The 121,896-nt window shown below is 38.3% G+C and overlaps 2 protein-coding genes across 3 annotated transcripts in view; one reads left to right on the top strand and one right to left on the bottom strand.

Annotated features, from left to right (window-relative positions):
• Positions 1 to 1,178: 1,178 nt before the first annotated feature.
• Positions 1,179 to 110,489, bottom strand: LOC134750210 (tetratricopeptide repeat protein 28). 2 transcript variants are annotated; one of them, XM_063685341.1, is made up of 39 exons: positions 110,351 to 110,489; positions 95,302 to 95,372; positions 60,854 to 61,023; positions 59,980 to 60,083; positions 57,256 to 57,458; positions 53,088 to 53,185; positions 39,992 to 40,217; positions 16,384 to 16,629; positions 15,810 to 15,973; positions 15,454 to 15,529; positions 15,115 to 15,228; positions 14,414 to 14,633; positions 13,616 to 13,835; positions 12,977 to 13,349; positions 12,446 to 12,685; positions 11,892 to 12,097; positions 11,319 to 11,498; positions 10,805 to 10,949; positions 10,417 to 10,519; positions 10,008 to 10,144; positions 9,728 to 9,905; positions 9,260 to 9,383; positions 8,794 to 8,948; positions 8,358 to 8,456; positions 7,897 to 8,027; positions 7,674 to 7,789; positions 7,274 to 7,401; positions 6,753 to 6,944; positions 6,353 to 6,513; positions 5,708 to 5,815; positions 5,323 to 5,404; positions 5,113 to 5,210; positions 4,624 to 4,844; positions 4,203 to 4,367; positions 3,663 to 3,818; positions 3,430 to 3,533; positions 3,039 to 3,341; positions 2,823 to 2,948; positions 1,179 to 2,738 (listed from the first exon to the last, which is right to left on the bottom strand). In XM_063685341.1, exons 2-39 carry the CDS (start codon positions 95,323 to 95,325, stop codon positions 1,549 to 1,551), a joined length of 7,086 nt encoding a protein of 2,361 aa, XP_063541411.1. In that variant the 5' UTR covers positions 95,326 to 95,372; positions 110,351 to 110,489; the 3' UTR covers positions 1,179 to 1,548. The 2 variants fall into 2 exon arrangements, with proteins under 2 accessions (XP_063541411.1, XP_063541412.1); XM_063685342.1 differs by lacking the exons at positions 39,992 to 40,217; positions 53,088 to 53,185; positions 57,256 to 57,458; ... (2 more) ...; positions 95,302 to 95,372; positions 110,351 to 110,489 and adding an exon at positions 39,780 to 39,909 and having other exon boundaries at positions 1,184 to 2,738.
• Positions 110,490 to 117,954: 7,465 nt separating this feature from the next.
• The window catches only part of LOC134749839 (trichohyalin-like), a 14,191-nt gene continuing 10,249 nt past the window's right edge, over positions 117,955 to 121,896 (top strand). The window contains exons 1-4 of the mRNA XM_063684838.1: positions 117,955 to 118,207; positions 119,661 to 119,875; positions 120,400 to 120,510; positions 121,576 to 121,758. Coding sequence (XP_063540908.1) covers positions 119,664 to 119,875; positions 120,400 to 120,510; positions 121,576 to 121,758 — 506 coding nt within the window. The 5' untranslated portion in view covers positions 117,955 to 118,207; positions 119,661 to 119,663. The remainder of the gene's footprint in view (positions 118,208 to 119,660; positions 119,876 to 120,399; positions 120,511 to 121,575; positions 121,759 to 121,896) is intronic.

The following is a 121,896-nucleotide window of genomic DNA, read 5'->3' as shown; positions in this document are numbered from 1 at the left end:
TTGAAAGGGAACGGAGAGCATTGTCAGTTCGTGCCAATATGATAGCCCGCAGGTTTGCCAGTTGCTCGCATAACGTAAAAGTCACACTGTTCCGTGCATATTGCACAACTTTCTACACGTGCAGCCTGTGGGTTAAGTATACACAAAGGGCATACAACGCTCTCCGTGTTCAATACAATGACGCCTTTAGGGCGCTGCTGCGGCTGCCGCGGTTTTGCAGCGCCTCGTGTATGTTCGCTGACGCGCGCGTGGAGTGCTTTTACGCTACTATGCGCAAGAGGGCTATGTCAGCAGCCCGCCGCGCGCGCGCCAGCGGAAGCGCCCTACTAGCGGTCGTCGCAGATCGAGTTGACTCCATTTGTGAGGCACTGGTTGTCAATGCACGCACCAGTGTCTCAAAAATGGTTTAAATAATAAGTCTTGTATAGGTATTAATTAATTTATGAGGGACATTGTTACTTATTTTTACGCGACCATGACATTCGATTTAAATTTAGTTTATTTGAAATTCTATATGAATCATGTTTTATTTATTAGTTAATTTTTATTCTTTTATTTTTGACATGTTTACGTAACTTAGTTAATATTTTAGTAATACATATTTTAATTATTTTAATTTTGTATTTTAATTTTAATACATTTTTATGTTTCAAAGCTTTTATTGCTTGTGTGCTTGGGCCATGTTGCTTGAATTAAATGAATACAATACAATAAAGAATATTTACTTCCTTACTTACTTTCTTACATAAATTTTACGCGTTAGCAAACATGTCCATTGTCAATTGTTATCGCACCGCACCAAAATCATGGCATGCTTCAATGCTTCAAAAATTTGGCTTGGCACCGGCACCCGACTTCAAACATATCAGTTGGTAACGCATATAAAGGATAATATTTTATTTTATCCTTTTTAGTCGGTTTTCGTGTCAAGTTACCGATCAATTAATTGCGAATCAATTAACATTATCAGATTACGATAATTATTGTTTTTGATAGTCACTTGATAGTAGTAGGTAATTACTAATTGTGTTGAATTTTATTACATCGACTTAGTAGGAACTAGATCTCTGCACACTTCGTCTGCGTGGAATGATGATGATAATTCCTCGGTGGTTTTGGGTAGGCACTATTTAAACAAAGATGTTAATATTCAATACGTTTATGATCAATTGTGACACATTACTTAAATGTTTACTGTATATACAATGGCAAGGTTTATTTCAGAGTACTAGTATAACTACCTATAACATCAATAACAGAAATAAGTAGAAGAGTTGAAATAAATACTAACGCTAGAGGATACCTACGATACTTGTGGTACTTAAGATGTAAAATCATTATTTTATATAGTATAGAACGATATAAAAATATAACTAATTAAACAAATAAAGTGCTTACTTACAAATTAACCATAAACATATAATAATTGCTTGAGCATTCAAAGTATTTTACAGCCTGTTAACTAAATTAAACTAATTGCAATAACTACATTCACTTTTTACACTAATAATGAGTACAAAGGAATCGAAACATTTCACTCACATTTAGTTATTTCGGTGGGAAATCAAGCGTCGTATACGCAGGTCTCGTTTTGGGCACTGGAGGCCTGCGCGGGCGCGGGTGCGTCTTGCCGCCCTCCGTCGGCGCGGGGGCGCCCCCCTCGCCCTCCTCCGGCAAGTACGGCGCGCGGGGACTCAGCACCAACGCCTTATACGAAGAATGGGAATCCGCTATACTCCTGCCGTCCCCTTCGTCTCTCCGAGACATCTCTGAGAAGGGAGACACGGATCTCTTTTCCATTGTGCTCGGCCCCGCTGCCTCCTCTTTCGGCTTTAACTCATATGCGTTCTCTTCCTTCCTCTTCGGTTCGACCTCTTTCTTGAATTTGTTCTGACGTTCAATTATTTCAGCAGTAGTCAGATCCGATCCCTGGACGTCTGTTTCTAAAGGCAGCGCCGATAGCCACGGCCTTGAAGAGTTATTGATGCACCATCGCTCCTCGTTTTCGCTCGTGTCACCCAGAAGGCCAAGCTTTTCTAAGTTTTGCAAAAGTAGATTCTCACTGGAGCTGGCCGCTCTCATCTCTGTTTTTGAATCCTCTGCTAGCAGAAGCTCGGCTAGTGGAGGCGCGAGGCCTAGGCCAATATTCCTTTCGTGATATACCTCAGATATAGTCGGAGTCATTTCGCCACTCATATGACGAACCTGAGCCATGGACTCTCGGCTACTCGTTCCCATTTTAGGTCGCGGCACTCGCTTAGAGGAAGAGGGTTGACTCATTTCCCTCACCTGTTCAGTCTTATCTTCTTCAGAAGTTCTCCTAGGTTGTGCTGCAGCTAAATCGTAGAAAGCATCAAGGTATCTCGCATGGGAGTGATCAGGCCGTCTCCTTAGGACGGTGTCGTGGCCGGAGCTTTCCCAGTCGGAGTCGTCAGTTGAAGGCGGTCTTCTAGTGTAGAGGGTTCTGATTTTGGTTTGATGTGCGAGCGCAAGAGAGACGTCTCGCTGGGGAGCTGACGGGGCAGGCTGGGGCGCAACCGGTGGTGATGGCGTGAACGCCGCATCACTCTCGCCCCTGTACCGAGGTGGTGGAGGTGCCGGCGGGGGGGCAGTTCTGCCGTCCGGCTCGCCGCGTCCAACATCAGTGGAAGATGATGTGCCGCGTACATACATTGTGAAGGCCCCACCACAGGATCCGAGGGGCAATGGGGGTGGTGGCACTGATGATGCGCTTTCCTCTGCAAGGTAAAATAAAATGGATGTTAAAATTTTCTCAGAAGATAACTTTAAATTTCTGATATTTTATTGCATAGAATACTTACGGCGATGTTGCCTTGGTGGAGGTTCTCCATCAGAGTGCGGTTCTAAGTCTCCATCGTCGATAGACGCTAATGATTCCACACTCGAGCTGGACTCCAGACTGAGACTTCTTGGCGCTTCTTGCGTATCTGTTGAAGTGAATGTTATTTGTTGGATTAGTTGTATCTGTGATATGACAGATTTATTTGTTTACTAAGTCCAATGGACTATGTACTTACCGAATAGAGCAAGTAGCGCTTGAAGCACGAACTGTATATGTCTTCTGTTCGCCGCCTTCCCAGTTCGCAGAGTCACCTCATCCTGCCCAACTTCTGCAAGATCGAAGCCCAAAGACGCCAGTAATTCGTGGCATCCGTTCACTCGCCACAGTCTGACGTTAACAGCCACTTCGATCGTATCACTCTCAGAGTTCTTGACCGAAAACTGGGAGATCACGGAACGTATAACGCCGATTATGTCATCGGCAACGTCTCCGTTTGAAATGAGTTTTGATAGTGCTTGTAATGTTGTTGGAGATAGCCCTGAAAATAATCAATAGTTAATACGAATAGTACTAATAAGTATAGTAATAACAAGTTTTTTGTATTTAAAATTGCTCTTTTAACAAACCTAATAATGCCTGAAGACTAGCGGAGCACTGTGTAAGTCTTTCTTCCGGATCACTTTGAGGGAAGAATACGCTAGAAGGTATTCCATTGGCTGCTGGCTCGAACCTAATGAAAATAAAAGACATTGAAATAAGTTTTGCTAAAGAACTCAGTGTCAAGTTTATGATGATGTGGAAAATATAATGTAGGTTCAAATGATACTAAAAAGGTTCGTCAAAGAGTAAGTAAATATACCTAAACCCGACGCTCATCAACAGCTCTCTCCACCCAGCGGCCGTCCCTGCTTTGTTCTCTATGCTCTTCTGTGTCGTGTACATCGCGTTCTTCTGACCTCTCACTATTCTCTGTAGAGACTTCTCTACCAAGTGCAGGCAGACTCGTAAAGCATCCCTGTCAAGAAAATCCATCATTGACTCATACACAACTTTATAGTCAGGAGAATAAAATTATAAACTAAAATGGATATAAAAACCGAACCGGTGGCGGGAGGTGGACTTGGTCACTTTTTCTTTAGTGAATGATACCTATTTCAGTTTATAATTTATGTATAGTATTGTGACTACTTGAAAAAAAATATATATTTCATAAAATAATTTGATTTGTTCCCTAGTTGAGGAGAATAAAAGCTTGATAGGTCATTTTGAACACCTTGCCCGTTTAGTTAATTCTACTGCTGAGTTGCTGACTATTCCACGTATAACTCCCTCATCTTATCATCAATGCCACCTTGCTGCTGAGGCGGACCTTGGCTCCGAGTAATACTGTTGAACTCACCGGCACTTGTCAGGCGAGGCTAGTAGCTCGCACAGCGCCTGCCCCATCAGCGCCACCTTGTTACTAAGGCGGACGTTGGCTCCGAGCAGCACCTGCCCGGCCCAATGCGCGGGGTGTGCGAATAGCTTTGTGTGGCGGACCGTTTGCATGGCGTCGCCGAGGGCTCTGGGAATAAGAAGCGGAAATTATTAAAGCATCATCTCCTACCGTCGTGTCTTGGTGATACAATAAACCTTAAATAGTTAGTAACCTTGGAAGAGTTGGAAGAATACTCTCGGTCGAGAGTTTTATAAATGTAACTGCATCGAACATTGTTGACAAAGCAGCCAATGGAAGCTAATTATGAAATTTTAGAGGAGAAGAACATACCTACTCCCCTTCTGAAAGAAACGCAACATTACCATAAGACGCAACAACTTACTTGGCAACCCTGCTTCCCTGCAGCAGCGCCGAATACAACGCGCGATACAGAATCTTAGTGGCGGTGTCTTGCGGAGCCGGCCACAGTGTGAGCAGGATAGCCTGCGCCCCGGCCGCTAGGAGTGAGCGGCATAACGCTGACACGCCTTCGCCTGCTAGTGCGACGTCTTCGTTCTCTATGCCGAGGAGAGCTGCGCTGGATGGAGCGCAGGATATCACCACCTAATAAAAAATGTATTGAATTTAAAAATAGAATATATACATTGTTTGCAATCTATACATAACCACATTAGCTTTAGAAACAACAATTATTAAAATAAAGGAAATATAGAAAAGAATACTGCTTGCATTTTAGCCGCATATCGTCCGAGGCGGATACAATACAGTTCTATTGAAATATCCAAATTCGACGGATCAAGTCCATACAAGCAGAATACGGATTTAAAACTAACATGTTGAAATTTAAATATATGCTTTTAAGTATTCTTACCAATCTGGCAGTGATCTTCATGCTCATTATCTCTGAAGCTGTCAGCATGAACTCGGAGGCAGGTGGTAATTCCTCGTTACTCGATGTCATTTCAGCATCTGTAAAATGAATCGTAATTATATCATAATGTGTTTTGTCGTACTCACTTTTCCAGTAATATTTCAAAACTATCTAATTGTTTGAAATATGTCATATATTCACTTTACTTACTTTCTTCTTCGTTTTCAGTCGACGTGTCAGCTGCTCCGCTGCCTCCACTAGTGTTCAACAGACGTTTGGATTGAGAGTCAACCTAAGGAAAGAATTTATCGTAAGTTAAGATCCGTATATATATATACTTATTACACACTCTAAGGGCGGGTTGCACCAACCACACTTGACAGACTGATCAACATCACTCAGCAGAGAAAATTTAGCAGACGCTGTACAGGTGACAGAAGGTTTGGTGCAATAGACCCTAATACTGTTAGTATCTGTTTGTGTTAACTTCTACCATTTTCATGACTTCACATACCAGATCTTTTTCATTCACTACCGAAATAAACAAAAAGACTGTGTAAAATTTAGATTTAGTGACATTTAAAATATTGCTTACTACTTCGCCAGGACTCAGAACAATAGCAGGTGTCTTCCAACAGATGTGAGTGGCGAAATGTACACATTCGGCTTGGGGCAGTTGTGCCAATACAGCTTCTTTTGATGCCTGTTGAAGAAATACATATCAATAGCAATGTGTTGCAGATTCTGACTGAAGCTTGCGTGAAGTGGATAGGGCATAACAGGACCCTTTTGTTAATTGGTACCAACGAAATATAATAACATTAATAACTATAGAAGTCTGACTGAAATTGGAACTGTGCCGTGAGCGACTTAACTAGGTATATAGAATGTTATTTTAGCCAATGAACACTATTATTGATCACTCACAAGTATTCTTTTTAATAGCGGGAAATGGTGTACTTTTCCGGTTTAAAGCTTCTGGCGTGTTATATTTATGGAAAAGGGATAACTTTCTGTGATATGTGACACAAAGTGCCAGTCATATGGACAGTTTTTAGAAGTCAAAAATGTGTTGAGTTGAGAGCTTCGTAGTATATTCGGTCGCTCGAAATGTTAGACCTTTTATTTCGCAAGAGAGCGTCCGGCAATCGAAGAGGGGCCCTCCTGGTTACAGGCGTGAAGTGTTATTGTCAATGACAAGTTATTCATTTCGATTTAAACCAAAAGGTAGGCGACATACCTGATAGTCAGTGAGAGCCGAGACCCTCAGCATATCGGCAACCAATTCGGCCTCCTTCAGTTGTGCGTGCACGCCGGCCCAGCGCCCTCCGCCCACGCGTGGGCCGCCGACTACTAAGCAACGCATGCCCGCTTCTGCGTTGGAGGTTGAGGCTGTTGCACCTGGATAAATAACAACGGTGAAGTTGAGAAACAATAACGCAGCAATAATAATCTCACGATCTTAAGGATCGTAAGGAGTTCGACGCGTGACAAAGTTAGAAAAAAATGGGCGCCAGATTGAACTTTTTTCATTTATAGTCTGATCGTGTTCGTCGACCATCTTTGCGTCTCGTACCTCCTACATGTATGAGCTGATCAACGATTATGCTGGTAAAGGTGGGTTAGCAGCCGGTCCTTACCTCGCTCGTGGGGCCTGGCCCTGGGCCGGTGGTGTCGCAGCGGGCGCAGCGCGGGCGCCGCGAGCAGCGCGTAGCGCTCGCACAGCGGCTCCTCGGCGCCGCGCAGCGCGCCCCAAGGACACGCGTACAGCGCGCCCTCCACCACCAGCACCAGCTCGCGTCTACCGCCGCAGCCGCGCCGACCGTGGGATGCTGAAAAAAAAACAGTGGATTATTTACAAGTACTTAGATAAAGCAGGACACTTTTAAGCAATTTTTAATCAATAAAAAGCGAGATGGTTGAGAAAATTGCCGCACTACGAATTGCTCACGTGAGTGCCGATTGCAGCTATCATGGTACAGGGTTAACGTTATGGTTTCCATTGTACCTCATCTTTACGTAATATTAAAATTCAAGTTTGACAAAGTAAAGCTGACATGTATTAATTGTGAAGGAATGGCCCCACGTAGGGGCGATAAAGTAATTATATGTTTTAGGAGTTAGTTAATGCAGACGAATAAATGGTGAAACTGAAATATACCGTGGTTGTTATTGCAAGACGCCGGCAAGAGATCTTCGAAGGGAGCCAGAAGCATCTGGTACAGGGTGCTCAGACAAGCCGGTCCTTGCCACGATGGCTGCTTTTTGCGGGACCCGTGGACGCTGGATCTGAACAAATAATTATATATCATAGGTGTAAATACTGCTAATCTATATAATGCAGTCAAATCTGTGACTACTTTGGGAAGCGTGCTGAGACACCATGAGGATCTTGCGTTTCTGAATGAAGTTAGGCTGGCTAGCTCTCTAGCTGGCTTTACAATCACAACAGACCGATATTTTTGGATTAAGTGCGAAAATCAGAGCTCATAAGCATATTGTAATAGAGTAGTGCTATATTACGCAGAAGAACCCGAAAGAATAGGTAGAACTTTACAAACCTCGTTGATCCTTGTAGACTAGCAACAGATCCAGCGACGGATCCGCCGACCGATCCCACACTAAAGAGCGAGCTCAGTGAGTAATTCGACGAGTTCAGAAGATGATTGCGAGCAACCTGAAAAATATTAATAGTATATATGGGCGGGTAGTAGTATTGTAAAAGGAGATATTTATTAGCAAGTTACTTAACAACTGTATCAACAATAACAATAATAAATTTACCATTCTGGCGAGTCCTCCAGCAGGCAACTCCTCGGGCTCCCATTGGTCGTCGTTGTCGTTTCTACGCTCAGCGGACGTCTTCAGCCAAACCGACCATTCCGTTATACATCGTTCAAGTTTGCTGAGGCCACCTACAACACAAAAATGTAAAAACTAATTCTTGGATCAGCAATGAAATGGCGTTGATCATTTCAGCCAAAAAATGGCTACTGCTGGCAAAATATCTGCCCAAGAATCTTCACAACGACGCGAAGTTGACATCGGATGCAATGTAGAAAAAACAAAAGTGGATACACTTATGTTAGGGCGACTGTACTCGAATGTATGCTGCCTGAATTAAATTGTTACTTGTGATTTTTACCAGAGTGCGGGTAGATCTTGTTAGTTGTTGTAGCTTATATTTAAATAACAATAAATAAACAATAATATACCTCTAAGATACTTTACTCGAAATAACTTACCAGTATTCATATGCAAATCGTCAGGACTGATGTCAGGCAAACTGTTGTCGCTTTCTTCGGTTTCTTCGATCAGCGAAATTTGATGGAATCTTAGAATACCTAAAACCAAGGAAATTGGACATTAAGAATAATTCATTTGCATGTACTTTTTTAACATTAGACTCCAAAAGAATGAAGTGGTATCCAAATCGTCTGTATTTGTTAATAGAGAAATTATTCTTCTTTTGAACTTGAAAATCCAAATTCAAACCCATTTTCACGAGAACAGATTAAGATAGAGATAGAGAACAAAATAAAATTTATAAAGGATAAGACCAAATTTTTCAAAAATGTTTGAAGGCCACGTAAAAATTTTCTGATATAAACTTTTACGGATTACAAGGTTTGCCTTTTTAAGTTTACCTACATACTGTATAGATATCGTATCGTATCATACCCTTATGCGGCTGAAGCAGCCACGCGTAAAGCCGGCCAGCGGCCAGACTGTAGTACAAGACGGGGGCTTTTTGCTTGTTTACCACCTCCAGGACTTGGTCGATGTTGGCCGGACACCACGGCTCCGGGGTTTTGATTGCCTCTTCTGCGAGGCTTCTACAGAATAAAAGGTTCATGATTAAAAGTATAAGAAGTAATTGAAACAAATTAAAAACAATTCAGGTAGACCAAGAATATTTACTCCAAGTTGAAATTTATATAATTAATTAAATATGATAGTTCAGTGTAGGCTTCGACGGATTACTCCGTTGTTTCTGTTCAATAAATTCACATATTACATTTAATCTGAAGATGGATCTAGAAATAATACCTTGAAGTCTTCGGCATCTTTGAGAAGAGGTGAGGTTTAGTATGCAAAAAGCTTGAGTGAGTTCTGATTGAGAATGTCATAAAATCACAAAAAGTACCTTTGCACGGCATGCAGATCCAAGTTGGTTATGTTCAATGAGCTCTGCTTCTCTCCGACAGTGTCCAACGCTCGGCAGCGGCCGCGTTCCGCAACCACTAGAGCCTCCGAGTGACGTCCCAATTCTAAAGACAAAATAAACATCACAATTTGAAACAGAAGTCATATAGTTAGTGTATAGTTACGAAGAAAAAACTGACCGAGGCGCCCAATTACAATACCCAGGGCTGGACCAAATATATAAATAAATCAAAAATTGTTTCCTAGTTTAAATACAAACCAAGATCACACGCCGGCGAAACAAGCTAACTGGGATAGACTAAGCTTAGAAATAATTTTACCGATAAATATCGTTAAATTGGCTGCGGAACCCTAAAAAAGGTCTACGCAGATGTCATACTACGTCGTTAGTTCCAGAGTCGTCAGTTTTTTCGTTAAAAACTAAAAAATAAAAGTACGAGTGACTTACCCACAAGCACCCGCTGCAAGGCGTGTTGCGTGGAAGTGTAGAGCGCCGTGATCTTCTTGCTCCTGTGCTTTTCGCTGCCCGACTCGAGCACCCTGAGTGCAGCGTGCAGCTGCTCTTTGGCTTCTTCTAGCTCGCCTGAAGCCCACAGTGCGAAGCCCAGTCTGTGGCGGACTCGAGCCTGAAAAACACGTTCATTTTATTCACGTTTTCTTAAAAGGTGAATCGTAATCCACTTATCTAAAGGCCAACTCTTACATGCTACTTTATATCGTTAGCGTACCTCTTCATCAACATCAGCTAAGCCTTCAGTAGCTGCTAGCGCTTGCCTCAAGTAAGAGACGGCACTGCCACACGCTCCCATGGCGAGGTGAGCTCGTCCCAAATCTGCCAACGCTTGAGCTCGGCCTCGCGTGTCTCCTGTAAACATAGAAACTGTTACGGTTTCTGACACAATTTTTTTGTAGATGAGCAAGAGCAGCAACAATTTAATTCTGACAAGGCACCAATTTAGTACGAAGGTCTCAACAGCTGCCATAAAATTAGGCTAAAGGAGGATGCCGACAGCAGGTAGGTTATCCTGGTAAATAAATATCTCCAGCATACATCGCTTTCTGACGCTTTTCAATATTTAGCACAACTTTTAAATAACAATTAGATCTTAAAAGTATGTTAATATTGCTGATAATAACCTGCAGCAGTGGCATGCCGTAGTCTGGACTCATGCCAACGAGCGGCCTCCGCGTGAGCACCCATCGAAGCATGCGCCGCACCCAGTCCGCCACACGCGCGAGCCTGAAGACAAACGGTACTTATTCCATTACAAATTAAATATAAATCAGCACTATCAGTTGGACTAGAAGCCCTACTTAACTACTACTTACTTTTTTTAAACTTTTTATTTACTTATGAATCTCGATGGTCTATTTGAAGTAGCTTTCCGACTGGCCACAAGGAAGCGAGTAGCAATCGACTTATTCTCGTCTCACGCAAGAAGCGACGTGCTTCTAACAACATCTGTCGGTAGCAATGGTTTCCAATTGTCGAGAGAGTTCCACTTCTATTAGAAAGGTCCTGTACCTGCAGATGCGTGAGCCCTAGTCTATGAGCCAGTTCCAGTTCAGCTCGGTGATGTCGAACGGATGCAGCGTGGTCGCCTAGTGCGTGCTGTGCCACGCCCAGAGAGTGGCACGCTTCGGCTTCCATTATTTGGTTGTTTAGCTCCCTGTAACGATAAAAATATCAATGTAAACCATTCGCCAGGTGCATATGCCAGGTCGTGGTCTCCCATTGACGTCGTATGTTGCTAACAGCGTTGTATGAGGAAATTCGTCAATAAGGCCTGAACAACATAAGGCATTATCAACCGCCAAATAGTGAATTAAGAGTGAACATTAGCGAGTGAGTATTCTAGTTTGGGAGTAAGACAACCGATAAAATTTTGCAACTTGGTTATTCTTCAGGTTGGAAAACGCACACAAATATTACTGCAGATTGTACCAATCCAACGCAACTTCGCAACTTACGCTTGAAATCTAATGACTTTTATAATTATAAAGCATTTGGGATCAAAGAATATGTAATTTAAGCTTACTTGGCAATGTTCTTCTGATGCTCCAAGCACGAAACGGCCTGCTCCAGATTGTTGAGAGCGATGTGCAGCGCGCCCAACTCGCCGTACGCCTGTGCCTTGGCCTCCGGCATGCCCAGCTCGTGGGACACCACAAGACGCTTTTCCAGACAGACTAGCGCTTGCTGGAGATTACCAACCGATCTGAAATGTTCATGAAAACGAGTATTAATAAATAGTCTGTTTTATAATTCTCAAAGACTATAGTTTTGATACTATCTTTTTATGAATGTTTTTATAATAAAATTGTAAATACGAGAAACTGAACCCCTTGTATGTAAGGCAGAACGTACGCTAAGGTACTCGTACGCTGTTATTGAACGAGTACCTTTATGCTTATGAGTAAGAATGACATTTGTTCGAATGAAGAAAAATAAATTGTTTGTTTGTTGTTGTTGTTTTCCGATACAACTGTCGGAAAACAACAACCCCAACGGGTTAAACGGTTTTTTATGCATTTGAAAGTAACATTACTGCTGGTGATATGGGAAGTCAAATAATAAGGATTATGCAAAATTGTTATCCATTATCACTTACTTGTGACTTAGCCCCAAGCCTCTATACGCCCTTTCCTGCTCCCGCGAGTTGTCCAGCTTTAAGGCAGCAGTCAAGTGCTGTTCATGATATTTGGCCGCCTCGTCCGGGTCGCCAAGAGCGTCGTAGCAGTCACCGAGAGAGCCTAGCGCTCGAGCCTTATCTAGTTGGCAGGTTGGGGAGTTCACTCGTTCTAGGATGGCTAGTTGCTGTAAGAAAAACGTAAGAGTGAACCGGGGAACCCAAAGCCGACTAAATGGTTTCCGGATAATAGAACTACAAATCGATTCATAAAAAACTGTCACGAGCTGTTCTGCAAGCGTGGCACTGAAGCCGGCTCTTGACTAATTATTAAACAAACGCGGAAAACAAAGATTCGTAATTTTCGAATCTTCAAACCATTGTTAAATAACTGAAAAGTGACAAATGACTGCTTATTTCGATCATGAGGACTGGAAAACCAAAAGTGACAAATCATTGCTTTCCACGACTGTGAGAATTGAAAAACTAAATGGCCTGCATTGAGAGTTGCTCCTAATCAACTTAAAGAATATTACCTGTTCTAAATATCCAATAGCATCCTCATAATGTCCCATGTTAAGCTTCGCAATGCCCAAGTTGCCGTAAGCCTGTGCTTCCAGAGCACAGTCCTGCAGCTCTTGTGCCCTCTCTAGTTGTTCCCTATAGCATCGTGCTGCGTGCGAGTAGTGACCTAAGGCCATGTGGACGGCTCCTAAGTGGGAGTGGGCCCTGGCTTCTCCTGCTGAGTCGCCGGCTTCTTGGCGAAGAGTTAGTTCCTGTAGTAAATCAAAACATGATTATTATTCTACCAAAGATCGATTAATTTAAAGCACAGAAGAGAAAAACTAACGAATGACTTTGTTGGTCACATACAACATGACAGCTTTCTAAAAAAAACAAAAGGAGAACAAGAAAGGCAGATTGAGGCGAAGAATAAAGTCATGATGTACCAAATAGACAAAAGAAAATGATTGAAATTGTAGCTGATAAAGAAACTGGGTTACACGCTACGTTAGAGAGTAGCACAATTTAAGATAAGGACAGTTCTAAAGTAACATTTGCTGTACCTGTGTATGATGTCCCAACGCCGCATCAAGCCTCCTTTGTAGCCTTCTAGCCAGCCCAAGAGCTCCGCAAGCCGCCGCCTCCAAAGACCGATCCCTTGCCTGTCTCGCGAACCCGAGCTGCCTCTGATACATCTTAACAGCTTCTTCAACATCTCCCATCTTAATCAACACATCCCCGATGTTCCCCAATGCTCTGAACTTGCCCTGTAAATGCTGGGTCATATGCGCGATGGCAAGGAAATACTTTTGGCATTCTAACGCGGTTTCTAAGTTGCCCAGGGCGAGATGGGCTAGGCCGAGGTTGCAGTATGCTCTGCCCATGTTCATTTTGTCTTGAAGATCTTTGGCTAGTGAGAGGTCTTGGTCGTAATATCTGCAAGAACAGAATAAGTAGGTATATAATTAGGGAGAGAGAGAGAGAAAATACGTGGAGGAAACGTAACAGGTCTAAATTTGCAATTAGAAGAATTTTAGTGTATGTAATGTACATTGTACCGTGATGTCGATTGTACCCATCAGAATGGAATAGAAAGGACATTTTTTGTGCCTGTAAATGTCATTAGTTACTATTGGTTTTTGTATGTATTGTGTGATATACATTAGACATTTGTTAATCAAAGGTTTCTGAATATAACTTACCTAACAGCCTCTCTATAATTTCCCAGACAATAATGCGCATAGCCGAGAAAATGGCAAGCCTTGGCCTCCGCAGTGACATCTCCGAGCTCCTGTGACAGCATCAGGTGCTGTTCGTAGTACGGGACGGCTTGGGCGAACTCCCCGCGGGAGGAGAGGCAGTTGCCGAGGTTGAGGAGCGCGCACGCTTCGCCTGCTGCGTCTTTTAGTTCGCGGGCTATGCCTGAAATTGATAAAAAGTAATGTTTACTAAAGTTCTGAAAAAGTAAGTACTTGAGATGAAAAGTGTCAATTTAGGACATGACCGCAGATCTGAACTATCACTACTTTCTACAAACAAATGATCCTTGCACGTCTGTAGCCCCTTGACCCGTCATAGACGAATGCCGTGAATTAGATCTGGAAATCTGTAGGCATAGGCAAGGCTAGTATTTGTGTGATCGATAACAGTTAGCTACAATATGATGAAAAATACCTACTTTGTTTTGTAATTACAACGTGATGTTGCACCGCCTACAAGTTATCTGCTTTGCCCGAAGGTTGACTGGTAGAGAATGCCTTGTAGCATTAAGTCCGCCTTTTGTACATTTGTATTTTCTTTTGTGCAATAAAGATTAAATAAATAAATGATTGTCTGAATAGAATAAACATCCGACAATCAACAATTACACCAGAAAATAACGTTTGTTCTTTTGAACCATTACAATCTGCGCTCGAATTCTGTGGAATTATCGTTTGTTCTCCCGTTCACCCCTCCGCTATATGCACGGCGCGCGTAACGAACGTTCAAAATGTACTCACCTAAATGTGCTCTGTAATGAAACAAGGCCATATCATGCGCCCCGAGTGCCTGGTACGCCACAGCCAAGTTCCCATGAGTCGACGCCTCGGAGCTCCTATCATGGACTTCCTTAGAGATTGTCAGCTCCTGCTTGTGGTACTTGATGGCTTGCTCGTAGAAGCCAGCTGCTGAGTAGGCGTTCCCGATGTTACCGTAGGCGCGGCCCATGCCTGCTTTATCCTGATTAATCACAAAATGGGGTCAATTTACGATTTAGGTACCTTTAGGCATAATTTTGTACAGACGGTGTATTTTCATATGCATAATGGGTATTTATTCCCTATAGCTTACTGTACAGGTACTGCAGACAAAAATGCAAAGGTATGAAACTAAACCATGCCATGTCTTTAACACGTTTTGTCATCATAATATCATGATCAGCGTTGTACATTTCTATGTAAGGCGATGTGGCTTATTGCATCACCATGCTGAGCCAGCGTCTTATCTCTGCCACGACACATGGCTTCATTATGTAGGTAATATTTTTAGTATGCATGCCTTTATCCTTTATTTTGTAATTTACTTTTTTGTTTGTATCTAATGTAAATCCCATGTAAGTTGTGGTTATGAATAGATAATTTATCTATCAGCACCAATATTTGTTATATTTAGAACAAGGCTAGCCCAATCAACGCATGTGGCAATTTCTAAATATTCTCACCTGCAACTGCCTGGCTATTGACAAATGTGCCTGGTGTAATTTTAGCGCCGCGTCATGTTCACCCAATAGCTGGTACACAATGCCCAAGTTAGAACATGCTCGGCCTTCCCCAACCTGTAAAAAGTATTGCACCATAAAAGTAAAATAACAATAACAATGAAATTACACAGAATAATAATAATATCGCTAAAAAGCGATATATTGCAGATAATATTTGGGAAGCCCGCAAAATAAAACCAAGCAGCAATGCCAGCAGTTATATATTATGGACAAAATTCTGGAGTCTAGATTTATAAAAGTAAATGCGTAAATTTTTAATAATTATATACGTAATAATACCTTATCTCTAGCAGCAAGCGCAACATCTAGCTGCCTTTCATGCCATTTCTTGGCTTGAGCGTAATCTCCTCCACATCTGTAATGTAATTAAGTACTTAAATTTATGGACCGACACTTACTAAAGCGACAATTGCACGGTTACATGGTTATTTCAGTATACAAAGCTCGTTTATAAGCATAATAATGTGGAATGACCTCCCTGTCGTGATTTTCTCGAGGGGCTGCAGTATGGGGTTCTTCAAAAAAGGAGTTTATAGGTTTTTAAACGACGGCAACGCACATGTAACCCCTGGAGTTGAAGACGTTCATTGATACCACCGACGTGGTATTAAAAAAAAAAGTAATAATGTAGATACCTCGCCGCATGTCCTAAACCAGCGTAGGCTCTGGCCTCAATAGCTCTGTCTCCTAGGTGCTGAGCGATCCGTAACACGTTCTCATGGTAGGCGATGGCTTGAGCGAAGTTCCGTCTGTAGTGGTATGAGGATCCTAGATTAGAGTATGCCCTTGCTTCTTCAACCTGTGTAAAAAAAAGTTTCGATTACACTACATATGCATGCCGAATGGTAAGTTAGAATAAAGAAATAACAAAACTATCATTATGTAACAACTTATTTATTTTTCAGTCTACATTACCTACACAAATCTCTTTAATACATGGGAATGGGAAAAAAAAATTGCTCTAAGGTCCGACTAATTCCACCAGCACTTGGCGTTTGCTACTAAAGTGTATTATCTCAACTTCAGGCAGGTGGACCAAGGCTGATATACGAAGTATTTGGTTTGCTTTTCTATCGAACTAGTTGTAGGCCACAGAGCAATGCCAGTGATTTTAGTTCCAAGATTACATAAAGTTCGCGCATAATTATGTGAATTTCACCTCACATACTTCAGTAAACACAGTAAGAGGTAGTCTATTTACTATCATACCTGATCGCCAAGTCTCCTAGCCAGCCTCAAATGCTGCGTATGGCAATCCACCGCAGAATCAAACTCTCCCATAGCCAGATACACAGCCCCAACATTCCCAATCTCCCTGGCCTCCTGCAGCCGGTCCCCCATCTGCTTCACCAGCTGGACGCATTGCTTGTGACTGGCTAGTGCGTTGGGGTAGTCGCCGATGGCCGTGTACACGTGGCCGAGAGACGTGAGGGCTGCAGCGGCGGCTTGGGTGTCCTGGAACAAAAAAATCATAGTTTTAATAATAGGAATTAGTAACGGAGCTCTACATATGTAAAGCCTCTATTATCACTACTAGTCTAATGGAATCTTTATTTACACAAAAACATAAAATTTAGGTGTTTGTTTGATTGTGTTGTTGATTTGTTCTGTTTTATTTTAAGTAAAAGAAACAACAGGTTCACGTGCGTTTTTTTAGATTTACAATATAAAATATATTAAAACGGGTCAATCACGTACATATTTTAAGTCGAAATTTGCTCGACATGTTTCGCTTTACACCGAGGAGAGCTCCATAACCGCGGTCGTGGAGTTGCAGCCTGCAATCTGCGTCGGTCCGCCAACGCGTGCTCCTGATGATGCTACTAGGTATGGAGTGAAACATGTCCAGCGATTTTCGACTTAGAATACGTGAGTGACATTTTAATATATTTAATGTATGTGTGTCCTACTCCTGTGTCTCACGGAAGTTTTACACAGGCACCGATAGATTTGTCTGCGTCCTTGGCCGTACAAAGTAAGACTATAAGTAGTATTAAGTAGCCAAACGCACATTAATTTCATCGATAACCTTTTAAACTTATGGCCTACGAACAATTAAGTTGCTCAATACAAGCGCGTTAAGCTTTGAAACTATTAGTCGCTTACAACAGGTAGCTTTCGTAATAGTTATTACATTCACGAATTGAATAGCCTATATTATGCGTGTGTAAGTACGCAGTAGATCAGAAAAGTACTAAAAGCAATTAAGTAATCAGTTTTAAGTACCGAAGCGCATGCAAATCATTGAAACAAAGCGCTATTATAAGTTAAAGTTTATAAATTTCCTTTGGCTGGTTCCTTATTTATTTTCCCTTTGTCAATAAAAAAATCCTAAGTTTAAAAATATCTGTAGGTACACAATAACACATAAAAATATTAAAAATTAAAACCAGCAGTTTTTATGCAAGACAGCATGCAAAAAGTTGTGCCACGTGCGTGTAAGAAAGAAGCTTACATTTTTTTTTGCCTAAATATGCTACTCGTATATAGGTAGTTGATTTTAAAAGCTTAGCGAATAAATATATGGAGCGGCAAACTAGACTTGCTGTAAATTAAGTAAGTCTATGTATTCTGTATCAAAACATTGTCACTTAGTAATTGCTGTTGATCGTTTCTTGGTAACGAAGGTTGTCAAAGTCCATAAACCATAGTGCTCAAGACTGACGGGACCAATAGATCCATCGGCGAACGAACGCTGTCTTCATCGACATCGGAATGTCTTGATAGGCCCTAATAAGTCCCAGCCTTTATAAAAGACCTGACAATAACTTTTTATAGACTTAACCCGCGAATGCTCGGTCGACGCTATCATAAATTCTTGAAGGACGTTTATACCTCAGTGCCTGTCTGAGATTCCCGATTTTATTGGCATAAGAGCATATAACATTTGCGATGGTATTAATTCAATAGAGACTAATTTTATATGGCCAGTTATTATAACGGGCGATTTTATGGTCTTCATTATGTTTATAATGTTGTAGTTATATGTTTTTGACGCAATGACCTTGATATTTTGACCTTTCTTGTGAATTATTATTATTACCAGAGGATTAAAGTGAAAATTTACAACTTCGAACTTAAATACCTGAAATTTTACCTTAATTATGCCTGAAATTAAGAGGTAGTACGAGAGTAGAGTACCTACACCTATTACGTAAGTCCAAGTTTAGGTACAGTTAGGTGACATGAGTTCGTCTTTCATAAATGTTCATAAAAATACAAGAAGAATGATATTGATAAATAAAAGTTAGGGGAATTCTTAAAACGTAACGTAATATAAGATTCATTGGATTTAGCCCAAAACTATAGTACTAACTATACATACATATGATACATACAAGTAGTAACTATACATAGTTCAATCGGTAGAGCGATTTTTTTTTAAATAGCCTGTAGTGTCCCACTGCTGGGCAAAGGTTCTCTCCCTTTGATTTCCATGACTCCCGTTGTTGAGCTGTTTCCGGCCAGTTATTAGTGAAGGTGTCTAAGTCGTCCCGCCATCTCCGCCTGGGCCTGCCACGTCCGCGCTTCTTTTGCGGCATCCACTTGGTGGCTATACTAGCCCACCTATCCGGATGCATGCGGCAGACGTGACCTGCCCAGTCCCACTTCAGCCTAGCGGTCTTCTCCCCTACGTCAGCTACGGCAGCTTCTGCCTGTTCTGGAGCGCAGTGTAGTTTCGATCTGCGAAAGCTTCTCTGGAGCTGTAATTCGTTGGTTAATAAATCCGCTGGGGCCATTTAAAGTATTTCTATAAAATACGATCTTTGTTATGATACAAGAGGTTGTACCATAACAAAAATCAAGCACATGCCAGCTAATAGAAATGTTACAATGCAATTAGCTGAACATTTGCTTCATAAAAAAATAACATTTTATATCCTGATCATGATGACCAAAGCAGAGAGGGTTAAAGAAACAGAAACCATGAAAATTTCTCACAATCATTTAAATAACTGTATACAAGGCTGATTCATAGCAATTATATAAGTATTAAAACCCGCCCTTCAAGTAAATATCCCGCCTAGCTAGCTTCTTTTTATTCCGTGTCGTCCGTCGTGGGAAACAGTATCAACAGATTACTAATTATAGGATTAGTAGGTATTTACCAGTCGTCAAAACGAATGAACAGCGATCTTCTGTGATAAGAATGCGGGGCATATACGACTCGTCAAAATTATATTTCATGTCTCATGCTCTGAAAGTGGGTCGTTGTTGTTCTAAAAAGTGCGCAGAAAGTGATACGTTTCTGCTCTAGTGCAGAAAAGTGTTGTACTCCTCTTCGTCCCCGTCCCACGAGCATCACGAGAAACAAAATTGAAAAATAGTGTCTTTATTTCCCCGCCTGGAACAATTGGAAATTGTTCTAATTTTACTAATCCCGCATTGAATCGTTTTTTATCAAAAATGATGTAAGTAAATTGTTGAAATAAATTATTCTTGATTTCTTTTGTTGAATTGTATTTACTCGATATCATAAGGCGGGAACCAAAAGGAATACACCAAAAATATTTTTTTAAACCATACACTTGCGTAAATGAGCAAAGGCAGTATCTTATACAGCCACAGTTAAACGTTTGTACGATATTAAATGGGTTTTTAAAGTCTTTTATCACTATATTCGTGAAAATAAAATTAAATATAAGATAAAATTTGCTTATTTTATTCATTAAATTGTTATTTAATATTGAAATTTCTTTATATACTTTTATTATGTTGGCTAAATGACTGGGATGCCATTAACTATTGGGAGTTTTACAACGAAAAAGTAAAAAATTAAAAAGTAAGAGGCAATCCCGCTGATTTTGATACTAAATTAACCAAATCATTTTAAAATTACTGCAGTTTGTTAAGATATGTGTGTTTCCGTAAATATTGCAATCTAAATATTTTTCGCTAGGGGTTATTTATCTTCACACGTGAAAAGTCTCCGATTGCAAGTAAGTCCTTAGGAAAAAAATAATGGCCGCAGGTCTATTAGGTACTTTAGTTACTGATTTTGCAAAATTGCCTTGTCTTGTTTTGTTTCCTCGCATTCGATATGAAAAGTAGAGTGTTTAACTCGAGTGAAAGGCACTATTTCCATCTCGGACTATTGGCGCTCTCACTGCGTTCGAGCGCCAAACAACCTCGACGGAAATGGGTGCCTTTCAACTCTTGGTTAACAATCTACTAAAACTGTGACTGTATATGACAATTTTTCTCATAAAAGACTAAACTCTAAAGTAGTTAGCTTAAGTGACACTTGGACCAATGGAATGGGGCAAAGTTAAATGAAAGGTAGGTAGTTCCTATATCGATAAACGCATTTATAGATGCTTTTCCTATTTATTAGTGAATATTTTATATTTATATCGATGATTTTGAGGAAATTTGTTACATAATTAATTAATTATAGGTACGTAGAAGTTTCAAAATGGTGCTTAACGAGTAGGTACAGCCGCCATCAGATATATCGGAGCGGCCGAGGTGCTCAAAAATATCTGAACACGCACTTGACAATAGAGGCGTGTTCAGATATTTGTGAGCACCTTGGCCGCTTCGATATAGGCATCTGATAGCGACTGTACTTACCTACTTGATTATTGATAAAACTTAAAACAAAAAATGTTCTCGTATCATTAAGCATAGGTAGAAAAAAAAATCTTGATGTGTATAGAATAATTGTTGCGACAGCCACTTTTTCTGTCAAACTGAATGCCGCGATGAAAGTAGCATTTCTTACAGTGTTTCTGAATGCATAAAATATATACATCCAGCCTACAAGTTAACCCTTTGTTAAAAAAATACCCGGTCTGTTGTGCCTTTATACACAGGTTATCGCGCCTATTGAGTATCGTGTCAAAAGCATTTCAACTCTAAACAAAGAGGAATACAGGAGGTAAGCTCGGCCGAATTTCACCTTCCCATACAAACGGAGTATCGTTTTCATTCTAAAACTACGTGTTGGGTTGTAATGAAACTTTGCACATACAATGACATGAGGTATATCTATGCTTGTAATTAGTTTATATAGCTCCAACTTATAAAACAAACGAAATAGAGCAAAAACAAGTTTTGTATGAAAAACTTAAATTGGCTGTATTTTTTAACTATGGTATCTGAAGCTGCATAAACTAATTACAGGTTACAGCCGTTACAGGCATTCTTATCTTATCATATTGTAAGTACAAAGTTTTAGAGCAATCTAGCTAGTCGTTTTAAAATGAGAGCGTTACTACGTTTGTATGGAGAACCGAGCTTGCCGGGGACTCCTAAGGTACTTAAGTATATCAGACCCGCAGACTGATTCTTGCATGAATTGCTTGCTTGCTTGCGTAATATTTTAATACCTCATGATTTAACTGCATCTCTCATTTTGCATATTTGCTATATATTCAAATATAAGACATTAAATAAATTATGCTGCGTCGCTGCGCTTGTTAATTCCGACATATGCAGGATTTTTGAAAACCTAAATGAAGCCCTGAAAAGACTACATAAGCTTTTTTCCCTGAAAAATAGACACCTCTAATATGGACAGTTGTCGTAATATGGACAGTACTTTCGACGCTACAATGGATACACGACATAAAAATACCTATGTGGGGTCATGTTCTCATGTATGAATGTAAGGTACTGTTAAAATCGCGACCCCACTTTTTTACTTCACCTTAGTTAGTTAAAATAAAAACATCTGTGACAGATTACCTAACTTAAGTTACCTTGACAACAACAGACGACAAATAAATAACCCCAGCCCGACGAAAACAAATAAAAGAGTCGAAAGTAAATAAAAGCATAGAATGCGGCGCATCCTTTCACTGAGGAAGTTAGAGGATAAGAGAAAAAAATATCCGACGACACACCGCCAATAGGGGCTTTGTCTCGACGAAATGCGCTAAGGATTGAACAGCTTGTTTATCGATATCGATAATTTTGATGGTCTGTTTCTGTGGATTTTCTATCGACTTCTAGGTCGTTAAATTGAGATGTATTTTTAGACAGAGCCTAGGTCTCCATTTTAAAATTAGTTTAATGTAGAGTAGAGAATGTGCAATCTACAAAACGGCTATCAGACCCGCTATGCTGTACGGCACTGAGTGTTGGGCGGCAAAGAAGACCCACCAGATAAAATTGCACGTGAACGAAATAAAGATCCTGCGATGGTCGGCGGATGTAACGAGGCTTGATAGGATTCGCAACGAATACATCAGGGGCTCCTTCAAAGTCGCACACATAGGTGATAAGATGGTAGAGAGGCGAATATGCTGGTTTGGGCAGGTGATGAGAAGGGATGAAGAGCAAAAAAGGCTTTAGCTATCCCGGAAAAGAGAAAAGGCGCCCCCTAGCTACGTGGTGGACAACTGTATCCAAAGACCTGGAACGGGCTCAGCTGTAAACACAAACAACCCAGGACAGGCAGTGCAGGCGATCCTGGCACCTAAGGTCGAGGAGAGCCGACCCCAAATGAAGAGATAAGGCTAGGAAGAAGAAGAAGTAGAGAATGTACATTAGAGTGATATATCGGCTATTTAATAACAATTAAAGATCGTTATTTCTATTGTTTCCATTTGGTAGCAATTTACTAACGTAACATTATATATGCCAGGAAAGTGAAAAGTTGTTATTGTTAAGTTCATTGGGTACCGATTAGTAAACGAAGTAACTTGTGATTAACAAGAGAATAAAGATAGTATCAGTAATTCTAGTCTAAAGTCTATTAAAGTTATTATTTAAATGAAAGAATTTATAGTTATAGGATAGAGAATTTAGTATACAGTAATAACAAATTATGCTTTGCACGCTCGTTAAGTTTATCTTTATGCTGAGAATCGGGTGATTTAAACTGTTTCCAGACCTTCATGTGCTGTAATAGTGTGTGGTGAAAACTAATAAATTACTTTAGGGCTAAATAAGGCAATCAAGTTCATCAGTGAGCTTCGTCAAGACAGCGTGAACAGCGTCCCACTCCCACCCCCATCCTGCAGTACGTAAAATATGACATTGCTGAAACAAATATTATACTTGTATCTTATCTTTACAATGGTATATTACCTATTTAAAAAGTAGACAAATGTAAAACTTTGTTATAGACTCCATATTACCCTTTAAAACGAACAAAAATAAGTAAACGTCTCGGATAAATAACAAAATTTAGTACCTTGTTTTAAATCTACAATTACATTTATATTAAAACCGTGCAATCTAATCTTAACGTATTAACATGCTTTAACCACGCGATATCACTGCAATAACTGGTTCTAACCTAATATATCGACATCGATAGTTGTAAAGTACGGCACTAGCAATCGGACTGGCAACAATCTAACTAATTAAGTATGTGCAACATGATACGATAACGTGGTGATTTACATACCGACTCGCTTTCCAGCTAGGAGCCAGGGTTGCGGGTTGCCCATCGCTTACTCGCACAGAGCAATCGCTTCAGACGTACCAGTATAATAAACGATATTTTATACTTAAAGTCGAACCAAGCTAACTCTGCAATGAGGCATTTACAAAGTGTGGCCATGTCATCAGTGATATCAACTTTCTATGAAAATATGCAGTTTATAATGACATTCTCCCACTTTGTTCTGTTCAAGTTGGGGCAAAGTTACTTACTAGTAGTAGTTAGGCGGACTTGTTTCTTCATATCCTGTTTTTATTAAAACCTTGTTTGAGTTTGATTGAGAGGTAAGACCTCCGCCACTTACAGTACAAAGGGTTCATCTACATATTACGTCACAGCAACAGGGGAGGGGAGGTAAATACCTCTTTCCTACGAAAAAGTGTGAAAAGGGAGGAGGGTCTGAAAAATCGAAATTTTGTGATGTAATTAATGGATGACTTTTTAAATGGTGGTCGCCTTTAACTATAGTGGTGCGTCCGCAGCACTCGGTTAGTAATGAGAATATTGCTGTATATGATGGTTATCACCAAGAACTGCCATACCAGCAGCACAGCGTCTGACACGGTGTCCCATTGTGTGCTACTTGTTCTGCGCCCTTTGTACTAGCACCAACACTAGCTGACCATTTCTATACCTTATCTCGTCGCAGTAAGGTTCACTAATAGCTAGTCTGTGTCAGCAATGATAAATAATACGAGAATGAGACGTACGTTTATCAACCTTTATTATGTTTGCTTTTGTTTTCTTGTTGGTTTTGCATGGGCGCGTATATTCGTGTACGTGTATGAGCTATCATGAAAACTAAACGGATGCATTAGCTAGTAATAGTAGGTAAGGTCCGGGGAATTTACTGCCGCATTCCTAATCAACAAAGTGGTTTTATTTACCGTCAAAGGGATACCTTGGTATTTGATCTTAGATAACTGTTTCGTACTAAATACAGTAAATACTACTAAATTTAAACCTATGTAAAATCAAATCTCTTCAACACAAATTACCAATAAAAGAAAAATCTATCTCACTAAGAGGCGGGGCGTACTAACTATCTTTAAGCATTCTGTGCGGCAGTTAATTTGACATTAACTGTCTGTTTAAGATAAAGTTGACGGATATGTAATTTACGACTGAATGCTAAGCAATTGATCAGAACTGACTATTGTACTATCTGCCTAGTGCGAACAAGTCAAGTCTATGTTTTAAACAATGAGGTAAGTGTATGTAATTTTTTCATTAAAAAAAACAAATGGGTATGAGATGGGTATGGGGTACAACTAAGAAATATATCTTATTATATGAATACATGTGACCAAATCGTCATAATTACACATGCATACCAAATCCTTATTCAATAAGTACTATTCCAGGGCTGGACTTCAATAAAGCAATAAAGATTATAATTTATTCCAAGAAATATTACAGTAACCATATAACTCTGAGCTTTGCCTTATTATTTTTCTAGTAGCGAGCTTTGCTCCCACCGCTTTTACCATTTTTAACCGACTTCAAGATTTCAAAAGGAGGAGGTTATCAATTCGGTTGTTTTTTTTTTAAATGTTTGTCACTCCATAACTCCGTCATTTCTTGACCAATTTTGAAAATTCTTTTTTTGATTGTAAGTATATACATACAGATTGGTCCCGTTTTGGTCAAAACGCAGTTCTGATGATGGGATCCACGAGGAATCGAGGGAACTCCTCAAATGCTAAAGGCATACATATAGTGATTTTAGTATTTTCATCAACAAATCAAGCATTTACATTTTAAAAAGTGACATTTGATGAAGTGGAACTGCTGATGATGATCAGAACGGAACTCTTCAATGACGCATAGTTCACGTTTGGCGATTTGTCCTCTTCGTTATGTTTGTTAAGCAAGTTAGGTTTTCAAGACACATTTTCGTCAAGCTCGAGTTCTGATGATGGGATCCATGAGGAACTGAGGGAACTCCTCAAATGTGAAAGGCATACATATAGTGTTCCACTTCCAAAAGACTTATTAAACTCTTCGGATTTGCATCGTATAAAATAAATTATATTTCGAAACGGTTAGGTATTTAATGCATTTCTCCTTCTTTATGGATATCTTATCAAGGTTATTATAAATTATCCATTCTTAATCCTCTGGATGACTATCAACAAAGTTGAAAACTGCACGTCTCTTAATACACGCACGGCGGTTAAAGGGTATCTAGATAGCCCGATAAAGGCTGAATAAAAGCGACCACCGGTAACCCTGCGTGCAATCGGATAGGTGCGTTAATATGCCCTTTTAATCTTTGACGAGCGGCTCGAATGGCGAAGGCGCAAGTCATTCCGCAAGCTTGCCAATGCGCAAGAGTTGATCGTTCAAAGGGGGTATTATAGAGCGCTCCCTGGTTTTGGGAAAGATATAGAGTGATTATACTTATGTTACCAATATCAATGATTAAATATGCCCCTATGACATCCGTAAACTGTGAATGAACGTTTTCGACTCATAAATGGGTTCTAAATTATGGTTATGTTTTCGAAATGACGGGAGTTTTCCGAGCCTTTTAATATTATACATGTGAAAAGTAAACGTCAACTTGTCGCAACGAGAGTTATCGCAAAATATACCGAGCTGTACTACTGTCAAATTCAGAACATTGATTATTTCATAGACTTTACAACTCGTCTACAATTAATAAGTCTTTATTTAGTTGCTGTCGCCCCTATCACCAGTATGCTAAGGTTCAAAATTCTGCGTAAGAAAAAAAATAAAAAATATGTTGTTATAGGATGGTTATTTTTAAATGATTTGTTCATTATAACACGAAAATAAGCGGGATTGCCTCTTACTTTTTAATGTTTTACTTTTTCGTTCTAAAACTCCCAAATAGTCAAAGGCATCCAGTCATTTAGCCAACATAATAAAAGTATTTAAAGCAATTTATCTTATATTTTATTTTACTATTATGAATATAATAACTAAATAACTTTAAAACCCATTTAATATCGTACAAACGTTTAACTGTGGCTGTATAAGATTCTGTCTTTGCTCATTTACGCAAATGTAAGGTTTAAGAAAAAATATTTTTGGTGTATTCCTTTTGGTTCCCTCCTTATGAAATCGTGTTAATACAATTCAACAAAAGAAATCAAGAATAATTTATTTTAACGATTTACTTACATAATTTTTGATAAAAAACGATTCAAAGCGAGATAGTAAAATTAGAACAATTACCAATTGTTCCAGGTGGGGAAATAAAGACACTATTTTTCAATTTTGTTTACACCTAGTTGCTCATGGGACGGGGACGCAGAGCAGTACACCACTTTTCTGCACTAGAGCATAAACGTATCACTTTCTGCGCACTTTTTTAGAACAACAACGACCCACTTTCAGAGCATGAGATATGAAAAAAGTTAAGTAATATGCTATAACTAAGTGAAAGATCATAGATATTCATTTGTCGCATATGCTCTCGCGCAGCAACGAGAACGCATGCGCAGAGCACCTGCGCTTGACGCGTTATGCTAGGCATGCGCTAATGAACCTAGCTAAGCTCACATGTTACTGTCAAATTATACCCGCTACACGGGAATTCTAGGGAGAAACACTTTTATACGGCGGGATAAAATATGCAGACTTGGGCGTTTAATGGATATTTCGATTTGAGATGGGAAATAAAATAATTACCTAGTGCCTACGTCAATTCTTAGGATTAGTTATCAAGCGGACCCCAGGCTCCCATGAGCTGTGGCAAAATAACGCGAGGAAGATGAAATAAAATAGTTACCTGGATTAAATTGACATATATTATTATTTTGGAGCAGTTGAAGCTACATTCAAATTGGCACTAAACGGCTTCAACCTTAAGGCTGATTTTCCTACGCTTAGTTTCTTAATTACTTTGTTCAAAGCCATATAGATACCTAACATTGTTGCTATAAAATAAATATCGGAGTCAATAACTCGTTGTTTATCCTTCTGTCATTAAAATAATTCGCCGGCCATAAAGGTTTTTAATGTGAGTTTTTATGGTAAAAAATTAAAAATCTTTTTCGCTTCCAACGGGACAATAACGGGGATTTAACTGTTTTAAGTGTATTGTTATTACATCGCAATTAAAAATTATTTTATTTTTCGGACGAATAATTTATATCGCTACAGTTTTATATTCTTCGATTCCGTTAACAAATCAAAGTTATTGATGTGTAGGTAGGTTTCCATTTAAATAAATACCTATATTAAGAACAACGGGTCACTCATGCATTCACGTAAAATACGTGAGTAACCCGTTCTTAATATAACTGTGTCTCACGGAGGTTTCCATTTATCCATAATAAATATCCTGTTTTTAAAATAACAATTACACACAGTGTCGCTTTCAGTACGGATGAAACATTTAGGCTGCCTTTCCACTGATGAGGAGATGACCCGAGATATGACAGGAGACGTGCGGGAATCAGCCAATGGCATTGGTTCTAATTTAGTGGAGCGGAGAAGACAACTAAAGCTATTGGTTGATTCTCGCACATCTCTTATCTCCGCCTCAGTGGAAAGGTAGCCTAAGTGTTACCGATTTGACCGCCATGTATGTTCAGCGAAAATTTATGGATTCAGAAAAATCATATCGATGATCTAGACAAGTAATATTACCTAAATACATGCTAAAACCATGCATTTACTTAGCTGAGCAGTATTTAAATTAATTTTAATTCCTCAAACACAAAAAATATAATCTCAACATATAACAAGCTAATGATAAATTGTCCATTAAACTTTTCATCTAAAACCTTTGCCCCAAGGAAACCTCAGGCATATAGACACAAAGATTTATTAACTGTCAAGCGTTGGCCGCCGATCAGTTAAAGGTCCCGGCCAGGAGCTGTTAATTCGAACTTTAATGATTTTAACTTGATTTGAAATTATTGGTAGTGCATCTCGAACGTACCAATAGGGACTCTATATTTTGGAGTTTTCTTCTGGACTGTAGGCTTAGCACAGGAGCGTAGCGACAGTACCTCGCCCGCCCGTCTTTTTTGAAGTATTTTAACTAGAGGGGAAGGGTGCGGACGAGATACTATCGCGACGTTCCCTGTGCTAAGCCGGCTGAATCTAGAACTTAATACACTTTAGGCCATAAGCACGTGCTGCCCTTTAAAATTCATGCACTCTTCCTTGTGTGTTTGAAGGCCTGCCCTCTATTGGTCTAAATCACAAACATAAGCTTGACATCCACATTTTGCGATGATAAATAGGGGAGTTCTTTGCCCCATTACTACTGCATCTTTGCACATGCTCCCTATATAATATATACCTCAATAAAAATGCACTAAGAGTAATGTTAACCCCTTTGTACATTTTCCACAATCTATCCTGAACTTTTAATGGTCGAGTAACTTAAGGGTTCTAAATTAAAAAACAAAACAACTGCCTCTGGGTGTTATTGTCAGGAGGAATAATGTCAAATCAAGTTACAATTTGCAAAGTACGAATGCGGCCCCAGTGGCAACGAGTAATTATTGTTATTCTCGGATTACGGTGGATTCCTGAATGTTGGCAACATTTCGCGGTTATTTGCGGCCGACGCGGTTTTTTGTCCAGCGCCATCCGCTCGGAACGTGTTAAATAAATATTTCTTACGATTGTTTGTTACGGGGCAGTCATTCCGATCGATTACCGACCCAGCCCAACCAGTTCAAATATTTACCTATACTAAGCCTGTACTGAGTATAATGACAGTTGCTAACCAAAAGTTGTACTAGTATGACATTTGAACCAACCTATCAAGATTTTTGTAATACTTAGCGACCGCAGGCAAGAACCTAAAGTAAAGAAAGAACTTTATTTTTCAAAGTACAATTTTTACAATTGCTAAGCATAAGTCCGCTGAATCTAAATGTACAATAGATGGCGCTTGACGCTGTAATCGCGTATGAGATCCTATTCTGAATCGCGCTATCAAGATTAATTTTGGTAGTAATTAATTACTTACTTCAATAAGCCAAGACTAATACATTCGTACCCTAAGAACAAATTATATTATTTTCTATGAAAATATTTTAATTTGTGTTTTTTCAAGTAGACACACTACTATTTAAAGTATAATCTGAAATAAATATCATATACGAAGGAAAAAATGACCAAAGCCTCCAGTGTCCAGAGCTGGCACGTGTTACATTCGTTTTACGTTTAAATGCAAAATTCTCAAGTTGAAGAGACTTCCTAAAAATACAAATGGTTTTTTCAAAACTTGCCTCTTTTTTAACATTTCCCCTAATCGAACATTATAAATATTATGATATATTTTTACTGGTACGGTTGACTTCGGCAAGCGGTTACAATAAGCCCTACAATTTTCCCAGAGGCCTTGATTGTTTGCCGTACAAAATAAAATAAGGAATGTTATGCCTTGCCCGTAATTGATACGTGACTACTTTCCTACATACTACCCCTTGTCAACCTTTTATGTATAATAAATTTTACATACAAACACTAAGTGCTTATTTTGAAAAAGCTTTGCCTATCACTACACCTTATAAAACAAAGTCCCCCCGCGTCTGTCTGTGTGTTTGTATGTGGCGCGATAAACTCAAAAACTACTGAACGGATTTTCACGCGGTTTTCACCTATCAAAACTATCAATAGTGATTCTTGAGAAAGGTTTAGGTGTATATTTTGTTTAGGTTTTGTGTAACCCGTGCGAAGCCGGGGCGGGTCGCTAGTTAATGATAAAGTGGTACGATAAAATAAATTGCGTAGGTACGTTGTATGACTGTATGTATACGTGCTTATGAAATAAAGAAGCGGTTTATATCGCGTATTATACTGAATCCCTACTAATATTATAATATAAGGTCTATTTAGTTATTATTGTAACTGTCTGTCTTGCTTTAATATTTTTTGTCATTAGTGGATTTACCAACCGATATCAATCAGTTTATTTTATTCTTCAAAATAATGCAAGATATTTATAATTAATAATGTCATCTTATCTAGTCTTATTTACTGTCATTCTTTATGTCAGGGACCGGCCCGCTATCCCTTATCGGGGTTTTATAAGGGTATTGCATAAGGCTTAACTCACCATACCCTTTTCCAGACGAAACCCTTTGTTTTGCTTTTAAAAACCCTTATATAAAACTACCACATTTGAGTAATCGGTAGCCCAATACCCTAACAAAACCCTTATCATCCGTCACCAACACCTTGCATATTGCTTATAAGGGTTAGCCTTATAAAGGGCTTCCATTTTAGTATATAAGCGTGCTAATTTAAGTCGTCTACCTTGTTCATAAAGCACACATTACTTCGAATCCGAGCGATCGTCGGCGGCGACGGCGGCGTTCTTTGACTAGGCACGTATTTTCTTTCCTTTTCATACACTACCGTAGATATATACTAATCCTGTCTCTTTCACGCAAAGGGAAACCTTTATAAAAAGCGCTTAAAGATAAGGGTAACCCTTATTAAGGGCTAGCCTTATTTTTGATTAGCTTTTCGGTAAGGGTTAGTCAAAGGTAAGGGTATGAATGGGCTTGCAGTTCAAAAGGGAAAGTCTTTCAGTGTGTTAGCCGTGTTTAAGTGTCGCCCATTGAAAGGGTTTTATCGCGGAAAGGGTTGTCCGGTCCCTGCTTTATGTCTGCTCGAAATTCTTTATGAAGTGATAAAGAAATTTCAATTGCAAAGCAAGGTACATCACTTAAGAAATGTTTTTTACACGAGTGGACTGGACTCATAAATGCTACAAAATTGCTCGTCTATGGAGAGTATTCAGAGGAAGTAGGTAGGTAATAAACTAATAAGTATAGTTTTATGAACCCTTTACTTCCTTTCTTTATGGGTGGTAGGACGGGACTTATAAATAAACAGGCCGATATATTTGTCGTAATTAAGCAAATTGTTGTTAATCGGGTCTATAAAATCTATACTTTTAACAACTGTGGTATATTTATGTATGACATAAAAACGAGAAAGACAGCATAATGCTGAGGCACAAGTGCGAGCGAGAAAGGATAGATGGTAATGGCGAACGTATAGTTATGCATGTTGTGTTTATATCCTGATGATCAGTAAAGTTGCATGGGGATTCATGAAGAAGACATTTATCAGATCATTCTTCATGCTGCTTATATATCTTATATTCCTACAGAGTGTGTGGTGGAGATCCATTGAAAGTTTTTGTTGGCATTAGAAAAACCTCAGAAGAAGTATGCATGAGTATATTTATGGAGATTAGGTAACACGTTCACTGTCCCAATCTGAATTGTGAACCTTACGGCTTTGGGAGGATTGCCGTGTCCTGACCTTACATGATATGGGATCTCGTGGTTACTTCCATGAACTCCTTTCGAATATTCTAATGGTAAAAATAAATAACGTGTAAAAGTAATGATTGCTTGATGCGCTCATTGTGGTAAACATGTGGCCCAATTTTTTAACGCCTGTTAGGTGTCAAATAACTAATTTGAAATACATTACAATCAAGGTTGAATCCGGTTCGTTACAGCCAAATATCATAATGCCCTTTTACATATTTAACTAAATCTCAAATTGTCTTAGTTGCAAAATGCCTAAATTCCCAAATTGACTTATTTTCAGTACAATAAAATGTCATAATAATATTTACACATAACATCCAACATCCAAATTGTAGGTAAAATGAACAATAACTTCAAATACCGAATTATTATTAAGACTGAAAGAGAAAATGTATTAGTTTCATAATTACCAAAAATCAAAAATGCCTTTTGTTGACAGGCCCAAAGATTAAAATGACACTGTCTCATAATACCTAAAATTTTAACCACGCAGTATAAAAATAGTAACAAGACGAAAATTGGGATGCCTTGATAATTAATTTAATTACTCATTGCTTAAAAACTGTAAACTTCAACATAATTTTAAATATTTTCCATAGATAGTGAGTTTTAGATATTTTTTGACAATGTGACGTTTTTGTATCTATTTTATTTGATTTTTAGACATTTTGGGAAATGGTATAATTGAAAATTCATCAAAGCGCGATAGAGTCTAAATGTATTATAGTCATATTAAGAATACGGTAATTTAAGAAGTAGGCGTAAGTCATTTTGAGCTTTAGACATTATGAGAATAATCTGTTTTGACATTCTGATATTCTAGGAACACGTTATTACGATATTTGGCTGTAACGAACCGGATTCTCAAGGTTGTACCCGTGTTTTATAAGCATCGTGTAAATTTTGCACTGCAAATAATGCATGAGACTCATGTAGCCAGCTACGCTCCATTGAATTTTCACAAGCGTTTCTATTAAGCGATATTACTTTATTCGGTCGTCTGTCGCTGAATCCATCTAATTAGCAACATAGTTGCAGTTGTTACACACCGGTTCAGAGGATCCCGCGTGTTTTGAATTTACAAATAAACGACGCAGTAAATAAACTATTAGCAACAATTACGGGGTTATAATGAGGTAGGCTATTCCTTTGATACATTGTATGAAAGATAAGAAAAAAGAAGTCGATCGAATTCAACTTTCGGCTGGTATTTTGTAAGTAAGTAAGTAAGTAAGTAAGTATTTATTTGCAAAGAATAAGTAGGTACAATAGTGTCTTAGGTGGTAAGTGACAATTGGTTGCTTATTCTGCTATTTGTACTATACAGGTTGTACTAGCATGCAAAAATCTTAAAACTAGAAACTACTACAAATCTGGCTGTAACCGTTTTATTCATAATTTTTTCTATTCTTTTTCCATTCAATACAATGAACGATCTGCATTAAAAATGTATTATTTTTTATATTTTGGAACGAACGCAGTCGGCCTTTATTAATAACATATAATACCTAAATAAATTAACTTCGAATGTCAAATCAATAAAATATTTTGTACACCTATTTAATGTAATGTTAAATGTACAAACCGGAAAACTTGACACATGCAAATACCATAAATTAAACAACAGCTGCCGGGTCTTTTTTAAATTGTTCAAGGAAATTACATTGGAAACTATAGGTTTATAGTATAAATAAACACATACTGTATCATATGTAAAGTATGTATGTACAATCAGCAGCAGAAGTTGCTAAGCGGGCGAGGTGTTCAAAATTATATTGACACGACACGACTTTATTGTTAAGAGAATAAGAGCGTGTCAAGGTAATTTTGAACACCTCGCCCGCTTAGCAACTTCTGCTGCTGACGGTACAATGACTGTATATATGTACAATATGTACAGTCGAGTTCACAAACGTCTTTACAAAGCCAACGTTCCAAAGATATATTTACACGCCCCTAAGACACTGACAATAAGGTCGTTTACATATATTTTTGGAACGTTTGTGAACTCGACCGTACATTCAAGTTACAATGTATCCGCTGGTCTGACAGCATTCTAGCTCAAAACGAGAATGTCCTAAGTGTGTATACATTTTAAATAATTGTATTACTTTTACTTTCATTCTTGGAGTAATGTCTGAATCACAAATCACAAATATGCTGGGCGTACCTTTGTAATAAGTAATTAACTTTCAAAGTATTTTATCGAGACTATAGCATGCCATCAAGAGTATATAGTTACTTAGATAAAGTTAAGTAATAAAAGATAATCGTATCTGCAGGGCAGATATCTTTTTTATGTTTAGGCTGAATATTGGTACCATGTATTGTTATGTGTGTGCTGTTGAGCTATTACAAATGCACCGTGTTTTTATTGAATTCCGTTTACTTCGGGGTATGGTTAAGTACGTTTAAGAAAACTAAATGGCATAGTTGTTTTTTTTTTATTTTATAAAAATGTTGCATATAGCGTTGTTGTAACATGGGCATTACATTTCACTTAACCAAACAATTGAATACTGTGACATATCAATGTCATTTCGAACATCGATCGTCCGAGATAGTACTTAAGTTTAGTAGTAAATGTATGAACTCATACCAAAGATAGATATAACTCCGTAATAGATGGATACAGTCTAAGGAAAAAACGTGCCTCGAAAATCACGAAAATTTGATTCTCGATCAGATGGCGCCACTAGTTTTGGCCTACACTCGTATAGAGGGCGTTGACTGTTTCGTTTGTTATTTATAATTTTAACGCATACCAGTGAAAGAACATGGGTCAAAATCATATAAAAATACTTAATGCAAATAAAAAAATCATTTATCCATATTTAAATACATTTTATCGTATTTTTATAAATATTTATTTTTAGTTTTAAAGTGTGTCGACAGATGGCAGTGAATTTACTGGGGTTACAAAATTTACTATGACAGTACCGCTCTAGTATAAGTTACTCTATGCTCATACTAAACACTTATCTATATGTAATCAAGCCCTAAGGCAAGTGTACACGCTCGTAGGTGCCTAATCAGAAAATTATTGATTATCTCCGAAATGGAGTTAATTAGAATACCGGTGTCTTTAAGAAAGTTACTTGATTTAAGCTCAGGTATGCACCCTTGAAATTAACGAAAAAAAAACACGGTGTATAAGCAGACATTACAGCAGAATGTTAAATCGAGTTGCTCAATACACCCGAGAAAAAGATTAATTGATAGATATATTAGGTATATACATTTGCTTTGTTACGAAACTGTAATCGTATAGTTATAAATATCAACAAAATTACGTTCTAGACACATTCATTATAAATATGTTATTATAAAATAAGTAGTGCGAGTCTCCGAAGTACTTTACATAAAAAAAGCTCCATTCTGTATCTCTATCTATCTAGTCTAAATTTAGGTATTCTGTATTTCATCTCTCCTATTGAATCTCCTTCATATTGAAGACCCAATATAAGTCGCTCTCCAATTACGAATAGCTGTTTCACATACTGAGGTCACGATAGACTGGGCCACCCTACAACTCGGGTCTACCAATCAAAATGCTCGCCAAAATTATCACTCGCCATGTGCGGCAGCGGGTTCAAAGGAAGACCCAATATAAGTCGCTCTCCAATTAAGAGTAGCTGTTTTACATACTGGGATCACTAGACGCTGGGCCATCCTGCAACTCTGCTCGACCAACCAGAATGTTCGCCTATATTATCATACGCTGTGTGCGGCAGCGGCTTCAAAGGCTAATAACATGCAAAGCTCATATGCTCATCGGCTGTAAATATGTGCCGTGCATTATTTAACTTGATTTGCGGGTCAAAGAACAACATTAACAATGAATTAGCATTCAGAGATGCAAACGACGTGTTTATACTTTACCGCGACGATTTGCAAGATGTTAAAGAAGTGAAACGGGAGTTTTGCCACAATCTCGGTTTGTCTAATTTTCATAGACGCGACATTTACATAATGCGTACAAGTTGTTTGACCTTCGAGTTTTAATTAGTTTGATCAGCAAAGTGGTCCAGACAAATTAAGGGTTTGATTATACGCTATAATTGCCTGTGTCCATGAGAATATAGTTAGGCAAACCCAAGGGAAGAATATATATATACTCAGCGACAGTCAAGCTGCACTCAAAGCGCTTAAGGCGCCCAGAGTGGACTCTAGACTGGTATACAATGGCATCCAAGCTCTGAACAAGCTTGGAAAGCAAAACAAAGTGCAACTGGTATGGATCCCAGGGCACGAGGGATTCATAGGCAATGAAAATGCAGATGAACTTTCCAGAGCCGGATCTGCAAACAACCTTATAGGTCCGGAACCATTCGTGGGGCTCTCTCAGGGAACCATCACAACGGCTATCAAATACCTTACTAAGACCAAACACCAGGAAGAATGGGACAGTCTGACGGGTCTAAAGCACTCAAAGCTCTTTATACAAGGTAGACTGGTTGGAGCAAAACGATTTGGAAACTTAGCAAACGGCAACTCCAAATAATAACGGGGGTGTTTACTGGCCATTACGGGGTCAAGGGAATCCTGGCCAAGATGGGGCACGCTGACAACACCGATTGTCGTATGTGTGGCGAAGAGGAAGAGACAATAGAGCACCCTATGTGTGAATGTCACGCCCTCGCCAGACAAAGAATGAAGGACTTTGGAACAGGCTACCTGGAACCAAAGGAATTCAAAACGCTACCCATAAGGTCCATCATCCGGCATATGGAGATGGTGGGGAAAGCTCTTGAGTAGCGGACGGATCTTTCCTAGGGGGTAACTGCACAAAAGATCCCTATGAGTCGAAGTGTATCCGCAAGGGCCCCCGAAATTATAAGATAAGATAAGATAAGATAAGGGTTTGACCTCGGAATAAGAAATATATAATAAGCTGAAAACTCGTGTAGGTGTATAGTTGTAACCATCTTCATTATAGCGCTGTAAAAGTTCTTTTAAAAGTTTCAGAAAATATCGTGTGCGCGTCGGAAGTTATTCGGTTTAATTTTCCTGGCCCAAAAGTTGTGCATGCCAATTCCCAAATGCTTAGGCTTTGATCTCCCGTTGGAGCCACCCCTAGTACTGTTATATATTCTGTGGTCATACACAGTGGCAATGGAAAACCGTGGCATTAGCATTTTAAGTCCATCTAGTCTAGTTGTTTGAAATACGCGGAACTTACTAAATCGATAAAAATAAAATTACTTAGTAAGTGTAAAAGGGAGCATGGATTATTTTATGGATTTCCGCGTATGAATAAATTTCCCAAGTTGCGTTTCTAAACATAGCATAACACTAAAACATGTTACAAGAGCTTTAATTTTATTATGACCCATCTGTAAAACCATTTTCCCCTTACATTCCATATTCCAATGTTTATATTATATTGTCCCTCGCATTGATAATCTAGGTTTTTAGTACTTACTACCAACGTTTTATCGTTCTCAGAACTTATAGTTTAGACCTATTTGTCTCAACAAAGTTATCGTCTAGATCAATATCAAGTTTTACTTTATTCGCCCGCAATCCGCCGGTTTTCAACATAGTATATATAAACTTGCAACTTGCAAGAAAGGAACCGTGATATCACCCAGTCAAATTACCATAAGAACCTGGACATGTTATAAGCATATTGGAACTTGTTGAGAACATAGACTAATCCTTATAGACTACGCAGTAGAAATGGCTTGTAACGGTTCCTCTTCACGATGGGCCATCATACTGGCCGCTGGTCCACTAAGATAGGCCAGCTTGTAGATAGGGTAGCTGGTCCAGCGCTGAACCATCGTGTAGAGGAGCCATAAAGGCTCGCGGTCATTACGCACAAGTGAGGCGATGCACTGCTTTTCTATCAGAGCTAAGCTGGTGCTTCATTTCCATACAAGTGACCCATAACAGATCTTAGTTTGCCAGCCAGTAGCACAGCTTGCCCGATTTATATTTAAAACGTACAGTCAACCAATTTGATTCCTAGGCCACTATAGAACCATGTTATAATGAACCATTTTAAACCTCCAAGAAAAGAGCGTATTCCTATCTCAATTGCCGGCAACCTATCTGGTGTTGCTTACCATCAGGCGATTCGTCTGCTCGTTTGCCTCCTATATCATAATTTTTTATTTATTTACATGCATAGGTACATATTGTAAATGTTCCAAATGGAAATGAAATTTGAAATTACTTTGAGAGCTGCAATGTATAATCGCGTATGGATCTCTAGTCGTCATACATGTTCCATTAAATTGTTAAACGCTCTGTGGCTGAGAATTGAGAATCAATTGGCGATAATTACAACCTCTTAAGCTATTAGACTTTCTACAGTGTTGTAGAATGGAGCCCATGGAAGCAAATAAGTTTAATGGTTTTGCATATAGGCACAGTCGACGTGAAAGGCATGTTTACATTTTTGGACCTTTGCAATAAGTAGCGAAAAATGTGAACATATCTTTGAAGTAGACTGTACATAGGTACTTATGTACATATATAAGATTCTATTTGCATTAAGAAAGTAAAACAAACACGCTTTTATGCCTCTAATAACGTGTAATTTCAATTTATAATGAGCTTTATATTATAATTTCCTCATAGAGTTATCCCGCCGTCGATTTATCCTGCGTGGTTAAACCATTAAGATCTCCCGTGTTTTGACATAGGACGTAAATCGAAGCGCGCCTTCTTTACCTCATACCTTTCTCTAGTGGATTTTTCTGGTGTAAACCGTATTAACAAGAGTACAGGGTGGATTTTCGAGTGGCGGAGCTTGGGAGGTAAGAGATTTAGAAAGTTAGTGCTTGAGTTAACAGTTGCTTAACCTTCCTACGTACTAGAAAGACAAGTAAACAATAAAGACTATACACAGGTAAAAGTGAGATCCCAGTCAAAGCTGTTGTGTTTATTATCGTTGCATATAGATGGCGTGGCGGCCTGGCGGCAAATTTAGTGAGGTCTTCATTCGACATATTTTGTCTCTCTACTCAACACGGTGATCAAATTTAGCCATGAGGTAGAGAGCGAATTGGGGCTAATGTGCGATCCCATATGTTGTTGTTAATTTAGTTATATTCTTTAAGCTACTCGTAATTCCGCCTAACACCATCTATTTGAGGACCAAATGAAGAGATTCGGGTGGTATACATACGAATTTATAATAACAAAATATGTGTCTCGAAACCTAGAAAAAATAAGATAACAATACTCTCATATTTTTCCTTGACATTTCCGGATTTAAATGTCTTTAAACATTGCAAATCTGCGCGTGGCTTCATGCACAAAAAAGTCTATTAGTCGAAGTTAATAAATGTATGGATATTGATAGTCTTTACAACTAAACGGTCGGTGGTACTAGGATGCAAAGTAGCGATTATAGTCGTCATTATATCATTAATAGCTAGCAGGCTAAACAGATGGCCGGAGTTAGTGAAAACGGATAATTGTGTGCGGTAACGTGATAAGTATTGAAATTCTAGTCGTTTTCATGGGAATTTACTACTATGTCGGTACTAAAGGGATGCTAATTACTTAGTGGTCTAGGTATTACAATTACGAGTAAATAGCGCGGTATATTCATGTTCATAGCACTTGAACGGAGGCAAAAATTCATTTAGATTAATAAAGGCACGAAAGGCACCTGTTGACAAAACTTAGATTTTTGAACTAAAAAAACCCGGAGGCGTATTCTGATTGTTAATAACGGGTCATGAATTTGATCTAGATTTGTTATGGATATGATTTAATTTCGTCAGTCAAAATTGATGTGGTTTAAGAAATGTCACTTTTGACACGTTAGCGCATATTTAAAAACCATTGCTGAATGTTTGCAGCGCCAAGATTAAATTGTACTCTGCCGTGTCTTCGTGTAACTTTTGCAATTCTGCTGCATAATTTTGATAGCACCCAATACAGTACCTATCTTTAAAACTAACCTTGCATTTCATAGCCAGCACCAGCTAATGCCGATGCGCTGCATGTCAACGCATCCTTATAAGGGCCTTGGCTAAAGTACGCCGCGACAAGATTCCCATGCGCTCTGCACTCGCCAGCAGTATCACCCAGTGACTTCGCGACGGCTAAGTCTTGCTGCATATAATTGACGAAGGCGTCAAGTTGACTAAGCATATAAAGAATCTTCACTAACCTTGCATTTCATAGCCAGCACCAGCTGATACCGATGCGCTGTCAACGCATCCTTATAAGAGCCTTGGCTAAAGTACGCCGCGCCAAGATTCCCATGCGCTCTGCACTCGCCAGCAGTGTCACCCAATGATTTGGCCACTGCTAAGTCCTGCTGCATATAGTTGATTGCGGCGTCAAGTTGGCTCAGGGCCCAGTGGGCGGAGGACAGGGCGCTGAACACGGAACCCCTGCGGAGAGATGTATGTAATTATTAATATTCAGTAACAGGAAGAATAATGAGGACATTGGGACCCTCCAGAAAGTGTGCTGGAAGAATTGTTTTGTTTTAGAACAAATGGCCTTATCATTAGGTATATTGTATGACACATTACACTTGTAATTTTTTTTCTGAGGTTTTTTTTTCATTTAATGAACATCTTCCTCAAAACTGCATTATTTAAATATCAGTTACACCTAAATGAAGATGTTGGTTTATAATTGGGTGGTTTTATGGATCTGAGCCTTTCTCTTGTATATTTGGTGCAGCCAATCTGAGTGGTAACATTGACAACCATCATCATCTTCCGCGCGATAAATGAGAAAATTAAAAATAAAGTTTTTTAAACTATATCACATGAAAGTTATAAAGTGTTACATATCAAATGAAAGACCATATTTTAAGAATCTCGAAAAAAATTGTTTTGTAAGTTTAAAATAAATAGTTTAGAAGTTATTAAAAAAAATAGACAAAAAATGACCATTCCACCCTCCCTTTATCTCCGAAACTACTGGGTCTAAACTTTTGGAAAAATACACAAAATAGTTCTTTAGTCTTTACCAATAGATGACAGAAAAACCTATTAGAAATGTGCAGACAGACAAGCGTGAGTCGGACTTAATTACTTAGTTTTTGATCAGACCCCTACGGGTTTTTTAAAGACATTTCACACACGTAAGTCACGTTTCACATAAAAAATACATTGTTAAAAATTGTGAAATGTAGGGAACCCTTGGAACGCGAGTCCGACTCGCACTTGGCCGGTATTTTGTTGAGTTTAATGACTATAATTATATTTTTTAAGGCAGTTCTTTCGATAAACGTCAGTAAAGTTTTAATAGGGCAATAAAAATATGCACTCTCTATTTGGAGAGATGAAAGCCAAATAATTGCCAGTAAAATGGAATAATTTAAATACAATAGTAAAAAAGCTACAATTGTTTTAGTGCCTGAAATTATCGTGTGTGTGCTATGCCTATCGCTATCACAAGATAATATCATCGGTATTTATAATCTACACACAGACAAGGAAATATGCACAGTAGTACAGTCGCCATCAGATATATCGGAGCGGCCGAGGTGCTCAAAAATATCTGAACACGCACTTAACGCCTTGACAATAGAGGCGTGTTCAGATATTTGTGAGCACCTTGGCCGCTCCGATATATCTGATGGCGACTGTACATAATTTATGTATTTTTGTTTTTACATAATTAACGAAACAAATAAAATAGATATGGAGACGGATGTTTGTCTCATTCTTTTAAACGACACAAAAATACACGAATGTTTCATTTTAGATATCATCTGTAACTACTACTTGCCATTTGGAAATTTTAGACTAATGCGAAAATGTTTACCATGATCTGCGGTGGCAGCATGGTTGCATTTTTATCGCCTGTCACTATGCCTGTCACTTTCGCACTTACATACTTGTTAGTTGACGAAGTGATTAACGTTAAGTTAATTTTATTATTTTTAAACGCTAAACATGGGAGTTTTATGAGCAAAACTTACCAAATTACATACGATTTCCGCTGCGGTTAGTATTCTGCGTTTAAAGTTTAAACACCAGAGGGCACACCGGTTGCGTGTGTTTAGACGTGCACGTGCGTGTGCGCTAAAATGCTGGAACCGTGCACGCACACGTCACGCAAGTGGTGTGCCGTCTCTTATAAGGATCTTTATATTACAATGCGCACGTCTACGCACACACATTCGGTGTCCACAGGCCTTTATTCCACCATCATAATCAACGAGTATGAGAGTCCATTAAATATTAACGTGTAATCTCAGATTAAATAAGTTTCCAGTTTAGGCTCGCTGAACTAATTAAGCATTCAGTACCCGCTTAACCAGTCCAATGACATTCTTTATTAAGAATAGTCTAATCAAGATACTATTCCGTGTTATAAAAAGCGTACAGTATAATATTGATAATAACTGGCTATAAAGCTGTACAAACATGGGTGTGCATCATCCGGTCCGGGGAATAACTCGTGTGAAAGCGATTAAAACAATCCGAGATAAATATTTTAATTTGTGCCCCGGCTGTACTCCGGTCAACGAAGTATTCGACCTTTTTTTGCTAAGTTCGTGTTATAATTGATGGTTTCCAATCCAATATTTGTCAACAAATATCTAGGTAGTAAGTCAATCTCAATTTATCTACCCTAAGCTGGAGTGGAAGAGAAGTAGAAAAAATAGGCTACTGTCCAAAAACATAAAAAAACGAGGAAACTTTTTTCAAACATGATCGGCCTATCAAATCGTTTTACTTTAGGTACTTTTTTTTTTTTTTAATCTTTATTAGAAAAAGGGTTTATTCACAAAACTTTAGGTACTTGTATTGTATTGTAGTTCGGGCGATTTTCCGCAACTCGACGACTGGCGCGTCTTAAGGTACTTATTATTAATTATTTAGTATATACCTACCTGAATTATATTAGTCACGTTTGAATGTTTCATTTAACGCGCATAAGGGCAGTTTTCTTTTTCATGTAACAATCACGCGTGAAAAGATGATGATAATTGATAAAAACTAGGTACCCTATGTCCATATTAAATTGCATCTAAATCAATTTTTTTTTTAATTTTTTTTACTACTAAGTGTAACTTTTTCCATTTTTTCCTTTAATATGAAATCCATCTAAATCAGTTCAGAGTACTTCAGAGGAGAGGCTTAAAGTGGTAACATACAGAGTTACTTTTGCATTTATAATATTAGTAGGCGAGTCTCGTTAGAGACAATGAGTTTTCCACTTTTCCTTTATTTCTAAGCATTGTTATATTAGTAGGGATGTTGATATTTTAAAGCTAGATTAGCATTATCGTTGACTGGACTAAGGTAAATATTTTAATTTGTGGGCACACTAATGAATCACTGGGCCCGTGTAATTTGACATCACACTTTACACCTCTCAGATCGATCACGTCGATTTCGGGATCCTTATCTTAACTCTAACTTACGTTTAAATATCGGGATAGTGGAATTTTACGGGGGATTTTGTGGTTCTTTTTATTAATTACTGCCACACATGAAGCTTGCCGACTTGAAATTTAGGGGAATTCAGAGAAAGTGGTACTCTTTAATTAAAAAAGTGCCTAATGAGAGTATGAGAGGTTAAAAACCTGATTATTCTGGAACCAATTGGAGCCAAAAGTGATCTGTCTATGGTCACGTTATATTTTTAAATGATTGTAGCGCCATCTGTATACATCTGTGTTTTTTTCCTGGGAGAGTGAGAGAACAAATATCTGATGGCCCGTGAAAGAAAAAAATACATATATATAATTGTTACATATATAATTGTAATGTTATGTAATTGTTATTATGTGGTATTGTATTGCATATATATTGTACTTAGAAGCTGTCGACAACTCCCGTACAACTGTGAGTGTGAATAGGTCTACAGAGGCGCTTTCACTATAGGTACAGTATTTCTTCCGGACTACCTACCTACCTACAGTAAACCTTGTCCTAACCGTTTCGTTATCCTCTAATATGTGTTGATGGTCATGCACAGCAATTAAGGGGCCCACTGACTATCAGTCCGCCGGACGATATCGGCCTGGAATTTTCGGAAATGTCAAATTTTTGTTCTAACTGACAGGCCGATATCGTCCGGCGGACTGCTAGTCAGTGGGCCCCTTTAGGTTAGTAAATTAATATATATGACGAATAAAGTACGTGTATCTACATACCTACTTGTAAAATATCTCTAGTCCAACGAGGCAACGAAAAGGTTATTTCGAAAATATCTCATTCTAAACACCCCACAAACAGGCGGACGTACAGCTATGTCCATAAAAATGTAAATAAGTAGGTACAATGAACATATTTCTGACATGCAAAGGTACAATAAGTATGGAGTAGGGCTCCCGGTATCCGTGTTACACGCCGATACGAATACCCGTGTTCTTAAGACCGGCGGTACTAAGAACCCGGTTTACACGGAACCGCCGGGATTCGAAAACGTTTCGAAGGAACGTTCCCAAGAAACGTATCTCAGACACGTATCTCCGTTTACACGGGTACTTAAGACCGTTCCGAACGGGTCCAAATACTCCGAACCAGTTTGAGCCAATGTACAATGGTAACAAGGTCCACTATTATTATGTTGACTTCAGATGAATTCGTTTGTCGTACGATTTTTAAAGTGAAGCTTTTATTCTATCGCCCCAATTTATTAAGTTAAGATTAAAACCGCGATTTTAATACCGTAAATCGAATTAATTTCCGATTTTTTTTAGTAAATGCCTACAATCCGAAAAAAGTTTCACTTGCATCGTGGTTTCATAAAACCGCACAATTACTTTTTTTTATTGTTTTTAACCGTATTGATAAAACATAGGTACTGAGCCATCTTCCTAATCTTCCTATGTTTAATAGTAGGTATACATAATTTTTATTTTAAACTATTTATATCATTTAATAAAACCGATTGCTTCTAAGCTAATTACAAAAATTTGATATCGATCACAGTTTTTTTTATAATTACATAATGGTATAGTATTTTCGTTAATAATAGGTGTGCAGACAGAATACAATATTTATTAAAAATAACAGTTTAATTATTTCGTGGTTATTTTTATCTCGGAACTATTACTGCTTTGCGAAAACAACAAACCTGCCAACGGCGCAAAAAAGTTATTAGTAGGTACACAAAAGCGGGATTATCGAGTAATTTTACCCAAGAACCATAAAAAACCCATACTACCTTGGATAACTTGCGATAATATTGCTAATTACATTAAGATAGATCTTTAAATTGGTAATCATTCATAATTCACTTTGGGCACTTTCGCACTAGCGTTCAGGTAATAAACTTAAATGCGCACGTTGCCGACCGGTGGTCCATCCATCCATTGTTTTCCAATATCCTTTTGTTTGTCATCGTCGAAAACATGTAGGTTCCCAAACTATTATCACAAGTGTCACCGCCAATAACAAGCTTTATGTCGTTGTAATAAGGTCAAAACATCTGCACAAGAAAATGTTTTCAATTGTTTTGTAGCTGCACCGCACTAAAAAGCGTTTTACTGTGGTAAGAGGTACCTAAAGTAAAAACAATTAGAATTTATTGAGAAGGTGCAATTTTATCAAGTTGATGTTGTTGATGAGTGTTTATTAATAACTATAGCGACCCGCCCCGGCTTCGCATGGAGAGTCAAGCATAATAAAATACATTCTGTAACAAGTATTCACTTCGGAAGCCTAATAATACTAAAAGTTCAATATCCATTTATCTGTCACCACTCACTAGGCTGTATCTCATGAACCGTGATAGCTAGACAGTTGACATTTTTACAGATGTATTTGTACGGAGCCTTCGGTGGGCGAGTCCGACTCGCACTTGTCTGGTTTTTTTTAGAAGTTAATAATGGGTTAATTATTCTTAAAATATAGACAGACAGCCATGACGCACTTTTTTGTAGACCAATGAAAAAGAACAAGTCCACCATACATTGATATCAAATAGATTGGGCAGCGTTTTCGATTAAGCCAGCGTGATTTTTTCTAACTTCATTAGCAAACATCGTCATATTTCTACCAATTTAAACAAAACCTTAACAAAATATACACATAAACATTCCCAAAGAAAAACTTCATTCATAGGTGAGGTCTGGTTATCGCGAACATACAGACAGACATACGGATCCGGCGGGGGACTTTGTTTTATAAGGTTTACCTACATTATATGACAAGAAATACAATTTCATATCATGTTCTTAAATTAAACTTAAAATAAAGAAGCAAGTTAAAATTGTATTTTTTTATAAATACTTACTTAATGCCAATTTCGAACATTAGTTTGACTTCCTGTCTACATACTGAACTCGATGGTTCTAATATTTTTTTTAAATAGGTACTAGCAGGTTTTTATATTATATTGCTAACCCGCAACGTAAAAAAAAGTTGCTATTTAAAGTGCTATATAAAATACTATACTTTGATAAGAAGCGTAAATACTCTTAATACCTATTGCAAGCAAAAACTACATGCTCAAGAAAGGAGTTTCTAAACCGTTTATTGAATTTCGACTCTATGACCCACGGAACAAGGTTAAATATGACAGAAACTCGTCATGAATCTTTTGTCTATTCATTTGTAGCTGGCGTTCGTTCCTTCGCTACTATCGTCAAGGACGTGTCCGGAGCCACGGATAAATAAGATACGTATCTTCGAATACCCGTTTATCCGTGTACACGGGTCTTAACTACACGTTTCTTAATTAAACGTGTGGAACGGGCCAGAAAACCGTTTACGTATTATTCGGAAACGGGTATTCGAAACGTGTAAACGAAACACGGATTCGACCGCGAGCCCTAGTATGGAGCGCGCCATAAAAGAGTCGCTTTACTATAGCAGGACTTACACAACCAGTGATGAGATTATATACACAGAATAATCCCCGGGAACATTTTCTTTTTCCCGGCAATGTTACCCAAACAATGGAACTTTGGATAGAATAGCAACGATTTAGTTCGTGTTATTGTTTTTTATTTTAAAATAAGTTTTTACTGGATTTAACGATCACCTTAAGCTGTTAATAACTCAAAAAATAATAACATAAAATTGAATCTGGCATGCCGTGCCGCTGTCACAGGCACAATCGTATATGCTTATTACAGACGCCTTAAATATAGGTATAGGTACATTCCAAAGTAATCAATTAAGGGCCACTTTGTTATGAAATTTATGGGTACACAGTAATAAAATTTCAAAACAAACTCATATAACATTAACCTTAACAAAATACAGAATAATTATAATATTACCGTCGAAGAAATTTTCCCGAAACTTCACATCACTATACGTAAATATACTCGCCTTTACCACTAAAGTAATTTATTACTCCTAAAATCTATTTCCAGCCCAATCCACAGGTCCATCAACGTTCTAGGAGATAGGCATCAAAAATAAATGTCCCATTTATCGTGAGTGGGCCTCATAATATAAGCAACTTAATTGATATTTCGTGGACTTTATGTAGCTGCAATAAGGTCTAGGTTAAATGTGTCGTCGACGGTACTGAATACTTGAATAGGGATGTCCCGAGTGGCTCCGATCCATCAACAAGAGATAGGATCTCGGAGTGAGGTGAGGTGTGGGTTTCGACGCCGAAGACCGGGCTAGCACTATATTGTCCATCTTTATTATTACTGTTTGTTACTTTTGACGATCATTAAACCACTTCAAAACAGGTAGGTTCTCAATTCACCTGGATATTGTTTATGTATTTTTCCCGATTTCTCGAAGGCGGTTAAACATCTGCAAAACTATTATTTTGTTTGAAAGTTGGTCCACTAATTGTTATCAAGTCAGTGTCTGGCACAGCCATAGTGTTTTGAGTATTTTTTTTTGTCAATTCGTGCATTTTCTCTCGTAAAGCAAGTAAAGCAACATTTGTTGAGGTTGGACTGCTGATAAAGACCGTACAATGACATGCACTTGAATTTATGAAGTCAGTTATTTTTTGTCATGTAATATTTAGCATAAAGTATCAGGATATGAAAGTTACATTTATATAGTCGCCCGTTGAAATGTGCTAAAGCTAAAGGGCTTGATCATAAAGACCGCCTTAAGGTATACTATACATATACAAAGATAGATATAACTCCGTAATAGATGGATACAGTCTAAGGAAAAAACGTGCCTCGGAAATCACGAAAATTTGATTCTCGATCAGATGGCGCCACTAGCTTTGGCCTACTCTCATATAGAGGGCGTTGACGGTTTCGTTTGTTATTTATAATTTTAACGCATATCCGTTAAAGAACATGGGTCAAAATCTTAAAAAAATAATTAATGCAAATAAAAAAAAATCATTTGTCCATATTTAAATACATTTTAACGTAATTTTATAAATCTTCATTTTTAGTTTTAAAGTGTGTCGATAGATGGCAGTGAATTTACAGTGGTTACAAAATTTACTATGACAGTACCGTTCTATCTTATTATATCCTCTTTGCTATATATAAGGCCAGTTTATAACGGCCCTTGAGTGCTAAAACCAAATCAAATGTATTCTATTGTCGTCGTGACTCTAAAACGGAATTGGCACCTCCAAATGACCAGTATTATATTTATTGCTAGTTAGTCGAAGTTCTTGGTATTACTATTATTATATGACTTCTAGTTTCATGAAAACGATGTGTGATTAGAGAGCACTTTATACTGGCTTTGCTGTACTTTTTGTGTTGTGGTTTAGTATGGGAATTGAACCTACAGGGTCGTGCAGCAAAGTGGTCATTGTCAAGTATCATTCCTGCACTGAACCTAACTGTGTAAATGAACAGGACAGGAGTAAGGGTTATGGGGTTTTGGGTCTTGTTACTCTTGTTATTTCTATTTAAGTAATCGTACGTTAGGTCATTTTGTTTAAATTTAGGTACTTATAGTTCAGGTGCAATAACTGTTTCTGGTCAGCTTCCTAACCAAGTTTATTTGCATATTAAATTATAGTTTCGTTCTAAGCAAACTCCTACCTCAGAATCACCGCGAGACTACTTTAACTACTTTACAGTTTTACATTAAAAAAAACTATTACAGTTCAGTGATAGGGCTATAGTCATTTATTAATACGAATTAAGTTCACCTAATTTAATTTACGACTACGTATCTCAACAATCAATGGTATCATGTTAGGCCTGTTTCAGAACTAACATGCCAGCGACTGTAGATCAAAGGGCAGATTCAGTCAGATCAGGGCTTATTCATTAATTAGATTGAAGCTGAAGAAATTGTAGACATTCACAGATACAAAGATTTGACTGCCGGTGTGGACTTGGGGCTAGTGGTACATATAGTCAATATCAAAAGAAGCGGATTAGACTATGCGCCAAAAGTATATGTACCATTCTCTGAAAGCTAAACGTAAGTCTCTATATGTTGCAATGCCCTTGCCCTTCACGCAAGCAAGCGGTGTGCCGTCTCACATAAGGATCTGTATATTACAACGCGCACGCACCCGTCACGCAAGCAAGCGGTGTGCCGTCTCACATAAGGATCTGTATATTACAACGCACACGCACCCGTCACGCAAGCAAGCGGTGTGCCGTCTCACATAAGGATCTGTATATTACAACGCGCACGCACCCGTCACGCAAGCAAGCGGTGTGCCGTCTCACATAAGGATCTGTATATTACAACGCACACGCACCCGTCACGCAAGCAAGCGGTGTGCCGTCTCACATAAGGATCTGTATATTACAACATTTACAACGCGCACGTGCACTTCTACGCAAACGCACCTAGTGTGCACAGGCCTTTAGAGGGTAGCAGATACTTTTGGTGCGTTGTTCCATCCGCAACTAAAAATCATGAGTGTACGAAACCGCCTGTCATCGGCATACATAGGTAATATTAAGTTTGTAAAAAATGCCTATATGAAAAGTTTGACAGTTCTGTATGGGATGATAGCTGTCGTCGCCATAATATTTAATGTTGATCATAACCCTTGCTAAAGTTCAATACTATCCTTTTCAAACACCTATGAAAAGGTCTCCCATTCCATTCGATTGATGTCAATTTTAATTTTGACCAATGAAAAAAATTGACGATCCAAGAAACAAACCCTAATAACGTCCCAGATTAGGTTTTATGTCAAAGAGACCTCCGACAAAGTTTACTGCATTGAAGCGCATTCCAATTAACATAAACGTCGAAGTGACAAGATTTGTATGAATTAAACCGATTTAAAGGATCCATTTAAATCGAGGAATTCCTTTAAACTCGATTCACACGAATAATTGCAAAAGGTCTCAGTAAGGTGCGGTCTCGTACGGTATTGCTAATGATGTGCTTTCGCGAGAATATTGCTGTGTTTTTACTTTTATTAAACTTTTAAACGGGTCGCTTTATAGGGAAATTCTGATCAAAATAAATCATTTCCATTGCTATCGAATGCATTTCTACCATACCTACGTTGGCGTTGTTTACGATTGTAATCTTGGCCATAAAATTGTCATAGCGTCCGACTATCAAGCGAGCACTTGTCATCAGTTTTATATGACATATCTATCCCAGACAGACTTTAAAAAAAAGATATTTATGGCCGATATCACATCACTAGACTTAATCCCTATCAAAGGCAGTTTATGATTCCATTAAACAACCGTTAGCGGAATAAGTGTCCCACGGCATGAGTTAGCGCATTCACACGAGACCGTAACGACTCCGACCCGACGTGGATTATGGTGATAAGTATAAGAGCTGTGCTGCGTAGCATCATGAACCTAGTTCACAGAATATACAGGACGTTTTGAGCCGTAGACTTGTTTTACGAGGTGAATATCGGCAGGTGACAACAAAAACTCACTAATTAAAAAAAAAAAACACAAAAATCAACCTTGGTTTTGTACAACATTGGCTCACTATGGATTTGAACTTGTAGTAGTTATTAGTGACTTTCTGGTGGTCACCTGACGATATACATAATAGGTCATACTGAGCAAGGTTTAACTACTATGGGACCAACACCAAAAATACGAAAAAAAAAACTCGCTTTTTCATACATTTGGCTGAGAAGAGGCTGATTGCTTATGTTTTCTATGGGGGATACAAATTATTTGTGATTTTTTGGTTGGTCCCATAATAAATTATAGGTATATTATCACGTCAATAACTCAACTTCCCATCTGTACTGGAAACGGAAGAGACACTCATCAAATCCCATATAGACACAATTTACACCTTATTTTGGATACAATCAGTAAATAACCAGAAGAACATTGGATTCTAAAATACCTACATAACAACGCTATTTCAAGATTTAAGACAAAACTATTCTCAATAATATACATGCGAAAAGCAATGAATCATTCTTCATCATAAGACCCCGAGTTGACCCTCCTTCATCGGAGCTGTACAATTCACAATACCTTTTGTTTCGACTTAAAACCCATACCAGTATAACTTGGCTCGAGATTTGTAACAGTTACGTGTAATTAGAAGTCAGATTTACAATGGTCTTGAGTGGAAAACTAATCGTAAGTATTACTAGTGACAACAGGGTGTTGCTTTAACGCCAGGTGAGGCCGAATACATGGCCTGTACGCAACACCTAGCCGACATTATATCCATATAAATAATATATAATATTTCCTTTATGCTGTATTAGTAAATTCTCTATAAAACTACCAATAAAACGAGTTTCTAGTCCCATGTGAATTGTGCTAACTGAAAGACTCCATACCTACTTAATTTTAATGAAAGTTCAGAGGTCGATTAAGCATTAAAATAAGCACACGTACTATAAATCTAAAGTCGCATAATCTCTGACAATTAATATAATGTAAGTATTAGAAGGAAATTACTGCAACGACAGTTAAAGCTAGAGCTAGTAAAAGGACATGTAGTATTGGAGCCACGGGTAATTTGAATTATCAAATTTCTAGCCGTTTGGTTTAGTTATATCATAATACATACTCTAGCATAACTTTGTCAGATGTAGGTACGAGACGAATAGGTTAATAGAGAGAAATGAGGGGCTTTATGAAAATAATATCGAAATAAATTTAGGAGTAATAGACTTTTGTCGTTTCCGCTTTGGTTTTTAGTTATTCTAGGAACTGCATTGGTAAGAATGTTACCGCAAAAGTAACTAACTACCTCTAGACTATAGTTTGGTATCTTAAAACAGGTTGTAAACCTACGAAACCTGGATGTCCGGAAGAAGATAACTGACTACGCTACACCACTATATTGATTGCTACAAATTGAAATGGATAGCCAATACCGTAAAGTATGAGAGCGAAATCATTTATTATTTGATATTCTTTAGCAAAGTACCGAGTATCTAATTACCGGACAGGAACAGTAGATTACAGCCCGCCGATATCCAATAAATAACACTTTCGTCGATAAATCAAACCTTCAAAATTCCGCCAAAGATATCCGTTCCATTTAAGAACGTACATATTATAAATTATCCCACTGTCATTCGATACATACGCCGCGGTTCAAGAGAATATCACCTTTAGTAACACTGGTGCTTATGACTAGTAACGTAGTATTCTTATGAGAATAATTTGCGTTTTCCTTTGTAAAAATGTATTTAAGTTTAGTTGGCGTTTATATCATTGTTAATGATGCCCTAATACGTATGGCTGCGCTTAGCGACATAAGCGACATTCACTCTTAAACCCATTTTTTATAAGCGATATGTCTTGTAAAGCCATAAGCGCCCTCTCGGATGATGGTAGTTTTATTTCGTATTGCCAAGTATGGATAGCGATTAAAAATGTTACATTTAATGAATGCGGTTTCGCGGGTAGCGTTAAATCATCCAATTTGGCTGTGGGTTTGAGAGGAAGTGTGAAAGGCGATTAATAATGATGTTTAGTAATGGTTGCTTATCTCTGAAATGCTGACTGCATGCGGCATTGGTTTAGATTTGCTTCGTGACTTGATATGTCGCCACTTATGAGGTAATGGTAAGTGTTTTTTTAAGTAACGCTCAGCTGAATTAGTAGAGGTACAATGGGACTATAAAACTGCCAATTTTTATGTTCATGTCGGACATTATGTAATTGTGACCACTGATAACACTGAAGGTGGGCACTGTTTTCGAGATTATTACTATTACTTAAGGTAAATATGGGGATGACCGGCATATAAAATGTATTGCAGGAAAGGTATTCTTTATGTGGAGTATAGGTATGTACAAACGCAAGAGTTAAAAGCGACAAAGAGAGTGTAGCCGCCGGTCTTACCTTATAGACGGTCTTCTCACAATGACCTCACATTGATCTCTGATTTGTATCATGTCTTTTATTGCGGTGTGCAACGGCAATAAAGATGAGTGTATTATACTTAAAGTATAGGTACTCTTACCGTAGTTTGAGAGAGCAGGAGCCGATCCTCAGGGCAGCTTCGAGCACGGTGACGGCGGCCTGGTACTGCCCTGCTGCCAGCAGTTCTTGCCCCACTACCTGGAAACAACTATGTTGTCAGATTTGGACAAAATTTGTACACGCGACTTTTTTTGACGGTTTATCACACTTAACAATGTTTGTTTTTATACTACGACGGGGTCGACGAGGACTGCGGACTTTAATTGTTACTCTAGCTAGGGATGTTAAACTTTCGTTGCCTACCTTGAATACCAAGACCATGCATTTTTAGGTTGTAAAATATATTTATTTTAAAACTTTGACACACAATTTTTTTAAATCGTTTTTTCACAATTTGTGCCATTTTCAATTAAAAGGGTACTTATTGTCGCTTGTCAGTAAGGCGCTATTTCCATATATAGGTAGCTTTAATTAGAAATCAACCTTATCGACAACCGACAATCTGGTACCTTTTGGTTGAAAACGTCACATTTATTCATTTTTATATAGGGTAAGTTAGAATTATATAGTATCTGGGAGGAATTCAAAAAGCCTTAAAACATACGGAATTGAAACTTTAATATGATACCTTAGCTGCATTACTTGCATTTAAGTGTTAATACTAATCACTAATTAATACCTATAAAGCTTGACGATTGTTTAAAAACAGAGTATGTAAAAAATGCAAATGTAAGTAGACCAAAGAGAATGAAAATATAAACCACAAAAAACAGTTCAGTCTGTTTTTGTGCATCGTCTCAGCTTCAAGGATGTCGTCATGTAATAAAAAAACAGTCCTACAATTATGTATAATACCGGACTAGCAAATTAATTCGACCTCACCGATGTTGGAGGTACAAATATCCACAAAGTAATGAAATAACTAAGATTGCCTTTGGATTCAATGTGAGCTTCGCATGATAATTCGTCCTTAATCGGCGCTTTCGGTAGTCTCAGTTCTCGTTTTTATATCATTACTGGCAACATTACAATAAACTAATACTTCCAAATGCGAAATTGAGTATCACGGCTCCTTGCAAAAAGCGGGACGAATTTTTAAGGACCCATTATGGCTTCCATTACGATCACCGCTCTAAAACATTTTACTAACGATTTGAGGTTATTTTCGTATAAAGTAATAAACACTCGGATATTTGGGAACACCCACATAGCCTGTACTTTATAGCCTACAAATTTATAAGAAAATGTGACAAAAATATAAAATTGATCACTCGCTGATAAACGTTTGCGGAATTTGTATCGGCGAAGAAACTGCTCCGATAAGCTCCGAGGCCATAAATGTGGAAATAAAACCCCAACATTAACACACTCGTAATGTGGATAGAGGGGCACTTTAACATTATAGATGTTAAGACATGAATGGTAAAAAACCGGCCAAGTGCGAGTCGGACTCGCGCACGAAGGGTTCCGTACCATTAAGCAAAAAACTGCAAAAAAAAATCACGTTTGTTGTATGGTAGCCTACCATACCATTTATATTTTTGTCACATTTTCTTATAAATTCGTAGGCTATAAAGTACAGGCTATGTGGGTGTTCCCAAATGTCCGAGTGTTTGGTAGCCCCACTTAAATATTTATTTTATTCTGTTTTTAGTATTGGTTGCTATAGCGGCAACAGAAATACATCATATGTGAAAATTTCAACTGTCTAGCTATCACGGTTCATGAGATACAGCCTGGTGACAGACGGACAGAGAGACAGCGGAGTCTTAGTAAATAGCATAGAGTAACTTATACTAGAGCGGTACTGTCATAGTAAATTTTGTAACCCCAGTAAATTCACTGCCATCTGTCGACACACTTTAAAACTAAAAATGAAGATTTATAAAAATACGATAGAATGTATTTAAACATAGATAAACGTTTTTTTTTATTTGCATTAATTATTTTTATGATTTTGACCCATGTTCTTTCACTGATATGCGTTAAAATTGTTAAATAACAAACGAAACCGTCAACGCCATCTATACGACTGTAGGCCAAAACTAGTAGCGCCCTCTGAACGAGAATCAAATTTTCTTGATTTTCGAGGCACGTTTTTTCCTTAGACTGTATCCATCTATTACGGAGTTATATCTATCTTTGGTAAATAGGAACCCTAAAAATAAAAGTGCTTGTTGTTTACGTTTTGGAAGTAATAACCGATAATGAGGCTTTCGCGAGTACTGCTCAACAATCGGTATTGGGAATAGACACATCACTATAGCGCGGCAAGGACTTGCCAGATAGCCATTGCCGTAATGGCGTCGCCTGGTAGAGTTTCCCAAGTTATGTCTGTTTTATTGTATTAAATCCTTTATTTGATGATGATTGGTCTATTACTTTAACAGAAGCGACACATTTAAGTACCTATAGGTACTTAATAGTATCCTAACCGAACCGATCTTAAGCGAAGCATGTCGCATTTTTAGGGTTTTGTAGCTATGGCAAAAACGGAACCCTTGCCGTGTCGTCAAGCCCGCTGCCTATCTGTCCGTCCGTCTGAATCTGAAGCCTTCCGAACATTGTTGATAAGGCGCTTATTATAGTAATGAGGTTTCCGGATGCGGCGGCGCTGGCGGCGCTGCTTAATAATTGGTAAGTACCTATGTAAAGAATGATACTATACGATAATTGGCTGGTAGAAAATTTTCTGTTCGGTCGGTGTAAGTCCGCAAATATTCTCAATCTTGTAAATATAGTTTGTCAAAGGACTGTCTCATTTCAAACATAGATAGAGAGAATTATACTATCTTTGTCTTACACTAGTACTAGCACCCAAAAGAAAGGGATGAGTATAGTTTTTTTTGTTCTTATTTACTGACAAGATTTGCTTGACCAGCTATAAATAATGTTCCCAAAACAAACAACACTACCGCCGCTACTAATAAGTAGCGGCCATTTTGTGGCAGTAGGCCGCCATTTCGAGCATCCACGTCCCGCTGCCGATCAACTCAACTGTCGTGCAGATTGTATGTAAATTCACCCGGGCCGCGTATTTATGGCGCTCTGATCACTCAGCCCCATTGTCTGAGTTAAATGCGCCGAAAAATACTCAGATGTCGCCGGATTCACCAGCGGAATGTATGCAAATGTGCTCTCTGTATGGGGTGGTTAAAGCCAAACTTATCGGGGATCGGCTTTATTTGCTTCTTTTTGCTTTAATTAATGTTGTTAAATGTAACTAGCTGCTTAATCTTCAAGCATCGCACCAAGTATAAACACGTTCTTGGATATAAAATGATTGAATTGTCAGTGACGCCGACATTATTAGGTTAGGTATACGAGTACCTATGCGCTGATAGGTACAAAAGCATTATACCTAATAGCAAAGCTAACAAGCAATGCAACATTCGAAAGAGAGACCTGTCCGTTCTCATGTTAGAATGTTCATTGATTGACACTAACAAAGGGCATCGTTGTATTAAACTACATGGGACTCAAATCATGCGAACAAGACTCGCTGGCCGCATAAGAAAATGCCTTTGGAAAGGTTTTAAATAAAGTGAGTGACAACGATATTTCCGGAGATATCCACGTTAATGGCGGACATTATTTCGGGATCGGTCGCGTATCAGATGCCATTTAAACAGGACTCGGTGGACAGCTTAAATAAGTTAAATTCGCATCGACAGGAGCCTCACGATTCTCACAGTATTGTATTAAACTTTAGTGCCTACTTACGAGACCTTTTTTGGTAAAAAAGTGGCGAGTTGTTGACAAAAATTACACGTGTTGAGAGAGGTAAATTGTAGTTGCATATGTACATGTCGTGTGCGTTTCTTTATATAGGTAAAATAATTGTTTATAGTATAGGTATTAGGTACGATTTGACTCAAAGTCCTTCTTACCAAATTAGCAGCGGTTTCTTCATTTTACTTTTAAGGGGGCATAAGTTCATGGTAAAACAAAAGTAGCCCTCCTCTTCTCGGAGCATTCCACAAAATTGTCTACTATTGTTCGGTACAAATGCGATTTTTCTGAAGATTTGCAGATATAGGAGTTTTTTCTGTCACAACACAATGGACGTTAAAGAAATATAGGTAATTTACGAAATAAAATTCTACCCAAACTGTTATTTCAGTATTACAAACCCATACAGATTGGGTAGAAGAGTGTGAACAAAAGTTAGTATTTGGGATATTAAAAAACAGGGATTAGGTACTTACCGATATCAATACGAACGGGCTCTGATCTAGCTTCATCGCTTCCAGCTGCCTGAAGGTGGGTTCCAGTGTAGTGCGCAGGGGAGACTTGAGAGAAGCCTCGACCAGGGCAGCGAGGAGCTGCCGGGACGCCGGCTCCACGCCCAGGCCTGAGCTGAAGGCCGCCAGGGCTTCGCCGTGGCGCCCGAGACATTGGAGAGCCACGCCTGTAAGCAATGAAAAAAAATTACCCTTTTCTTATCTAGATGTCGGCGGCCGCTCGTAAAATCGACGGATCCTATTTCTGGACAGTTTGCTATTCGGGCATCTTATTTGAATCAACCTAACGAACCTATCCTACATATTTATTGGTTTAATGTGACTACTGTCAAAACATCACAGGAACTTCGATCAAAATCAAATCAAAATCGTTTATTTGTTCGTTCAAAATCGTTTATTTGGCGGCGATCGGCCGCCGTCATAATATAGAGTATCTAGAACTAGGAAAAGTAAACTGCCGTTTGTGTGCGTTTGTAGATTATTTTCTAGAGTCGGAATAAGATAGAATGTCAAGAAAGTAAGTACGTAGTTATAGTTTCTTGTAGTGTAGCATCAGCTACTGTGTGATATGGTGGATTAGGTACAACGAAAATATTCGCAAGCAGGAAAAACAACACCCGTTACCAATTATATTCTGAACGAAAAATACCGTCATTTATCAAATTCAAAACAAATTACAATGATAAAAATTCAAATTACGATAATCGTTTTTTTATTGCGGCCAGTACTTAGCTGAGGAGGTAAATCAAACTCTCCAAAAATATAATATAACCGATCGTAATGAGCATTTACAACATTTTGCATCATAAATACGGTTATATAGAAAGCTGAGTGAGTTGGTGAAATTCGGGTCATTTAGTAAAATTATATCACATAAAACAAAGACAAATAAGAAATATAGATCGTCGTGTCCATCGTATTAGCAACTTGCGCTCCTCATTAGTTAAATTGTATATCGGATGGTATCATATAATATAAGTGATGTTAGTTATGCAATATGCTTTGACCTCTGTTTGATATCATAACTCTTATCTATTTTATTTTTTCTCAGTTGACTAGACAGCGCTACGGTGTTGAGCAGACATCAAAGCCGCATTCTGAATACACAGGTATAAATCCTCGCTGAGAGGTTCGTTGCCACGCCAATTAAGCACAGCAGTAAAAAAAAACGCGATATTTTTGAGAAATTCACAATCTTTATTATCCATTCGTCCGCGCTACTGGTATGATATCATTTTGCCTTACCATATTACGCGAAGTGAAAGCGTCGGCAAAACAATAGAAAAGAAACGGAATAAATCATACAGCCGCACGCAATGTCAACTTACGATGTATATGTAATCACACGCATCGTTAATTTGTGATTTAACATGATGGCATTAGTCGGTAAACATACGAACATGGAGCGCTGAACGCTTGAGGTGGTATGGTAATTGAAAAATTGGTGGCGCGATGAAATATTATCCCGGGGTGCAGAGTTCGGGAGTAGAGTTTATTTACAGGCCTTTTGTGTGTACGTGACTGTTTGGTGAAAATAAAAATGGTTAAATGGCTAGTACAAAATAACACGCCTTTTATTTTATTTTAATATATCGAGCTGGCAACTGTTTTTTGTGGTGGCTTCTGCTGCACTCATATTAACACTTGTAACAAATAATATAATTAAATCTTGCAAGTCAAGTTGATTAACCTATTTACTTCTCATAGCCGTATCGTTTTGACACTGCAACGGATGACAATACAATAATCAGGTGTAAAGTCAGCAACAATTAAGTATGCTTTTTTACAGAAACTTATACAATTGATTTCTACTTTATTATGGTGATTACTATGTCTTTATTACTGACACTGTATGTTTTAAATATGGACTTTATTGTATTTTTAAGAATTTTACACGAACCTATAAGTAAAAACCATCTTTATATTCGGCGAAGTATGTGGAGAACTAAACGCGATTACATATAATTATATTACGATAGCGACACTATAACACTATAATCAGTATACGGTTTAACTCGCGTATTTTAAGGGGTTCCGTACCTCAAAAGGAAAAAACGGAACCCTTATAGGATCACTCGATTCACTCGTGCGTCTGTCTGTGTGTCAGTCCGTCTGTCACAACCTATTTTCTCCTAAACCACTGAACCAATTAAGTTGAAATTTGGTATACATACGTAAGTTTGTGACCCAAAGACGGACATGTAACGTAAACAAATGAATTTTAAACACGGGAGCCACTTTTGGGGGGTAAATGAGAAAATTAAAAAATAAAGTTTTTCAAACTATATCGTGTTACATATCAAATCAAAGAGCTCATTGTGAGAATCTCAAATATATATTTTTAATATATCTTTACCTATAGATTACAGAAAAACCTACTAGAAATGTGCAGTCAAGCGTGAATGGGACTTAAATACTTAGTGTTTAATCTGACCCCTACGGGTTTTTTAAAGACATTTCACATAAAAAATACATTGTTTAAATTGTGTAATGTAACGCGAGTCCGACTCGCAATTGGCCGGTTTTAGTTTTAATAGTTACAATGTTCGACGAATTTCTGAAAGCCTATTAGGTGTTCATTTTGTCAAGAGGACTTTATTTGCGTATTACAAAACAAATTAAGTGTAAACTCGAACTGAACCAAAATATTGCTATTTCAAATTGTAAGTACTTGATCTATGTTCTTACCCTGTCGGTAGTAAGCTTTGGGCCAGTTGGGGCACAACTCTCTGGCCTTCGTCGCATCTTGAAGTGCTGCTGCGAACTGTCCCTGTTTGAGTCGTGCTGCCGACCTGGGTACATAATTAACATATTAGTAAGAATACCTTAATCCTAACACCTGTAAAAGTAGCAGAATACGCTTGTAAGAGTATTTCTCAAATGTTTATGATTTGCAACCTGCATAAAAGTGCATACCTACACACCACACGGCAGTTAACATTTGTGGAGCAACACTATGCAACTCGCTAACATTATTAGTGGCTACAGATAGTTACCTAGCTAATGTAGCATTGCAGTAACACCTGGAAACGTTGTTCTACAAAAATCACCTGCGGTCGAACAGTTTACTTAATATGGGTTATTATGTAGGTAAACTTTATTAGATATTGACATCCTCGACATACATAAGTTGAATATGATCATGCATCCTCTGGGATAACATGTGCAAATTTGATGTGTTGCACTGGTAACGTTTCGATTTTTATGATTATTTGTTACTACCTACAACTCTATAAATAGTATAAATTGCATAATCACTTGGCGATTACTTTGATTTAAAACGTCACGGGCTTGCTTGGAGTCCTTTAATACCAAGAACAAGCTTTCTGATATACCTATTTAATAATTAAATAAAAGTATAATGAAAATGTAATTTAGGTATATTCAGGTATTTCCCTATCTAGCAGAGAGCTAGCTGACTACTGTCAAAGTCGGGCCGGGCCGGGTCCCAGGTGGTCATCAGTGCGTAACGCTACACACCGGTCGCGAAGTCCCCGGGCTGGCTGATCTTTCGCTCCCCCAAAATCCGTGACTGACTACTAATACCGAGCTGGATAGTTACCTATTGCTGTAAAGTATATGGTTGGCCGGGTCCAAGGTGAGAGCGTCGGTGTACAACGCGACGGCGGTCGCGAAGTCCCCGGATTGGCAGGCGGCGTTCGACGCGCGCACTTTTTCTACGAAGAGCGCCCGCGATGCGGCTCCTAGGGAGGCTGAGCCCGTTGGCTCTATCTGTGAAGGAAAATATAATCTAGTTTATAATAAAGTTGTGTCTTGTACTAACAGCAACACACGTAATTCCAGCGGAGGACATTATGTTATCACAATAAGGGTGAATAAGGGTAACGAATTGTCAGTTAACATTGTGGACGGTGGTAATCGCTGAAGAGAAATTAGGTTTGTAACTTCCCTTGGGTTACGTATTGCACACGTCTGGAGTCCGTCTAACTAAGCTAACCTTGCAAAGACGAATATAACCAAGTGAGGGAGTGTCATTATAACCTTCATATTTTCACAGGTTTCAAGTTTGAAATTTGATGATGACATTGCCACACTTTGTCATTGCAAATGCCATGAAGAGTTAGGCTCTTGGTCCGACTCTTGCCTTTTGGCTAGAGGGGCATAATGGGCATATAGTTTGTCAAAGAACTGTCTTATTTCAAATCTTCCGTCTAGGAAGATACTATCTTTGTCTTACACTAGTACTAGCACCTAAAAGAAAAGGATGAGTATAGTTTGTTTTGCTCTTATTTACTGACAATTTGGTTTGACCAACTATATGGCGAGTGAAAATAGATTATACAAAAAAACACTATTGGCACCGTGCGAAGTTCATGGTGGTTCAGGTTCGGTTCATTAAGTATAGCGATCGCAGCGCATAAGGTGGTAAAAATAGGAAACTAACGGAAGTTAGAGTCTTAAACATTTCATACAAGTTATACGGGTCGAAATGGAACTTGAATTTACGATTACTCTTAAGATAATTAAAAAAATAGAAAAAAATATAAAAAATTGTGGTGAACGTTCTCTCTGTGTCTTTTTTGTGTCAGGAACTCTTTGTTACCATGTGTCGAGACTAGGATTTTTTAATCCCATTTGTAACAAAATGATATGCTAGTGTGTGAACATAGCATATCATTTTGTGAAATTCCATAGTATTGGTTTTTAGGATAAAAACGCCAGAACTATTGCTAAAAAGTATCAGGAACTCTATAACTATGGTGCATGCTAATAGAAATCCAATAAAAACGTGATCTGCTAGACTTTGATATGCCAACTTCATAAATCACAGACATGCCGTGCACGGTCCCAATAGGTAAATATGGCATCGATTCGTAAAAACAATATGTACTTAATTAGATACAAAACGTAGACGTAGATCACGTATTCGGGATTCCTGTTAAGGATTAAGGAGTAAGCCTGTCCAAAAAGGCGCGGGATGCAGGCCTATATTATTAAACGTCATTCTGAATTCCGATACTGGCATCGGTGGCTTATTCAGACACGTCAATTATGATACATACCAAATTTAATATGAATATCTACATTATGACTGCATTGAGGTCCCGTAAATGTACCTAACTGTACTTTAGAGCGAGCGCGAAGCATGTAAATTTATCGTATCAGTCTGTATCAGTTTCTGAATACTGCCCTTTACGAGGTCATCCCAGCCTCTTCCGCCCTTATAAGGCAAGTAACCAAAAATACAAAAGAACAATTTGCAGTAATACACTTGTAAAGAATGGCGCATTAATCGCGTAATCGCTGCGCTTGCGCAGGCGCGGGCGCGGGTAGCCAGGCCGAGTTCAAATTCGATTTCGCATCATTCAAATTAATCGACTCATACGAATCGTGACCACACTTTTAAATTAGGTACTCGTATATATGTTTCTGGCATTAAATGTCGATTTTTTTGCTTATTCGATAAGTAATAAAGTCAGGCTTTTAATTAATTAGAATGGTGTTTAATCGCTTGTTTTTTTAGAAAGTTATACCTATTCGTATCAGTAGCGAAAGTAAAGCTTTAATTAAGTTTAGAATGTGAAGTGTGAGATATATCGTTCAAACCTCACGAAAAGAAACGGAGCAATAAAGAAGCGGAATAAATAAGCGATATTCAAAAATTTATAAATAGTACAAAAAGACAAATGACAACCTGCTACTGGATTTCTAAACCCCATCGTTTTTTAGGGGCAATCTTTGGAGGGCTCACCACCTGCGATATCTAGCCGAGCGCATCTGAGTATTTTTTTCTCACGGACTGCATTCCCCGCCTTCACCATTGAAAATTCAAATGATCCAACTTTCATCCTTGCACGATTTACATTGTTGCGTCATGAGACATCACGCACGGGTGAACTTGAACTTGGCACGTAATGTACTGCACATCACGAGTAGTGTGTGTTCAGGTTTTGTTTTGGTGGCGGGTGAGCTGAATAAAGGTGGGTTGACCTGTTGAAAGCGCTTACCTCTGACCCTCGCGTTTTAAAGGTAAGACGTGCTCAAAAAATTGATTTCACGCTGGCAGGTGACTTGTTACTATATTGAATTTTTTTATTATCATTATTAGGTACTTAGTTGCAACATTGTTTTAAAGTAGGGTAGGACGGGGACAATTGAAACACGCTATGATTGAAACAAGTAAAATTTCTTGGAAATTACAATAATTATGCATGTGGCGCAATACTCAGGCTATGCGGTCAGTCATTCTTAAATCCTGGACCCAATAGTGCTCGACCGCGCGAGCAACGCAGTAGTCTTGAGTACTCTTGAGGAGCCGTTCAAAAATTTCGCGGTATAAAGTGAAGGACCTGTGCTCGCATACTTGTTCGTTTTTAGGGTTCCATACCCAAAGGGTAAAAACGGGACCCTATTACTAAGACTCCGCTGTCTGTCTGTCCGTCTGTCTGCCTGTCTGTCACCAGGCTGTATCTCATGAACCGTGATAGCTAGATAGTTGAACTTTTCACAGATGATGTATTTCTGTTGCCGCTATAACAACAAATACTAAAAACAGAATAATATTAATATTTAAGTGGGGCTCCCATACAATAAACGTGATTTTTTGCTGTTTTTTTTCGTAATGGTACGGAACCCTTCGTGCGCGAGTCCCGACTCGCACTTGGCCGGTTTTTTTTTACTAATGTATTTTGACTACTTGAATTCTTTTGACGTTTTGAATGGGAATTATGGAATATTTTAACTGCCATTAAACAGCGATGGAGTGTTGTTTGTAAAGAATATTGGTCCTTGAAGTAAAACATGTGACGTGGGGACGGTTAAAACAACGTACTTGGGGAGGATTGAAACATTTAAACTTCCCCGCGTTTTCCACAAGTCTTACAAATAGTTGATTATTGATATTTAGGCTTCTTTTTTTTTCAAAATACTACGTGCTTTGTGAAAAAGGGAGTGACAGTGATTTTATTATGGTCATGATTGAAACATTGTTCTAATTGAAACTTTTGATTTTTGTATGAAACACAATTCCATATTTCTACAAAAAATCCTTATCGCCATATCTTGTTGTTGCACTAAAACACGTTTGAATAAGCTATATGTATAAGGTAATCACGACAAAGAAGTCTAGATAACTTACAATTTTTTTTGCATCCCTTTCTTTGATCAAGATCATCAGACGCAGATAAATTGTGTAATGTTTGTAATTTTTTTTGCGAACTTTACTTGATCTCATTGAATACCGTGATAGTTATTTAAAAACAGATTAGAAATAACAAATTATTTTTCATTTTTCCTATATTAAGGTGTTTCAAGCGTCCCCACATGGTGTTTCAATTAACCCAGCTATGGGGTCAATTAAACCACTCTTCCACATTCTCTTTAATTCCTTATCATAACGTAACCGATAGACTTTTCAAACACATTTTATTTAAAAATTAAATAAATAACCTTTAATAATACAGGCACATACCCTTCTAACTGTAAAAATAAAACCTTACAGGCGGTTAAACATAACGTGTTTCAAACGTCCCCTTCCTACCCTTACATATCATGTTTTTTTCTCCGAGAACTGCGCGCGGGCTCAGGGATTGATCCAGGCGGCCATTTAAAAAAATGATGGACGTAATCGTTCTTTATTCGCTTTATTTAAAAATTCGTTTAAAACAGGCGCCTGATAACCGGCACGGCCGACATATTGGGTAATTATTTTTTCTTGAAACAACCTTTCATTTATCTTGAGGCCTTACTTTTTAAAATGAGGACCGCCCAGCGTCGATTTTTAAACTTCAAATGGGCAGTTTTTAAGTTCAAACAACAGAAGCTCATCAACACAGTAATAAACGTTTTTTTTAAATTAGTACCATTATTAGGTATGGGTAAGGGCCACCCCACACTAGAGTCTCCCGAGGGTCGGCGTCTATAATAGTCAACTCTATGGAAAATGGCGTCGCTGTGCAGTTGCGCTAACGTTGCGTCGAGCAGCAGCCATAGAGTTGACGCAGACGCTCGGAGACGCTAGTGTGGGATAAAGTAGATAAGTAATATTTTATCATGCATAAAAGTTTCTATAAAATATTTTTTTTTTGTATAATACCGGTAAGAACCATTTTTATGCCATGGTATGAAATGTCATTGTCATAATTATAAACAACCTTATTAACGACATATAAATAAAGCCTGTACGACAATATTAGGTGTTTTTTTATTTAAGATTTTTTATTTATTTATTTATTTTTATTTATTGGGAAACAAACAGCTTACAATCTTACACAATATGAATTAATATTAATAAAACACAAGCCAAAACAGCAGAAAAGCTCAAAGGGAACTTAATGAAATACAAAATGTAGAAAAGTAATTATTCAAAGCAATCAGGCAAATCAAAAGCTATTAACTTGAATTTTAGCTGAAACTTATGCTTGAGAGAAAAAAAATAAAATAAAAGGTACAATACAAAACTTACATAAGTATGCTAGGTAACTAGTTATTAAGTGCTAATTTTGGGGTTTTCTTTTTTTTGTTATTCACTCCTTTTTTATCAATTTGACAGCTGATTGAACTTTGCTTGAATTGAAATAAAATTGTTAATAAAAATATTTTTATAACTAAATATTTTTTTGGTAATAAAAAATATACTTTCTTACGTTAACATAGAGACAAATAAAATCTCCAACATATCAAAAATCACATCCCACACATACAAATGGCTTCCATTATTTTCAGCCCTAAATCATAAATTCAATGGATCTTCCGAGAAAATGTTTAAAATTCTGTCTGCACTATTCACATGTGTAGCACTTTATGACCTCTGTCGGGATGCCCACTCCCAGAGACAAGCTACTAAAAAAGTCTTTCTCTACATAGATTTCTGTTTGTTGTTTTACGTTTTTTACTTACACAATATTAATCCTTCTCCAGGATTTATCGACCACATACACAATATCAATAAAATTACATCAATTTAAACATTAACCCCTGACGTACCTACGAATGTGGTACGTCGACAAAGTTGCGGTCTGGAAAAGGGCGAACTAAAACCGACGTTATCTGCGTATTATTTATTTTTATTAAAAAAAATTAATCAGGCAACAAGGCCCATATTACAAATACCTTACACTTTACAGACTAACAAAAATATACATTTTATAAACTACACTGTTTAGGCGACAAAACGGCGTGGCTACGTTGAATCGTCTGGGGGGCGATTTTTGAATTTCGATCGCTCACAAGACCAGGCGTCTTGTGTCAGATTCGGCAGTTTAGCCCGGAACCTCCGAAACACGACATTATAAGAATAGGTCTCTGCTGGGTAACATAATTATATTTTCGTCAGGTGCTTTGAGCTTTGTTCAACACAATTAGGTTTGCCATTAATTATTTTTTAAAGGTAGCTAACAAGATGATGGTTTGAGATGAAGATAATTTAGGAGCTTGCAAAAGAAGCATCGTTGCGCCGTCGTACAATGACAAAGAAAGCGTCAACGTCAACAATAGAGATTAACAGTCTTTATTGTTAACTTTTCTTTCCCACAGCCAAGGAATTAAATAGGTGTGGGCACAGTACTTGAATATTTATGCATGTTATCTTCACCCTCGCGTTATTGTTAACAACTATGGGGGCGAGCATTAAGAATTATTTTTATTTTGGTTTGAGGCACTATTTAAAGTGTGTTAATGAGTTGGTTTTAAAGGTTCCGTACCCAAAGGGTAAAAAGTTAAAAACGGGACCCTATTACTAAGACTCCGCTGTTCATCTGTCCGTCTGTCTGTCACCAGGCTGTATCTCATGAACCGTGATAGCTATAAGACAGTTGAAATTTTCACAGATGATGTATTTTTGTTGCCGCTATAACAACAAATAATAAAAAGTACTGAACCCTCGGTGCGCGAGTCCGACTCGCACTTGGCCGGTTTTTTAGGGTTCCGTACCCAAAGGGTAAAAACGGGACCCTATTACTAAGACTCCGCTGTCCGTCTGTCCGTCCGTCTGTCCGTCTGTCTGTCTGTCACCAGGCTGTATCTCATGAACCGTGATAGCTAGACAGTTGAAATTTCTACAGATGATGTATTTCTGTTGCCGCTATAACAACAAATACTAAAAACAGAATAATAAATGGGGCTCCCATACAACAAACGTGATTTTTTTGCTGTTTTTTCCGTAATGGTACGGAACCCTTCGTGCGCGAGTTCGACTCGCACTTGGCCGGTTTTCTAATGTTATGCAGTTAGTATTTGTTCGCGTTGGTGTGGTTTCAAAATTTTGTGTGTGTAAACACTCGCTACGCACGTGGTCCATTTTGGAATTTTTCGCTTGCTCGGGTATCAATCAATATTATCACGACAACTTTGGTCCTTGTAAAAATCTTTTTGACGGTTAATACTAACAGCAACACAATCGAATTCGGTCGAATTGTCAGGTTACAGTGTGGATGATGATATGTGCCATTCTCAACCAAAAGGGTACTTATTGTCGGTTTTCAATAAGGCGCTATTTCCATATAGCTTCAATTTGAACAATTTGATTTTGACAATGTGGTACCTTTTGGTTGAAAACGTCACAATTATTTATATAAAATTCTGGTCTTTAACTTTTGGAAGGCGTTGGTAGCCTAGTGGTAAGAGCGTGCGACTTAATTTCAATCCGGAGGATGTTTGTTCAAACCCCGGCTCGGCTCGTACCAATGAGTTTTGCGGAACTTATGTACGATATATCATTTGATATTTGCCTACCAGTCGCTTTTCAGTGAAGTAAAACATCGTCAGGAAACCGGAATAATCCCAATAAGGTTCCCCTTTGGGTCGGAAGCAATTCAAGTCAGATGCCAGGCAATTCTTGGGATTAGTTGCCAAGCGGACAATAAAGGATGACTCACGTTAGACCGGGCCGTGACCGGGCCGGAGCTTCCGGCGCTTCGTTTTCTATGGAAAGCATCACGTGGTCACCTGTCATGTCATAGAAAAGTAAGCACCGGAAGCTCCGGCCCGGTCATGGCCCGGTCTAACAAGAGTCATCCTTAAGCCGGGATAATGTAAGGAAGACGATGAGTGATCTTTAACTTTTTATTGTGATTAATTTTTCATATTAAAAGTTCGTTGGCCGCTGAACTAGGAAGTAGGAAACAATATACCATTTAATCAGAAGAAAAGTAACTAACTATCTTTAAAAAGGAAATTTGTACGTTATTAACAATTAACCAGAATGGCAAAGTTATTACGGCATTACGGAGATTAAGTTTCTTTCATGCTGTATTAAAGTGCTTAGTGAAGGATTACTGTCATTAGGTACAAATGGAAAATCGTCCACTTGAAATGACCATTCTTAAGTTGGATCAAAAGTAATAGTACCAAAAGTGAATTTAGTTAAAATCCAATTGTGCTAAAAACCATTTTTAACCAAACTTATAATCGTCGTAAATTAATTAAGCCAGAATAGAATTTTATAAACAAAAATGAACAAATATTTTTCGACCTGTATCATTTGATATTTTTACTATTGGACATAATTCTTTTTCGACATTATGCTGGATAGACAATTTTCCTAGTTGATGTACTTTAAATTGTCATTTTTCTACTTTGACGTATAATTTCAAGTGGGCAATTTTCCATTATCCAATGATAGTAAACCTTAGTAAATAATTTTTCGACTTTCTTCCGCAAATGATAATAAATGTAAATAAATGTGAAGGTCACATCGCAACATTTTAATTTAACCCGTCTTTTGCCAGTCTGTGTAAAATCCACTTAGCCAGAGAGAGACGAAAAATATCCATTTCGGACTTCCAAATTGGAGGGCCGATTCGAAAAAAATGGCGTCGTCGGGGCCTTTGTCTATTTTTTGTAATCTTAGCACAATTACGTGCTTCTTACCTGTGGGTGGAGGTATAAAATAAAACAATTAGTTTGTGTGGGTGCCGAGACAAATCATGTTATAATTTGATTCGGGACCGGATTTGGGTAATTTTTGAGGTTTTAGACAAAAGTCGGCGTTAGACGACATTCGTTTTATGGGAATCAATTTCCGTGCGTTCCGTTTCATTCGATTTGACACGGTTAAAGGGCGTAATTAAAAAAAAATTGGACGCACGAAAATCTCTCTTCGTTTGTTTTATTTAGTGTTTGTTAAATGACCACAAAAACTGAGCCGAAGTGTGTTTATTTGGGCACTTTGTATGAGACTCGAATTTATCAAGATTAAACGTACCTACATAACGTACGTGACAGCACCTGTGTCACAATTTGCAATACGAATTACATGAAGCATGAAGTCAATGAAGGTTCATGTAAATATTTAGATTTAAAAAAATGCAATAGCTATGTTATTCAGATTAATTTTTTCAATGCAAATTGATAGTTTTTTACAAACCAGTTTTTGATATCTCCTTTCGGCAAGATCATCAAAAAGCTCTCTAATAACCAATTGTCAACGATCTGATCTTCAGCTGATGTTCCATAGCAATAAGAGACTTTCATTATATCCTCTAGTGGATACCAGAGAATACAAAAATGCACTTGAACCGCAATGCACATCAGCAATGAACTGAGGGCCTACCGCGAACCACGTTCGACGTGTTGCCTTCCTGTCACACTTACGTACGAATTTAGAAGTGCGACAGAGAGGCAACACGTCGAACGTGGTTCGCGGTTGGCCCTCTGGTTCCCTGGCTCTCACGGGTGTTCCGCCCGTCAAGCCAAGCTAATTATTTTAATGTTTGTCCTCGCTAAATACTACTTCAAAACGAATTGTTTTTAGATTGCCACTCATTATGCATAAAAAAACTTCGTGCACTCAACTTCCGTGCATCTGTTCGCATCGCCCTGGAGCCGTGGGTCCCATCACGACTCTCATACTTATTATGTAGCACGGACGAATTGAAAAGACAGCTTTAAGCCCCCAGGAAGGGTGTTCATCGGTATATATGGTTTGTTTAGGTTATAGTTGCAAAATGGCACACGAAAGCGGTGGATTCCAGACATTCCCGGACAATTACGAATTCGTGAGTGACCTCTCACCCCGCCGGGTGTCCCTGGACGGGGATTTGACCTCAGGTCTGGGGTAAACGGCCAACTTATACTTAGTAATATTGGATAGGTATTAGTTATAACAAGGGAGAGATGATAACCTTGAGTTTATGAAGCTCTAAAGTATTGCCTGCCTATCGGCAGGAATTTACACAAAATAGCGTGATGCCAAATGTGACAATGTTTTACTCAGTTTTATTTCTTATACTGTGGCTACCGGTGGCTCCACCATTATCCAGAGAAAGATAAGTAGATATCTACCGGTATATATCCACTATCAACAGAAGCAAAGTTATTTGTTACTAAACAAGCTTCTTTGATGCACCTGTCACGCCATCACGAAAGAATGCCAGGAGCGTGGCCTAATCTATCCTCAATAGAATCATTACCTCCCGATGGAATTTGATTCATCATAGTTGTTCGCCGCACATTGCTGAGAAGTCATTCCCATTGCGTACTGACGGTACTGACTAAGCGTATCATTTCACAAACCAGTATAACTTATACTAGTATACTCGTAAGGCGGACTCCATTCCATGATGAGTAATAAAATAAATTAATATTGCTTTTAGGTGGGTACTCGCGGCGACTTCGGGAATAAATTTTCATATTTAGGAATTCTATTTTCTGTGTCACCGCATTCACTCATGACGCTTCATTTCATAACGTTTGTCATCTTAGCGATCTTTCCGCTTTTAGAACTGCGACACTCAAATCTTCTTCTTATCGTGTGAAGGGATCAAAACTAAATAATATTTTGCCAATATCTTGCCACCTCTAACCCCTTTAACTCAAACAATCGTCAGATATTCGGGTAATTTAAAACCACATAGTAGGGAGCTTTTGGACTACAGTCGGTAAACTTCTGAGAAGAGCCAACTTCAGTAGAATTCACTAATTATAGGAACCGAAAAGCGGCCGAGGTGCTCAAAAATATCTGAACACGCACTCTAACGCGTTAGACAATACAGGCGGGTTCAGATATTTGTGAGCGCCTTGGACGCTCCGATATATCTGATGACGACTGTATTCGACCTTTTTATGCAATATTTTCTATCGGACAATGACCAAACTCAAAGGGGATCCAAGATATTATGTTCCGTTCGGTTTGAACGACTCTTTATTGTCCACCGATATCAGATCTTCATCCCCGCTCACACACTGCTCAAGTTGTCATGCAGTTAACATCGTATCGAAAATCAGAAGGAAGATTGCATCAACCGATTGTGGTTAATAACAGCTGTGCCATACCATAAATAAAAAACTCTCGGATTCACCAATACAGATTTTTTTAGAACATATACTGGTCTTCCACTATATCCCTAAGGAGATTGTAACTACTTGAAATAACAACTACGGAATCGTGCAAGTTTCTGAAACGACTTAAGCCTAAGTATAATTTTTCATAACACATACGTCTTTCTACACCGGCCGGAGAGGAATGCACACGGGCACGCGTTCGTGACGATCAATTTCGCGAGCAATCAGCCGCCATGATGTTTTTGCTGTCAAAGTGACAGCTCGCAAAGTATGATGTTAGTCATAGTTGGATCCGCTACGCAAGCGACGGGTAGTTTTGTAACGTGCATGCTTTTGAAAAGGAATGCAAAGGTACATTCAGCAAATAAAGTGGTTGATTGGTCGGATAGTTTTTAGCTGTGTTCTTTAATAAGAAAACGTTATGTTTTTAGAGATTTCCCGTTCAACTTATTATTAAAATGTGATATTGTCTTCGGTTACCGCGATAGTTACTCATGAAATAAAACTATGAAAACGGATTATATCGCGTATATTGAATTTATAATACATCCCGACGTTTCGAACTCTTTACAGCGTTCGTGGTCAACGGGTGACGGGTGGGGCGGGGGGTTCAATATACGTGATATAATCCGTTTTCATAGTTTTATTTCATTAAAATGTGAGTTGAAATTCTGTCGCTCGTAAGGATCTGTAAACTATTTGCCAAAATCTATGCTGTTTTCTAAATAAAATCAACGTCATTGTCTATGCAAAGACTAAAGTATATTTCCGTTTACTTAATTATTTTTAGGATCTTTTCTCGAAACAGTCGGAACCGGCCGCGAACATTAGTGCGGATTAAAAAGTTTTTTCTTTGTACACCCGACTGTAGGGGCGGGGTCGACAAGTTAAACTTTACAACAGAGTAACAGGCCAGACCGTTAAGTTTTTAGCATACTAAAAGCGTTGCATTGCGCTGTTCTTTTTATTGTTTGAAAAATTGCAACATGACTGGTTAAACCGACTTCAATATTTCTAAGAAAAATGTTCTCAGTTTCGTCGTCAACTTTTTTTCCCCGACTCCAGTAAGACACATTGGTTCATAGTTGATCCGATTGCCATAAAGTCAGGATCTGATAAAGGGATCCTGGTGAAATGTTATGAGTATTAGAATATTACTTACAAATCAAAATATAATCTCTTGGGTTTTGAGGAGTCTTTATTAAACTTCTCAATCTAATCCACCTGCTTATTTAAATTCTCATGTCTTACGATCACTAAAAACAAACAAATGCAAAAGGTCGAAAATTACATTATTACTTGGCGTATCCGAGCGGTGTAATCGGTCGGGCGTAAAGTTTATAATAATAGAATCGCGATGCAAAGATTATCCCGTCCGTACACGCCAGAGCCGAATTTAAGACGTTGTTTTCTGTTTTTATGGAGTCGGTATCAAGTAATGTTACCGCAAAAAAAGATTACAAATCCAGTTTTTTAAACTATACATTGGGACACAAAAGTACTATATAACCACTTGACAAGTTGTTTCCCTACATAAGCTACATGCATGCCTAGTTTCATGCTTTCCTCCGCCGCTGTATTTCGGGTGTTCGGATGACGCACGATAATGTTAAAATGATAATTGGTTTGTATCTTAAATTGAGAGAGACGCAGGTTTTACAAGAAAATACAACATTGTAGACATACGGTTTAGACTCACTTGTTTTAGTCACTCGCGCGACATGTTTCGGAGAGCCTAGGTCTCCTTTCTCAAGCACTAATAGTGCGAGCAGCGTTCACGACGACCGTGTGTTGCGTACTGCCGCTGCCGCGCGCCGAGAAAACCGGTTGGGGGAGGTCTTGCGATATCGTTGTAGGCGGGCACAGTGGTGTGTTTGGGTTTGGGTCACCTAACACTTGTAGCGCCACACAGCACGAACTCACTATGTCCACTACACTGTCACAACACTCACCGGCATTCTGCTGAGGAATCACAGGCTTCCATGCTGGCGGCACAGCCCAGCCGCTATCCCGATTGAAATTAGGGCGCCGCCCAATCTCGATCGCTTCACGTATTTTACGTGGTACGTAGCATTTTTCTCGTACCAGTAATCTCGCCTTGTCAAACCGAAGATAGTGCGACGCGCCTGTATCTAGGGCGTGCTCTGCCACTGCGGAGTTGCTGCATTCCATCTTCTTAACACTCCGTATGTGTTCTAACAGTCTAGTGGACACGTTGCGTCCGGTTTCTCCTATGTACGCAACACACGGTCGTCGTGAACGCTGCTCGCACTATTAGTGCTTGAGAAAGGAGACCTAGGCTCTCCGAAACATGTCGCGCGAGTGACTAAAACAAGTGAGTCTAAACCGTAAAATGATTTAATATTAGTATGTCTCACAACAGTTTAAATTCGATTATTGTAGACATACCTTAAGAATGTTTATAAATGCAAGAACACAAATTTTTAATGGTAATACGCTGAGTGTGGTCGGATTTCGTATTCAATAATTCTAAGATTGTATTAATTCCAGTTATTTAATTTAATATTTAATATAAAAAGTTTACAGCGACTTTTATATTATCGTAAAATTAATGTGTTTTGTTTTGCTACATTGAAATTTCTCGCTTAAGGGTCCCAGGCAAGCTCGATTCTCCATATATACAAACGTACTTACGCTTTCATTTCAAAACAAGAAGCTAGTTTGCTCTCAAACTTTGTACTTACAATAGGATAAGGTACATGTACAGTCAAGGGCATAAATATAAATACAAAGTTTCAAAAATATGTGTACGTTCTTACACCTTAGACAGTTAAGTCGTGTTCACAAATTTTTGAGCCATTTGTCTGGATCGATATTTTTGCCTTCGACTGTATGTCTGTAATTAGTTTATACATATAGCTTCAGATACCATAGTAAAAAAATACAGCATATTTAAGTTTTTCATACAAAACTTGTTTTTGCTCTATTTCGGTTGTTTTATAAACTAGAGCTATATAAACTAATTTCAGACCTAGATATACCTCATGTCATTGTATGTGCAAAGTTTCACTACAATCCAACACGTAGTTTTAATATGAGAACAAAACTCCGTTTGTTGGTTTATTGGTAAAATAATATTGCTTTTACCAATAAACGTTCTGATTCTGATTCTGTATGGGAAGGTGAAATTCGGCCTAGCTTTCCGGGGACTCTTAAATCGTCGATTCCGATATCATACTGTTACTTTACGATGTCTCCAGCTATTTTTAATATAATTAATATTCTGCAGCAAATAGCTAACTTAGCTATAAAATATTTTAAGTGGTCATTAAATGTAAACGGCATTTATGTTCTGTATGAGTGGCATTCTAATGTGTCAGATCGCGGTATCGAGGTACAATTTCAAAATCACAGTTAATTTTGATATTAATACGTACCTCTAGCTACTAACACGACATACACAATTACACACATCAAGAATAACGAAATAAACCTGCCAGTTGAAATAATGATCGTTTAATTTTTTATTATTGACTTATGTTATTAGTAATGTAAATTGTTAGTTACTTATTATAAATTAGCAAATACATAATAGTCACTGTGAGCAGTGTCTTTCTGCCTTGACGGAATCAGGGAGGGAAGAGGGGAGGGTGGGAATTACTTATGTAATAATCTAGTTATAGTAACAGTCAGCGGTAATAAAAGCTTCGCTAAACTATTAGAAAGGTTTAATTACGTTTAATGCCATTACTTATTAGACTGTCGTAAGTGTCGTAACAGTCAGTGATAGAAAGTAAGTACCTATTTAGTGTAGCTAAACAACCCAAGCTACCTCGTTTCACGCAAAATAGGCACATTGGATGTCGATTTGCGGAAAATGCCCAGCATAACTACCTATAACTAACTAACTAACAACCCAAGCAGAGTGCATCTCTGCCCCTGGCGAGGTTGGACTTAGTGGTTTAATTACGGACGACTTAAGTAATACTAAGTACAGTCACAGTCAATAAGTGTTCAATGTAACTCGCTAGCAGAGTTCTCCTTTTTCCGACAAGGTTTATAGGACCACCACACCACCCTGGTTTAATCACGTATTAGAAATTAGAAGGAATATATCGACACGGACAGAAGAGGCAGTGCTAGTAAGTGATCAGTGATACAACTTGAGTGGCGTTGCGTCGGTGGGGTGGACAGGATAGCTTACTTACTTTTCTATGCTACAGTCAGAAGTAATAAGTTTCGGTGTAACTCCACAACCATCAGAGTACCTCTCTGCCCTGGCAGGGTTTACAGGGTGGTTTAATTACTTATTAGACGCACAAGAATGCGCAGACGCGGGCGCAGGCGCGGCCGATGTTATCCTGAAATTAGCCGCCGACAAAATTAGTTGCGGCCGCAGTACATATGCAATCAGTAAGAAGCCAGCCTAACGAAACTGCTAGTGTAAAGTGTAAAGTATAAAATACGCATTTGTGACCTGTTCACATATTTTTAAATTTAGATTTGTGGCTGAGAAAGTGACCAGATTTTTTTTTATTGGAATCAAGCAACAAGGCAAGGCAGGGACGGTATATTACGAATACCATAGATTAACATACATTTTACAAACTTTCAAACTAAACGCTATTTTAGACGACAATACGGCGTGGCTCCTTGAATCGTCTGCTTTTGTGTCGGATTCGGCAGTTTGCCCCGGAAACTCCGAAACACGAAACCTTTCGGCCAGAAATCGGCGCATTCAAGGATACTCGATGATGATCATGGGCTACGTAAAAATGAAAAGACATGTATTTTACACTGCTATCTGATCTCTCCATGTTTGCTATACTTAAAAGATACTCTCGTAAATTTTACGAGTAGCATAGCTTTCATTTCATTTCATTTATTTATTATCTCATATAATACAGTAATATACCAAATCGCTTACACGGTAAACATTATGCATAATTAATTAACAATTAAATACAAGATTCTGACACAAATAACACTATAGAATTACAAACTACATTCATATCACTAAGCTATAATTATGTACCACGGAGTTTCATTACTATCCCACCTGAGACAACGTTGTCATTCTGTCCCTATAACATTTACTGTGATCGAACATACATTATGAATTTAATGGTTGCTTTCAACCAGTTTTCAACTTTATTCTCAAGCTAATAGAAGTGTATTACGTTTATGTTTTAATTCAGAGGAAAAAGGGATTAAGTTCTTACGGGATTAATACGATTGTACCGCTATTATACTTTAGCAAAATGGATGATGGACTGATACAAGATAGGGGCGGTGTAAATACGTTTTTATACGTAAAGTACGGAGAGTTAAAAAGGTGTGTTCTGAAGTGAATTGCTTGGAAACTTAATTTTTCACAGAAATTAACTCAGCTGATATTGCACGCAATTTGCTAAGGACCAACTAAGTCACATCACATGTAATTCTAATTACGTATTGCACAACGAGGCCTACAAAAATATTGGATACTTTCTTATTGCCTTTTATGGCTCTACAAAATAAGTTAAAATAGTCAGATATATTTTTTCGCTCTTTAGCTCGATTTTTAGCCGTATGCCATTTCTGGCTGCCTAGCCAATGATAATCGTCTGCGCCATAGCGAACAAAACGGTAATCTCTCTCTATCACTCTTCCATATTAGTGCGACAGAGACATTGGCGTTTCGTTGGCTACGGAGCGTAAGCGATTAGCATCTTGGCTAGGAATCCTGATCAGATTATTGAGGGCAATACCACTGGAGAATTTTCTGGAGCCTCAGGTGTAAATAAACTAGGTTGTTTAATGGACAATCTAGACGTGATATTTTAACCGGCTTACGTACCACATTATTAAAAGGCATTGGACCGGCAATTCACGCATGTGGGTTCGAGTCCCACGTTGGCCAGAGTTGATCATCATTGATTTTTTCATTGTGGTTGACATCTGTATTTACAATTTATAGATTTAACCGGCGGTACAAAAGCCGACTCTCCCCTACCTATACGACTTTTGAAAAGCGACTGAAAACCACACAACCATCGGATCATCGCAGATCGCAGGATGCTCAAACCGCAGTGAGTCTTGATTCGTTTTATTTCCACCTATTGTTTTATACAGGATGGTAAAAGTATAGCCACTAAACCGTGGTAAAATTTAATATTTTACTGTGTCACTTCAACGATCAGGAGTGATTAAGCTTTTAAGGTGCTTGTAGCATTTGCCGCAGTTGTTATTCACTGTAGTTGTAATTATTCGCCAGGGTTTTCTACATGCAGTCCAGCAAATAAAATAATAAAATAAAATAAACTATCACCTCTCGCAGAAAGCTGCGTCCCGGTCTTGTAGATCTGTGAGTGGGACCGTGCTGCCTTTTCTTTGATATTGGCAATAATATATGGCTCAGTCAGTCGTAGAACCCCTATGGTTTCGCCATTTTTTAATATATTTCCCAAAAACTGAATCACAAAAAATCCACCTAATACTTAATTATCAAATCTGCTCGAATCGTGAGAATCGGTAGAAAAATGCGACCTGGGACCCGTTTCTCAAAAGCTTGTAACAGTGTAACAGACACAAGCGGATGTCACTTTTTGACAGCTTTTGTGAGAAAGGGACTTCCACTTGTACCTATTAAAAGCTACAAGTTTTTGAGAAACAGGCCCCTGTAGAGGAGAATAGCCGGAGCGGACATACGGACATTATTTTCTAAGCTAAAACGGAGACGCTTCACGCTCGCTCTGTCACTGTCAGTAAGGGTAGGAAGAATTTGCCACACCCGACTAAATACACTTTGAATAGCTTAGTAATCCTTAGTTCCACACCGTGTACTCCATGTACATGTATTAAAATATAATTGCACCATCCGGCAAGGAACGTTTGTCGGCATTCGGCATCGACCACAACCGCAATACGGATCACTGAGTTTCTGTTATTATCTCTTTATGGGTTTCTTATGAAATGTGGCAATGCTTAACTGCCCATGTTTTGTTCTTGCCCACAAAACTGTGCTCATGCGCACTTCATCTTTGTAATGTTGGGTTTACATGTGCCCATACTTAAAATTAAATACTTAAGTCACACGAACGTAGCCGCTGCCATACAATCGAAGTTACGCTCTCATTTTAAAACGTCTTGCTGAAATTACATGAAACTTGGCACGAAAATTCAAGTTCATGTCTGATACAAGTTTCCGTTGCTAATATGATTGGAATACAAATAAAATAGAGCTACTAACGTCTAACATAAAAAATCTACACGCTCTATTTTATTTGTATTACTTTTTTGACGCAAGCGTGGTAATAATATTAACCTTTTGCGAGATTTTTCTTACTAAGTACTAATTTGACTAAGAGAACTGGCGGCGCCACATTAATGTAGATAGCCAGTTGCCAGCAGCAAGCTAAATGCTTATATGAAAGTAGACCTACCGGTAGCGGATAAACTGTCTCATAAATCTCGAATATTTACGATGGAATACTGTACAAATATGACAACACGTTTCCATTAACGTATCGCATTTATTATCAGAATCAAAGCGATTGAATTTGTCTTCAAATATTCCGATATTGAATACCGACACCCTGTATTCCAAAAGGTACGCGAGCGCGGGCGATTTGAGGCATACTTATACGCCAGTGTATTTTGACCTCGGAGTTTGTAACAACTATACGTAGTCAAAGTGCGCACTTAATACTGGTTCTGTGAGCCGTCGACTAGCCCATGTTTGACGTGCGATTGGAATACCATTATACCACCAAAGAAAGTTACCGCTATCCAAACAAATTGCTCTATTAAATTTTATCTCCCACAAAATAGTTTAAAATCCCAAACAGGCTACAAAGCAGTTTTCTTTTAATAAAGAAAGTATATTGCTACTAATAATTTATATTTGCCAACCGGGCAATTAATTCCCTTTGATTTATTATAATTATCATAATTAACGGATTACGGATGGAAAGCACTAATCATGATTAAAAACGTGTTTCGCGTCGATTTGAAGCAAAGATCAGTTAATTGTAAAGACTACTAAACTTCTAATGTCAATAAACAGAAGTGTTCGGTAGTCATAATGAGTTCACTGATATCATCTATGGAATGTAATTTGTTTGTAATAGAAGGGAGTGTAACTGGGCCTATTATTCCAATATCCTACAATTTTAAAGATAACGTCTTGTAAAATAAGCCTTGACTTGCCTAGGAATACGTATTTTCCTGTCGCGTCAAACATAAATGCTGATTTTTCAACGTCTGGACGTACTTAGTTATTCTTCGGTAAATAAAGGTAAATCTGTAAATCATACTAATGTAAGTAATGTACTTACAATTTTTACTATGAGATATACCTCCTCTCACTCTCCAAAGCGCGGAAAAATAGTAAATTTTTCACATTTTAGACAAACTCCAAAATTTTATTTTTAAATTAATTTACTTCGCTTTTTATCTCGTTAGTAAGTCGTTCAGAATGGCCTTAATATAATTAATACACCACGTAATCAACTGTAAGTACGAACATTATATCACTTCTATCAGTCTTTCTTATTGCCTCGTCTCTGTTAAAGACGTTTGTTTGAGTTTGAGTGAAGATTCTGGAATGCGGACGTGAACAATTTGTCTGCAATCGTTTTGATAAGGCAACGCGGTGGCATTTCTAATTTATCTTATTAAGTGCTAAGCCAGTTGCGATAAGTGTAATACAGAAGTCCGTTACAAGCGTCATACAGGGTCTACTGGGAGGACTACATTCACAGTGCGTTTAAAAGTACAGTCGCGTTTAATAAATAAATATATATATTATGGAACAATCTTACACAAATCGGCCTAGCTCCAAAGTAAACTCAATAACGCTTGTTGTGGGTACTGGGTACTTGACGACGATGGGTTACATATAAAACATCCATTAATCAGGAACAAAATTATCTGTGATGAACCCACAAATAAATGCCCTTACCAGGCTTTGAACCCGGGACCTTGTTTCGTAGGCAGGGTCACTATACTAACTAGCAGTGTTGGCCGAAACGTTAATGCAATTAACCATTAACCAGTACAAATTGAACCGTAAACTGTAACCGTCCGTTATGGTTTACGGTTCAATTTGTAGTGGTTAATGGTTAATTGCAATTAACGTTCGGCCAACACTGCTAACTAGGCTAGAAGGCAGTTACTATGTAATACATTAATAGTATCATGCATGATGAAACGCACAATCGTAAGCACGTTTTTATGGCTCCATACATACGAGTAAGTTTATGTCAAATAAATTCACAGTTATTATAGTCTTAAAATAATATTAAGGGGCTACCCGAGGTTTACATCGATTGTTGACAAGTTTTGTATCGTATTTCCTACTTTTGCACTACAGATAGAATTATGAGACAAACGGATATCGGTTCTTAAATCTTTTAAGTCCATTTTTATCTACCGGATTTTGAAGGAGATGAATACTTATTTATTAACATTGTCTTAAAAACACTTTTTTCGTATCTCGATTGCTGTGAAAGGTACATATTTGCGTTCGTCTTTGATGTCTCAAAAAATTTGTCTAAGGTTTTAATTTTAAACCAATTACTTAAAAAAAAGTTATGGGCAGAAAACCAGTTTTTTGGCCTAAAATTGCTTAAAGCCGTTGCTGTTAATATGATAAGCTACAAAAACATTACAAAAGTAAGGGATTCAGATCGAAGGTCATTGAGGCATGGGATCCTCTTAATTTTTAACACTGACTGATCATATATATATCAACCCAGATCAATTCATAACATGTTATTACAATCAGAATACGCCTCCTGTTCAGTCCAAACTTCAATTGAAGCGGCACTTACTTGGTGACATCCTACATCGATCGAAGACATAATTAACGGTTGACGATAATTACATTAATTACTCAATTCATTGGAAATTGTTTCATTACGTTTTTGTGCTGTGCATGTGTGAGGTTGTAAAACTTGTGCAAACTAGAAGGCGCATTCAGGTTTCAATATAATATATACAGTGTGGAAAAGAATATGGGCCCTGAAGGGAAAGTGCCTTAAAACCTTAAGTTAGCTCATTTTACTTAAATGGGATGTCCCCTTTTATTTTTAAAAAGAAACAAAACTGCAATCAAAGATTTTTTTATTCGCTTGTCTCGCCCGGGAATCGAACCGACTAAAAATTCCAAAAAATAAACACCTATTTATTCTAATAGTCGATACAGTTAATGTTAATGATAAAATTTCTCAGCGAAACATTAGGTCTTACGCTCATTACGCTGCGTCTTACGTAAGCGAACAACTCGCGAACGCGAAGCAGAGCGGCGCGGCGGGCCCACGGCGTTCGCGTTCGCAATTAAATATACAAGAATTGCTAAGATAACCTACAAATACAATTATGTTAGATATAACATATTTTGAGCCGTTTGGAGTGGAGACGCTTGGGCCGTGGGGTCAAGGCGCTCACGCAATATTTAAAGAAGTGGCCAAGCGCCGCATATATGCGACGGGTGGACGGAAGGCTGGGTGGGGCATACCTCGCCCAGCGCATTGGCGTTGCCGTTCAGCGCGGCAACGCTGCCACTGCCAGCCTGGGCACCCTAGCACCCTACCGGACGGCACAGACCTGCCCGCGCAGCATGGTTTCCCCTATCACTAAGTCCGTCACTTTCGCACTCGCATACTTGTTAGAACGTGACAGGCATGGTGATAAGCGTACCGTGCTACGACTCCTGGAGCTAATCTTTTATTTCTAGGCTTTTACTTTTTAGGTACCTTTAGTTTTGTTTTGTTTAGTTTATAGTCATATTTATTTCTGTTAGTTTTAATTTATTGATAATAGAATTAAGTTACGTGTTAGATGTTGTTATATACTTCGCTGTGATATGATTGCACCGTACTGTACAAGCGTTGAGAATGCGAGGTCACAAAATTATACACGGTCACTCTACCCGTGTTTCAGGAGTAGCGCACGTTACACTTGAAATACGACATATTGTGCACAACTAACAACCAAGAAACACTTAACTTTAACAGCCTGCAACCTATACACGGAGAGCTAGGCCCGGATAATGGTATATGATAATCATAGAGAAATCCGTTGGTAACATATTAAAATCGGGTCGCGAATTTGTATTCAAAACGCGAAAGTTTTAAATGTTATATAAATTGGTAAGCTTAAAGTGCCCTCAATTTCCTTACTTAATAAATATTAAGTTGTATGGGAGGTTTCGCACCAAAACCCGAGTCGTCGATGTTGGGGTGAAGACCGCCAGGCTAAAGTGGGACTGGGCTGGACATGTCTGGCGGATGTATGATGTCAGATGGGCCAAAATGAAAGCGGCCAGACCGAGAAAGAGTTGGCGGGACGATTTGGATGAAATCCAGCGGGATTGGCGGGATCTTGCTCAGCACAGGGAGGATTGGAAAGGGCGAGCGGAGGCCTTTGCCCAGCAGTGGGACACACACATAGGCTTATTATTATTATTCTAATAAAAAAAATGGGAGGTATGATAAAAATTAAATGTACTAGTAATAAGTTTTAAACTCAGTTAAAACTGAATTTCAAATAATATTAGCAAAGTTTTAATTTATGTATGGAGTCAGCATTCTAAGCTATACAGTGTGTAAATCTCATTAATATTTTTTTTTTAATTTACCGAGCAGCAATGTACTGCAAACATTAAGAAACATAAGATGACATGACATTACGAGATACGAGCTTTTTATAACTACTGCCAACAAGCGTTGACAGTTACTTTAAAAAGCTCGTATCCCGTAACTTGTGTGGTGTATTACATTGCGGGCCGAATTATTTTGTATGGTTAAAATATTCATTGTATTTCTAAGCAAAATCTATCTGAATATATTTCTTAGGTCCTATGCTAACCACCGTTTAAATGTTCGCCCGTATTAAATTTACACACTGTATATATCTCTATGATGATAATGAGTGAACAAAACTGCCGGCCTAGCCAAGGAGACAATCGCTTGCGCTACAACAACGAAACGCTTTGTGTCTCTCTATCACTCTTCTATATTAGTGCAACAGTGACAGTTGCGCTTCGTTCGCTACGGAGCGTAAGATTTATTCTGTGGCGTAAGCGATTGGCATGTTGGCTAAGCGGCCTAGACAGTTAGTTTGCTATGTTTGATCTAGGCGATTGACAGCTGCATAGTTGTTCATCGGTGGATCAAATTATGCAGGTCAAGCAAGTTGTAGTCCTGGGGGTGTAGTATTAAGGGTAATTCTAATTATGTATTTAATTCTAATATAACATTGCTAGGCATTTCTGCTGGGGAAAAACAGGTGACATCTAACCTTATTTATATTCTTTGTTTGCGGTTTAGCAATAATGCGCATATTTGTTCAATTTAATGATAAAATGACATTTTCGGCCTTTTTCAGCATTCCTTTTTCCAACTGAAAAGTTGCTTGCCTGCCACTGAGACGTATAAAATGTAAATTTTATGAATAAATAATTGAAATTGAAAATGTTAACATGACTTACGCCACTAACTCGCTTTGGTGGTAAGTAACTAGCGGGATTTTTTTTCTCAGCAGTTACCACTTACATCTTGTTAGTGTTCAATACTAATAGAAATAACCAGATTAAATTACTTGAGTTGGTGCCGTTTGTGGTAATGGTAACTATTGAGAAAAAAACCGGCCAAGTGCGAGTCGGACGCGCGCACGAAGGGTTCCGTACCATTACGGAAAAAACAGCAAAAAAATCACGTTTGTTGTATGGGAGCCCCATTTAAATATTTATATTATTCTGTTTTTAGTATTTGTTGTTATAGCGGCACAGAAATACATCATCTGTGAAAATTTCAACTGTCTAGCTATCACGGTTCATGAGATACAGCCTGGTGACAGACAGGCAGACGGACAGACGGACGGACAGATGGACAGCGGAGTCTTAGTAATAGGGTCCCGTTTTTACCCTTTGGGTACGGAACCCTTAAAAAAAGATCCCGCTAGTTACTACCAAAGCGAGTTGGTGGCGTAATATCTTAATTGTTGTAAGTGGTAACTAGGGGGAATAGAATAACCCGGTATTTTGGCAATGGCAACTTATAAGGCAATGTAACAGGTCGGCTTTAAAATTTCTATGCTTTTGTACAGGTTTACGATTTATTTGTTAGCAACGTGGACGATGGTATCATGGTACTCAAAAGAGATCATCAAGTTTCAAACAGCGGATAGCACGTAACTTGTTATTGCGCATCACGTCGACGTATGCGTAGTTGCTATTCCCAAACCCGAGGACACGGAACGCCAGTGTTCGGCAAAAAGTAATTGAATTACTAATTAACAATTGCAATTACAATTAGTAACTGAAATTGTTAATTTTAATTACATGTAAAAAGTAATTGCGCCTTCAATTTATAATTGAAATTGCAAAATGTAATTGTTAATTAAATTTTGAAATTGAATTACTTTACTCAATTACAAATTACTTTTATTGAATACAAGTTTTCGATCATATTTATTTCCAAAATCATAGAGTAATTCAATTGCCAATTGATGTAATTGTAATTACAACTTACATAGAAAATTGAATTGCATGTAATTAAATTTTCATGTAATTAAATTACAAACAATTTAATTACTAATTAAATTACACAAGTAATTAATTGCGTCCAACACTACCAACGCACGGGTTTTCCTAGGTGGTACCTATTTAAAAACACTAGACCAGGAACGTGTTAACTATTCCTCAGCGCTCGCGTTCAGAAAATCCCGTGTAACTCCGGCTTAAGTACCGCACGGTACAATCATAGACCCCCGACTAACTATAGGTAATTACCCTTACCCAACAGCGCCACGAACAAAAACAAACGCATAACTAAATTAAAACACGCAGTTATATACTTTATCGTATGAGGTTAAAGTAGAGAATCGAATGAGTTTTCAAACGTAGTTACGACCATTTTATACTAAGCAGAGAGAGGCAGTCTGATACCGCAACCGCATTCATTTCACCAGTTTCACCACTGTCATTTGTCTTTAATAAACTTCAAAAATAACCCCATGAGAGATTCATTTCAATTATGCGGTTTTATACCTCGGGAGTTGTTAATTGCGGGCTAGAAAAATCAGTTAGAATGATATTATATAATATAATATCGTCATTCCTTCGTTCCATTCTGATTTTCATGTTATTTGGAGGTGGCCGAATGGCTCAGGAACCTGCCGCGATAGCAGAGGACGCTGGTTCAATTCCAGCCTTGGGCACTAGAGGCCTTGGTCATTTTTTTGTAGTATAGGACATTTATTTCAGTTTGATAAAGAGCGTTAAAAAGTAAAGGAGGGCCGCGGGGGACAAGAAGAGCGCTTTAAGAAGGGCAGTGAAAAGGCTAAACCTTGAAACACTGGCCGTTATACCCACGAATGTTATACCACTCTCAACACGAATACACTAGACCAGTGGTTCCCAAAGTTGACTGAGCTCCGGCTCCGACCGACCTAACAAAAACGCTAAATTCGGGACCCGAACAGGTAATTCGCAACTCGTGTCGATTAAGAACACTCGCTTCGGTCGTTTTAATTTATCGCCACTCGTTCCGAATTTCCTACTTTTCGCACTTGGATAGCAATATTAGCAATTATTGTAATGAAATAGTAGATAAAATTCAAACACTAAGCAACCTAGTTTATAATTTACTGGCCAAAATACTGTAAGTTTATTAGCTTAAAGAGCCATACATTTTTTATGGCAATTATGCTTAAGGCCTTAAGCAAAGGCTATCTATAAAACAGCTAGCACTCATAAATTAACGTAACAATCACTCTACTCATAGTAAATTAACGTAACAATCAAGTAAATTCACTGTACTCATAAACATGAAAGGCATTACATTACCCATCTTTGTGTATGATTTTAATAGGTCTATAAAAACAGTTCTCACGTAATCTTCATCCTTTATGATTTTTTTACTGCTAAAGCTGACTAACTATATAACTAGTTTCCAGGCCTGCCTGACATCATTGTTAATCGTGTTTAGAATCCCTAATGAGTGGAACTGTGGCTATGGGGGTGTGGCTAACTCTATTTCTTTCCATAGACAATTTAAAATACTTTAGGCAATATTTGTGTATGTATTTAGTTCCAGCTGTTGTGTTGAAGTTCTGTCAAAAATTAACATAATATATACTACGAAGGGCTGTTTATAGTTGACCACATCACTCTTGGCTTTATTAATATACTTATTAGAAGTATTATGTAATTGCCGGTGGAATATTAACTCTTCTAAGGACCTCTATGCATGTCTATATACTAATTAGTACGAGCCAGGATTTGAACCCTAGGGCAGCAAAAAGGGCCTACGTTGGACGCCACATAGGTCGACGCCCAGCAGGTCGTCCTAAGTACCGCTGGAGAGACCAAGGTCGAGAAAGATCTACGCGCCCTGCAAGCAGAAAACTGGGGGGAGATCGCACAAAACAGGGCGTGTTGGCGCCAACTCGTATCGGAGGCCAAGACTCATCTCGGGTCGCTGAGCCAGCGGAGTTAGTTAGTTTAGTTTTAGGATTTGAACTCGCGACATCCGGATTGAAAGACGGACGTCATATCCACTCGGCCACCACCGCTTCACCCCATGTCTACTTATAAAAAAAAACATACGATGACATAAAAAGCAAGATAACGCTTGGCCAACGAAATAGATCGCCGTTATAGAGAAACTTAATTGTATTTTATACATCATTATTTTTAACAATATTGCCATTATTTTGGTTTTTGTTACGTGAAGATAATTGGGTAGTCAAGTCAATTGTCTTGCGTACCTGATTCACTAGTATTTTTTTATTACAGATCCAAATGCAGGTTACTCATTCTAAGTACGACATGATGTTAAAAAAACTATCAAAACCGCTCGTTTGTTGTAATTATTTTAATGATAGTATAATTCCATGCCGCCAACTTTGTCTGCAGGAAATTCCGCACTTATGGATGAAAATGACAATAAACAACAGAAATAGAATAGAGTGATCTTCAACCAGAAATATCACTATTGGCAGCTGAAAAATCATATCCATAACAGTTTGACTAAAAGCAAGTAACTATACTGTAGAGTAGCCACATGCGTGCAACCGTGAGGGACAGAACATAACGTTGGTTGTTAAAAAAAGTCATTTATTGTCACAAAAAACACAAAAAAAGAAAAGAAGCAGCAATGGACAAAGAAAAGAAAAGGAAAAGAAAAAAGATAAAAAGGAAAGAAAAGAAAAAAAAAAGAAAAAAAAGAAAAGAGAAAAAGAAAAGAAAACAGAAAATTGAAGAACTTGAGTCGTTTTGACGCGACTCTGCGCTTAAAAAAATTCCGAGTATTTTAAGTCCCGAGTCGAGTCCTTTATTGAGTCTAATATTCTATATAAAGACATCGTTTAATTTTTTTGTAGGTTTTATCTAAGGAAAATAGGCGTTATTGAATGATCTGACCTAACCCATGAATTTCGTATGGAGACATAACAATGCGTTTTAGAAATCTTTTGTACATAATTTAAGAGTTCTCTTTAAAGGACAAGTCTTTATAAAAGAGGTCTCAATAGGAACTCAAGTTTCTACTAATTACACAATTTAGGAGGTTGATGGCTCTTGTCGGCGATATCCTTCGCGAACCACATTTTCTTCTAATAAGCTATAAAAGAAAAACACTTGAAAGACTTTGTCTAGAAAGTAGAAACTATGAAAGTACCATACTAAATATCCAACCGAACTGACATTAGAAACATTTTACAAGTAAGATACGTTGACTTGTATCCTTTATTCTATTCACGTCCGCCTTAATAGGAAACAATACGCTTTAAAACATAGATTACTTTACATAGACTGCGCGTTTACGAATACTCGCAGTCTCAGACAAAAGCCTTTATACCAAATTGTAAAATACTACGCCCTTAGGGTTTAGTTGTAACTTACACTACCTATTTTAAGTATAATAAGATGCCTTGGGGTCAGGTGGATGTTTTTTGATGAAATTGTTCATTAGCTGTAAGAGAGCATTCATATACCTAACGCGTCGAATCATGGTTCCTATTACAGTTCCTTTTTACATGGAGTAGCTCTCATTTAAAATGTTTCAAGACATTTTTTTGAAGTTTAGCACATCATTATATTAAAAAACGTTACAAAATACTTATTTCTACAATCATTTTTTAAATTAAGCCCATCAAATGAGAATTGTATGAACTGTCATAGGGACCAACATCCGACGCGACAGGTATATTCCATCGATAATACGTTAGTAATAAATAGGGTACCAATAACAATGTTCTAAAAATACTTTTTCAACAAACAAAGACTGAGGGAGGTTGGAATGGTGGTAAAAACCCCATTCTCATAGAAAATTGGCACGCCAGCGAAGATTGTGACGTAAAGTCCTGTCACATGCTCCATCTGAGAGGTCGTGATCAACGCTCCGAAACCACCCCTGACAATTCATGCTAACGCTCTCAGCGCCATTAGGGCCCCTGATACCATCTACCATTATTCTATTTCCCTCGAATCATACTTGAGTGCTATTACCATTAAATGTTCTGTATTTGGTGTTAAGATTTAGGTGCTCTACACACTATAGTGTTACAATGTTATAACGTTATTGGCAATAGTTATTGCTAACTATGTATATTATAATAACGTTATGAAATTTTTATTATATACAATACATAGTTCATGATCAGCAACGCAGGCTTCGTCAAGTGCTTACAACAATAAATCAGCTACAGGCTTCGTCACCTACTAACAAATGATATAACCCGCAACAGGCTTTGTCAATCTTAAACACTAAATTAAACTAGGCCAAGTCCCCACTTCGGACCGTAGCCGGTCCAAAAGTCCCCATGACACTGGCAGCGTTGCCCCGTTGAATTGCCAAGGAGATCTGTTGGACCAGATACGATCCGGAGCGAGGATCGCAACCCCTTTCCCTCAGTCGCCGACCCAATTGCCACACAAACTCCTTAGCCTCCGCACCCCAAGATCCTGCAGTCTCCACCGCCACCGGTATGAACTCATACGTTGGTTCCAAGGCAGAGTACTTTAAATGCTTCTGCTTGGCCGCATACTCCGCAGCCGAACCAGCAGTACTGATGGTGTGATTCAGATGGGACGGGGCAAAGGTGCTAACACACGTCGCGTCCCATAAGAGGCACCGGCCCTTCTGCCAAGGAACCAACGTAAGACCATCTGGCCTTTTGCCGTCCGAACGGCACAAACCCGGAGGCTCCAGGACGCAGGGAACGTTGGCTGAGACCAAAGCCCTGCGAACTACCTCATTTATCGCGTGGTGACGCGAAAAACGACCAGCGCACCTCTGGCAGCTAAGCCCATGGTGTCCGTCCTCCTGAACCATGGCTCCACATATACATCTATGCACCTCGCAAACCTTCGAACCCAACCGTAAGGCAGCCGCAATCCTTAAAGAATCATTATCCAGCAGCGTGCCTAACTGGGGGGAAGGTAATGCATGAAGCCATGCTCCTGACTCACACCTAGATGCGGCCTTGAGGCGCGCTAAATCAGAGCCGACTGCCTCGCTCAGCAAATCCGTAACCACCTTCTTACACAATATGTCATCCCAACCTCTTTGAGTGTCAGGATTGCTTGGCGGCTCAGTACCATGACAAATAGAGGACCACTTGAGATATGCTTCAGCAGCAAAAGGTATTTGGGGATTGCCACCATTGCTAGACAATATACGAGTGACTAGCCCCAAAGTCCCATGCGCTGAGGCAAGGAAAGCCACCATGCCTACCTCACGACACCGACGGATCCCAAGCCCACCATGACGTACTGGAAGAGCAGCCTGCGTCCACTGCGTCCCATTCAGATGCACATTTAAAATAGACTCTAACGCTAACTTGAGTGTGTCATCCAACTTCGCAACATCATCCTCGAACATCCAGGTGGGAGACGTTCTCAAAATATACGTAATCCTAGGCATCGCGAAACAGTTCCGCAGCAAAACTAGCGAGACGTGCGCCGATAGATTGCTGAGGTGCGCCTGGGCTTTAACTAAAGCCAACCTCTTCTCCTCCAGAGCAGAACCGACTCCTTCCGGAAATATAGGCGCGCCCAATAGGGAAAATTCTGACCTCTGTAGGCGACGCACCCCTGGCAATATTGCCTCAAATCCTGACAGGGTATCAAAATTGGCGGAACCGCAACAGAAGAGCTCGCATTTGCCCGGATTTATCTCCAAACCGATCCCTTTCAACGCTGGCACAAGCTTGTTTACATCTTCTAGAACTGTTTTTGGATCACCCCCAATCGTCCCATCATCCAAATACCACACGTTCAGGGGTGAGACCAAAGATGTGATTACTTTTTGCATGGCCAAGCAAAATATCAATGGACCTAAAGGGTCCCCCTGCTGGGCCCCAACACGCGAAGATATCAGGCTGTTGTTATATAGTAAATGGCTGTCAGAATGGTAGCACTGATAAAGGAACGGGTAAATTGACGGTACTTTGCCCATGACTTCATCAAGAATAGTGTCCCTCTCAACACTATTAAATGCATTCTTGATGTCAATTTTCAAAATAACCGTTCCTGTATCTCTATTCGCCAGTGCGAATGCCCGAGTGGCATGGATCGCTGCTTCACAACCCTGAGCGGTACCAAAACCTACTTGAGTTGGCTGGAGATAATCGGCCATGGGTTCCCTAACAGCTCGACAACACAACTTAGCAGTTAGACGACGAATTGTGCACCCTATAGCTATTGGCCTAATCCCACCGTCTTTCTTGGTAAGGGCGCAAAGGGAAGCGCCATACAAATAAGGACTAACGAGGGGATTAAGCGATCCCTTTAGAAGAAAATTACATAAGTTGGTTAAGGACTCTAGCAGCCGGGGCCCATTACTACCCGCCGCAGAAGACGTAAGTTCTTTGAGATGCTGCGGACGCAAGCCATCCAAACCCGAAGCAGACCCGTTGTAAAAGGAACCTAACGCCTCCCCCACTTCTGCCGGCGTTACCGATAAGGAAGGGCTCGAAACATCGGGTTCTGGCGGAAACACTAGCGGCCTGTAACGTTAACCTGATAACGTTATTGCTAACTATGTATATCACAATAGCGGTGTTGATCATAAGGTGGCCGTAGTAAACAAGGGGTCGCCTATTAAGTGAAGACGTGCGGCGTGATGCGCATTTGGAGGATTTTTGAACCCTGGTGAGATTTCGTGAGATTTGCCTCGGCCCCTCCTTCCTCCTTAAATTTCGTCGTTCTTTCATAAAAAAATTATATAGCAAATAAGTTTTTGGCAAAAGTTTCATTTTTGGTACAAGTTTTTATTGCTCACTGGTACTTTTCTTTCCACATGCAACTAATACTCATCGAGACAATACTAAAAATCAATCCATCATCAGATCAGCTCGATGGTATCATAATATTTCATTGTCACCCGACTTACATAAATGTATGCAAATTTTTAGCTTCATTGGAAGGAAGGGTGGGGGAAGTGGGTCAAATTTAACTTGCAAGATTTGACCCGTACAAAACAAGTTAATAAAATAAGTTTTTGGCAAAAATTAAATTTTTGGTACAAGCTTTTAAATATCGCTGACTGTAATTCTCTTTCCACAGGTAACTAATACTCATCGAGACAATTCTAAAAACCCCAATCAGGATGAGTGAATAGCATAAGGTCGTATCAAACCAAGATCAAAACCTCAACATATTGCTAAACCAAAAATGGCCTCAAGGCTCGCGACTTTGTAAAGATTAAGTATGACTCATTAAATAATTATTTCTCTCGGTCACACCAAAGGAAGGTTCTGCTAATGTGAACGCGCATGCCAATATATGTTACTTAAATGCTCATGTCGAATTTCATGATTCAGAATGTAATTTTAAAATGAACCTTCGATTGTTAGATTCGTGTGACTCGTAACAAGTTTGCTAAAGTAGAGCGGGCCTCAATGCTCGCGACTTTATAAGGACCAAATAATTACTTCTCTCGGTCACACCAAAGGTTTCTCCTAATGTGTACGCGCCCTAAAGAGGTCGAACCGAACAATGCAGCCGCGCCCACTCTATCCGTCATCTACTAACAGCGGTTGAATTACATTAATTTGTATCGACTTCATGGTGGGACTTATCAAGTCATTCGAGTTGTACAAGACAGAAACATGCAGCTAGCAGGTTAAACTAGTGTTGGTTTAAACAAGAAACTCGAGTCTTTTTCCTAATACAAGTTAAAACGCGATTACGCGATTATCGCGTAGTTGCGTTGTATAAGTACGACCCCTTAGAGACCAAAGTCTTTTGTAGAGACTTGAGTCCTTTTGAGAGTTTTGAGTCCCCTAATTTTTTTACAAAAATGCATTGCTAACATGTCCGAGTTGAGTTCTTCAAATTTAGACTGAGAAGACTCCAGTTCCTACCAACACTAATCTTTGAAACGCCAATAGGATTCTTAGTAGAAGAAACGGAAGTGAATTAAAACAAAGTAAATTTTGCGGCTACAGCTAGAGACTAGTGTTGGTTCGTAGTTAATGGTAGTAGTGGTATCTAGTGGTTGTCATTCTACCACAAAGTCCACAAACGCTTGTATATCTATCTGTACATTGCATATCTATCTGTTCTAGGTCGACTGCACACAGCTTTTCACACATTTTCCCAACTAACCATACTTAATTTCCTGGCATTTAGATAACTATGTAATGACATTACCACAATTTGTCGCAAAACATGTACATAAAGCGTCGTCTCGCCTCTAGAAAGATTCACCAGATGTCACCGCGCTCGAAGTAGCTTAAAACCTAAGAGTAACGTGTGTTTTAAGTCTTTTTTGTTGTAAGAAGAGGCTTAATTAGAGAAGTAACGTATCGCTAATGACAACGCCGTGGGCATTCCTGACTCTCACGCGATTATAGCAATTATGTCGCCACTTTATATATCTGTTTTAGAAATCATCCTCGGTTGGCTAAGGAGCCTTTCACACTTGCGGTGTAAGTAATTGGTGATTATTTGTTTCCTGCTCTGAGTATGTATCACTTTTTTGTCAGTTCGGAAATGCACACTTTTGACATTGTTTTTCATAAATCTAATCCTCAAAAATCTCAACCCCGGGTTCTCAATAGATAAAACATAGCAAATCTTTGTTATATTTTGTACCTATTTATTTATATTTATATTTTGTCAAAGAGACGAATAAGGACAAACGAATACAGAATGTCGAAACCTTATAATTTATTTAATGTAATCGTTTCATGACATTTCAATTTTTTTATAATATTTATAATTCAATTCAATGAAAACATGCTTAAAATTATGTTCACCATAGTTCATTATATTTAATCCAAACAACTGAATAGAAACGTATTGACTTGCATATGCCTTTTAAATGTATTATTAAATTTATAATTGTGAATAATAATTGTATTGTTAAATTAATTTTTAACAAGCAGAAACGTCTGCGATTGATGCTATTAAACTTAGAATAAATTTAAAAGTGGAAAAATTACTGCCTTGGGTGAGACTTGAACTCAACCAAACTTGAACAAACCAAAAAAAAAATGTATTGTTCTTCTAATTGTAAATAATTTTTGAATATTACGATGTACAATTACTACAAATAAAATATATTCTATTCTATTCTATTCTATCAAGGGCTTGTTAGATTTAAAAGGCGTTTATGAATAACGACAAACATGTTTAACTATAGCGATTGAAATAAAAAACCGGACAAGTGCGAGTCGGACTCGCCCACCGAGGGTTCCGTACTTTTTAGTATTTGTTGTTATAGCGGCAACAGAAATGCATCATACGGACGGATTTGAACGGACAGTGGAGTCTTAGTAATAGGGTTCCGCTACTTCCGCTTTTACCCTTTGGGTACGGAACCCTAAAAATAGTTTTTATTTTATTAAATATTTTATATTCTAATGTTATCCAATAACTCGGTCATTCTTAAGCCGATTTTAGAAAAAAAAAATTTTTACATACATCATTATGACTTTTTGTATTTGAATTCAACACTAATGACTACTTTAAAAGTGGAAATGGACCCTAAGATTAGATGCCTGTTAATATTAATTTACCGCTGAGCAGATCCTTCGCAACAGTATTAATAAGAGCAACATATCATAAACCGATCTCAACGATCATGAGTTATGGTTTCCGTATCAACACTCCTCATTAGTGCACGAAATCAACTTCTAACCATAGATATATATATATTACTTCGTAAAGACTGGCCTTACGAGCACTACATTGTTTACACCAATGGTGTTTCCACTGCGCAAATCGCCACACGACTGAGCGCGCTGGTGTAACTAAACTAAATGCGATTTTAACTCCAATGTATCGTCACCATTGGTGTAAACAATGTAGTGCTCGTAAGGCCGGTCTTTACGAAGTAATATATATGTCTATGCTTCTTACTGAACTATAGACTAAATTATACTTGCTACATGGTTATAAGATTAGATATAAAAAATCATTGTTTAAAAGTAAATAGAATCAAAAATGTCACTTATCGACTATGGCCAGGCCAACTCACGCCTGCTTTAATCTCTTGGGGTTCAATGTCCTAATACTAGTACCAATTACATCCAATGAAATTTAAATCTTAACTAAATGGAACAGAGTTGATTTTCAACTATTTTTTTACACCATTGACTCAAATTCTTGCCAATTATACTTGTATGGTGGGCCGATAAAACTAAAACCATACGCAATAGTTATTTTCACCAGACTAACTGGTAAAGGCTCTCTTGATTGTTTAAAAACTGATAAGAAAGTTGCATTTTATCCACATGTGGGGCAAAGTAATCAGATGAAAATTTTGAGTAGTTTTATTATGTTAGCTGGTAGAATTGAGTTTGACAAACCTCTGAGAAATCCCTCTGCGACATTGTTGCCGTCTAGCGTCATCTAGCGTCTACATTCTTCACTTCACAATCTGAAACAAAATATTATATTTTCATATAATTTTAAGTAATAAAAAGCGACGAAAACTAGTAGGAGTCGTTTTACAAAACCGGCCAAGTGCGAGTCGGACTAGCGCACGAAGGGTTCCGTACTTACACGGTTCATGAGATACAGCCTGGTGACAGACAGAAGGACAGATGGACGGACAGACGGACAGCGGAGTCTTAGTAATAGGGTCCCGTTTTTACCTTTTGGGTACGGAACCCTAAAAACCGGCCAAGTGCGAGTCAAACTCGCGCACCAAGGGTTCCGTACTTTTTAGTATTTGTTGTTATAGCGGCATCATCTGTGAAAATTTCAACTGTCTAGCTATCACGGTTCATGAGATACAGCCTGGTGACAGACAGGCAGACGGACAGATTTAGTCGTCGTTTTCCATATGTATTAACACACTTTGGTAGGGCAATTGTATGAGGGCCACATTTTGGCGGGCGGTTCGTGTGAATCTAAGCACCTACTTTTCTATGCAGCTAGTGTGGCGACTAGTTGGGGTACTTACTGTACCATAGTGCTAATCTTAACTGATAATTTGTGTACCGTATTCCACAGAACAGAACAGACACAAGATCCACTTTCGGTCAGTGTTAATGTCAGTACTAGAGATGCCACGAATAGTGGTTTTGGCCGAATACCGAATATTCGGCCCTTCTCTCTGCCGAAGCGCCAAATATTCGGCATGACATGCGAACGTTTTTGAGACAGAACACAATTATTATGAAAATTGTTCGCCAACAAAGCACGACGTTTTCTAAGATCTAAGATATTTTATATTCCAGTGTAATGACATCGAAGGGAAGTGACAAACACGTCATACTAAGCGGATGTCATATAAAGTATAGTTGATGAACTTCTTATTTATGTTAAGTTTTCGAAATTAATCTCGAACTCGTTTGTGTGAGATGAGTATTAACCTTGTACCAATTATTAACTTGTCACTGAGAACTGACGCTAGAACAACTACACTCCACGCACGCACCAAAGGTCCTCGCAGGGAAAGACGTGGGGACGGCCACTAAAACCAGCGAATGTGTCAGTATAATTGGTCATAATTTCATATAAATAGGATTTGGGCTGTGCTCTGAAGAATTGTTTGACATGATGCCAACGGCCGCTTTCTATCACCGCACCGCTCGCCATCGGCAGGGCGTTCATCCTTGAAATTGAAATTGAAATAGCCTTTATTCCTGACTCAGTTCAGTTTTTACAATATAGTTTTTAATATTAGTATATGTACCTATCTATATTTTATTTATTTATGCTCTTTTTTTTCTGCTTCTTTGTCAGGCTGTCTTTGACATAGGCCTCCTCCAGGCGGCGCCACTCATCGCGGTTTTTTGAGAGTCTTCTCCAGTCTTCAGGAAAGTCATCATCCCATCTTTTGTATGGTTTACATTGGGGTCTTTTCTTTCCTCTTGGGTACCATTCCGTGACATCTTTTGTCCATTTGTCTTTTTGTGAGCGCATCATGTGCCCTGTCCATTTCCATTTGAGCGTTCTGATTCTCTGGGAAACATCTTCTATTTTGGTTGTTTTCCTAATATCTGTGATCATCCTTACAGTCCTCACACCCTAGCATCTAAATGGTCGCGTACTGTGCGATTTAAGAGGAATTTCCTCCCGCGTACGCTTCGGCTGTGGAATGAGCTCCCTGCCGAGGTTTTCCCGAAGGGCTACAGTATGGGGTTCTTCAAAAAAGGAGTGTACAGGTTTTTAAAGGGTCGGCAACGCGCATCTGCCTCTGGTGTTGCAGGCGTCCATAGGCTACGGTGACTGCTTACCATCAGGCGGGTCGTATGCTTGTTTGCCACCGTCGTGGTATAAAAAAAAATTATAGGTCATAGTAAGCGATTTGTTGTCAGTATAAGCAGTCATAATAAACGGATTCCACTGTATTTAACAACTTTCCCAGAATACATTTTAAATATCAAATAACCTACCTAGTTTTTGGTTATTTTTATTGTAATTTTTCTTTTTAGGTAGATGCAACATATATTCGGTATTCGGCCAAATTGTAGGCACCATTCGGCCGAATATCGAATATTCGGCAAAGTGGCCGAATAGGCCGAATACCGAATAGTTGCCGAATATTCGTGGCATCTCTAGTTAGTAGTCAGTACTTAACGTAAAGTGCGTAACGATTTTCCCTGCTTCTTGTGTTGGTGTATTAAGTTTATAATTATGACCAAAGCATGGCTTTAATGTGCAATTTTGTTGAAAGCAGTCCCCGTTTGATTACTAACATTCAACCTATACTCAACCTTAGCAACCTAAGTTTTAGGTAGATTATTGAATGTGTGTGAGGGAGGATATCAGTGGCAATCTCCAATGTATATTATACCTTAATTCTTTAGGTTTAAGGTAGATTTTTGAGTGTGTGTGATAAAGGATATTGATTGCCGGTGGTTACTTAGATCTGATACCACTCGCTGATGGTTGTCAAACTTGCTATGAGATATCTCTGTAACACTGTAGCAGTATACAGGATGTATAAATAGGATGAAGGATGTATTGAATATTCTTTGTGTTTTTAATTAAATTTGACAAATGTATGTATGTATGTGTGTACCTATATATGGGAATACTTTTAATTTTAATTATTATTGAATTTTATTTATTTCATTTTTAATTTAATTATTTAATTTGAATTGTATTGTGTTAGGTTTTAATTATTTGTTGCATTTTCTAGTCAAAAATGATGATAATTTGTTGTGTTGTGTTAAATTATAAGGCTCTTCCGGTTGTGTCCTAGCTAGCCCTAAGTTAGCTCCTAGTCATTAGTTAATTTGCATGTTAAATTGTTCTGTAATTGCACTAACATTATTTTCATTAGCTATGTAAGTTACTAACACATATATATGGGTATATTAGGCCTGCAATAAATGAAAATTTAATTTAGTTAAATTTAATAAATAGTAGCATTATATTATTATTCAAGAGATTTAGACGGCTCAAAAAACTTATTACACAATATTGGCTTATTGTGTTCCTGAAAGTTTTCTTTTGGTCAATTATCACGTCCAATAATGGTCAGCCTGACCAAACCAGGTCAGGCACAACCTTATTATTATAAATAAAATAAAATAGCCTTTATTTACAACACAAAGAACAGTTTCACATTAACTCTCTACATATTTTATTTTATTTATGTGGCTCTGTGAGCTATAGAGCTTAAAACTGAATAAATGTATGGCTCCGCCATTTTTCAAGTATTCCTAATAGACAATAAAAATCTATTTAATCAAATAATCAGTGAACCTGCTCACAAAATGTCACGAGAATCGGTTAAGAATTGCGACCTGTAGAGGAGAACATCCAGACATACGAAAACATTTTTGCCCAAGCTGAAACAGATAAATACCTTCGCTAACGCTCGGTCAACAAGCTAGCAAATAAGTAATATCCTGCTAAGGCTCACCATACAAAAAAAACCGGCCAAGTGCGAGTCGGACTCGCGTTCCAAGGGTTCTGTACATTGCACAATTTAAACAATGTATTTTTTATGTGAAACGTCTTTAAAAACCCCGTAGGGGTCGGATCAAAAACTAAGTAATTAAGTCCGACTCACGCTTGACTGCACATTTCAAATAGGTTTTCCTGTGATTTAATTTAATTTTAATTTTTTTTTACACCCAGTAGTTTCGAAGATAAAGGGGGGGAATGGTCATTTTTTGCCTATTTTCTTCAATAACTTCTAAACTGTTTATCATAAAATTATAAAAAAAATATATTTGAGATTCTCACAATGAGCTCTTTCATTTGATATGAAACACGATATAGTTAGAAAAACTTCATTTTTTAATTTTGTCATTTACCCCCCAAAAGTGGACCCGATGTTTAAAATTCATTTGTTTACGTTACATGTCCGTCTTCGGGTCACAAAGTTACATATGTATACCAAATTTCAACTTAATTGGTCCAGTAGTTTCGGAGAAAATAGGCTGTGACAGGCGGACAGACAGACAGACAGACAGACGCACGAGTGATCCTATAAGGGTTCCGTTTTTTCCTTTTGAGGTACGGAACCCTAAAAATTGTCAGTTGAATTTGAAGTCAACAGTGAAGGAAATAACAGCGCCATAAGGTAATCAATTCAAAACACTATAGTAGATTGTTAACCAAGGGATGAAAGGCAGCCATTTCTGCCGAGGTATTTTTGGCGCTCGAACGCAGTGAGAGCGCCAATAGTCCGAGGCTGAAATGATGCCTTTCACCCGAGTTAAACACTCTACTTTTTATTTCGAATACGAGGAAAGTAAAATGCATGTCTTTTTTAAAACATGACCAAGTATAATTTTTTATAGTATTTTTAGGTACCCTACCTTCAGTTAACAATTTAGGCAAAAGTGTCTCTATTTATAGAATGGAGAGTCAAATATCAGAATGGAAATTGTATAACAAATACATTTAAATTCAAATTTCAATTGCTTATCGTAAAAAAATTCAAAAAACGTAAAATGCTCTAGTGCAGACACGTATCATTTTCTGCACACCTTTTAGAACAACAATGACCCTCTTTCAGAGCATGAGAAATGAAAAAGTATTTTCAGTTGATGTGTAAGCAAAAACTTGTATAACTAACGAAAACATTATTTTGTTTTACAAAATTGATTTTAATTCATATACGACCCAATTCGAACAATGCTTTTATTAAATGTCACACCGATATGATACTGATCTGTCAGTGTCAAAAGTGACATTCCTTCAACCAAAAACGTCACCTGACAGATCGGTATCGTATCAGTGAGACATCTTATAAGCATTGTACGAATTGGGCCGAAACACAATATTATATTTTGCCAGCAATAATCACAGAGAATATCTGAGCTTCTCGTATTTTACAAGAAGGATGGTAATCCTAAATCCCCCATATAGAATGCCGTCAGCGAAGCTGAATAAAAGTGATAAAACGCCCCCGCGGCATAAATACAGATTACAAGAATAGCCATAAAGCCTCACTGAAGAAGTGTCGATTTCCTACACTATTTCCTAGTTTATACTCGAGAAACGGGGGGGGGGGGGGGGGGGATTCTGTTTCTTCCAATTTGATATGGTTTCATCTTATTTTGAAACGACCTCAAGTCAGCTTAGGCCGCTGCACCAATGAGCGTGAGCCGCTACAAGGGTGTGAACGGGGGTTTGTTTGGCTTGGCTCGCGTGAGCTTGCAAGAGCTTGTCGCCGATCCGGGCCCCTGTCGGTTTCTGAACACAGACCATAGGAATACAATACAACCTGTCCAGAACACAATAACGCACTTGTAAGTGTGTAAATGGCATTCAAGCGTTTGTACAGGCTTGATCGGCTTGGAGCTTGTAGACGTTTGCCAGGTCTCGGCATCAAGCATGTAAATGTAGCATATAACGCTGGTTGATCCTTACTGAATGCAATCAGGAGTCGAGTCATCTCATCAGGTATCTCGCTCCCACATGAGATGCATTGCAGATGGATTGCAGTCAATAAATGAAATGAAATGAAATGAATGCCTGATGGCACGACTCCAGGTCGTATCAAAATAGGATCAAAACTCTCTCAAATAGTAAAAAGCAGAATTGGTATCCTAGTCTAAACTCGAGAATCATATTACTCCAGTCAACAGGTATGGTAAATTAGAGTGCCTTTTATAGAGTGCAATTAAGAAACAATAGCCATTACAATTTCATTTGCGTTTAAAGAAGATACTCACCATAAATGAAATCCCCAGAATTTCAGTAATACTGTACTGTCATGTGTATAGCGTAAGTAGCAATCAATGCAGGCACATGAGATGATTATTTATTTAAACTTTATTGCACAAAGTTATACAATTATGTGCAAATGGCGGACTTCCATCAGTCAACCATAGAGCCAAATATAAACACAAAAAGTGGATTATTTTAACGTTTACAATATATTATAGGTACGTATTTGCTACGCTAAGACGGATTTCTTATCAACTGGTCGACAAAGAGATACAGTAATATAAAGATGAAATGGGGAAGGGGGGAGATGACCGAACGAGATGATGGAACTTTCACTAGGAGAAGAAGAGAAAGCGCTATTATTGTTTGTCCTTGTCATAGTCTCACTCATTCCTGTCTACTTCTAAAATGTCCTAAGTGCCTGCGTGCCCGGTGAGTATAACAATAAACCTGACTAAATTACGTTAACCTCGTAAGGCCCACCATACAAAGTTTCCCTATTTTTAATTTAAACCTTGTTGTATAGAAGATTAGGGTGACTTTCGTTTGTATTAGAAAACAATGAAAGAAAAGAAATGCTACTTAATTCAGTTAGTGTAAGGTTCAAATTAGATTGAAACAGAGTGTACATTGTAATTCACATTGGGCCTTACGAGGTTAAAATAATTTTAAGTTCTTCCTTGATCGGACTGTATGCCAAGTGCGTTCAAATAAGTAGCATAACTGTTTCCGCCGCCACCATAAATACGTAAGCATTCATCTGACATTTACAAAGCAGTTCAGAGTGGCTGTAATTATCATAGCTGCGATATTTATGTTCTTTAAGACTTTGACATGATGTATCTGAAATCTGTTTTGTGATGACAACAGGGGATCTATGTCTCATTTTCGAAACAAGAAACTGTCATAGCCTCATACGTCAGCAAACCTGACTATCAGTTCGCCTGACGATATCGGCCTGTCAGTTGTTCGGAACTGTCAAATTTTTGTTCTAACTGACAGGCCGATATCGTCCGACGGACTGGTAGTCAGTGGGCACCTTTACGTCTCTAAGTCGTCGTCGTCGTCTAAATCGGTTCGACGAGAGGTAACAGATAGATAGACAGACAGAGTTAATTTCGCATCTGACTAATGTATGTCTAAAATAGCCCCTCGTTGTAATCTACCCTGTACACTTCCTAACTCTAACTAATACAATATCTTATAAATCTTATAATAATCTTTACCCTTTACCGCATACAGAGCCATGTATGGCGGATATGATATTCAACTCTAGTGACAGCTATCAAAGTTCAAATTTAAACATTTTTTTATTACATGCTGTAAGGGGTTAACTCATATAAACATATGTACATAGACAAAACTTCATAAAAGACAAGAAATACAAGAATGCCCTCAATAATTTGAAACGATACCTAGCGGCATCGGCATGTACAATGGGTACGGTAATTTGCTTCGCTTTTTATAACCAAAAAACACCGTTCAAATTATCCTCCTTATTCGAACCAAATAAGGTTCTATTTACATTTTTGGGGAAGATAAATTAGTAAGTAACAAAAATACGTAGGGCAACATGTCTGTCAGTGAAACACCCAAATTTGAACCTTCCAATCTCCGTCGTTTTTAAAGTAACTAAATTGTTTATCTTGATACGGAATAATGTATCAAGATAAACAATTTAGTTAATTATCGCATGGCATTCTACATTTCGCTTTACTCTTACATTTTCTGTATTATTTATTAACTTTTTTTTAAGTGAGCTTTGTTTCACTGTGTCCTCGTGAAACTTTTATGCATTGAAACACGAGTATTAAACATTGAGAATTGTTATTGATTACTTGTCGTGTGTGTATTCTGATTTTTCTTGCAACGACGAGTTTCAAAGATATCGCAAAGTTTCATCGTGTACAATCTAACAAACTGATTTGTGACCCCACTATATAACTTTTTCACGGCAAGTGTCATAATAATTTTACTTTTAAATCAATTTAATACAAATAACGTAGTAAATGTAAAAAGGTTTCACAGTGTGTCAGGAACATACATACATTGATTGAGTAAGATGTGTAAAATCTAAAACAATTTCGTGCTTCGAATTTGACAGGTAAACGAGATGGCGCTGTACAGCTCCTTGCTTTTTTGCGGTAACTCTGATTGTGAAAAGTTGACGTTTGACAATTCAGTGACCACAAAACATATGACGCAGTACAGCGCCATCTGTTTTGGATGTCAAACTTTACCCCACTATTACAATTAATTCTCTTTGATCAGGAATCAAGTTGTTCGATAGTACATTGTGTCAATGTTGGCCAGCTGACCCTATGCCTTGGAGCTATTCTCTTAAACAGTAGCCAGGTGGTTCAAATCCTAACTGAGTGAGCGTGATTACGTGCACGGCAAGTGGCGTGTTTCAAGTCATCAAAATAATTTAAGGCGAAGTAGGTTGTATAGTAAGGGGCTGAAATGGGATGGAATTTTTCAACTTGACGAAATGTACTAAGTTGAAGATGTTATCTAGTTTATGGAACTCGGTGTATGATTTGAGTAATTTATAAAATTACTAGTTTAAGTTAGCTCTGTCTGAGTTATGACACTTATGACGACCTCGCATGAAATCGGCGCGAACAAAAAAATGACAAAAACCTATACCATTTCGTTACTACTGATTCAATGTCTTGTTTGTTTTATTTATCCTATTTTTCTCAGTCCCACGGAATAGGCACATTAATAATTTTTACAGTACATATGGTGCTACTATCTCGCACTAGTGCGTAAAGAGCACTTTTCGTGCATATGTCGAAAGTTTAAAGGGCCATATGTACTGTAAAACGTTGTACGATACACGTGCGAATAGGTAATTCGCAACTCGTGTCGATTTAAAACACTCCCTGCGGTCGTGTTTTAATTTATCCCACTCGTTTCGAATTTCCTCTTTTCCGCACTTGTATCGTAAATAACTATGTGTGCCCATTTCACAAACCCCGACCACAGAGGGTTCTTATAAGTTTAACATGTGTAGGTAATAATTGTGTATCTGTGTGTTTACCAGCAAAATTTTTGAACGGAAGAAGTGAGTGGTATATTTTAGATGAAAGTCTTGTCTGTCTTGTTCTTAGTTATGTTTGGTGAAAATGTATAAGGGTTTTTTAAATGGGTGGGGAAATATAATTGAGTTCCATTAGGCTGCCTTTTCACTAAGGCGGAGGTGAGAGGAGACGTTGTAATGCATCGGAGCGGAGAAGAGAACCTACGGTACTGGTTGACATAAAAGCCTTCGTTAAACGTCTGGAAAGCCCTTTATATATTCACGACACACAGTCACGACGGATTGACCGCTACAAAGTCTGAAAAGAACAGTGCGCGTGCGCGTGACCAGGGGCTCTATTCTGCATGATCTATACATGTTTGCGACTTTGATGGCCATTCTTAGTTATTTTTGAAGAATATTAGAAAACAGGACCACAACTTACTATGTTGACTACCGTAAATCACTCAATCGTCCAAAATTGTCTTATTGAAGGAAAAAATCTCGGACAAATCAAAAAAGTACGCTGTATTTAATCACGTATTTAACTTGAGGGTAGTTCATATTCCTCGCGTTGTCCCGGAATTTTGCCACGGCTCATGGGAGCCTGGGGTCCGCTTGGCAACTAATCCCAAGAATTGGCGTAGGCACTAGTTTTTACGAAAGCGACTGCCATCTGACCTTCCAACCCATATGGGAAACTAGGCCTGGTTGGGATTAGTCCGGTTTCCTCATTTCCTTCACCGAAAAGCGATATTTCGTACTCCGAAAAACTCATTGATACGAGCCGGGGTTTGAACCCGCTACCTCCGGATTGCAAGTTGCACGCTCTTACCGCTAGGCCACCAGCGCTTCTGTGGTACTTGAGGACCATATAAGTTGTGGTACTGGCTTATACTTATAGTTGGTTGGTTTTGTTTTGTCGCATGCTAAATTAAATTGATAAGATGTTGATACTAACTTTATGCAAAAAAAAAACATTTTTAAAAACACACATCCTCTTAAATCTACTAAGCTCAGTTATTTTATATCAGATGAGAGTTCGATTTCCCTATCTACCGCCTAATGGGACATAAATCTGAGTTTAGTAGGTTGTAATGAGACCTGTAGACGGGCCACATTTTCACTGCAATATGTGGCCGGCACATGTAGAGAAAGACACCAATAGTTGCCGGCCACATATTGCAGTGAAAATATGGCCCGTCTACAGGCCCCATAAGTACATTACAGAGTAAGCTCTTTTTAAAGGGGCCGGGTTCTTTATTGCGTTATAGTTTTCGTTATATTGAAAGACAAAAAAATATTGAGGATGAAAGCTATCAAACCATAAGCACAGTCAGCCAACGTCTACGTTACCTACAGGGTAGATTTTGTTATGGGTGTCTGACCATACTCTCAATAATCTGAGAGGTGAATAGGTAGGTCATACTGAACAACTTATACTATGGAGTCAACCCCTAAAACGTAAAAAAAAAATCTGCTGTTTCATAGAAAACATTGACATATGATGATTCAGCGAAATGTATGAGACAGCAGATTTTTTCTTGCGTTTTCGGGTTTGACCCCATAGTAAAAGTTGTTAAGTATGACCTACATTATTTACCCCTCAGACTATGCTCAAACATAACAAAATTACTCTGTATATATTTAGAGACTCTTTCTCGAGTTTCGATATAGTAAGTTTACATTGTATTTAAATAATTTCATACAAATTTGGCCACTCTTATTGTACCTATATGTTATTTTACCTCGCCCTGGTAACAAAAGACGATGGAGTCGCGTGCGCACCCCGCGGGCACCACGCGCGGCTACTTGCCGCGTTACTCTTGGAATGTGAGTAGGTATACGATTATACGCACGATACCAACGATGCGATGGCAGTTTAAGGGACGTCAGTGGTATTTGGGAGGCATTTGGTATTTCAAATATATTTTTCATTGTATCAGATTCTTTACTTCGATGATGATGTGTGTATAGGAAGATAACACCATTTCTACAGACCGTGGCGCTGTCTGTACACAGCGTACGTCAACCGAAGACCAATGCCAACGAAAGACGGAGACGCGTGCGCACCCTGCGGGCTGCGTGCCGGATTACTCTACGTATTGGTAGTATGTGATTGAGTATACGATAATGTGGCAGGAGTAAATAAGGGTACTAGTCTCGGGCAGTGCAGGTGTAAATTCCACGTAACACTTATGCCTAACGCAGCGTACTACGTAGGCGAACAACACGCGAATGTGAAGCGAAGCGATGCGGTGCGGGGTGAATCAATCCTTTGATACCTATAGAAGTGTCCCATGTGGGCGGTCTTGTTGCGAATGCGAACGCCGTGGACCCGCCGCGCCGCTTCGCTTAGCGTTCACGAGTTGTTCGCGTACGTTAGACGCAGCGTAAGCTATCGCGATGTACCCTTTTTCACTAAGGGTCGGTTGCACCAACTGTTTGTGATCGTTAAAGAGTTCGCAAAATTTTATTGTATGGAGAGTTTCATAGTAAACCGCCGCGGCGCGCCGGGTGACGGTGATCAGTCTGTCAAGTGCAGATAGTGCAACTGGCACTAAGTCTACAGGATTATACGCACGATAGAGTCGTAGAAGGGATTGAGGAAGTTGGAGGAGCAAGATGAACATCAAAAATCGAAGATCGCTTCCATTTTATCGAAATGTCAAAACGATTCGTCAGCGTGAAGTTTGAATGAAAGAACCATTTCAATAGTATTGGTGGATACACTACAAGCTGGTATGTTCATCTACCTGTGACGACAAACACAGCTTTAGTCAGGTAAACCGAAAAGTCCCTCTAATTCCTTTTGTTTTTAGGGTTCCGTACCTCAAAAGGAAAAAAACGGAACCCTTATAGGATCACTCGTGCGTCTGTCTGTCACAGCCTATTTTCTCCGAAACCACTAGACCAATTAAGTTGAAATTTGATACACATATGTACGTTTGTGACCCAAAGACGAACATGTAACGCAAACAAATGAATTTTAAACATGGGGGCCACTTTTGGGGGGTAAATTTAAAAATTTAAAAATAAAGTTTTTCAGACTATATCGTGTTATATATCAAATGAAAGAGCTCATAGTGAGAATCTCAAATATATTTTTTTTATAATTTAAGGATAAATAATTTAGAAGTTATTCAAGAAAATAGGCAAAAAATTACCATTCCCCCCTTTACGCCATGCACGTTAGCCTCATTAATAAATTTAATTTAATATAATTTAATTTAAGATGTGTAATTTAATTTAATTGGTTCATTTTATCCAATCAATTTAAAAAAAATTAATTTAATTATTTATTTTAATTGTAATTTTATATTTAAACAATGCTAAAATTTTAATTCTAATTGTAAATTTTATATCTAAGTTTTTAAAAGTTGATTGTATTTTAATTTTAATTCTAATTTTAACTTTTATATTTTAATAGTTGATATGTAAATTGTATATGGATTCCGAATTGTCCGAAATAAATGAATTTTATTTTTTATTTTTTTTTATTTTATCTCCGAAACTACTGGGTCTAAAATTTGGAAAAAAATAAACAAAATAGATATTTACCTATAGATTACAGGAAAACCTATTAGAAATCGCAGTCAAGCGTGAGTCGGACTTAATTACTTAGATTTTGATCCGACCCCTAGACCCCTACGGGTTTTTTAAAGACTTTTCACTCACGTTTCACATACAAAATACATTGTTTAAATTGTGTAATATACGCAACCCTTGGAACGCGAGTCCGACTCGCACTTGGCCGGTTTTTTTTGTAATATTTCGCCATCACATTGGTTGAAGGATATACTTAATTGTTATTATTCGAGCTAACACAAGCAAAAATTTAAAAAGGATTTCCCTTTTTAAATTTAACAGTTTTATGTTTAGTGTTGGCACCTATTTTTTTTTTTTTTTACTTAAGACATTTGGTTGTAAGAAAAACTAGTGCCCGACCAAAATCGGATTTTTTGCCCAACTGATGTAATTTCGACTGAAACCATGATTTTTATGTCAAAATGCCGAGACCGAGACTTCAGTCGGCTACTAAATGATTTAATGATTTTCTTAGGTAGGTAAAATTTAGGTTTACTTGCGTACATAACTCTATAAATTAAAGAGCTTTAGGGCGAGCAATAAACAATGAAAAGGATAATTTCACTGATGAAATCTGTCAAGCTTTTATTGGCTTTGAGGCGTGCATTGCATAAAAAGACAACGTGCAAAAAATTGCAAACGTCAGCTATGAAAGCAATCAATATAACTGATGACTAAACTATAGGATATTAAATTTTAAAACTTTGCAAACGAGTGACACGCGTTGATGTCTTTTATACCAAACAGCTCTACAGCTCTACACATTTGGCCTGATTCGAACTTTAAGCTACGTCATTAATTTGCTAAAGATACGATATGGCTCGGATATGTAAATGTCAAAAGTTTCGTTCCTTCCAGTGATGCCAGAGCACTGAAAACTAAAATACGACCCCGATCTAAAAAAGGTACGATTTTACCAAAAAAAGTACAATTTAATTTTTTGTTCCAATAAACAATATAAACAGCAAAAGCGTTTTAGAAACGGGTGATTTTTTTTCAATTGATAATCCACGAAAACTACATTAGTACGCAAAATAGTAAGGTACAAAAATACCAAAACAAAAAAGTCACAAATTTTTACGCAAATAAATCGTACTTTTTTGGTTTGCCACTATTATTTCTACGCCATTTTGGCATATTTTTGAACCGCTCATAGGAAAAGTACGTAAAGTACTAAAATGTACGGTTTAATTTTAGTACGGTTTTGGGCGGGGTACGTTTTAAGTACGCATGCTGCTCAAAAAGTACGTAAAATCGTACTAAAAGGTACGATCTTGCAAGACTGGTTTCTTCAAACAAAAACGTCACTTTTGACACTGACATATCCGATCCATATCGTATCTTTAGCAAATTAATGACTAAGCTTTATCTTTTCCTTGATCTTTATTGGTTTCATGCATTCCTCGGACAATTCGACTAATTGAAATGATGACTTGTGATAATGCCGATGATAACGATGACAATCTGTCAAAATTGCTTTTAAAGTGCCTTAACCTCTCGTCTGATAAAGATTCTGAACGAATATTTAGTTATCATTTTGAATTTTTCTCGAGAACGATTTTTTCTGCTCTATACAGCACAACACAACCGAGGATTGAACGCACGATTTTTGACCACAACACACACATGAAAGGAAATACAAAAATGGCTTAAAAAACTGGCGATGTTTTAAGTTATCTGTGTTTATAAAGATGATTATTGATTATATATATTCTTGAATACAGTGAATACCTATTAACAACTGGATGGGCCGCGTTAAATAATAATTAGATATATAGCAAAACAACTTTCTAGACCGCTGGCGCTGCTTTCCTTCGTCACTTCAGATTTACGAGACTCGCCCCGTTCATTGTAAAAATTACTACATCTTGATATAGGTACTAAGAAGGCGTCCATTAATTGTGTGAGGTTTTATTGAGGATTTGTAAACCCCCCTCCCCCTCTGGTGAGATGTCGTAAGATTTGCCTCAACCCTATCCCTAATTTCATGTGAGATATTTCAAAATTTGTATTTGGAGTATAATTGCGTTAGATTTATTAAAAAAAACACAATTTAAATAGTATTTAGAGAGTTGTGTCAGATATCGTCAGAATCTTTGTCAATTATCTTACAGTTCAGTGAACTGTATCATAATAAGTAAATTAAGGGTATTGAGTATTGACACATATTATAGTGGTTGTTATGGACTGTTTTTACCCGAGTATCGAGTAATGGCAAGGGTAATGTTAACAGTCTATGTGACTATATGTTTGTATGTAGGTATGTACTTATGTAAGTGTGTATTTGTGTCGTGTATTCCACCGTAGCGTTAAAACTACTAAGCCAATTTCGGTGAATTCATTTTTAGAACATTTGGCTATGTGCTTAAGTGATACAGATCAGACTTGAGATGCTTCTCTAGGTACCTAGTCCCTAGAGAATAGAGAAGCATCTCTACTAGGTATTTATTGTCAGTAAGTAAGTATTACAGGTTTTCCCAATACCACACTCCATACCTATACTGTATATTAGGTATCGCAAATCGACAAAGTAGAGAAATCATAGGAAACTGCCTACGATTTCCCCACACTGGTTGCATCTTATATGAAAACATAACTACATACTATGAAAGCACACATGCAATGTAACTGGTTTACAACCAAGCTTAAAACTATCTTACCATAGATTTAGACCAATTATAAACCCATCGCGAACGCGGTTATTACACGCAGACAAACAAAAAATATCAATCGTACACTTTACATATACACCGTACGCATATTTTCGTTAACACTCGCATTTTTAGAACCATTTGCATGCACACTTGTTTGGGACACTGTACGCAGAATAAATGGAGGTAGATTTTTAGTTTGTTGATCGTTGGGTTTTTTAAATTTGATTTTGGAACGCGTCGTTGGAGGCTGCGCGTGCGCGCGCCGTCTCGAGTGGACTGACTGCCAGCGCGGTGTTGCCGCGTTGGGGAAGATTTCCCGAAAGCATAGCCTGAATCAGTTGCTAGTAGAGTAGGAGTGTTTGAAAGAGTTTAAATTTGGTATTTTAGTTGGACGTTCTGAAAAATCTGAAATCAACCTAATAGTAAGATAATATATGTGATCCATCGCTTATACATAATAGTGACTGGACCTGATACTAACATCAACTAACATGATCTCTCACTTGATTTATGTCTCTTAGATTAGGTAGGTAAAGACCGTATCGTTAATTATGGGTACAGAGTACAGATAAAACCTGGTCTAACAGTTTACACGGAAAAATATGTTTCATTGTTGTTTATGAATAAATAAAAGTGTTAGTTTATGAATAAGTAGTTGCTGCTGCGACAGTTGTGGTTTTACTATGTTTGATACGGAACCCTAAAAGATTAATCAATCGTTTACCACAAACCAGGTAACGCTCCCTCCACCTGGCAACACTACGCAGCCCGCCATATTGCCTTCAGAACGGGACGAAATGTGTTCCCCTCTCGCTCGCCCGGGCGGAATGTGACCCGCTATCACCTTGAAGGCCGCCTTGCGGACGCCTCAATGAAATAAGAGCTTAAAGCTTCGATAGGCTATAACCAGCCAGTGCTAGAAAAGAGCCTTCGCGATGGCTTCTAGCTAACTGAATTCACGAATTATGTCGTAACAGGATGCGAAAATAATTTAAAACTGCTAACGGTTTCTAAATTATTTTTTATGTGATAATCAGCGGCAAGCAGATGAGCCGCCTGATGGGAAGTGGTCACCGCCTTGGAGGAGCCACTTACGCGTTGCCGACCATTGAGAACCCTGGAATTCCCGCTTCTAAAATGAAATTTCTGAAAGGTCTTTAAAAAAAATCTAAGAATTCCTCAATTTAGAAACTGTATTTTAATTCAATACCTATATTAAAAACTGTAATAGATGTCATATATTAAAGAAAAAGTGACGAAGCCCTCCAGTGGTGAAGGCCGGATTCGAACCGGCGTCTTTAGCTATCGCGGCTAACGCCATGAACCCCTAGGCCACCCCGCCACGGCGGTGCCCGTCCGAATTTCTCGACTATATGCCATCTTAGTAAGACTAGGCGTCTTTGACCAGCTCTAAGGGCAAGCAGTGCGCGCTTGCACCTCCTAAACGAACTCCTTACGGATTTACGTTGTAGCGAGAGAGACTGGTGCTGCCATCTATGAACAAGTTTGGGAACAAATCAAATTATTTTATTAAATATTTTGATTTGTGTTTTTTAAAGTAGTCACACTACTATATATAAATTAAAAACTGTAATAGATGTCATATATTAAAGAAAAAGTGACGAAGCCCTCCAGTGGTGAAGGCCGGATTCGAACCGGCGTCTTTAGCTATCGCGGCTAACGCCATGAACCCCTAGGCCACCCCGCCACGGCGGTGCCCGTCCGAATTTCTCGACTATATGCCATCTTAGTAAGACTAGGCGTCTTTGACCAGCTCTAAGGGCAAGCAGTGCGCGCTTGCACCTCCTAAACGAACTCCTTACGGATTTACGTTGTAGCGAGAGAGACTGGTGCTGCCATCTATGAACAAGTTTGGGAACAAATCAAATTATTTTATTAAATATTTTGATTTGTGTTTTTTAAAGTAGTCACACTACTATATATAAATTAAAAACTGTAATAGATGTCATATATTAAAGAAAAAGTGACGAAGCCCTCCAGTGGTGAAGGCCGGATTCGAACCGGCGTCTTTAGCTATCGCGGCTAACGCCATGAACCCCTAGGCCACCCCGCCACGGCGGTGCCCGTCCGAATTTCTCGACTATATGCCATCTTAGTAAGACTAGGCGTCTTTGACCAGCTCTAAGGGCAAGCAGTGCGCGCTTGCACCTCCTAAACGAACTCCAAAGACGCCTAGTCTTACTAAGATGGCATATAGTCGAGAAATTCGGACGGGCACCGCCGTGGCGGGGTGGCCTAGGGGTTCATGGCGTTAGCCGCGATAGCTAAAGACGCCGGTTCGAATCCGGCCTTCACCACTGGAGGGCTTCGTCACTTTTTCTTTAATATATGACATCTATTACAGTTTTTAATTTATATATAGTAGTGTGACTACTTTAAAAAACACAAATCAAAATATTTAATAAAATAATTTGATTTGTTCCCAAACTTGTTCAATACCTATATATTCAAAAATACTTAGCGATTTTAATCATTAGAGAACCCTGGAATTCCCGCTTCTAAAATGAAATTTCTGAAAGGTCTTTAAAAAAAATCTAAGAATTCCTCAATTTAGAAACTGTATTTTAATTCAATATATTCAAAAATACTTAGCGATTTTAATCATTATTTTAGAACGATCTATCTCATAATCTATCTTTAACTCCCTATTCAAATTATTTGTACGCGCTCTGGATATATAGCTAGAAGCTTTTCGACCTGTGAAAGCTTCGATAGTGGGATGAGCGCTCTAAGGGCCGATTTTAATTTTGTTCTCTTTTTTCCGTCACATTTCGATAAAATTTGGTGGTGGATAGATCGAGTTCCCTATTCTGTAGAATATTTAATAAACGCAATTAAAACGCAAATCAGAAATAGATCAGAGATATATATTATGTTTCATAAATGCGTATGCCAAGTTTTATTAAGGCATGTCCGTTTTAAATTGAGAGCGTAACATCGATTGTATGGGAGCGGTTTTATGGCGACAAGTTCATGTGATTCTTAAATAAATAAAAAAAGGACTAGAGTTGCTCAAGAGAGCCTAACATTCTTTCCCAGAGTTATTATCAACCGTAAACCATAACTTTGAAGTTTAGAGCTTTCATATGTTAGTTTATCGGCTTACTATTCGCATTGTACAGTCGCCATCAGATATATCGGAGCGGCCAAGGTGTTCACAATATCTGAACACGCACGTCGCACTCTAACGCCCTGCCTGACAATAGAGGCGTGTTCAGATATTTCTGAGCACCCTGGCCGCTCCGATATATCTGATGGCACCTGTACAGTTGTCTTCAACCGCAGTAACGACTTCAACGCGCCGGCGAACATCATATCCCAACATTCCCAGCGAAGAAAAAAAGTACCAATAGTCGACTCGTCGTCACTGTTCATTGACGAATCGTGAACCTTAATGCAACGAAATAAGGTCTATCAACAGTAAGTACCTGAAGCTGTTGAACAATCAGCATCAATAGTAGCGAATAGAAATAGAACAAAGTGTCCCACCGGAGTTTTGCCGAAAATACAGTTTCGGCGCGGTTAAAGGTTTGGCTGAAATCGAACCTGCAGCCGAAACATGATTTTTATGCCGAAACCGAACCCGAAACTTCGGTTGGACACTAAGAACATAGCAACAAAAGTATCTGCCATCCTCCAGTAGTTTTACATATAGAGACATCTCATTTTAAAGAGTCCCCGGCATGCTTGGTTCTCCATATAAACGTAGTTACGCTCTCATTTTAGAACGACTCGCTAGATTGCTCTGAAACTTTGTACTTACAATAAGATAAGGTATATCTAGGTTTGTAATTAGTTGATGTAGCTTCAGATACCATAGTAAAAAAATACAGCGAATTTAAGTTTTTCATACAAAACCTGTTTTTGCTCTATTTCGTTTGTTTTATAAACTGGAGCTATATACCTAAATTAATTACAGAATTAGATATACCTCATGTCATTGTATATGCAAAGTTTCGTTACAATCCAACACGTCGAAACTCCGTTTGTATGGGAAGGTGAAAATCGGCCGAGCTTGCCGGGGACTTAAGGTTCCGTACCACAAAAGGAAAAAAACAGAACACTTCCTAGAATCACCTGTGTCACCAGTGTGTCTGTCCGTCCATCTGTCACAGCTCAAGGGCCACAGCCAATTTGTTCCAGAACTATTGGAGGTGTTGAGTTGAAATTTTCATAATTCGTGGAAATTTTTTACACATACCTACGTAAGTCGGTGACCGGTGACCTAAAGACGGAATCTTGAATAAATATTATAATAAATTATCAAATTGAAAAAAGGGTTTGCAAACCATATTGTGTGACAAATTAGAGGGCTTGTTTTATGAAAGAACCCAGACAGAAGATTTCGCTGTAAAAAAAAATCCGCGCCGCGCCGCTCACGAACGCATGATAGCCGTAGTAGCGTTCAAAACCGAACACCTAGCGGACTTCTTTAACGCAGCATACTACGTAGGCGAACAACACGCGAACGCGAAGCGAAGCGATGCGGCGCGGGGTGAATCAATCCTTTGATACCTATAGAAGTGTCCTACGTGGGCGATCTCGTTGCGAACGCGAATGCCGCGTGGACCCGCCGCGCCGCGCCGATTCGCTTCGCGTTCGCGATTTGTTCGCTTGCGTAAGCCGTATTATATGGAAGAGTGCTTAGAGTAATCACAGAATAACTGGGCCAACCGGTCAGTCAACAACACAACATTACGGAATTAAGTAGCCCGTTGGACCCCGAGGCGGGAGGCGGTCTTTTAGATTACCCTACCTGGGCAAGTGACGCTTATATTAAAACTCTACCTGGGTTACTGACTTTCGAAAAATAATTGTAAACTGTGTGACACGCAGGCCCATCGTCAAATATTGATTCGAAAATGCGAAGCTTGAGTGGGTTCGCCAATGGTTTTGACAGTTGATAGAAGGTGCATAGGGGTGGGGTAACTTCGAAAGTGGGATAATTTTGACACTTATGCAACCTATTTGGTATTTGGTAGGTACCAAAGAATATAATACTCACTAGGAGGTAGGTACCTACGCAGTACTTATACTACTGCAACGCTTACTAAGGGATCTTGCTTTACTGTTGCCAAACTACAAAGTGCTTCTAGTTTCGTCAAGGTGTAGTGGGTTCAGTCAGCCATAAGAGTATTTAAAAATCGTAAAGGGCTCTTCACACTCGTGCGCAAAACGCGGCGCGAAGCCACGATCGCGAGTGTGGAGTCTAGTTCACTAATCAGCGAAATCCACTCCACACTCACGTTCGCGGCTTCGTGCCGCGTAGTCTGGAGCGCGCTTAATAGACATCAATGACATCATAACCCGAAGCCTCTATCAAAGCTTTTGATAAAGATGAAATAATAAATAAATGTTCAGGAGGTGTATATAATATACTCGAAAATTTACTTACCTTGTCCTTGTACCAATGTACATACAAGAAGGTACACAGATTCGGCGCGGCCCGGTCGCCATTGCTTTTCATCTTGCCTGCGTTGGTTTGGTTGAATGCATGAATCTAGTATAACTGGATCGGTCATGAGGGGTGGGGGAAAATGACCGAACGGGATAGTCTTATGTATCTTTCAGTAGGAGTAGCAGAGAAAGCGCTGTTATTGTTTGTCCTTGTCATAGTTTCACTTTTCCACCGCTGCCACAACCGAGGTTGTGGCAAACAAATAAGTACGTGACATGTCATGTTTGTTCGTTGCTTGTTTAATTATCGTTGTTTTGTATGAAATTGTGCTTTCTCTTATGAAATATAGTGATGGTTAGCGTTTTGAATGCTTGAACTTTGATAAAATACTGGTGAATTGTTCTGTAATCGGCTGTAATAGCCGCTCTGAGCAAAAATATGAGATCATAACCTTTCACACGTAAGTACGGTATTTTACACCTTCCTCTTAACGCAATATGTGAGAATAACATCGTAAAATTACGTTACACTCAAAGCAATGTAGAATGAAACGATTTCAATAAAAATATCACAATTATTTACGCAAATGAACAAAACATTATTTGTAAAATTATCCGCCCAAATTACGTAGGTAGGTAGGAGTCTGAGGTCAGCCATTTTTAAACTTCTTCTTAATTTAGCTGCATAACAATCATGTTAGGGATACCAGATGAAAATATCATAATTTTATGGCTAATTTTGACCTCGAAGTTTTTTCGTACTTCTAATTCCAAAAAATAAATAAACAAATGTTGTGAAGATTAAATGTGGTGTACATTTATTGGTGTGATTGCGATTTGTGATTTCTTTAAATTAAAACCCATAATACATTTTATTTTACGTTTTATTTACTAAACATGTTTAGTTTTGTACCACCTGCGCGAATTATAGGAGGTATTTCATTGTTTATACGCCTAAAAAGAACGGCCCATTGACATTTTATTTAACAATTTTTTAATACCGTCAAACAAGCTAACTTTGCCTCCAGGGTAATCGCCCCAACGTGATATCAAATATTGGGGTAATTTTTACCAATATGGTATCCCCACGTTTATGACGTCATCTATGTCTATCCCTTACGGGCGCACGCGTATAGCTGGTCTATGTAATGCTAGGTCTATGGTTGAATGAGTAAGAGCACAACTCAACACAACTCACAAGGTTGGTTGTGATCTATTGAAACGCTATAAGTTAATATTTTAACATAAATCTGATCAAAAATATGTTTAAACGGAATTTATATTAAAAAACAACAGAAATAATTTCAAAATTTCCCGTCAAACCAAACGTCATTTGGTTTTTTTATTCGTCAAAATACGTCAATCTGTCATTGTACGGTGTTTGCACTACATATTAAAAAAACTACTTTTACGTTTCAAATTTAATTTGTTTCCTAGTTCATTTGCAACGTAAAGTTAGTAACACTATCAAAACATTTTTTATTAAAATAATATTCTTCTAGATTTAATTAAATACGATTAAGTTACCTGCTTAAATATTTGTTTTGGTATATTCACACTCAGCCCTCCTTATGCTAAAAGGAGGTATCTCGAAAACGAATGAACTGAAAATGGGACGTTATGATTAAAATTTAAGATACTTATTTGCATTCGCTTTTTACTCAGCAGGGCACCACGGGTGAGGAATAGATGTCCAGCATAACCCAGAGATGGCATTATTATCAGCATTACATTACTCCTCTTCAGAGATACTATATGTGATACTATACCATGGATAGAATACTCTTTATTGGCACACCTCAGTAAAAGCAAAGATAGATATAACTTTATATCAATTAGAGAATCAAAATTCCCGCTCAAAAGCGTTAACGCGTTTTTTCTTCAATGCTTGAACCATGGAGACATAGCTTGAACGAAAACGACTGACAAAAGAACAGCGATTGATATTATTGTCAATCGCTGCAAAAGAAACACAGATACGTTTAACAAAATATACAAAAGCGCCTCTTTGTTGCTAGGCAACTGTCAGTTTAGCGTCACACGCTAACACTATTCAGGTTACGCACTATGTTCTAGTTACGCTTCTACAACTTATGGGGTTATAAAACGCTGATAGTTAAACGGACTGTATTACTTACACCATAAAGTCGTTTTTTATTTGCAATGAAATCTTAACTACTTGCATTTTTAAGTAGGACAAACGTCAAGTCAACGACGTCAACGTCACTTCACTTGTTTTAAATCAAACTGACCATCTGACCACTGTATTCAATTAAAGTTTATTTCATTTAGATTTACTGCACATCGGATGTCTCATGACCCAATTGGGGGTCCCAATTACACCCACGACGTATAATCATACGATTCATGCGATTACGGTGACTTGACTCATTTGGTGAAGGCCCCAGAGTCATTTATTAGCATCAGGAGTAAATTACCAAGGAGGTCAGTATATTGATCTCACAAAGGCCTTAAATGACTCATTTTGTTTGTAAAAGTGGAGTCACAGCCATTGCTTCTCAAGTTTTTAAGCAATGATATTGTGCCTTTAACCTGCTGCGTTTTTTGCTGTGGTTTTTTGTTTTGAAGAAATATGTGAGTGCATTTTACAAATTATTTCTGTTTGTATTTTAAAAGTATTTCTCTGGTGTGATGTACTGTGTTCTTATTTTGAAAGTGGCTTTGTAGCTTGTATTTTTTTTATATTTTTTCCGATATTATTTGAGTTGACGATATTTCGATGCAGTTACATGCATCTTGTTCACGGGTGACTGAACCCAGGTAGCAAAATGACGTCAAATGACGTCAGCGACGTCGTAATGACGTAATAATGCCGTCATTATGACGTCGCTGACGTCATTTTACGTCATTTTGCTACCTGGGAAGATGGCGGGTGGGTAATATCGGGAGCTCAAAAACAATACAAAAGGTAATCACGGTCCATATCCCGGTCATATAAGTCTAGTGTAACTAGAACGTAGTGATTATATGCTCTTTGAGTGTAACTAACTGTGAATCATTTTTTTATTTTATACCACGTCGGTGGCAATCAAGCATACGGCCCGCCTGATGGTAAGCAGTTACCGTAGCCTATAGACGCCTGCAACACCGGAGATATTACACGCGCGTTGCCGACCCTAACACTCCTCTCCCTCGTTGAGCTCTGGCAACCTTACTTACTGGCAGGAACACAACACTATGAGTAGGGTCTAGTGTTATTTGGCTGCGGTTTTCTGTAAGGTGGAGGTACTGCCCCAGTTAGGCTCTGCTCTAGATCTGGAATGACATCCGCTGTCCTGTGCCCTACCACACAAAGCGAGATGTCATTCACAGTGCCCATACCTCTCTTTTGGACGTGGTTTAAGGACATATCTGGGTCCGGACGCAGTTTAAGGACATACCCTATTCTTATTATTCTTTATACTTGGTTTTCTAGACCTCTATTCTACCTAACTTGGCTTTCAGACCTAAGGTGTGACAATCCAAAAGCTTGTTCTCAATATTCATGCCACAGTAGAGGTAAGACCTGCTGTTGACTTGAAATGAACTTGTCACACTTTTTCTTATTTCTAAGTATATACAATTTGTTTGCCTTCATTTAGTTATTGTACATATTGTTAGTTTGTTAATTATATTTGTATGTTAATTAATTAAAATTAAAATATATGTGTTTTTCATGGCAATTAATTACTATAAATTTAAATTTATTTTTTGATATGATTTCTGGAACAACTGCTTAATAAGATTTCACGTTTTTTTTAATGTGCCCTGCCGAGTGTCTTGGGTCGGTATCATCTCGGGGCTGTGGTGTAGGGTTATAACCGGTACTAGTTTTTGACATTCATAAGTGCATTATAATATGCCTAAATTAAAGAATATTATTACTTTCTTCTTTCAGACCATGTCTCGACCCCGTGCTTGGCAGCAACAAGCTCTAGCAGCCCAGCGACGTGACAATGAGCTCCGTCGCGCTGAGGAACTGCAAAAGGTGGCCAACTACTTCGAGAACAATACCAACAAGTCCCGTCATCATGAGCAGTGGACTGCTGAGGGGTATTACGTGAAGGCTAGGAAGGAAGCTGAGCTGTTTAGCTCGAAGAAGCTTAGAGCTATGTAAGTATTGATATCTGTTTATTCACTTTATCTCCTACTAGCGACCCACCCTGGCTTCGCATGGGTAGTTCAACAAATTTACACAAAACCTTTACAAATTATACATATAAACCTTTCTCTTAAATCACTCTATCTATTAAAAAAAAACGCATCAAAATCCATTGCGTAGTTTTAAAGATCTAAGCATACATAGGGACAGACATACAGACAGCGGAAAGCGACTTTGTTTTATACTATGTAGTGATAAATAAATATTCTTAGAATAAAAAAGAACTTACAGAGTATAAAGGAGAGAGACTGTAGAAAATTGTGATAGGAAAAGTGGTTGGGAATTTTAAGAGTAGTGACCAGTCTTCTAGCAGATGAACGAATTGATTGACGAATTTCACATGCTTTATGTTTTGCTCAGTTTGTTGACATTACAGAACAGGCATTAGTCAAATGTTTGGGTACTATGATTATTAAATTATATGATCTATGAATATTTTATTTTAAAACTACACATATTTTTATTGTTTTTTCAGACAACTTGAGGAAAGAAGAAAAAAATTGGAACTAATGTTGTTTCAAGAAAACATGCAATTTCAACATGAAATGAAGGCTTTGGCTGCAAAACCTAAGCTTTATAAAAACGGGTAAATAATAACATTATCCTGAATTAGTTAATATTTGGAGAAACTTTAACCTAGATCAACCTAGCCCCAAACTTGAGAATTACCTCTATAGGTTCTATCTACATCAAGTGTATCATCATGTTTGTAGATGGTGGTTATTATTCAATTAAAATTTAAGCTTTCTGCATATACAATTTCTTGATGCAACTTATAATTAAGCAAAGCTTTATAATGTAACAAGATAATACCTACAAGGAAAGCTTATATAAAATGCATTATAGACATGTCTTAAAAAACAGTATGTTCTCTAAAACATTACTACAAAAATTAAATAATAATAAGTAAAAGCTTTTATTTTTTCCAGTAATGTTTTTGAGAACACACTTGTTGGTGTGTTCTATTACTTCTATCATCTTCTATTCATACAACACAAAATGGTGTTGTGTGAATAGAACTTTTCAAAACAATATTTTGTTATGACGATATGACGTTTTTTGAACACTTTTAGCTCTAAGCTGTAAACTTTTTTTTTTTTTTTTTATTAGCCTGGTTTAGTGTCCCACTGCTGGGCAAAGGCCTGTCCCGTTGATTTCCATATCCCGTTGTTGACCTTTTTCCGGCCAGTTATTAATGAAGGTGTCTAAGTCGTCCCGCCATCTCCGTCTGGGCCTGCCACGTCCGCGCTTATTTTACGGCATCCACTTGGTGGCTATACTAGTCCACCTATCCGGATGCATGCGGCATACGTGACCTGCCCAGTCCCACTTCAGCCTAGCTGTCTTGCATATTGTCCCTACGATAGCTATGCCTGTGTTATGGAGCACAGTGTAGTGTTTCGGATGCGATCCATCCTTGTGACACCTAGAATACTGCGCTCCATTGCTCGCTGGCAAACCTTCATTTTGTACTTCTGTCTCTCGGTGAGCGACCACGTTTGGGCACCGTAGGTTAGGACAGCCAGAATACACATGTCAACGAGTTTACGCTTTAGTGACATTGGAAGGTCGCCCTTCATTAGCTCTTTCATGGACCAGTAGCTCTTCCAGGCATTTTATTTGAATTAACTTAAAAAAAATATTGTTCAAGGTCATACCTAAATGACGTGCCAACGTCGACCCTAAAGGAAATCAACCAGGGCATCATGGATAAAGAGGAGCAGTTGCGGAGACACGAGGCGGAACTGCGGCTGCATCACGCATGGCGTCTCCGGCAGCCGGAGTTACGGGCTGCTACGGCGTATGTCGCTAATGGAAGGCTCAAATCCGCATGGTATGTAACAACGTTAAAAAAAAAAAAGTTTTGTTTAATTAGTGGCAAGCAAGAGGAATAACTTATGTTGCCGGCCTTTGAGAGCCCTAAATCAACCAGGGCATAATGGATAAAGAGGAGCAGTTGCGGAGGCAGCCG

The sequence above is a fragment of the Cydia strobilella genome, chromosome 19, assembly GCF_947568885.1.
Source record: "Cydia strobilella chromosome 19, ilCydStro3.1, whole genome shotgun sequence".
Lineage (NCBI taxonomy): Eukaryota > Metazoa > Arthropoda > Insecta > Lepidoptera > Tortricidae > Cydia > Cydia strobilella.
This window is presented reverse-complemented; position numbering and strand designations above follow the sequence as displayed.

Coding starts and splice junctions, on each gene's coding strand:
- LOC134750210 (XM_063685341.1), bottom strand. CDS start 95,325: ATGTCGCAGAGGGATTTCTCAGAG. Junction 12,098..12,445: donor CTATTGGATATTTAGAACAG/GTAATATTCTTT, acceptor TTTTTCTTACAG/CAACTAGCCATCCTAGAACG. Junction 8,457..8,793: donor GCTGCTTCAGCCGCATAAGG/GTATGATACGAT, acceptor CCTTGGTTTTAG/GTATTCTAAGATTCCATCAA.